The sequence below is a fragment of the Heptranchias perlo genome, chromosome 21 (genome assembly GCF_035084215.1).
Source record: "Heptranchias perlo isolate sHepPer1 chromosome 21, sHepPer1.hap1, whole genome shotgun sequence".
Lineage (NCBI taxonomy): Eukaryota > Metazoa > Chordata > Chondrichthyes > Hexanchiformes > Hexanchidae > Heptranchias > Heptranchias perlo.
Genome location: NC_090345.1, coordinates 27,321,407 through 27,465,585, shown reverse-complemented (window position 1 = coordinate 27,465,585; position 144,179 = coordinate 27,321,407). Strand labels below are relative to the sequence as shown.

The 144,179-nt window shown below is 42.1% G+C and overlaps 1 protein-coding gene across 1 annotated transcript; it reads right to left on the bottom strand.

The window, feature by feature from the left end:
- Positions 1 to 65,202: 65,202 nt before the first annotated feature.
- foxi1 (forkhead box i1) lies at positions 65,203 to 67,434 on the bottom strand. Its single transcript, XM_068002734.1, has 2 exons — positions 66,834 to 67,434; positions 65,203 to 66,105 (listed from the first exon to the last, which is right to left on the bottom strand). Exons 1-2 carry the CDS (start codon positions 67,432 to 67,434, stop codon positions 65,543 to 65,545), a joined length of 1,164 nt encoding a protein of 387 aa, XP_067858835.1. The 3' UTR covers positions 65,203 to 65,542.
- Between the last annotated feature and the right edge of the window lie 76,745 nt (positions 67,435 to 144,179).

The following is a 144,179-nucleotide window of genomic DNA, read 5'->3' as shown; positions in this document are numbered from 1 at the left end:
ACATGCCACAAACTGTCTCTAACCAGGAAAGTAGATGTTCACCAACTCCCAGGCTTCTGCTGATCCTGCTTTATATGCAATCACATGGAGGTGTGTGTTGGGAGCCATTGGTGATCCATTCTCTGCTTTTCCTTCCCTCCCAGTCAGGGAGCACACGGCCTCTGCTGAGCACCTCCTGCTAGCTCAGCCAAGATTATACATTTGTCATGGAGGGAATGCTTACAAACCTACACCCAACCACTCTGTGGATTGGTGCTTAGGGATCCAACAAAGCCTGCAATTTACACACACTTCTGTTTAATTTAGGTAGAAGTAAGGGTAATTTCTTACTCAGTGTCCTTCAGTGAATTTGGGAAGTGGCATATGTCTTGCAGTATTAACAAAACTCTGCATTTAGAACTATGGTTCATGTTAAATCATGGACAAGGAGAACATATTATTTTTTTGAGAGTCTATGCCAATATCGGTAGTAGCCCAGGATCAGTGATCTTCAATTTTGCTTTCAACTATCGAACAGCTGCCAAGCAATTTGGAATTAAATGGAGTATGAGATCAAACATGTATCTCTCCTCTCAATTATTCCATTTATTAGTGCTCCAAAGCACTGCACCACTACAGAGGAAACAAATAATTGCATTTGTTAATAATAGAATCGCTAACATAATGATTTTATGTATAAAAGTACTCTTTTGATGCTATTATCTTTATTAAGGCTTCAGCTGCTAAAATAGAGGTCTAAAAGTGTGGGATAAGTAGTGTTGCTAAAACATATTATCAATCTTAAAAGATGGGATTAAGGTGCTTTTTCTTTCTTTGGAAATTATTTATCTTTAGCTATTATTTCAGTGGGGACCTAGTAAGACTTCTTTCTAAAATTGTTGATAATATACTGGAGTACGCAGCTGGGATGGCTTAGCTGAGAGTAGGCAAGTTGCAGCTTATCTCTCAAGTGGCTCTTTAGTTGGCGAACCAGCATTTCAACCACAATCCTCTGAGAGCTTACCATGCTGCCACTGATCTTGTATTTCATTGGCATGGAATCCAAGGCATTTTTTTGTTGCTGCTGTACTACATGCTCTTGTGTAAAGAATGTTGAGCTCCATCTAGTTGTAATATCATGTATCAGATAGTTCTTTGGCCCTTTGTGTTCTTAACAAAGCAATTTACCCACTCAGTGGCTTTAACAGCACAATGGAAATGGAGTGTTGATGAAACTACTGATTTCTAATTGTCCAGAGTATTTTGTGTACAGCATAGTATCCTCATAATGCTGGTTTGGGAGTATGTTAAAAAGGGTCTTTATTATTCAGGTTCCTTTATTATTAAGGGAGCTACAAACAATATGAATTGTATCAGAGAGTGTTCTTACCAGAATTTTTTTTTTGGATAGTGAGTGCCCACTGAAGCAATGCATATGATTATACCATCTCTTTCCAAAACAAGTACCCCATGGAGTCAGGTTAATGTATTTGGTGCAGATTTTACAATCCGAGGGATACTCTGCATCATGAGGCAGCACACTCATTAATTGATTTTGTTTTTGTTTACAAAAGGGGGGTAAAAAAATAAAGCTTGCACTTTATAGAGCCAGGCTGACACTCAGTACAATTCTGGGAAAAAGCCAAAGATTGTATTTAACATAATCTCTAGACACGACAAAGAAATCCAAGACTATACTGCACACAATCGAGCTAACACACAGGTTATTTTTTTCCAAATAATGTAGCCACCACACAAGCTGACATGCACTTGAACTGTGTTTAATAATTTTGAGGAGCACCACCAGAGATAATTTAGCTTGGTAATACAATCCCTAAATGTAATCACTGTCCACAAGTTTCGGGCATCTCCCAATTGCATAAAGTTATACACAATCTCCTTCTAAGCAGTGGAAGTACAAATATAATCATTTTAGCACATTCTTGTTAGGTTTTTAAGTGGCATAAACAGATTTCCAGCCAATAAAGTGAGAATGCTGCTATAATGCATAAAACATAGAAACAAAAGAGAACTGAAAGGCAGCATTAAGTGCAGAGATAACATTTAGCATTACAGGTACATGCCAATTCAAATGAACACAACTCCTTTTTTTGTATAGGTGGAAACTGAAATGCCCAAACTCCTTTTAAATAGCAACCATTGAATTAATACCTTTTGAATTAGGCTGCCACTATAAAGCCAATTTTGTTTTGATGAAAAATGGTTTCCTATGTGCAACAACTCAAAATTAGCAGTATAACTCAGGAACCAGGAGGTGACCTGACTCCTGAGCACACTGAAACTGGGAGTTATAAGATGACATCTAGTAGCTAGTCTCACGTTGTTTAGGTATTGCACTGGGCGGAGTATAACTGTACTCCAGTATAAAACCATGACTGGGAAAATCTTCGGAATGGTACTGCCTGAGTACTATTAAAACATGACCAGGAAATTCCTCAGAGCTGCTCCCATTCTTTCAGCATTACCTCACTGGAAGTGCGGCTGGAGCCCCGTTTACGTGCTTAAATGAGTTTTTCGCCGGACTACCGGCGAAGTAATGCCGATGGAGTGGGAGCAGCTCCGAGGAGTTTTCCGATCATGTTTTAATAATACTCAGGCAGTTTGTTTGACCTCCTAGAAACTTTCTAAATTCAGTATGGATTCTTTTTAATGTGATGAGAGAATTAACTTTCCTACCTGCTCTTTAACAATAATAAATTGGCCACTAATAGAGCTCTATACATGTGTCCAAGCAGCACATGTAATGCTCCTTAGTTGCTGAGCTCAGAAACCTGCAGCAAAGTGCAGCTGGCAGTGTAACTCAGGTCTGCTGGCAGTGCATAATACTATATAGATTCTAACCTGAGACAGCCTAAATCTTAACTATAGGCTTCTGTTAACTAAACACTTCCTTTGCCCAGATTACACATTTGTCATGTTTACAATTGAAATTACACATCCAGCTTCTGTTATAATATGTTGAATGACTGCTATTATTTACACAATCTATCAAATGCAAGTTAATAGTAATAATGGTATGACGCAGTTTACATTTTTATAGTCTACCATTACAATTAATTTTACTGCTTCAGCTAGGGAAACACTTAGGAGGAGGGCAAATGCACAAGCAGCATAAAAAAGCAGGTGAATCACAAGCAGCATAAAAAAACCAACAGCAGACATCGATAGCATTATTTAATCAAGGAGGTAAAATGTCATACAATGAGAATTGTTTTTTAGTTCTTAGTTGTACATGAAGTGGTGATATTTAGTAAACCAAAGGATATTGCATCTGTTGTAGAAATGTGTAGGAAAATGCCCTGTCAATTGCCTGACGTGTTCTACAAAATGGAGTTTCAGCTTAAAGGTGTCCACAAAAAATGGAGTCAATTAAACTGAATGCTGGGAAATGGCTGGTAAATCAAAACTAATTAAAACCATAATGAGGTTTATTTAAACAGAACATTTCTTACCAGTGATAGGACAGCTAGCATTAAGGACTGAGCTCAGGAATAGCTCATTAGTGGGACATAGATATGTCATGCCTTAACTGGTCCTATGTAGGACCCTTTGTTAAAGAAAAGATTGGCAGGTTAAGGAAGTGGAAGCAAAATCTGGCATGACTAGGTATCCATGCCATGTTAACTTTGACATCTTCCAGGACACTTATGTGACTGTTAGAAATGATTGACACGAAAAGAGGTGAACCCTATGTTCATGCACATTGGTCAACTGAACAGAAAGGAATTTTTCTTTGAATTTAAGGTATATGAGAGTGCTTGGCACACCTCTCAGCCGACGCTCTTTGTCTTCCTTAGATGACATATATACTCCACCCAGTTTTACCGAGTGGTACAGTAGAGGAGGCATCAAAAATGTAAGTTTAAAATTATTATTGTGGGGCCAGTAGGAGTAGGAGTGCTCCTTCGGGCTCCACAAGAATAATGTGGGCTGCTGTTGCCCTTGGATCCCCCTCCATAATCAGCTCCCCTCCCGAGACCTACCTTCCTGCCAGCCATGTCGGCTTCCGAGCCGCCCAATGTTGCACAGCCCGGAGCCAGCGAGCTACAGCAGGGGGCCCATTTGGTGCCCACAGCTCACTGGGATGGTAAAGGAATGGTAGTGTGGCCTGGCCTCCATTTGGCAGGATCAGGTAGCCATACCAACCAGCTTGCTCCGCCAATCAGCCGCCCGGTAGTTAAAATCTACCCCACATTTCTATCTGCAGAAATCCAAAATCACTAAAAAGTCCCTCTCAATCAATCAATTAATAAATGAAACAAACCACTTTGATCTTTGGATCAATAGAAACCATGGGTAATTTTCTGACTTCCTGCTCCCAGAAGAAAAAGGAAAAAGAAAAAGTAAGATTTGCATTTATATAGCATCTTTCATAACCTCAGGACGTCCCAAAGCACTTTACAGCCAATGAAGTACTTTTGAAATGTAAAACATGGTTCTCCTGCCAGGAGCATGAATCAGAAATTTGGGTGTGCACACTGCTCATAATTTGCAAACCATCAATTGAAATGGTCGGAAAAGCGAGCACAGCACATGTACAAGTTTCTGATATTTGTGCTACTGGTGTGAAGCTGCCCACTGGGAGAGCAAAATCAGAAAACAACTCCTTCACTGTTTGCTTTTTAATTATCAATACAGCAAGCAAATCCACATATTTATGAGAATCCAGTAATGGTCAATACTGATCATTCATTGAGGTGAACTAATCGTTTAGGGGTAAAACACCCCATGAGGGATAACACTCACACAGCCAAATCGTAAGTCAGCTTAAACAATGGGAACCATCAACTAACTGGTATTGCTATTTAGAAACCACTTTAATGGACAGCCAGAATTTGCTTTCAAAATAAAAGCAAAGGCTAATGGCGTTCGTTGTTTTTTGTGCCTAAATGGTACAGCAACTTCAGGCGAGGAGCAGATGCACGGTTAAATGTGAATATCCAAAAGTTGCTGTCTGAGTTGTGCCACTCAGCCATTAGTTTCATGAAAATGGCATCTCGTCCTTAGCCTTCTTGTTTTTTTTAGGAACTTGCTGTATTTGCCCATTAAACTCTCCACAGAAAGTTAAGTCTAGTCATGTCAAGTGTAAGTACCCTTTTAACCACATAATAAATGTTAATTACTGCCAATCAACCTCTCTGGCACCGAAAATTAACTATTACGAGTGTGGAGTCTCATTCCTTCAGGTTTTGAATCTTTTGGGGAGATTTAAAAAATATCAAATTTTAAATTTTAATTTTTTTTACTTCCTTTTCCTTTCTGTCTCTTTTTTCTCTCTCTCTTAATCCAATCTTTCTTTCCCTCTCCTTATTTCTCTTTCTGTACCTGATTTGACATTGAATTCACTCCCTTTAATTCACCCTCCTTCTCAGTCCTTCCTGTATTTATTTCCCAATCCTTAAATCTCATTGATTAAGGAGATACCCAGTTGCTTGCCCTGTTCACTCAGGTCCCAGATGCCCTGTTTCCCTCACACTTTCAGCAACTTAGTGGGCAAACATTTTTTGAGCGGAAGGGTGCAAGGGGCAAGTCCAACTAACTGCAGACACCATTAGATGCCCTGCTACAGTAAATTTTAGCCCCATAAATAGTTGGGAATTCACAAGCAGCAGTTAGCAGATCACAAAGGCTCACCCAACCACCGCAATGTTTACAAAATTTACTATGAAATTTAAGTTAAGTCGTCAAAATGCATAACAAGTATAGCACATAACTGTCAACATAATTAAAATTTTGAACCTGGTGCATGTCTAACATGTCCGTAGGGTATGAGAAACTGTTGGAAATGCCTGATGATTATGGTAAAATGTCCAATATGTCTTAAGGGCGCAAAGCATGCTGATTGGCCGCCTTTTTCAAAAAACACTAAATACTCTGCTACACAAGCAGTGGATTACTATTGTCCCAGTGACACTTCAGTTAAATGTCTCAACTGAGGGGCAGAACTTCCAAAAATTCAGTTCTGCACAGGAGTACCTACCTAATCATGTTGTGGGGCTTGAACCACAATGTTCTGCCAGTGCTACCAAGAGCCAAGCTGACATAATCATTAAGCATGTCGTGCCATAAATTTCTTACTAACACCTGTGGTTGGAACCACGGAAGAAAAGCAGAGGTCTTTTTCTTAATAAACCTGGCAAATGATAAATGGCAATCTAATTGTGTATATGTTTATGTTTTCCTGGTAATATCACGGGGAGGTGTCCAAACCCTCTGTGAAGCAAACGGGGTTGAACCTGCTGTAAAGCAAAAGATTTGAATCCTTAGTCCTCTCTTGCCTCAAGCTATGCCATAGCACATGTTTAGGACTACGCTTTAATATGGTTTGATGCGTAATGAAGTTTGTTGTGTAAACGTTCGGGAGATTGAATTCAGTTTGAATCAATGTCATTCAAATTGAATTTGATCTGCTGTCTAAATAGAGCTTGTTGAGAGATCCAAGCCTAAATTTTGGACTGGGAACTCCAATTGTAAGATCTCCAAAAACAGTGTTTGAATTTGTATTTATTAATGGTTCGGCCAGTTTTATTAGCTGTTTCATGTGTATCGCCTATTGCTTCACATACATGTAACAAGCAAAATGACAGTGAAATCTGTCTCCATGGCAGGATTACCACCAGTACTGGGTGGGGGAGAGCCTTCTACCTGCTGCTCTGATCCCGCCATGACCCCAGCCCATTTTCCTTGGTCATGGCCAATTAGATATTCATACTAGGCTTCAAACACTGTAACTGCTGTTCCTCAGGAGCTCGCTGCTGTGGGGGGAGGGATATGGTGTGCTGCGGCAGTTTAAATGGATAAGCTGAGTTTTAAAAGGAGCAGCAGCTGCAAATTCAGCAGGAAAAAAACTTGTAAACAGCTCTGCAAGACCTCGGCTAAACATCAGGAGTGGCAGGGAGAAGCAGAAGTGCACAGAACGATCCAAGCACTCAGATAAACTGCCCTTCGTCTGTCCTCCGCCTGCCCCCCCCCCGCCCCCATTGCCACAGATATCCAATGCCTGTTCCATTAATTTGTTCTTCCTGACCAAGGGAGCAAAGGCAGAAAGGGAGGGAATCCAAAGGAACACTGAGCCCCATCTACTCACCATCCTTTAAATGCGGTGGGGTGGGCAAACAGCAGTTGGTGCAATCCACAAACAAAGGGACAAGAGCAAAACGAGTGCAGCCATTTCTAGCGGCAAGGATTTAATGGAAGGCCGCCCCAGGCCATTTCCCTCACTTAGCCCCAGGACCACCTGAAAATAGGCAGAAAAGCTCAGGAAAATCCTGCCAATGTTCAAATAGAAATGTATTGTGAACCTTTGATAAAATCCAAACAGATTTAAATTTGGATCTGGAAGTTATTTCATAGTCCATCCCTAATCAATTCCAGAAGACTGATTTTCTGATCAGTCATAAGAACAACCAAAAGACAGGCATAATGGGAAGGACACCTTCCCAAACTGTAATGCGTTGACCCTGCTTGTAATTCCTGGGTCAGCCTCATTAGTACAATGGAGGTGAGCTCCGAGCTTTGTAAATGCCTGTACATGGGACCTCATCTTTTTGCAGTGTAGAAAATCAGGTATTGCTACAGGATTTAAAGTGGTAGCTCACATGGCGTGTAGGTTGTCAAGGCAGCAAGCTTCTTTGGTGGTTCATAATATCTGGAAAGAGTTCAGCAGTGCAGAGAGTACCCTGTTTTTAAGATTAGGCCATAGCAATTCTGCTACAGGAAGTGAACGTCGGGATGGGGCTCTGCTTAGAACAAAGTGCCATCGGACCCCTTGATGTGCTGCAAAGAATGATAGGTGTTTATCTGCGCAAATACCACGTTTATACAGTATAGCATCATACACACTGTGCACTGCATGTTGACACTTGGGTATCATTGTACATGATCATTACAAGTGCAACCTCTACTTCTTCTACTCTAGATGCAGTAGAAGACAGCCGATAGTAGAAACAGAGAGACTAGTCACAGGAGGAGGGCCATCCTAACATTCATCGCATATTCCTGTATGACAAGGAAGCAAATCCTGGAGTGAGAGACCAAAGAGTGGCCTGGAAATGGTGAAGTAGGACAAATGGATTCAGCTCAAGGCTTACATAAGAAATAGGAGCAGGAGTAGGCCATACGGCCCCTCGAGCCTGTTCCTCCACTCAATAGGATCATGGCTGATCTTCTATCTCAACTCCACTTTCCCGCCCTATCCCCATATCCCTTGACTCCCTTAGTGACCAAAAATCTATCGATCTCAGTCTTGAATATACACAGTGACTGAGCATCCACAGCCCTCTGAGGTAGAGAATTTCAAGGATTCACAACCCTCTGAGTGAAGAAATTTTTCCTCATCTCAGTCCTAATGTCCGATCCCTTATCTTGAGACTATGACCCCTAGCTCTAGACTCTCCAGCCAGGGGAAGCAGCATCTACCCTGTCAAGCCCTTTAAGAATTTTATACGTTTCAATGAAATCACCTCTCATTCTTCTAAATTCCAGAGAGTATAGGCCCATTCTACTCAATCTCTCCTCATAGGACAATCCTCTCATCCCATGAATCAATCTGGTGAGCCTTTGTTACACCCCCTCTAGGGCAAGTGTATCCTTCCTTAGGTAAGGAGATCAAAAATGTACACAGTACTCCAGGTGTGGTCTCACCACAGCCCTATATAATTGCAACAAGATCTCCTTATTCTTAACCTCCTTACAATAAATACTAACATACCATTTGCAATAAATGCTAACATACCATTTGCAATAAATGCTAACATACCATTTGTAGTAACTGTCTCTGCTTTTTCTTTCCATCTTATTTTCCCATTCAATCAATGTCTCAAAACAAATACTGAAGCACTTTAATGTGTCAGTCTTTCCATAACAAGCTATATGTTCTTCAAAGAGCACATGTACAATTGGGGCAAAATTGGCAGTGGCCAACAGTTGCCACAAAGATACCTCAACAGCTAGGTGAAAAGAAGGAAAAATACAAAGTAAAAATACAAGTGAAGTGTAAATTCTCCTTGCAGTTGTCAGGTAGAGTGCTTCAAAAGCATTTCCACCAACATCTTAGACCCTAGTCATCCTGGATGGACAATTTATATGGGCGAATAGATGAGTCAATGATACCCTGGTGGGAACATCAGGAAATTGTGCGATGGACATTACTACGTCATTTAGGGCTCACTTACATATCAAAACTGTCAAACTGGTAGATGCCAGAAGAAAATACCACTGAAATTTACATAGGTTGCTAAATGGGCAGAGAACTGGTGTTATGGTTCTTCACCCTGATTTCACACAATTTATGCTTATTTTCTGAACAAAACTAATTGAAAATTACAGGCTAGCACTTTCACCCCTAGATTCCATCTCCCTCCCTGCTTGTTCACTCAGATTGAACGAGACAGTGTACACCTTACGTGTCCTGCTCAACACTGAGCTGAGCCCATTGCCAAAACAATCTTTTTCCACCAGCTCTGAAACATCAACCACCTCTTTCCCTTCCCCTCCCGCCTACCACCACTGAAACACTCATCCATCCTTTTGTCACATTCAAGATTGATTTTTCCAGAGTCCTCCTGGCTCCAATCTACACAAACAGAAACTTAAACTCATCCACAACTCTGCTGCCTGCATTCTATCCCATACTAAGTCCCATTCAACTATCACCCCATTCAACTATCACCTCAGTCCTTGCTGACCTCCATTGGGTCTCTGTCTCCCAGTTCATTGATTGAAAATCTTTGTCTTCGTTTAGAAATTCTTCTATGACTTTACCCCATCCTACTCTGCTACCTCCAGCCCTGTTTCCCAGCTTGGACTCTCTACATTTCTGAATCTGGACTTCTGTGCATATTCTCCTGGTGGCAAATCCTTCAGCTATCATAGCTCAGCACTCCTGTACTACTCTACCTTGTTACAATCCTCCCCAGCTTCATAATTCTCCTCAAGACCTACCACTTTCACCTTGCTTTGGTCATTTCCACTAACCACCCCTCCTATGGAAGAACCTTCACCACACGGACTGCAGCGGTTCAAGAAGGCATCTCACCACCACCTTCTCAAGGGCAATTAGGGATGGGCAATAAATGCTGGCCTCGCCAGCGACGCCCACATCCCATGAACGAATTTTAAAAAAAGTTCCTGCTCAAAGCCTATTGCTCCTTCTTTATTGAAGGACTTTGGGATGTTTCACTACATTAATGGCACTATTTGTCTAAGTTCCATGACATATTAAAGGTTATCACTATATTTTATAATCCAATTCCACTATGGGAGGTGAATACTGCACTGCACCAAGGTGTCTTCAGGTACAGCGAGACACTGTTCCCTAGCTGCTGAAGGCTATTCAGTACTTAAAGGAAACAGCATATATGGAAAGACCAGTACTTAGTGTAATTACTGCCACAAACACAAAAAGCTCATTGTAGTAAGTCTTTGCATTCTTTGATGTGTTTAATCTACATGGACAGCATGCCATCAAGCAAGTGGTAATTGCTGACACATGCAGAGGAAGGTTATTTCATCGAACCATCAGTTTATCAAAAAGATTAGACAGGTCGTTCTGAAGGGAAATAATGTTTTTCAAATTATTAGCAGCTGTCTTGAAGTTGACAATAAAAGAGTACCTTTAAATGGAAACGCTGGCAAGAAATGCTTTCAACAGAAAAAAAGAACAGAGGGAGGTATGAGGGAAAAGCTATCCTTTGAAAAGATATTGTTTCGTTGCTATTTTGTTATCTGCATAATCTTCAGCTCTTATACGGAGGAAGGTTGAGATTCTTATCAGTCGATGCATGTCCATCAACAGCAATATTTAACTGGAGGGGCCACAGTTTTTGGGAGCTTAGGTAGGGTAGGCAGGTAGTTTATCTCCACGTAAGCAGCAGGTACAGTCCCCTGCTGAGTTCAGTCTGAATGGCAGGAAACACGCACCAGAGACTGAGTTCTGCCCAAGTACTACAATAGAATGATTCTTAAAGAACCCGTCATTACTAGCACTATTATACTTGGAGGCAGGTCTTGCATGTCTTTAGATGGCAATTTTGCAAGTGTTTGGGGGCTGATCTACTTATTAGACTGGCCAGACTGATTTATCTTATAGCTCGAGGCTCATTACTGGAATCCTCACAACATTTTTCTGATAAATTAGGAATGACTTTTGCTGCAGTTCTACTAGAGGTGCCTCAGGGTTTCAGTTCGAATGAAGTGCATTAAATAAGACTGCTTTAATCGGATCAGCAGGGATATATCTGTCCATAACTTTACCACTCCAGTTCCCTCCACAACTTGAAGTGCTACTACGCAGGCAAAGATACACGCCATATCTACACAAAATGGCGGTCTGAGTTTCAGAGGAATGTAGAGCACTCGATTTGTGCAGTCTACTTCACCCAGCTGAAATCTACTTACCAGAGAGAGTCAGGCTCACAATGTTAAGTAAATAGATCAGTTCCTATGCATATTCCGATGTGGTGACATCACAACTCACATTCTGATGTGCTACTGCTTATGAGCCATTGTGTTAACTCAAGGGGGTTTAGCGTCCTCTGTGTGCTATTTTTGGATTGATATAAAGAAGAAAGAAAGAATTTGCATTTACATAGTGCCTTTCAAAACCTAAGGATGTCCCAAAGCAGTTCATAGCCAATGAAGCACTTTTAAAGTGGAGTCACTGTTGTAATGTGCAGAAATGCATACAGCAAGGATCCACAAACAGCAATGAGATAAATGACCAGACAATTATGTTTTTAATGATGTTGGTTGAGGGACTATTGTTGGCCAGGATACAGGGAGAACTCCCCATCTCTTCTTGAATAGTGTCATGGGATTTTTTACATCCGCCTGAGAGGGTAGACAATGTTTAAAGTAGTTTAAAGTCTCATTGGAAAGACGGCATCTTTGACAGTGCAGCACGCCCTCAGTACTGCATTGTAGTGTAATTCTGTCCTTATTTTTCGATAATATATGTTTTGATTTAATATTATTTATAGCTAAATAACAAAAGTTACAGCAATTTGTGAAGCAGAGAAGTAGCATTGGTTGGAGCATAGGAGTTTCTCTGCAATACAGGCTAAGGAGCTGGGAGACAAAAAACTGAGATCTACAGTACAACCACTGGCGGGAGAGTGTAATTACAGAGTGATAAGTTTACATTATCAGTTTCCATTATAAATGTGGATGTAGGAATTTATAAGGGAATAATTCAAACGAAAATGCAACAAAGAAGTGACAATAAGAGTATGGTTTTGTAGACAAGAAGTACAGATATTAATATATTATAAATATATAAAAGTCTAGCAACCATCCATCACATTTCAGGCGCATGCAAAATATGTGTCTGATTAACTCAAATGCCTTACTTATCCAGGAGAATGTATCGCCTACCCTGAACAAGGGTAACGGATATTTTGAATTGGCTGGAAAGGACCTCGGAAGGGGAGGGAGAAGAATCAATTGTTGTAATCCATGTCAGAATCAATGAAAGAGGAAAGAACAGAAAGGAGCTCCTGCTAAGGGAGTATCAAAAGCTAGAAGCTAAATTAAAAGGCAGGATCTTAAGGGTGGTAATCTCTGGATTACTACCTGGACCATGTGCCAATTGGCATAGGGATAAACAGATCAAGAAAGTTAATGCATGGCTGAAAGACTCGTGTGGGAAGGAGGGATTCAAGTTGATGGAACATTAGCACCAGGACTGGTGGAGCTGTACCGTTGGGATAAGCTGCACCTGAACCGGGCTGGGACCAAGATCCTGGCGAAAAGGATAAATGGGACTGTAGAAAAGACTTTAAACTAGTGAAGGGCGGGAGGGTTTGGCTGGAAATAATAGTAACCTAAAGATAAGAAAAAGAAGGGTTGAGAACAAAGGTCAAAGTACAAAAAGAGATAAAGATAACATAAATAGAAACGATAATCAGGGACAGAATTAACAGTCACTTGGACGAAGGCGGATTGATTAGGGAAAGCCAGGATGGATTTGTTTTAAAGGCAAATCGTGTTTAACTAACCTGATAGAGTTTTTTGATGAGGTAACAGAGAGGGTAGATGAGGGCATTGCAGTTGATATGGTTCATATGGACTTTCAAATGGCATTTGATGAAGTGCCGCATGGTAGGCTTATCATCAAGATTGCGGCCCATGGAATAAAGGGGGCAGTAGCAACATGGATACAGAATTGGCTAAGGGACAGGAAACAGAGGGTAGTGGTGAAGGGTTGTTTTTCGGACTTGAGGGAGGTGTACAGTGGTGTTCCCCAGGGATCAGTGCTGGGACCACTGCTTTTCTTCACCCAAGTCCAAGTATTAATGACTTGGACTTGGGTGTACAGGGCACAATTTCCAAATTTGCAGATGACACAAAACTTGGAAGAGTAGTAAACAGTGAGGAGGATAGTGATAGACTTCAAGAGGACATGGACAGGCTGGTGGCATGGGCAGACATGTGGCAGATGAAATTTAACGCAGAAAAATGCAAAGTGATATATTTCAGTAGGAAGAACGAGGAGAGGCAATATAAATTAGAGGGAACAACTCTAAAAGAGGTACAGGAACAGAGAGATCTGGGGGTATATGTGCACAAATCATTGAAGGTGGCAAGACAGGTTGAGAAAGTGGTTAAAAAAGCATACGGGATACTGGGCTTTATAAATAGAGGCATAGAGTACAAAAGTATGGAAGTCATGATGAACCTTTATAAAACACTGGTTCGGCCACACTGGAGTATTGTGCCTAGTTCTGGGCACTGCACTTTAGGAAGGATGTGAAGGCCTTAGAGAAGGTGCAGAAGAGATTTACTAGAATGATTCCAGGGATGAGGGACTTTAGTTACGTGGATAGATTGGAGAAGCTGGGATTGTTCTCCTTGGAACAGAGATGGTTGCGAGGAGATTTGATAGACGTATTCAAGGTCATGAAGGGTCTAGACAGAGTAGATAAGAGAAACTGTTCCTATTGGCAGAAGGGTCAAGAACCAGAGGACATATATTTAAGGTGATTGGCAAAAGAACCAAAGGTGACATGAGGAAAACTTTTTTACACAGCGAGTGGTTAGGATCTGGAATGCTCTGCCCGAGGGGGTGGTGGAGGCAGATTCAATCATGGCCTTCAAAAGGGAACTGGATAAGTACTTGAAAGGAAAAAATTTGCAGGGCTACGGGGAAAGGGCGGGGGAGTGGGAGTAGCTGGATTGCTCTTACATAGAGCCAGCGTGGACTCGATGGGCCGAATGCCCTCCTTCCATGCTGTAACATTTCTATGATTCTATACTATTGGAACAGAAAAGGTTAAAAATACCTATTAAAAATAAAGCAGGAGCAATGAAAAATAAGGGTATATTAAATTGCCTGAGTAGCAATGTACAGAGCACAAGCAACAAAACGGGAGAATTCAATGCAGTAATTAGAAGTTTGGAAACAGATGTAATAGGGATAATGGAAACATGGCTGCTACTGGACAGGATTAGCAATTAAATATTTCAGGCTATAATGTATATAGAAAAGAAAGGGAAGGAAGACGAGGTGATGGGCTAGCTGTATTAATTAGAAATGACGTAATGGCAGTAGCAAGAAAGAACATAACTAACAAAGAGATAGAAACAGAATTCATATAAATTGAGATAAAGGCTAGGAACGGATTCGTCACCTTATTAGGAGCATACTACAGATCAGCAAACAGTGGAAAGGAAGTGGAGGGAGAAATATGGAGGCAAATCTATGAAATGAGTAAAAAACATAGGGCTCGATTTTAGCGTCGGGTTTCCAGCGGGGGGGCCCCGAAAATCCCGATCTCCAGTCACGTGACCGGATCGCGCCGAGATCCCGGCCACTTCCGGGTGCCGCGCTGACGTGCGGGGCTGCGTGCGCAGGCCCCGCTGGTGGAAATCCCGCAGGCAATTAAAGCCAGCGGGGTTCCACTTGAGTGTACTTACCTTGCTTGTTGAGGTCATTAAATGAGCTGAAGCAGCTGTCAAAACAGGAAGTGTGGGATTTTAGGTTCAAGGCAGTGTGTTTCACACACTGGGGGAAACAGTCTCCCTTCAACCGGTCGTGTTCCAGCCAGCAGCCTGTGGCAGCTGCCAAGGTGCACTCCACAGCGGGTGGGAGAGCCCTCACCCACGCAGGAGGCCACCGCGTCACGTAGGGCAACCCCTGCCCTCCACCACCCCCCGCGAAGCCAGAGGACAGACTGACGTGAAACCGCAGCCCCAGTGCGAGGAACCACCTACCTACCCTGCACAACCCCTCAGGCCAACACCTGCCAGATGGGTGGTGCGTTGACATCCTCGGAGGACGAACAGCATGACCAACCCCAGCAGCCTCGCAGTCCACGCCGTCCACTTCTGACACGTGGAGCTCCACAACAGAGTGCTGTGACACATCCACCTGTACAGCAGGAGGGAGGGCTGCCGCAGAGAGAGACGCGTCGCAGAGGGCACTACCCTCCGCACAGGGTCCACAGACCGAGGCGCAGCTCCCCGGACCTCTCTGAGCAGCAGTGCACACGGAGGCGCAGATTCACTCGACATGTAGTCGTGGAGATCTGCAGGCTCTTTCATGCCGAGCTGCTCCTGGCTGGCCCCAGCACCATCTGCTTACCTGTCGCTGCCAAAGTCACCACTGCCCTCCACAACTTCTCCTCCGCATCCTTCCAGGGTGCAGCCGGGTACACCGCCAATGTCTCTCAGTCGTCTGCGCGGAAGAGCCCTGCAAATACACCTGCACCTACTCTGCAGTAACACAACGGGTGGCATCAGTGGTGGGTCCTCATAGTGATACCCAGGAGCGGGCATTATTGGACACAACAGACAGGATTCGCGGAGACATGGCAGTGGTGGTGCCAATATAATGTGTGATGTTTGTTGCTCTGAAATTCAATATAGGTAACACCCATGGCAAACCCTCAGACACCCTTGTGCATCCCCTTCATGCTCACGACACGTTTGCCGTACGCTGCCTACTGCACATATGTGATGCATGCCCTGTGGCTGCAGCACAGGTGGTGGCAGGTTGAGTGAGGCTGGCCGTGAGAGAGATGCACGAGAGGGTGAGTATGGGATAGAGCCATGAGATTGTATGAGGATTGGGTTGCGTGTTAGTGGCAGGTGAGTACTGGCGAGGTGAGTAGGTGCAGGTAAGATGAGGATGGGGTTTGAGTGGGTATGAGGGGTGATGTGACAGAGTAGTGTTGGCGGTGCCGAAGGAGATGTGGGGTGGGGGCAGTGTTGTGGCAGACGGAGTGTAGGGGAAAGACTACGTGTTCTCATTGTGGCTGACCTACTGAGGTCATTGGAGCGCCTCCTGCACTGTATGCAGGTGGGCGATATGTTGGTGGTGCAGGTGACCCCCTCTGCCACCTCGAGCCAGGCCTTCTTGGTGGCAGAGGCAGGCCGCTTCCTCCCGCCCGCCGGGTGGAAGATCTCTGTCCTGCCCCTCCTCCTCACCCCATCTGATGATACCTGGGGTGAGGCATCATTAAACTGGGAGCAGCCTTCCCCCTGGGCTGCTCCATGCTGTAATTTGTTCCATTAGTTGCAGCATCTGTCAGTGGAGGACTGCCCCTTTAAGTAGAGAGCCTCCAGCTGACAGATCGTACTGCGCATGCGCAGCCTGCCCGACGCGCAGACCAGCAGCGCGGAGCCTGGAGGAGCAGGTAAGTGATTCCAATTAGTGCATTGCCTGCTACGATCGCGCGGGCAACCCACTAATTTCACCGGGCGCGGAGGCCACGCACCCGAAACCCAACCCGCCGGAAACCCGCAGGCCTGCTAAAATCAGGCCCATTGAATCATAATCATGGGGTATTTAAGTGTCAGCAATAGCTCAGTGTTAGCAGTCTCATCTCTGAGTCAGCAGGTTGTGGGTTCAAGTCCCACTCCAAAGACTTGAACACAGAATATAGGCTGACACTCCAATGCAGTACTGAGGGAGTACTGTCGGAGATTCCATCTTTTGGATGAGACTTTAAATCGAGACCCCATTTGCCCTCTCAGGTGGATGTAAAATATCCCATGGCACTATTTTGAAGAAAAGCAGGGGAGTTATCCCCGGTGTCCTGGCCAATATTTATCCCTCAACCAACATCACTAAAACAGATTATCCAGTCATTATCACATTGCTTTTTATAGGACCTTGCTGTGCGCAAATTGGCTGCTGTGTTTCCTATGTTACAACAGTGATTACACTTCAAAAGTACTTAATTGGGTGAAAAGCGTTTTCGGACAACATGGGATTGCGAAAGGCGCTATATAAATGCAAGTCTTTCTTTTTTCTCTTATCCCCCCAGAAACTGGCAAGGGGAAATAGTGAAAGGGGAGAAGGAATGGAGTTTTTAACCATGTGTACAAGACTCTTTCCTGACCCATTGGGGGTAATTTTAACCTAAACCACCTGGCGGGAAATTGACGGTATCGGAAATCAAGGGAAAGAAAATTGCAAATTGATTGATTTCCAGAATTTTCTGTTTGTTTATTTTAGTTAAGGGATAATATTCTTGTGAAATAGAACATTTTTCCATATTGGGCATCCAGTGTCAGCATCAAGCACTCGCAGGTCATGTACAGTTTGGTTTGATGAAGAGTAAAGCTCTCACTACACTGCCCCAATAATGTTGCAATTCTATTGTATCAGTGTGACATTTCCATTTCCCACACTAGCCATCATATGGGCTGTCTAAATAAGACTGTTATTTCAATGCCAATTAGTATCAAGTTAGGGCCCATTTCCACCAGAAACCAAATTGAAACCAAAGCCACAATGGCTTCCCCGTGCAGGCCTCTGGTTAAAGTAACAGCCAGGCCCCAGTGAGGTGATCAGACCCAAATCTGCATATTTAAAGAAGGAGCCTACCGGTTTCTGATGGGTGTCCCTCTGGCTTGCTCAGGAGAGCTGGTTTAAATAAGAACCTGTAGGAAGACAGTGGGACCTTGGTGGATATGTCCCATGGGCAGTGTTAACTGCCATCCACCCAGTTTCTGTCAGGCGGGCCGAGTTAACATCACCCTTATTTCAAACATAAATGTACAGACTTTTTGCAGATCTTTTATAATATGAAATGCTTACTTAATCAAAAGCTGTTGAGAACTTTCAGTACCAAGAAAGGTAGCATAAAGCACCCACTTTTTTGCACCGTTTGTGTCCTGCACTATCAGCTGAAAATTCTTTGCTGTAATTTACTCAGTACTGAACATAGTTACTGCCTACTTCAATTTATTGATAAAGGGCACAGTTTTACTCTGTTTCTTATTAACTGCAGCAAATTAAGTGTTGTTGCACAGGAATTGCTAGCCTGTAGAGCTCCACTAATTGTTTTAATGTATCTTCTTGTGGTAATGCATTTTGCCTTAATTATATGCAGAAGGCATTGCCAGTGAAGTTTCATCTCAATGAAAATGCTGGCAGGTTCCTTAAGCATTTTAGACATTCACTGTAAAATGACAGACTTTAAAGCATGATCATTGTTATAAACTGGATAGCCAGGTGGTGAAGGATAGAATACTAGAGTCTGGTCTTCAGTTGCTTCCAAGCCTATATTCACAGAGCTCCACATTTACACCCACACCACACCCTAGATCAGCTGTCTTATAAATGGATACGAGAGTTCCCAATTGATACGCACCACCTGAATACAATTAACACTAATTGATATAAATCACATGGATACAATTAACAGTGATATATTTTCCTTTTGAGAAATTCAGCTTTAGAATGATCTTTATATCTCCCTGAAGGCATAAGTCTAATATTGGGTTAACTCCTACTTTCTTTTGCAGTACATAGGGAGTATTCAGTTGATTTGCTCGTTCATTGTTACAACAGGGTGGATCTGCAGATAATGCCAAAATATAAACCCAGCAGTTATTAAATAGCATTTTGTAGAATGCATCAGAAGATTGATGACATTGGCAAAACTACCTTGCATGTCACTTACCTATTCCTATCATCAATGACAACTTGCACTTATATAGTGCTTCTCACATAAAACATAATGTCAGGAATAGTTAAATCCATTTCTATTGCAGAATCCACAAAAAGTTAAGTAGCTAAAGTGTATCAAATACCTGTTTTGGACCTTTAAATATTGGCCCGCTGGCTTAAAGTGGGGGCAAGACTTTTGGGTTTGTGTTATGCGCGCGCATCCTAACGTGCCTGGATTAAACCCGGAAGTAAGCACAATGGAGCTGAGATGCGGTCCTGCTCGAAAAAGCTGCTACTTTAACCTCCCACCCGTCCCCAACCCACCCATTCTTGGGGGTTAAAATTATCCCCATGGACACCGATGGAGAAAAGAAGGAAATTTAAAGGGAGAGACTAAAGGCACAGTCAAAGAGAAGGGCTTTTCACAGAATTGAAGGGATAAGTGAACTAGCAAGGCAAAATGGATTAGAGAGAGAATATCAAAAGATGGGGCTTAGTTACTAAATGACCAACATCCGATGTTGGAGCAGAGAGCAAATAGTAATCCAGAGATAGAGGGACACATGACTGGAGAATATCACTCAGAAAGGGTGGTGTAAAGCCCTGGACAGATTTGAAGATAATGACAAGGATCTTGAAGCTGACTTGCAGGTACACAGGAATCGAGCAAAACTTGGCAAAGGAATGGGTGACAGGTGTTTGGAAACGAGAGGACACAAGCTATGGAATTTTGAATTAACTAAAATTTGTGAAAGGTCAAAGTGAGGAGGCCAATGAAGAGAACATTGGACAAATCGTTCCTTCAAGTGAGGAAAATGTGGATTCAGCAGCGGTGGGACAGATGTAGAGGTGTTAGCAGGCAATGTTATAGAAGTGGAAGAATGCACTTTTGGTGGTGGATTGGATATGAGCTAAGAAGCTCAGTTCAGGATCAAACAGGTCAGTGAGGTTGTGTACCATTTATCTTGAGAGGGCAGTGGAAAGATTGTTGGATTTGGGGCCAGGGCACATTGGGCACTGGTGGGAGCTGGAAAGGTTGGCTTCAATTTTGCCAATATTAAGCTGAAGGAAATTTTGACATGTACAGGACTTGATGTCAGATAGACCGTCAGAAAGGGTAGCAACAGCCTTAGAGTCAGTGGTGTTGGAAAAACGATATAGCTGGACGTCATCAGCATACATATGGAAGCTGACCCCATGCTTGTGGATAATGATGGCAAATGTTAGCATGTAAATGATAAATACAAAGGAGACAAAGATGAATCACAAGAGCACGCTGGAGGTGACCCTACTAGTATGGATATGCGGTAACTGTTTGGGACAGACATGTGGGGTAGATTTTCCATGATGTAGGAATGGTATGCAGCAGAGCTGGGAAAAGGATGCAGCAGGTGCATATGTGGAAGCAGGAAGTTTATTTGAGACACTTTCACTGAAGTATAATCCAGTTCTTGTCACAACACGACTCCCATCACACAGCAGCACCATATAGAACCACTGGCCTTTTCCTAAGCTTCCACCAATCCTCCCTATATCTAGGAGTGACAGGAAAAAATTGCCAAAACATTACATTTATAGTAAAAGGATCACATTCTTTAATGTCTCCAGAAATCAGGTAATCACGATATTAATCATTATACCTAATTTGCAATATTTATTTTGTGTTTTCGCCTTGCATTTCCCTGGTAACAACTTTTCTTCAGGCCTATTCTAACTTCTTCTAAGCTTCTTTCTTTCTTTCATTCATCCTGAATCACCAACCTTCTCCAGCATATTTTATTAACCTTGCTTAAGGTGAATTTTGTACTTGTATAAAATCCAGCTTCTCCTGCAAGTAACGTTTATCAAGCTTGATGAATCCTATTGATCTGTTGCCTGTACTACTTCACCACCCCAGCTTGCACCAATTCATTTGTTTCATATCCACCTCCATGCAGCTTCACTTACTTGTCCGTGTTCTCCCAGAAATCCCTAGCCCCGAGCAAAGTAAGTGGCTTAATTCTTATTTTCTATAAACTGGCGTAAAAGTTTGAAAACTGTATTGAGCCTGTGTAGAAATGTAAACTGGCATAAATGCCAATTAACTAACTCTTTTTTGTCTTTTGCCAACTTTCTCCTCTCCCCTCTTCTCTTCTGAAGGCTTTGACTCCTCACTGAAGTATTGTTAAAATCACTAAGGCTGGCTGCCCTCTGGTAATGTGGTTAGTGAGAAGGGAAGGAAACACATTGTGCAGACTTTGCTAAGTTATATGGTACAAGGTCATTATTATCTTAGTTGATCTGGTGAGGTCTCGAACTTTTTCCCGATTTGCAGCCGGTGGTTGAGACAACATTGATGTATGATGTCATCTCTTTCCATGCAGTCTCTGCGGCTCATCTATGTGAGTGGTTCCACACATGACCAGTGAAAATACAAAAATAAATTTATAAGATAAATAGGCTGAAAAAGTTTTTTAAAAGTGCCGGTAAAGAATAATAAGGGAAGCTAGTAATAAAACCTACAGCAAAACTGGAAAATAAGAAGCCTCTGGCTCTTTAATAAATCTATTGTGCATGAACCTTCCCTTGGGTCCACTTCAGATGGGCAAGGGGAGAACCCCCCAGTTCTATTTTAAGCAGATGAGAAATTGTGTTTGGGTTTCCTTTAAATGCTTTATAATGTTTAAATTAAGCTTTTGCACCAGCTGATCTAAAAGGCCTGCCAGAAAATCACTCTCAGCACTAAGGTGGCACAGACCTGGCTAACTGGATCTGTGCCAGATTTTCCAGTACCTGTTGTGCTCCTGCATCAGTGGCCTTAGCAACCGGAAAATATACCCTTTCATCTCTCAGTCAGGTAAACGGTGGTTTGCCTAACACTGTGGGAGGCTAAGAAGGCATGGTGGGCTGTTCTCAATGTTTCAGTGGTTTCCTGAAATTCAGCTATTTTAATATGTCCTATACAGTCATAATTTGAAATTGTTATTGGACAATTTTCAAAAAAGATTGTATGCACACAGTAGTAACTTCTGAACTTCTTCCAGAACTCCCACTTTGAAATTATCACCTGCTTAAAGGTAGATGGACAGCTTTATGTTTCCTGCTCCCCCAGGCTCTGGCACATCGAATTAATCTCCAAAATGAACAAATTATCCTGCGATGAAGGTTTATTTTCTATGAATCTTTAAAAACATGCCAATACTCTGTTCAGTAGCCAACCTATTCAATGCCTGTAAATTAAACATAATGTGGAAGAATGTTTGAGGTTTTTGTAGCCACACAAAAGTTTTCATTTTCATTTTGGGAAAAAGACACAGGCCGGGATTTTAACCCTCCTTGCCCAGCGAGACTGGTGCATGGGAGGGGTTAAAATTTACAAAATCTAGCTCCCGGCTCCAACCTGCCACGTTCCCGGCTACTGTATTTTTTACCATGGTGAATCAGGCGATCGACGAGACTCCCGCTGAAGGCTGGCGAGCGCCTACTTAACATTCAAAAGTCGCAGCCGCGTGTTAACTTCACGCCAGGGGGAGTCCTGCACTTTCTGCAGTCCGGCAGCGGAACCGCAGTGGGAGAAGCTGACTGGCCAGAAGAGGCCAAGGTAAGTTTAAGAAATTTACTTCTGTTTGAACTCTTTGTGAGCCTGGATGAGCAGGGGTGCTCCCCCCAGGCCCCACAAGGAGTCTTCGGGCCATTCCCATGGGTCCCCAGCTGTGGCCTCCTGCCATCAAATTCCCGCTCCTGCCTGCCGGCCAGTTGGTGAATCTGTCCGGGTGTCGGTCGGGACTCCAGGAACTTTTATTTAAATAAGGCCTTGCTGTTAAGATCGGCAGGACCTCCACATCCCCAAACTCTTCAGCAGCTCCACCTGCTACTGGGCTCATGTGTACCATTCCTGTCCCCCAAGAGAGCGGCACCGAGCTGGCTTTTTTGATATTTGTATTATCAGCCCCTAGATATATGCCTGGTGACTGTGTGTAACTGTATTTTGCAGCTGTAGCAACACTCAAAAAAAGAAAGCCGTTTGCATTGTTTGGCATTGCTGATCTCAGATCCAAACCAGATAGTACTGGAAATAACAACAGAAAATGGTTGGAAAGCTCAGCAGGTCAGGCAGCATCTGTGGAGAAAGAAACAGAGTTAACGTTTCAGGTCGAAGAGCTTTGATCAGAACTGACAAAAGGTCTTTGACCTGAAACGTTAATTCTTTCTTTCTCCACAGATGCTGCCTCACTTGCTGAGCTTTTCCACCATTTTCTATTTTTATTTCCCATTTCCAGCATCCATAGTATTTTGCTTTTGATCCAGATAGCACTAGACCTGCTCCATAAGATTTACTGTCCCACTTTTGGCTTTATTCCCTCTGATAACTAAGATTATATGGTGTATATAGTTCTTATCAATATTTACGTAATGTTTGTGACTAAAAATTGTCACACATTACAATAGCTGATTTTGCATTCCTTGGTTAGACTTACACTGCAACAGACAAGCTTAATTTGTTTCTTGAAATAGGAAGCACAGCACTTTAACTCTTTTCAGCTGCAGACTCACCTGACTGGCTTCTGAAGTGGTTTTGAGGAAATGCTATACATCCACCAATCAGAGCAGTTAACAATTCTTTTTGTATCTCACCAATTTTCTCCCCTCCTGAAAGCATGGATTCCTTGCTGGGCTGTGGTTCCATGAACGCTGATTCCATCCAGCAGCTCTTCCAAGTGAGAAAAATCATGTGTGAGTCTTGACAGTGAGAGCTCACAAGATTTATTCAATCTCTGAGGCCATCAGAGCCAAGTATGATCCTGTCCTCACCAATGTTCAGCATGTGCACTCCCAGAAGAGAAAGTGATCAAGTGCAGGAACCCTGGACAATATTTTCTTTCCTGACCCAGAGTGTTGAGGCCAACCGTAGTATCCCAGCCGAGATTAGCTAACTCAACACAGATTGGTGATCAAAATTAAAATTTTCTCGGTTTGCGTGGCTCAACTATTCACTGGTTAAATTTGTTAAGCCGTGAAACGAGCCCAGCTAATAATAGATAATGCTACTCTGCAGTGGCAAGAACAAGCATAACAAAGCACATGCCTCTACCAGAGTTGTAATTGAGAGAACCATAGGGGTCTTAAAAGGGCACTTTCACTGCCTTCATAAATCAGGAGGGACTTTGCAATACACTCTTGAGGGTGTATGCTGCATAGTTGTAGCTTGTTGTGCCCCGCACAACTATGCCATCCAAAAAGGCCTGGCCGTGGAGATTCCTGGGAAGGTGGTCCCAACTACTTTAGAGGCAGTGGATCATAAGGAGGACTCTCACTTGGAGGAATCCTCAGTGATGGCTGCAAGGGGAATCCAAAATCAACTTATCAATCAAGTGTTCTCATCCGTTTAATAATTTCCCTTTGTCACCACCTCTATTACTCCATTTCCCCATCCTTCAAAGAAATTACAATTCCTTCAATGCAGTACACAGCCGAGAACCTCACAGCACCTCGTTGCCTGACCCTGCAAGTCTCCATAAATATATGAGAACAGGGTAAGTGGACCTTCTCTTTTATTCAAGCAATTCCAGAATGATCATCAGCCTTTATACTCCTTCACACCATGCTTTTCCTAGGTGTCTAAATGTACCTTTCATTATTCTATTCCACTGCATCTCCCTAGGTGCAATCTGTGGGCTATTATTGCAAGAGGTGGTTGGTTCCTCTAACAGGGTTTGATCCTTGGGGGGGCCCGCTGCAGGCTGCATCTCTTGACCTTCTGCCTGAGCAGCCTGATGTGGTCTCCTCGGTGCTATGTCAGTTGACAGAATGGTTGTGAGTTCAGATGGTGCTTGAGTATTTGTGGAGGTTTCTCTTTGCATAAGTGAGTTTCTCTGCCCCTCGGGAGATGATAGTTAGAAAGACCGTGGCTGGGATTCTCCTCCTCGGGGAAGAGTTATGCCCAACCCTCCCCATCCGCCCCTTTTAATTTTCTTGGGTCGGGGTCATCAGAGATAGACAGTGGGCTCCTGGCGGAATTCATACCTCCAAGAGGAAGCCCTCCAGTGTGAAGAGGAGAACTCAATGGTCTACAATGTCAGAACAGCTGGTGAAGGTCCTTAAAGGGACCTAAAACAGACAAAATTGCCCCAGAGATCTGAATGCATGTCCCACTGAAAGTCTCGGCCAGGACCAGAACCGTCCCCCTTTATGAAGGTTTCTCGGGGCCATTACCACTGCTCCATGGGGCTTACTGCCACCTTCTCCATGGCTGCCCAGGGAAGTAGCAGTAACACCAGCACACAGAAGGGAAATGTGCCAAGGACCCATGCCCAACATCCCACTGATATTTACATGCAATGGGTAACGAAGGAGATACCAACAGCAGTCCCAGTTGGGTCGGATCAGGGAAACACAGATCGGGCAGCAGGCCTCACTGCCCCCACTTTCCTTCATTCTCCGCCAATATCCCACTCAATTCAGGCAGGATTGCAGGCGTGATGCAGGCTACATTGACTGTTTCTATGACCTCACCCTAAAACAGCCTGAACCAACCTCTTATGGGGCTTTCTGCCCTTAGTACCCATGAGTCAATCCCTTCTCATCTTGATTTGAGCAAGCAGCAACTCCACAGATGCACCTGAGAATCTGGGAGCCCTTTCTGTTACTGACTCCCCCCCCCCACACCCGAGGTTGCTAGTCCTTTGAATATTCTTGCAGCTCAATGAGTGATATCCCTTTTTAACCAGCTGTAGCCTTTTAAGGCTGCTATGGCACTAAATTATCCACCCTGCCAGCAGCAGTCATTCGATTAGGAGTGGTATTAATGCTGCTATCCCACCTTGCATGGCCAATTCTGGGAGGAATTTTTGCAGTGGCGCTGCATGGGTGGATGCAAGTCCCATCCTGCTACTAACCCGCTAATGGGAATTGAACTCAGCCCATGGTGCTTTATTTATGATGCAGAAATTCTTTCATTTTTTTATTTATTCGTTCATGAGATGTGGGCATCGCTGGCGAGGCCGGCATTTATTGCCCATCCCTAATTGCCCTTGAGAAGGTGGTGGTGAGCCGCCTTCTTGAACCGCTGCAGTCCGTGTGGTGAAGGTTCTCCCACAGTGCTGTTAGGAAGGGAGTTCCAGGATTTTGACCCAGCGACGATGAAGGAACGGCGATATATTTCCAAGTCGGGATGGTGTGTGACTTGGAGGGGAACGTGCAGGTGGTGTTGTTCCCATGTGCCTGCTGCTCTTGTCCTTCTAGGTGGTAGAGCTCGCGGGTTTGGGAGGTGTTGTCGAAGAAGCCTTGGCGAGTTGCTGCAGTGCATCCTGTGGATGGTACACACTGCAGCCACTGTGCGCCAGTAGTGAAGGGAGTGAATGTTTAGGGTGATGGATGGGGTGCCAATCAAGCGGCTGCTTTGTCCTGGATGGTGTTGAGCTTCTTGAGTGTTGTTGGAGCTGCACTCAACCAGGAAAGTGGAGAGTATTCCATCACACTCCTGACTTGTGCCTTGTAGATGGTGGAAAGGCTTTGGGGAGTCAGGAGGTGAGTCACTCTCCGCAGAATACCCAGCCTCTGACCTGCTGTTGTAGCCACAGTATTTATATGGCTGGTCCAGTTAAGATTCTGGTCAATGGTGAAATTGAACCATTAAGTTTACAAAGTGAGCAACCTGTTTGGTTGCAAATGCTTGGCATGGATAGCCTGATCCATAAATGACTGACCCTTTAACTGTAAACGATCCCTTTTCCTGGATACTTAAGACCAAAATGATGTCCCTTTCTTTTGCTGAATATTGACTATCTGATCATTATTATTTTGACAGTGATACAATGGATTGCTACATAAATAGATTTTTTTTTAGTTCAAATGCTGTGATCCATAGCTGCGCTACATTCAGTGAAAGCAGATTAATTGGTCCTCCAATTTTGCTCTATAGGAATTGACATATTCTTTTAGCTTGTTTTCTATTTTCTGTTCTAAATTTTTTATGCATCCAATTTTTTATAAGGTATGTAAAGACATTGGAAAGAGGCAACTGAATAGGCAGGTAGTGAGTTGATCCCATCAGTTTGCCCTCTTTACAGTCCAACAGTTTCAGACTTTATCTATAAATCATACAGTTTCACATAAGTATTATATAACAGAAAACCATTTGAAGTATCCACTGGTAAATCACAAGTAGCTGTAAATGATTATCCCTGAGTGTTTTACAGTCCTCTTATTTATATCTGCTGCAGTCACACAGCTGTCAACTAAAATGTGTGGTCAGACTGGCATAAACAGCGTGGGAATGGGACTTTCTAAAGTTAACGGCAATAATTTTTTAAAAATAAAGTGACCATATCAATTTTTAATATCTCTTTTCCTGGATATTTAGTAGCACTCCATTCAAATCTGTAAGAGAATAAAAATTAATTATCAATGCTTAAATTGTATTAATAATGTAAACTTTATGACCATGCTAACTATTCCCCCCAGCCCACATCTTAGACCACCCCCTGAGAACGTAAGACTATGAATTATAACAATAATACTCCAAGTCTATCCAATCATTCTCTATTGATGTGGCAGTGGGAGGGCTATGTCTTTCTGATAATTGCCCAAAGGTACATGAGGAAGACTTATTGCAAGTCACCTGAAAAATGGTCCTTAATCAACATTAAGAATTTGATTAAATGCTAGGATTTAGTCTTTGCTGAGTGCAGCCTTTCCTGGGTAGAGCCTGTCCTGGGTGTAGCCTTTCTTGCGGCGTAGCCTGTCTTTGGAGTAGCTGTTCCTGAATTTAGCCTGTTTTAAAGTGTATCTTTGTTAAGGTGTAGCTTTTCCTGGATTTAGGTTATCATGGGTCTCAGCTGTCCTGCGATGTAGTCTTTCCTGGGTGCAGTCTTGACCTGGGTGTCACCTGTCCTAAGATGTAGTCTTTCCTGAGTGTGGCCTGTCCTGGGTGTGGCCTGTCCTGGGTGCAGCCTGTCCTGGGTGTAGCCTCTCCTGAAGTGTAGCCTGTCCTGGGTGTAGCCTAACCTGGGTGTAGCCTTTCCTGGGTGTCACCAGTCCTGAGGTTTAGTCTTGTCCTGGGTGCAGTCTTGTCCTGGGTGTAGCCTGTCCTGGGTGTAGCCTTTCCTGGGTTTCACCAGTCCTGAGGTTTAGTCTTTCCTGGGTGCAGTCTTGTCCTGGGTGTAGCCTGTCCTAGGTGTAGCTTGTCCTGGGTGTAGCCTGTCCTGAAGTGTAGCCTGTCCTGAAGTGTAGCCTGTCCTGGGTGTACCTTGTCCTGGATGTAGCCTGTCCTGGGTATATCTTGTCCTGGGTGTAGCCTGTCCTGGGTGTAGCCTGTCCTGGGTGTAGCCTGTCCTGGGTGTAGCCTGTCCTGGGTGTAGCCTGTCCTGGGTGTCCCTTGTCCTGGGTGTCCCTTGTCCTGGGTGTCCCTTGTCCTGGGTGTAGCCTGTCCTGGGTGTAGCCTGTACTGGGTGTACCTTGTCCTGGGTGTAGCTTGTCCTGGATCTGAAACTGACTACTTATTCCTAAATAACTTTCAAGTTCTTATACCTATAATGTGTTTCCTTTAGGTGAGTTTAACTATGTTTTTCCTTTAGGGAATGAGGGCAAGATTATTTTCCCCTAAAAAAAAACATTTGAAGTCAGCCGGAGATGTTAATTCATATTTTTTAGAAGAATAGCATGGGATAATTTCTACAGAAACAAAACTTAACAAATTCTACATTACAGCTGCAGAGAGCACTTGGCTGTTTTTACTCTGCCCACAGCGCAATCTTCACTACTGGCGGGCATAGGTCATGAAATTTGTGTAAGGTCACTTGATCAATTCACAACACACTGAATTTTACGAGACGCAGTTTTCCTGGCCCAAGCGGGTTTGCACTTCAGGCAAGTTCAAGCTTCATTCAAATGTAATAACTATTTGACTGAGGTCCCTCACCGAATTCCATGATGTTGGCCAAAGCTCTGCCCCAGCTTGCACCACTGGTACATGGGTGAACAGGTGCATGATTGAATGGTCATATTTTGTCCTATCCCATCACTTATTACCTTGTCCCTCTGTGCTTTGGGGCTTCCCTGCAGATGGTTATGAAGATACCGTTTGCTCCATGGTACTCTACATTTGATTAAATCTTTCCTGTGCAACTGCAATGAGGGAGTGCACTGCTCTATATACTCCACCAGCATGCTGGTTGTAATTGCAATACTCATTCTGAGCTGAACTTTGAACTGTTATGTTCGAAGTTTTAGGTGCCTCACTAGAATTGTGCCCTAAAGCTTTTGTTCAATGATAGACTATGGAGAAAAAGGGCAAAGGTTAATTCCTTGCTTTGTATACTATCTCCCTGAGCATGCAGCAACTCAATATTTTAATTTGAGCTGCAGCATCTTTGGTTGATTGCTACTCATGTATACTAAGCTATCTTGGCACTTCTGATGCCATTGAGTTTCTTCTACATTCACTCCCAGATCCAATGGACCTGCATTAATACAATTGGCACCCTCTACCCATGCAGCTTGGATTCTACAGCAGGGTGGCTTTCTATTCAAATGAGAGCCACCTTCCTCCTGCAGAAGAACCTCCAAACACTCCTCTGAAAAGGCCCTCATGGCAAACATTTTGAAACAAAAAATCTGCATCTCCTCACAGTAATAATTCTTCTTTTGCAGCCAGGTGAATTGAAAAAAACAGGCCACTCACCTTCATTGATGACCAGCAGTCTTTCAAGAGCTGCTGCTTCACCCAATTTTGCGATTCCAAGCCAACCATGCTACAGGGTTGCCACCTTGTGCGTATTTTCCACATGCAGGGAGAATATGGAAAATAAGGGGAAGGACTTACCTCCCAAACATGCCAAGCCCGGCCCACCCTACAATTGGAAGCTGCACGCCCATGCCATGGGCAAACGGAGCTCCAGTTTTGCCAGTCTCACAAAATCAGAGCCTACAGTCATGCTTTTTTACTTGCACATAGTTTTGTTGTATGATACAGCACAGAAGGCGACCATTCAGCCCATCGTGCTTCTGCCGGCTCTTTGGTGGAATTATCCAATTAGTCCCACTCCCCTGCTCTATCCCCATAGCCCTGTAAACTTTTTCACTTCAAGTTTTTATCTAATTCCATTTTGAAAGTTACTATTGAATTTGCTTCCACCACCCTCTCAGGCAGTGCATTCCAGATCATAACGATTCGCTGCGTAAAAAAAATTTCCTCATGTTACCTCTGGTTCTTTTGCCAATCTCCTTAAATCTGTGTCCTCTGGATACCAACCCTTCTGCCACTGGATACAGTTTTTGCTTAGAATCATAGAAAGTTACGGCACAGAAGGAGGCCATTCAGCCCATCGTGTCCTTGCCGGCCAAAAAAGATCTATCCTGTTTAATCCCACTTTCCAGCACTTGATCTATAGACCTGTAGGTTACAGCACTTCAAGTGCACATCTAAGTACTTTTCAAATGAGTTGAGGGTTTCTGCCTCTACCACCCTTAAAGGCAGTGAGTTCCAGACCCCCACCACCACCTGGATGAAATAAATTCTCCTCAGCTCCCCTCTAATCCTTCTACCAATTACTTTAAATCTATGCCCCCTGGTCACTGACCCCTCTGCTAAGGGAAATAAGTCCTCCCTACCCACTCTATCTAGTCCCGTCATAATTTTATATACCTCAATTAAATCTCCCCTCAGCCTCCTTTGTTCCAAAGAAAACAACCCTAGCCTTTCCAATCTTTTCTCATAGCTAAAATTCTCTAGCCCTGGCAACATCCTTGTAAATCTCCTCTGTACCCTCTATAGTCCTTATTCACTCTATCAAAACCGTTCATGATTTTGAACAATTCTATCAAATCTCCTCTTAACCTTCTCTGTTCTAAGGGGAACAATGCCAGCTTCTCCAGTCTCTCCACATAAGTGAAGTCCCTCATCCCTGATACCATTCTATTAAATCTCTTCTGCATCCTCTCTAAGGCCTTGATATCCTTCCTAAAGTGTGGTGCCCAGATTTGAACACAATACTCCAGCTGAGGCCTAACCAGTGTTTTATAAAGATTTAACATAACTTCCTTGCTTTTGCACTCTAAGCCTCTATTAATAAGGCCAGGGATCCCATGTGCTTTTTTAACCGCCTTCTCAATTTGTCTTACCACCTTCAAAGATTTGTGGACATACACTTCCTTGTTCCTGTACTCCCTTTAAAATTGTACCATTTAGTTTATATTGCCTCTCCTCATTCTTCCTACCAAAAAGTATCACTTCACACTTCTCTGTGTTAAATTTCATCTGCCATGTGTCTGCTGATTTCAACAGTCTATGTCCTCCTGAAGTCTGTTCCTAACCTCCACATTGTTTACTACATTTCCAAGTTTTGTGTCATCTGCAAACTTTGAAATTATACCCTGTATACCAAAGGCCAAGTCATTAATATATATATCAAAAACAGCAGTGGTCCTAATACCGACCCTTGGGGAACACCACTGTATATTTCCCTCCAGTCTGAAAAACAACTGTTCACCACTACTCCCTGCTTTCTGTCCCTTAGCCAATTTAGTATCCACGCTGTCCCTTTAATCCCATGGGCTTTAATTTTGCTCACAAATCTATTATGTGGTACTTTTACAAATGCCTTTTTAAAGTCCATATAAGTAGCATCAACCACACTACCCTCATCAACCCTCTCCATTACTTCATCAAAGAACTCAATCAAGTTAGTCAAACACAATTTTCCTTTAACAAATCCATGCTGACTTTCATCTATTAGCCCATACTTTACCAAGTGAATATGATTTAGAAAAATAATACCTTTTTTTGTCAAAATCATATAATTTGTTAAAGAGATTATTTGAAAAGAGGTTTGCGTAAATTTAAGTTTTAATATCTTTGAAGAAACCCTAATATATCAATTTCAAAGCTTTCTATCTTTAAATAGAAAAAGAACTGAAAAATCACAAATCATAGAGTGGAATGCTTGGATAGAAAAATGTTGACTAGTTAATAAAAAGGCCTCGTTTATTGCAGACGAACTTAAATATTTGGATTATAGCTACATTATATACTCATATACTTCTGGTTTCAAATATTCTTTACATTTCTGACACCTGAGCAACTTCCAATTGATATCAAATATATATTTTTGCAAAAGTCCAAAGTCTTGGTTACACTAAAGGTCCTGCAATGGAGTAGAACAAACTTTTGTATCACTCCACTGCAAAACTTACAGTATAATGTATCCCAGCCATGCTTGGGAATGATGATTCAATGCTGCTTATAATGCATACTGACTACAGTAAAATTTTTAAATCTGATGGGTAAAGATAGGTCCTGGGGTTGTGCACTGCCCCGTCTTTTCATTTTTGCTGATTGAAAAGAACTGACAGGATATTTTCATTTCACTGGTAGTCAATGGCTACATGCATTTGAATAGGTATATGCGGCCCTCCGCCTTTCTCCACTCAATTGTAATCCAGTGCTGTGGCCAGGCTACACCTTGAATATTACATTCCGTTCTGGCTGTCCTGGTACAAGGTAAACAACCAGTCTCTGGAAGGGGTACAGTGAAGGGTCATGCGGCTGATTCTTAGTATCAGAGGACTGGTTTATGAGGAAATGTTAGAACACTCAGGCCCTTCAGGTTTGACTGAAAAGAAGCAAATGAGGGGGGATTTTGCAGAAGATACTAAGTGGAGTAGGAAAGATTAAACCTTGACAGCAGGACAAGAGGATGTAGGTAAAAATTGATGAAAGGCAAAGTCACGTTTGATGTCAGAATGCTTTCTTCACACAAGGGTGATTCATGCCTGGAAATGTCCTTTGGTTGGAGCAGTGGAGATAAAAACTCTGGAATCATACAACATACATACAAATTAAGAGCAGGAGTAGGCCATTCAAGAGACAGTCGGATATGGTGGTGGGCTGACCATTAGTTTACATGGAAGGATGAATAAGTGTTCTTCCTCTTCTATACTTATCTTTGTGATCTCCTCGTGAAGCATCACTATAATCATGACAATTCACTCTTACAAAGTATTCTGCTCCAGCTAAACTGCGGATGTTCCTTCTGGTGCAATATACCTGGAGTATAATACTTTGTAAGATGTCACACATATAGATGAAATATTTTCAGCAGTTATTAATCTGTTACATGCACCAAAATTGTACAGATCTCATCAAAAGGAGAATTAGAGCACAGTTAAAGAAGAGGGGCTGGCACACTAGATTTATGCTGCTTCTTCCAAAATCGCCAGCTGGTTAGGAAAACAGAGTTCTGTACATGTGTGCTTATTTGTAGATCCCCCTCCTTACCAGTGTCCAAATAGCAGTTACATTTTTAACATTAAAAAAGGGATGACAGGAAGTTCGGCTCTTTGTTAACATTAAAAGTGTGGAAGTTGAAGTCTAAAAGGTCCCTAGAGATCAGTTGGACTGCCTTGGACCTTTATAAAGATTACTTTGCACTGGTTGCAGTTATACTACAGCTGGTGCAGTGTGAGACTATGTCCTTAAGGTGCTTTCAATCTGCTTGTCTAAATTCAATATGGATGACATCACACTAGAGTTCTGCAGAAAATTATGTTAATGTGAAATCAAAAATGTTTTGGATTAATGCAAAAATATAGTACAACTGGCCTACTATTTAGTAAAAATCTAAAGTAGTTTGCCAAATTAAGTTTCATGTGAAAAGCAACATTTTCATCCTGAAAACTGCTGGAAAAATTTTGCTTGAAAATTTTAGCTGGTTTAAAAAAATGATGTGCTTGAATATTATATTCAATTATATATAAGGTCTGGAGTGCAAAAATATAAAGATGACATGGCAATATACTTGAATAGTAATATTGCTTTATGCTCTTGAAGTGTTTACTTGTGTTTTCTACTTACTTTTGTTCTGCAGAATCACCTCGGGTACAGATAAAGAAAGAGCTCACTCTTGATGGTACTCATTTTAAAAACCTTTTCTCCATTTAAAGTCAAAACAGAACTCAGAGGGGCCCTGAAGGAAGGCAAAAGGTAATTATAAGTGTATTAACTTGTGGAAGATTTGCTCCAGCCCTGGAGGTGTAAAATGTGCTAATCCTTCATTTCAAGGGGAAGTAGTGTGCGTCATACACCTGCACCTCAGTCACTGAGTACTTGCTGATTGTCTCCTCATGAAAATAATACCTCATTTTAAAAGTTTCTGTTTACAAGCTTTAACAAGCTGCATGGTTGGAAGATGTTGTAATGTTGTAGGTACTATTACTATTTATCTGTGCAGTAATTATTCTCTGAAATAACAAAGCTTAAAATGTTAAATAATTCACAAACTGCTAAATTGAAATAACAACTTCAATGCGTAGTACAAGATAATACTTTCTGCTAAAGGATGTTTTACTTAAGTCTGTTTTCCCTTATTGCAAAACATCATTCAGATAAAGATATAGTTGACACACTGATATAAGTACTTCATGCCATCATTTCAAGAATGTTTTGGAATGTTAAGTATTTTAATAATTTATTTTGGCTTTTAAGTATTCTGTTTTTTAGTTGTTTTCTTGGTGTGATTTAAGCTCTAACTGGATTAAATTCTAAATATTTCCAATAATTAGTCTAAACTATTAAAATGAGGCATTTCACCAAGTTTAGAATTATACTGCACCCAGTATGAACCCGAACTGGTATGAGAGGGTCTGCTGGCAGGAGTTTCACACCTTTGGCTTCAGTGCATTTGAGAGCCAGATTATAGATCTGATTCCAAAATTATATGACCACTTTCATGTTAATTTGTAGCAGAAATCACTTTGCTTTACCACAAAAGTGCCATTATAACTGCATTATAAATCTCTATCCCACTACTTTCTATCTTGCCACTTAGCCTCCTGTTCTGATCCTCTTCAATTTGCCACTTACCTTCACTGTTTCTTCACTTTCCCCTTTGGCCTGATTACCTCCACCTTACCATTGCCCATCCTAATTTGTTGTCCTCGTCTGCTTTCTCTTTCCTCACCTCGCCTTTTCTATCTGGTCATTTTCCAGGACTGGTGGTGCAATGTGTTAGCAATTTTACCTCAGGGTCTGCATCCAGCCTAGATTGATGGGATGAAAGTCTACTCTTTCTGCCCTCGTAAGTGATATGAGTATGAACATTCTCGGTCTGCTTCTAAATACACATCTACAGCACAAAATATTAAGAATTTGGCACTAATTGGCGCCAAATTCATATTTCTAAGGGTGTTTACTGGGGTGGCTGGTGTGGGAAATGGAGTATCACACTAGCTATGTAAGAGGTGCTTTTGTGAATTCGGATTAAGGAACATGATTGGTAAAAAGTAAAGGGAAATTTACTGGACATCTCATGTGTTTGATGCTGACACTAGAAGATGAATTCAGTGATCCTGCAATCCCAGCACGGAGCCACACTTGAAGGCCGTGCAAGTCAGAAATGGGGCTGCAACACCATAGTGCCAATTCTCTGACCCATGTTCTCTCAGAGTATAGGTTCGGTGAATTAACCCTCAGATGCCAAGAGTAGAAAAGGTATTCCATTCCTTGGAACTTTCTGTTCTTGTTCTCAATATTTTAGCAACAGAGCGTGTTTTGGCAGCAGGCCTTTCCTAGCATTGTCAGCACCAATGAAGGTGATATACTACTTATATTGGTAATGAGGATACTAGTACCATAGCATTTGCTGACTGATTGCAGGAGGAAAGGACCATAGTAAGGTAAATAAAGATAGCAGTGGTCGTGGAGAGAGAAAAAGAAGGGATTTAATGTTGGCATGGAGGAGTGTTTACAGCTAGCAGGCAGCGGTGGTTGGGATGAGACATAAACATGATGGAAGGATGCCTGAAGCTGGGATATCGGAGATATACAGGAGGTAGGGGCCACAGATGGAGAAGAAAGCAGAATGTGAGAGGTATGGAGGTGAAGCAGTCATGTTAGAGAGAAGAGGGAAATGTTGAGACATGGAGAGGACGTGAAAGTTTGAGACGCATGAGGGAAAAATAATTTGGTCATTCTAAAGTACCTGTACCTATTATGGATACAATTGTATTCTTTTTTATGATGAAATGGAGCTAATTATGAAGGTTTTCTTTATTTAAACTTGAAGAAGCAAAGAGTATTTCTTTAAGGATCCTGAGTTGAAGCAATCTCAATTCAGTTCTCAGTGAATATGACTTCACTGCAAAAAGTGTCTTGACAAATTAATGAAGTCTGAATTGAATTAATCAAAAATACTACCCAAAAGAAATGTACAAATCATTAACAGCTTGTGACTAACCACTTTGTATTTATTATTGTATTTATCTTTTTGGAAGGGTTGACTGGACACAAAAAGTAAATCAGATTGCATTCAGGTTATTCTCTTTATACCCATGCAAAAACAATATTAATCTTAAATGAACTAAATTCAGTGAAGACAATACCATGGGCAAGACAGATTTCAAAGACGGACTATTGTCTATTGCTCCATCAATTCTACTACCAGCAGGACAAAAACCTTCAAACTGACTGTAAACTGATGACTGTGAGGTCAACACAGATTACGGTGTCATAACCTCAGCATATATTGTTGCCATTCCTCAGACTGGAGTGCCGTGGAGGGTTTCTGGAAGAAAAAAAAAGCTGCATAGTGATCTGTAGTTCTATTTGGCTAACCCTTGACTTCTTATACATTTTAAAAATTGTTCGCTGTATGTGATAATGAGAAGTGCAGATGGTCGCTGAGGTCCTGTGTGTGAAGGCTTTGTGTGTTCCATTCAGAGTTTTGACTGTAGTTCCCCAGAGGGGGGCAGCATATGGATAGCTCACATAGGTACTGTAAACGCCCCTTGATGCAGAGTCATTTTTTATGAGCGCAGTATGTGAAATTATGTAACTGATACAACTCATGCTTCTTGGAAGTCATTAGACTCAGATATCATATGTACATTTCATCTTTTTACAGTGCTGTGAAATGAAGCACCTTTCTCTGCTTGTAGTAGCCACTGTCTGCCCTTAGCTGTCATCAGACTGTACAGAACTTAGATATATAACTGCCTCCTGAGATTTCAGTGTAATGCGTGATATTACTCAGTAATTCTCGATGACTAGCACAAACAGGTGGGCAATAAAGTTTCCATGTAGAAAATATTCCTATAATCTAGTATTGCACACAATTGCTTTACAGTCATGTTCATTAAAAGTGTTGACAATTCCTACAACTTTGTCAAGGTCACTTCATGCTTGTTTTCACTATTTTCTTGTGTTTTGATTTTCTTTTTTGTGATATATAGGATTTGAGATACTATCTCACTGTATAACATTAAATAAACCTCCCATTGTGGCTATAAAAGTATTTCTTAGGTAAGGAATGCATTCGTGATACACCAGAGGAGCCAATTGTAAAGTCAATCAAATAGAAAAAGATGTATCTTTACTAACTATTCTTAGTAAAATCTATTATTGCAATACATACAATACCAATAAGGTTAGTTTCCAAAAGCAATTTACCTCAGCTAAAATGACAATTTAAAATGCATTTCTAAGCTGCAGAAATCTTAAACTTTCACTCCTATTATATGAGGTGATGCTGCATCAAAGTGCTGTGCCATAAGGATTGTTTCTGCCTCGGTGATGATTTCCCATTCTCACCATGGTCATCTGGAGGAGGTTAAGAATGGAGGTGAGGTAAAGGAAACTTGCAAGTACAGTAGCTCTTATATTCTCGTTAGTACTTGTTTAAAATGCCAATGGCAGAAGTCTAGGAGCAGGTTAGAGTTTGTCAAAGAATGGTGCATGGCACAGTAAATCCCAAATAGTGCAACAAAAAGAAACTGCTGGGTAAAATAAAGTGGGTTTCAACTATCCTTTCACATCTAGCATTTGAATTTGACTCCAGACCAGACTTTTCTGATCAGGGTTTGCCTGATGGTTCGCCTCCTTGAAGGGCCATCATGGTCTGGCTGCCCAGTCTAATCTTGAAAATGCTACCATATTTCTATGCCATCCACAAGAAGGAGGTGTGGGAGGTTGCTGTGATCTGAGCTGTATTTCCATTGAACAATCACCTGAAATATGGAGCTTGGGGGTGAGCCAGTGCTGACAACGTACCATGATCCAGTCCAGGTCTCAAGGAGTGAAGGAAAGGCAGGTGTAACTTTAGAACTGCATATGCAAGATAAGTAGTTGTTAAACACATATGCAAAAAACACTGTATTGGCATTGACAAGGTATCACATCAAAGGCTACTACACAAAATAAGAGCTCATGGTGTAAGGGGTAACATATTAGCATGGATAAAGGATTGGTTAGCTAACAGGAAACAGAGAGTAGGCATAAATGGGTCACTTTCAGGTTGGCAAGATGTAACGAGTGGAGTGCCACAGTGATCAGTGTTTGGGCCTCAACTATTTACAATCTATATCAATAACTTGGATGAAGGGACCAAATGTATGATTGCTAAATTTGCTGATGACACAAAGGTAGGTAGGAAAGTAAGTTGTGAAGAAGACATAAGGAGTCTGCAAAGGGATATAGATAGGTTAAGTGAGTGGGTAAAAATTTGACAGGTGGAGTATAATGTGGGAAAATGTGAAGTTGTCCACTTTGGCAGGAGGAATAGACAAGCAGTATATTAGTTAAATGGAGAGAGATTGCAGAACTCTGAGGTACAGAGGGATCTGGGTGTCCGAGTACATGAATCACAAAAAGTTAGTATGCAGGTACAGCAAGTGATTAGGAAGGCAAATGGAATGTTGTCATTTATTGCAAGGGGAATGGAATATAAAAGTAGAGATGTTTTGCTACGGTTGTACAGGGCATTGGTGAGACCACATCTAGAATACTGTGTGCAGTTTTGATCTCCTTATTTAAGAAAGGACATAATTACTTTGGAGGCGGTTCAGAGAAGGTTCACTCGACTGATTCCTGGGATGAGGGGGTTATCTTATGAGGAAAGGTTGGACAAGTTGGGTATGTATACACTGGAGTTTAGAAGAATGAGAGGCGATCTTATTGAAACATATAAGATCCTGAGGGGAGAGAAGGGGTAGATATCGTGAGGATGTTTCCCCTTGTGGGAGAGACTAGAACTAGGGGCCACAGTTTAAAAATAAGGGGGGCTCTCATTTAAGATGGAGATGGGGTGAAATTTTTTCTCTAGAGGGTCATGAGTCTGTGGAACTCCCTTCCCCAGAGAGCGGTGGAGGCAGGGTCATCGGATATTTTTGAGGCTGAGTTAGATAGATTCCTGATTAACAAGGGAGTCAAAGGTTATTGTAGGTAAACGGCAAAGTAGGGTTGAGGTCACAATCAGATCAGCCATGATCTTATCAAATGGCAGAGGAGGCTCGAGGGGCTGAATGGCCTACACCTACTCTTAATTCGTATGTTCGTATGTTAGCGATGGAGTATCAAGGGAAAGTTGTGGGATTATGCAAATTATATTATAAATGTCATGACGGGAAACAGAGTTTACAGTGGGGTGGAATTTGAATGGATCAAATCACCATGTCTCAATTCCCATTGTTGTTATGTTTAAAGACAAAATTCACACACAACAGGAGGGTGCACTGTGGAATATATGATTTACCCCATGACATTAAACAACTCATTCCATATGAAGAAGCTATCATTGATCATAGAATCATTGAATCATAGAACATTTACGACACAGAAGGAGGCCATTCGGCCCATCGTGTCCACGCCGGCCAAAAATGAGCCACCCAGCCTAATCGCACATTCTAGCCCTTGGTTCATAGCCTTGTAGGTCACGGCACTTCAGGTGCATATCCAGATTCTTTTTTAATGAGTTGAGGGTTTCTGTCTCTACCACCTTTTCAGGCAGTGAGTTCCAGACCCTTACCACCCTCTGGGTGAAAAGTTTTTTCCTCAACTCCCATCTAATCCTTCTACCAGTTACTTTAAATCTATGTCCCCTGGTTATTGATCTCTCTACAAAGGGAAATAGGTCCTTCCTATCCACTCTATCTAGGCCCATCATAATTTTGTAAACCTCAATTAAATTTCCCCTCAGCCTCCTCTGTTCCAAAGAGGGCAACCCCAGACTATCCAATCTTTCCCCATAGCTAAAATTCTCCAGTCCTGGTAACATCCTCATAAATCTCCTCTGTACCCTCTCTAGTGCAATTACATCCTGTAATGTGGTGACTAGAACAGTACACAGTACTCAAGCTGTGGCCTAACCAGTGTTTTATACAGTTCCAGCATAACCTCCCTGCTCTTATATTCACTGCCTCAGCTAATAAAGGAAAGTATCCCGTATGCCTTCTTAACCACCTTACCTACCTGTCCTGCTACCTTCAGGGATCTGTGGACATGCACTCCAAGGTCCCTAACTTCCTCTACACCTTTCAGTATCCTCCCATTTATTGTGTACTCCCTTGCCTTGTTTGCCCTCCCCAAATGCTTTACCTCACACTTCTCAGAATTGAATTCCATTTGCCACTTTTCTGCCCACCTGACCAGTCCATTGATATCTTCCTGCAGTCTACAGCTTTCCTCCTCACTATCAACCACACAGCCAATTTTTGTACCATCGGCAAACTTCTTAATCATGCCCCCTACATTTAAGTCCAAATCATTAATATATATCACAAAAAGCAAGGGACCTAGTTCTGAGCCCTGCGGAACCCCACTGGAAACAGCCTTCCAGTCTCAAAAACACACGTCGACCATTACCCTTTGCTTCCTGCCACTGAGCCAATTTTGGATCCAACTTGCCACGCTCCCTTGGATCCCATGGGCTTGTACTTTTTTGACCAGTCTGCCATGTGGAACCTTGTAAAAAGCCTTGCTAAAATCCATATATACTACATGAAATGCACTACCATCATCGACCCTCCTTGTTACCTCCTCAAAAAATTCAATCAAGTTAGTCAGATACAACCTTCCCTTAACAAATCCATGCTGACTGTCCCTGATTACTCCGTGCCTTTCCAATAATTGATTTATTTGTGAAGGATAGTTCAGAACGGATTTCGATTGCAGATATTCAATGGTTACACAGAACTACTAACATGTGCCTATTAAACATATATTCTATGATTTTCAAGCTGTCTTACATCATCGTGTCCATATGTACCAATTGTGCACATCAGGCGAAACAGCACTGAGGTGTATAAGTGTGCTTATGTGCTCACAATGTCCTAGTTACTGTCTTCACAGAGCAAGATGAACTCAGTGAACCACCAACCACACTCAAAGAGCAGCTCACACCTGAGCACTAGCCATCACCATCCATACTTGAAGCAGATACCACCACATAAATATATAAAATGGAAGAAGTATATAATGATGACGATGAGGAAGCATAAGGTGCGGCATCAAACATTGGTGAGCAAATGACTGTAGAGTTGGTGGTTGATGAGGTACCGCATGCTAAAGCCCCCTAATTAGCTGCATGGGGAATTTGATTTGCTTTCAAATGGATGGTGTTACAGCAAGAGCACCATATTGCAGAGTCACATTCCTTCATGCACACTACATTGAAAAGTAATGTGGGGCAGTCCAAACCCAGATATGCCCTGACACGGTTCATGTAATGGAGCGCCAACTGTACATACTGCAGTTTGTCACTGGCCATATAGAAATACCAATGGTATCTGCAGTGGTAACTGCAGTTTCACAAACTACAGGAATAGTGGAAGCATTTCTCACAAATGCTCCCACTGTGGCAATTAAGGATTTGGGGTCAAAAATTTAAAGCTTCACTCATAGTCAGTTTCAAGTCTCCTTGAGAACAGTTATAGGTAATTATGAATGTGAGATCTCCGGACCTCTATTATTCTTGAGAGTAGTGATGATCCTCACTACCACGGTTAGTGCATGGCCGATGGTTGGCTGCCTATGCTGGTCTTCGTAAACCAGGTAGGAAACCTCAGTCATACCTCCCTGGTGAGCCTGAGTTTACTCCTGCACTTCTCCTCTGCCACGTCCAGATAGCAGACTCTATTGCAGTATACCCACTGCCTGGGCCATTACCTGCTGAACGTTGTATGCTTCTCATGCTATCCAGGCGACCTTATGTTTCTCTTCCTGATGTGTTGCAATATGCCCCCCTCATAACTGCTACACTCATGCTGTCAAAAGGCAGAAAACTCATCTGCGTTATGCACTTTTGTCACTGATGTGGTGATACTTCAAAATCTTCCCCTTTGTTAAGTTTACTAATTCCAGGTCTGATCTGGAATAAAATATTCACTTTTCAATTTGATTGTGCAGATCCTAGCCCATCCTTTCCTTCTTTTGCTGATTACCTTAAGATTTGTGCGATAATGTAATGGGAGGGGGACTTCAATGTCCATCACTAAGAGTTGCTTGGTAGCACCACTACTGACAGAGCTGGCCGAGTCCTGAAGGACATAGCTGCCAGGTTGGGCCTGTGGCAGCTGGTGAGCGAACCAACACAAGGGAAAAACCTACTTGATCTCGTCCTCACCAATCTACCTGTTGCAGATGCATCTGTCCATGACAGTATTGGTAGGAGTGACCACCACACAGTCCTTGTGGAGACAAAGTCCCGTCTTCACACTGAGGTAGACTTTAGCTTTGTGCAATATTGTAAAACGGGTGATAGCGAATCGTCAGCCCACTTTACATCTCTCCCGATTTTTATTTCTATTGAAGTCAATGATCGGGAGAGATGTAAAACGAGCTAATGATTCGCTATCACCCGTTTTACACTATTGCACAAAGCTAAAGTCTACCTCAATATTTTAACTGCAGCCTAACGATTTTCAATTTGATTGTGCAGATCTGAGGTGTTGAATGAATCCATGATTGATGAACTTTAACAAAGCTTCAACAAGCAAAGTCTTACTTCTCAATTTTTGCTATCCTTCTTAGCTCCTTTTTTGGAGAGGTCCGATTGCTCAGATCAATGCTAACCACAGAAATTGGTGCTTCCTCCTGACAAGAAACTACTTTTTACTCTCATATATTTTGTAGCTAAAATTAGCAGAGAGAAATGTTGCCCCCATTAAGGTTAAATTTAGTTGCCACTGAGATTTAGATTATTTACAGTAATACTAAAAGGTAAAGGTTATATAACTGGAAGAAATGTTGGTAACCACCTGATTTAGTAAGAAATATTAATGTTGCAAGGCCTCACAATTGCTTCTAATTATTTCACTTTACATACAGATAAATAGGCAAACTAAAGTTCACCTGCTGAAAACTGTTCTTCTTAGTACCACGTACTGTGAAAATGTATAAGCTTTTCCAGTTTCTAAATGATATGATTTGTGTACTCATGCAGTTGACCTCTGTGCTTGACCCCTGAATTCTGGCTGTGATTGGCAGGAACCCAAGGGCAAAGAGAAAAGGTCAGTGGTGTGACTCCACGAGCTGCATGTTCCTGAAACTGATCTTTATAACGGATAGCATTAGGCAGGACAGTTTTTTAACAGATAAGTGTCTCCAGTATCAGAGGTTTTATCATAGAATAATAATGAGATGATGAAACTTGGAAAAAGTGAGTCCACCATCAGTACTCCTGTAATCAATGTTTTATTATAATTCACACTTACAACCTTTTATCTGATCTTTTTCTAAATTTATTTTAAGAGATTAAGACAATTTAAAAGAAACTAGTATGCGAGAGTTACTGATCAAGGCAGTGTGAAACAGCTAAATTAACATCAATAAATACAGTCACTCGACTATAGTAGTTCAACAAAGTTGTAAATTCAATGGTGCTCACCCGCCCCCCCCCCGTCACAGTGTGGGCTCAGCACCTCCTCAAAATTAAGAAATATTTTTCCCCTTTCCGTGTGTGACCTGGCCAGAGAAAGAGTACATAATTATTCTAATGAAATAGTGACTGCATTTTTTGTGAGTCTGACTTCTACTGTTATTCCACATAAACAATATTAAAACTTTAAAAGAACAGTGGGTCATATTTTACTCTAGATGTTAACTTTAATAAAAAAAAGTGGAATTGAATTAACAGGTTAGTAGATTAAGCAGATAGATATCAGATGAAATTTAACATGGAAAAATGTGAGGAGATACATTTTGGGAAGATTAAGAAGGAGAGAACATATGCGCTAAATGGTAAAACTTTAAAAGCAGTAGAGCAGATAGACTTGGAAATTCAGACTCACAAGTCTTTAAAAATCAGAGGACAAGTTGTAAAAAACGGTATGGCATTATAAATAGGGGTATAGATTGCAAAAGCAGAGGAAATGCTAAACCTAAACAAATCAGTGGTTAGGCTGCAGTAAAATATTGAGGTAGATTTTGGCTTTGTGCAATAGTGTAAAACGGGTGATAGCGAATTGTCAGCCCACTTTACATCTCTCCCGATTGTTATTTCACCAAAAGAAGGAAGGGATGGGTTAGGAGAATTTTTTTAATGCAAAGGGTTGCTAAGACATGGAATGCCCTACCTGAAATAGTGGTGGAAGCAGAATCAATAAAAGCTTTTAAAAAGGAAGTAGATAAGTATTTGAAAAAGAAACATGTTAAAGCGTACAGGGAAAGTGCAAAGGAGTAAGACCAAGCAGATAGCTCTTTCAGCAACCTGTGGTCCAGCACAGTGATGATGGGCCAAATGGTCTCTGAGCGATGAAATTCTATGATTGTAAGTGAGTAGATCCAGCAGAAAGCAGGAGCCATCTATTAATCCATTATTAGAACTACTCTGATTATATTCCCATCCTAATAGAGTGAAAGGCTTGTTATGGATTATAAAGTCCTCACTAAAGGTGTTTCCTGAGAATCTCGTGAGTTATTCAGGGGTGGAGTGTAAAATAAACAAAGCAGAAGTCATGTACTCACATTAAAAAGAGCAATCGGTCACACAAAAGAAAGGCAACTTTTCAAAGTATAAACACAGCTATTGTTTAAAAATAATATACATATAACACTGCCCAATAACACTACAATGCTATAGGTAATTCAGATGTGTTTTATAAAAGTGCTACTATTTAACTAAAATAATTTAATAGCAATACTTTATTAAGCATACAATTTAGTTTAATGAACCAATATATCATAACATTTCAATTAGAGTTTGTTAGAAGAAAATGCGTAAATGGATCAATTGCACCAAAGTATCACACTAATGATCAAATGGAGTAATATGGTTTAGCAATGTTTTGATTAAATGAAACCAAAGAGAATTTCGAAGCATTTCAAGCCATTATTTCTTACATAATATGAAGACAGCCATATTAACTTGGAGAAGTCTGAAGTGGTTGGCTAAAATCTGTTTTAAGGTCATGCAAGGGTAATACAAATTCAAAATAATGCTTTAATAATTATCACAAAAAATATATGCCTGGATTTTCTGTGAGACTGTGATGTTACAAATTGTGCATTTGATAGATTTTCTACAGCTAAGAACTGTGAATTCTGGCTCTCTTTCTTTCTAAAGTATTCCAATCCTGATTCACACCAAACAGTGATCCTTCCTGTTGTTCTAGAACTCCATGTTTAGTCACATCTTTGTTTCAAAACATGTTTTATGTCCTAATGTATCTCAGGCTGATTGCCATTTGCTTTCAAACCTCTTATAATATTGTAAAATATATTAAATATTTGTATTGCATACACATTCTGTAATTTATGCTGTCACTAATGCAATTAAGTCTGCAATTTTTTAAATACTAGTTTTAAATCCTATATAAAATGTGATAGTCTTACTCCCCATACAAAAGCCAAATAAATGAGACAACCCACGTTGCATTCACAGGAACTGCTATGTGCCTGGAGCTATTTGTTACACACAAAGAGTTGTATATTTCTGTTTATATAGTGGATCAAGATTGGAAATGAACAAAGATAATAACTAATGAAAAAAGGACAATTCCCTGATGTTGCACTCAGAGAAGGGCCCGTTGTAGGCAGAATGTGTGCAGCATGGAATCAGGCAGATAAGGGTGAGTTCCACTGGATCCTTTCAAGCCACCGTTGGTGACATTTGCCACATTAAGCAGCTTCTGTCCAAATATGCATCAAGCAGGTCACAGAAGTCTTGTTTACTGGGAGTAACAATGTTATCATTTTCCCCATAGAAAAGAGGCAACAGCATGAGAGGACAAAACACTTTCACCAGGTGGCAGGCTTCTCTAAAGTACAGGGTCTCATTGATGGAACATATATAGTCATCAGGAAGAGTAGTGCATCAATTGATGATTGACAAAACATTCATCCAAAAACTGTACTTGTGGCCACATGATCCTCTCTATTCTACAGTAGCCCCATTATTAACATGTCAGGCCTAATCACCACTGTCTTTACTACCATTCCTGCCAATTTTCCTAACATCAATCCTGTGGCATACGTGAATTGGAATTGCTTTCATTCCATCAAATGCAGGTAAATGTGCCTGTCCACAGTGCCAACATTATCTCAAGCAGCAGGCGGACTAATGGATGGCTGTTAGGGGACCCTGGAGCTTTGGCTATTAACACCTATGAGGATTCCCCAAGCACAGGCTGACAGAAAGTGCAATGAGGCACATGCCTCTACTTGAATTCTGGTGGAACTTACAATTGACATGTTGAAACAGAGACTTCGCTGTCTGGAAATATCAGGTGGGATTTTGCTCTACGACCCTGAGAAGACCTTGAAAATTATTTGTCGTGTCCTGCAAAATGTTGCAATTTAGAGAGGGGAACCCATTCACCCAGTGGACCATGAAGGTCAACATGCAGCCTTGGCAGAGGTGGAAGAAAAAGAGGAAGGTGAAATAGCCGAGGAAGCCAAGAAGAATTGTGTATCGATCGATGATTGACGAAACATTTGCGTGAAAACTGCACTTGTGGCCCTATGAACCTCTCTATTCTACAGTAGCCCCATTAATAACATGTCAGGCCTAATCACCATTGTCTTTACTACCATACCTGCCTTCTTATGACTCAGCTGTGGCAATCCCCTTCTTCTGCTGGGTCATGAGTTGGCCATGCAACTGCTGCCCCTGCTGGCTGACTGCTCCTGTCCACTAGCTGTACACCTCTTCTGCAGTATTCAGAGGGGGCTGGCTGGGTTGGATAGATGGGTCATCATCCTAAGAGATTAATGCTTCATCTATGCATCTTCCTGATCTGCCCCTGCTGCTGGGTGCCCTTTGCGGATGACCAGGGATCTGTGTGGGGACAGACTTTTGGTGCCACTAAGGAATGTGAAACGCACTGTTAAGATGCTCTCAAGCTGATCTCCCAAGGCCAGAAGTGAGAGCCTCCTGCAAATTGGAGCCAAAGGTCACAATAATGATAGACAGTCTTGGCGAGCAAAACTGCATGTGCACGGACCCTCTATCCTCAGGGGCTCCCCTGAAGATCACAATGGAGTTGCAACTCTCTCCATGATGTCCGATAGGTTCCCAAAACTCACATGCCTATACAAATGTTAGAGTAGCACTGCTGTATATTCTCCACCATTCCATGCAGGGAGCTCTAAAACTTCTCAAAGGACTGTATGAAGCACTTCGACTGGTTAGCAAGCACAGCTCATTATGCAGTCTTAGTAAGAGATGAATCCATCGATCCTACATGCCTGGCCAAAGCCCTCCCTTTCTCTTGTTTCTGTTCTTCTAACGCCACCTCCTCTTCCTTCTCCTCACTGATGCTGAGTGTGTCACTAGGTGCTTCCTCTTGACTTTCGATCTGATTCCCCCGAAGTGGATGTTTCTGTGCCGGTGCCTGTGTGCTGAGGAGTGATTGTCAGCTGCTCATATGATAAGCCAGCATCTTTGGTACCCATTGTGCCAGCTGAGTCATCTTGGGAGCCACCTACGCAAAAAGAAAGAGAAGATGTGTTAACTGGGGTATATAGTAAGTACATCTCCACACAGTACCAAGGTGAATACTGTAGCAGGATGTTCAGGTAGATGTGTCTGCATTGTACTCACTGAGGGAGTTTGAAGGACCAGCGAGAAGAAGTATTTGAAGAAAACACTTAACTGTTGGGATGCCATGAAGCTCCCAATCTCTCCCTCACCTATTCCCTCTATGGCCTCCACCCCAAAAATTTGGAGATTGACTATAGTTTACCATCCATCGCCTGTCAATTCTATTTTCATCTACATATCAAATGCCATCAACAAAGTTTCTTCACATACCTCCAAATGAACTTTCTTCTCTCTTGGAGATTGGCTAGGAAAGGAGAAAGCAGGTCATTGTGTTTACGTTGTGTTATGCTTTGTAGTTGCTAATAGCTTCACTTAGCTGATGCATTCTTAAATTAGATGTAATGTTTACTTAGTTTTAACACTGATCAACACTCTTAACCATCAGATAGCCATCTGACTACCACTTCACCTGCACAGAAATGGATGCTGAGCCAAATGATAAGATGTTAGGAGGGATGACTAAAACCTTGATCAAAGAGGTGGGTTTTATCGAAGATCTTAAAGGAGGAGAGGGAGGTGAAAAGGTGGAGAGATTTAGGGAGGGAATTTTGCATTGTAGGGTCTAGGTAGCTGAAGGCATAGCCGCCATTGGAATGGAGGATGCACAAAAGGCTAGAGATGGAGGAATGCAGAGTTCTCAGAGGGTTATAGGACTGGAGAAGATCACAGAGAGGGTGAGGCAAAGTAGGGATTTAAACATAAAGATGAGAATTTTAAATTTGAGGTGTTGGGGGACCAGGTAACAATGTAGGCCATAAGGACAGGTTGGTGGGTGAGTGGGGCCTGGTGCAGGATCGGATACGGGTGGCAGAGTTTTGGATGAGCTGAAGCTGAAGCTGAAGGTGGAGGATGGGAGGCAGTCCAGGAAAGCATTGAAATAGTCGAGTCTGGAGGTGATAAAGGCATGGCTCAGGGTTTCAGCAGCAAATGGGCTGTGGCAGTTGGGAAGGTGGGCAACATTACGGAGGTGGAAGCAGGTGGTCTTTGTGAGGGTGAGGATATGAGGTCAGAAGCTCAGCTTGGGTCAAACATTCATTTTGAAATTTGGTAAGGAAATACCTCAAAACAATATGAAAATAAATGAAGAAAGTTCTCTGTTTTATCCCATGGGTATGAGGTAGGAATTGCCAATTGACATTTGCTGATAGTACCTCAACAATATATACCACAGTGTGGTAGCGATGTGGCGCTTATCAACATATCACACCTTGATCTCTCCACTTACTCCTCTGGTATCTTCTCTTTCTCCTTCTTTGAGTGCTTCACCTTGTTCTACGCCCTCACCTCTCCTTTAAAGTCTTCATTATCTACCGCCCTCCAAGCTCTACCCTGAGTTCCTCACTAAGATATCCTCCTTTCTCCTTTCAGCTCTCTTTGCTCTCTCTCTCTTCTGATTTCACTGTCCACCTATACTCCCTAAGCCTTTCCCTCCATATAATCTCTAATACCCATATTCAGAGCTACCCCCTCAACATTGCCATCTCCCATGGCCACTCTATTCCCATGGTCTCAATCACTTCCTTGTATTCCTCACAACCCACATTTCTCTACTCCTTCCACCCCCACTTCCCACTTCTTTCTGTGTCCACTTTGGAAAAATAATGTCCCTAGGTCACGTATGACTGCACTTTTAAACTCCCAACTACCTAGCTTTTGGCCCTCCATTTACCACAGTACTTCTGCAGCTGTTGATTTGCTCAACCACTCCCTCATGTCCACCTTTAATATTGTTGCCCCCAGCAAAATCTTTACTCCTTCCCATCACAGTTGTTCCCAAAGTGTGGCCCATCTTCGCATGCTCAAGTCAAAGGGGCATAGACTTGAGTATATCTGATGCCTAACTGGTTTAGCCATCCATTACCAGACGTAGCTGAACCACTTCAAGAATAATCGGGTGTCAGTCTCCTCTGCAAAAAACCACCAACTACTTCAGGATCATGCTGGAGATCAAAGATATCTGCCAGGTTCTTTTCTCCACTACCAACTGTGTCCTTAAAATCTCTTCCCTTCCCCCTCCACACTTACCTCCAAGTGCAAGGACCTCATGGATTTCTTTGTCACTAAGATTGAGACTATCTGTTCCAATGCCTCTGATGCTTCGTCCTTCCTCTCTCCCACCAGACCAAACCTTCCCCCAGACTCCATCCTACCCTAGTACTGGCCTATGTCTTTCTCTAGTTTCTCTCCTATCTCCCCTCATATCCTCTCCAAGCTCATCTTGTCCATGAGATCTATCTCCTACTCCCTTGACCCCATTCCTACTAAACTGGTGACCACTCAACTTGCCTTCCTGACCCCCATGCTAGTTGACATTATGTGGTTCCCTTTCCTCAGGCACTGTGCCTCCCCTTTTCATAACCTCCATCATCGCTCCCCTCCTTAAACCTCCCTCCCCCACTCCGCTCAACCCTTCTGTCCTTGCAAATTACCACCCCATCTACATCCTCCCTTTCCTCTCCAAAGTGCATTACATTTTGTTGTATCCTAAATCTGTGTCCATTGTCACACAATTCCACATTTGAATCTCTCAAATCAGGTTTTGCCCTCCTGCCACAACACCGAAACGGTCCTAAACAAAGTCACAAATGACAACCTCTATCACTGTAACCATGGTGCATTATCCCTCCTCACCCTTCTTCACCACTCTGCACTGTTTGACATGGTTGGCCACCCCATTTTGCTCCAATGCCTCCCCTCTGGTGTTCAGTTCAGTGGGACTGCCCTCATGGTTCCATTCTTACCTTTACAATCATAGCCAGAGCACCTCCATCAATAGCTGCTCTCTTCACTCCCTCCAGAATTCCCCAAGGATCTATCCTTGGCCCCCTCCTCTTCCTCATTTACATGCTGTTCCTTCACAATATCATCTGTAGACACAGGGTCAGCTTCCATACGAATGCTGACGATACCTCGCCACCACCTCTCTCAACCCTTCCACTGCTTCTGTGTTGTCAGACTGCATTGAGTCTTGGATGAGCCACAATTTCCTCCAGTTAATAATTGGGAAGACTGAAGCCAACATCACTGGTCTCCTCCACAAACTCCATACCCTTACCATGCATTCCATCCCCAACCCCAGCCACTGTCTAAGACTGATACAGACTGTTCGCAATCTTGGAGTCCTATTCAACCTCGAGTTGAGCTTCCGACCCCATGTTCTCACCACTATGACATTGTCTGCCTATGCCCCTATCTCAACCCAGCTACTGCTGAAACTGTTATCTGTGCGTTTTTCACCACCAGACTTGACTATTCCAATGCTGCCTTGGTGGTCTTCCATCCTCCATAAACTTCAGCTCTTCCAAAGCTCTGCTGCCTGTATCCTATCCTGCACCAATTTAAAATTCTCCTCCTCGCGTTTAAATCGCTTAATGGCCTAACCCCTTCCTCTCTCTGTAATATCTGCCAGCCCTACAAACACGCCTCCCTCACCCCCAAACCCCCCCCCCACCCCGTTCCCCTCTAGAATTCTCTGTTCCTCTGATTCTGTCTCTTGTGCATTCTCCCTCCCTTTGTTGCACCATTGGCGGCGTGACTTCAGAAGCCAAGGATCCATGCTCTGGAATTCCCTCCCTAAACCCTTCCACCTCTGCTGCTTTAATACCCTTTTTTAATCCACCTCTTTGCCTAAGTTTTTGCTCATCTTTCCTAATATCTCCTTCTTTGGCTCAACATCCATTTTTTTCTGATTATGCCTCTGTGGAGTTCCTCGGGACATTGTCTACATTAAAGGTAGTATAAAATTCAACTTGTTGCTTTTGTAGCTGGAGAAGAAATATCATATTGAATGAAATAGAATTTTGTTCGTAATAAGGATTCTATTTTTGGACAAGAGTTATGGCAAAACCAAGTTTGTGTCAACTGTTTCAGGAACATTAATAATGAATACAAAATCTAGCAAAAAGAAAGCAACATAAAATAACTCAACATAATGTACACTAAATCGATAGAATTGAAAAGCAGAGAAGTTATGTTAAACTTGTATAGAACCTTGGTTAGACCACATTTGGAGTACTGTAAACAGTTCTGGTCTCCATATTATAAAAAGGATGTAGATGCACTGGAGAAGGTGCAAAAATAATTTACCAGGATGATACCAGAACTGAGAGGTTATACCCATTAAGAAGATTGAACAGGCTGGGGCTCTTTTCTCTAGAAAAGAGAAGACTGAGGGGTGATCTGATAGAGGTCTTTAAGATTATGAAAGGATTTGATGGGATAGATGTAGGCAAGATATTTCCACTTGCAGGGAAGACCAGAACCAGGGACCATAAATATAAGATAGTCACTAATAAATCCAATAGGACATTCATGAGCAGCTTCTTTACTCAGACAGTGGTTAGAATGTGGAACTCACTACCACATGGAGTAGTTCAGGTGACCAGCATAGATGTATTCAAAGGGAAGTTAGATAAACACATGAGGGAGAAAGGAATAGAAGGATATGCTGATAGGGTTAGATGAAGAAGGGAGGGAGGGAGGAGGCTTGTGTGGAGCATAAACACCGGCATAGACCTGTTGGGCCGAATGGCCTGTTTCTATGCTGTACATTCTATGTAATTCTGTGTAATTCTAAATCAATCTCAACATTCAAACTATTTCTGGCGCATCTTGAATAAAATAAAATTGAATGAGACGTTACTAATCATCAAGTGGTTTCCATTCTTTGTTTGTATTCGAAAGTGTTTGCATTCTGAGAGCATGCTGCAGCAAAACACTTTAGAAATCATGGCCGGGATTTTAACCCCCCTCACCCAGCAAGAAGAGTTTAAAATTTGAAAAATCTAGTTCCCAGCTCCAACCCGCCACATTCCAGACCACCATCATTTTTATGGTGGCAAATCAGACAATGGACAAGGCTCCCGCTAAAGGCAGGCAGGGGCCCACTTAAAGTCGCTGCCCAGCAATGTAATCTGTGCTGCAACATAATATTAATTTCAAGCCAGGGGGAGTCCCGCACTGTCTACAGCCCAGCAGCAGAATCGCGGTGGGAGGAGCTGACTGGCCAGAAGAGGCCAGGGTAAGTTTTAAAAAATTGCTTCTGTTTGAACTCCAGGAGAAGCAGGAGTGTTCCAACCAGGCCCCGCAAGAAGACCTTGAGCTTCCCGAGCCCTGGTCTCCCCCCGATCATGCCGGAACCCCGTCCGATCCTTGATCAACTCCAGACCTGACTGCCGGCTGCAGCCCCCGCCGTGAAATTGTTGCTCCCGCTCGCTGGCCAGGTAATGAATCTGTCTCCGTGTCAAGCAGGACTTCGGCAACTTTTATTTAAATGAGACTCTGCCGTTAAGATCGGCAGGACCTCCATGCCCCCAAACACTGCGGGTGCACCGCCCACTACTGGGCTCGTGCGTACCATTCCCGTCCCCCAGTAAAAATCGAAGCCTATATATTTAAAGCAATATACTTATATTCTATATGTAAGCAATACAATTTACACAGGCTGTTTAGTTGGGTATCTCTCCAATTGATTAATAAAAAATAATCACGCAAACCTCTTTCTTCAAAGATATCTATTACAAGATAGTAATAAAGAGGGCAATCATAAAAATGAGATTTTTTTTATCAGTTACTTCACCCCTTAAAGAGTGCAACTGAATACTGTGCTGATGCCGCCCTTAGTGTTGTGTAAGGTAGTGTGTTTGTTTAAAGCATCTTTGCCTTGGGGTAGAAGAGCACAAAAATATATGGCTTCTCAAGAAAATGTATGTGACTGATTAGGGTATCTGCCAAGTCCATACAGTCAAATCCTTCATAATATAAATGTATATTGTCTATGCTTATTAAACTCTGAAATGTAATTTTTCAAAGCCACTATGCTATGTGTACATACTATCAAGGGTAAAAAAAATCTCCTTTATGTGTTTGATTATATCTTTCATTATGTACTTTAACTAGTAAAGAGGGGCAGCAGTTTGTCTAAAAATAGATACATTGGCAATAACTATTGAAATATATTGCAATCTCTCAGGTATACATCACCCTAGCTTAATACTGGAAATTGATAAACATGGCCTCTAGTCTTGTGCTTCACATCCATATTCAATGCACTTCATTTGACCTTTAAAATGGACATGTAAATTTTCCCTGGGTGTTTTGATAAGAGGCATAGGGTTCACTATTTGTCAAAAGCTTGCACAGACTTGTAAAGGTGCAGGCACATTGTTGCAACATGACGTTTACTCTAGTAGGTGAGAATATCAATAGTGAAAATAAAGACTACAAACAAAGCAGAATTCTGACCGTACATTTATTTTTTTATTAATCAATTGGAGAGCTACCTAACTAAATTACCTATGTAAATTTGTATAACTTACATATAGAATATAGCATATAATTTACTTGAGTTAGTCAATCTTGGTGAGGTGCCAGTGTGTCACTAGAATTGATCTCAGTATCCCTGGGCTAAGAAAGGGAGAATATCGTTCGAGGTTACCACTCCTGATCACTAATCAGAGATTCCTGCTGAACTACACATGTGTAGGCATCAGAGAGGGACACAACTGATCTAAACTGTGATATTTCCCACAGTCAAATAGCCTTCTGGCACTCACAATCTAATCTACCATGTGAAGAACAGTCACATGAACATGGACTAGAAGACTGCTGCCACTGGACAAATTATTCTCTATATGATTCATTATTATAATTTCTGGCTGTAAATTTTTCAGATGAGATAGTGTAAGCAAAAAGGTATTACTAAGTGCACATTAGAATAAAGAGATATTATTGAATGTTATAAAAACAGAAAATTTCATCAGAACTGGAAGAAGTTGAAGAGTTTTTAAGCAAGTACAGCAGCATTTTGCTTTTGATTTATTGAATGTTATGTTAAGTCTGGATTGAACTGAGAAAATAAAAGAGTTTAACAACAAAATCCAGTGTCCATTATAGACTGCCAAGTCAAAAGCAAAATGCTGCGTATGCTGGAAATCTGAAATAAAAACAGAAAATGCTGGAAATACTCAGCAAGTCAGGCAGCATCTGTGAAGAAAGAAACAGTTAACGTTTCAGGTTGATGACCTTTCGTCAGAAGTGCCAAGACTACCAAGTAATGGGAAAGAAATAGAAGGGATTTGTCAAGCATTCAGAGAAATTTACAGAGGTAATTGGTGCCATAATAATGGGATACTTTAACTATCCAGAGGTTGACTGGGATCAAACTAAAGATGATACTCAAAATGAGAAGGAGTTTATAGAAGGCATTCAGGACTGTTTTTTTAAATTAGTACAGTACAAGTCCGATGAAGAAAGATGGAGAATGAGACCTGGATCTGGGTAATCAACTCGGACAACCTCAGCATCCTAGCTGACCCTGAGATGAGTTTCCGACCACATATCCACTCCATCACCAAGACTGCCTACTTCCACCTCCATAACTTCACCCGTCTCCGCCCCTGCCTCAGCTCATCTGCTGCTGAAACCCTCATCTATGCCTATGTTATCTCTATACTTGACTATTCCAATGCTGTCCTGGGTGGCCTCCCATCTTCCACCCTCCATAAACTTGAGTTCATCCAAAACTCTGCTGCCCATATCCTAACTGGCACCAAATCCCGTTTACCCATCATCCCTGTGCTCACTGACCTACATTGGCTCCCGGTCCAGGTATGCCTCGATTTTAAAATTCTCAACCTTGTTTTCAAATCCCTCCATGGCCTCGCCTCTCCCTTTCTCTGTAACTTCCTCCAGCCCTACAACCCTCAGAGATGTCTTCGCTCCTCCAATTCTTGCCTCTTGCACATCCCCAATTTTAATCGCTCCACCATTGGCAGCCTGCCTTCAGCTGCCTAGGCCCCAAGCTCTGGAATACCCTCCCTAAACCTCTCCACCTCTCCCTCTCTCTCTCCTCCTTTAAGATGCTCCTTAAAACCTACCTCTTTGACTAAGTCGTCCTAATATCTCCTTATGTGGCTCAGTGTCAAATTTTGTTTGAAAATCGCTCCTGTGAAGTGCCTTGGGACGTTTTGCTATGTTAAAAGGCACTATATGAATGCAAGTTGTTGTTGTTGACAAGTAAGCAACCTGGAGGTAGGGATCTGTGATTTAGGGATCAGTGATCATAACATCTCTGGAATGGTGATTGCAATGGCACAAGTATAATGGGCTGAAATGGCTACCTTCTATGGAGTGCTTATATTTCTAAGATTCTGTGATTTTCAGGCAAAGATGAATAAAAGAAGAAAATTGAAAAAAAACTTAAATTCTAACCTTAAAAAGAGCTATACTCCAAGTTCTAGTAAAGCTTTTACTGAAAGCTAAACACTAACACTACAAATTTAGTTTAGCAAAGTGAAGTCTCAGATTGTTATTTAATACAAAAGGTATATATATATAAAATCCATCCTAGACATGAACCAAAATAATATTGAATAATAATAGAAAATTAGATATATTACTTATATTCTAAACATCTCAAGTAAAATAAAACATGGTCTCTAGTACATTATAAGGTTAGTAAACTGACAGTGGTTTAATGTAATTAATCTTAAAACAATGTAATTAATCCTTTCTTCAATGCTCTAGCACTCATACTCAAATTGCTGAATGCCTGAATTTAATACTTCTGTCATGGTATAGCCCTTGCCCTCTGATTGGGACAACTGTGACATGTACCATAATTCAGATCCACTACAAGAAGCAATAAACTCATCTCTCATAATCGTAGTTTACCAGGAAATCTGCAGATTATAATGTCTCTCCTGCCCCCATGACATATGAGATGGATGGTGACCCTTAGCTGCAGTGATCTCTTGTTCCTAACACTACAACTTCAGGAAGTGTTGTCTTTTTCCACTGTTTTGCCCGTGGTGTGACACCTAACCTTTCTTAACATTGCTGCTTATGCATTTCCTCATGTGAGACTTAGAAGGATATCAAGAGCAAAAGAATGTCCCTTTCTGCTTAGTAGTAAGGGCCAGATTAAATTGTTGAAGAAAAGCATGCAGAATTCAGGCCCTGTAATTAAGAGCTCTTCTATTTGGTCTTGATCCCCTGAGCCTGAAACCTTTCATTAAAGTATTATAGGTTCACACTCTCAGTGTATCACCTCTGTCCAGAGCTATATGGCCAAACCCAGCCCCTCAGGCATGTTAAAAAAAAGGTTCCAATCTACCTAACCAGGACCAAGTCAAGCAGACCTGGTTTAGTGCGGTTCCGGTGCTGAGGTAAAGTAGCCTTGGGGATGCTGCAGAGCAGTGAAGCATACAAAATAGAAAACTAAACCAGCAGTTTGACGAATTATATGTACTGCCAAGGAGACTTAGAGAAAGTACAATTAAAGTCCTGTATATTGTGACAGCTTTAGTAATGGAATATATTTTCATTTCTTTTCTCCAAAGTAAATAGTTATGTTGAACTCAATTGTGAGAAAAAATAGAACTAACAATATATAAAATATACAGGTAGGCACTTTAGAACACTCCACCTTATTTTACATTACGTATAAGAAAGTAGCAATAAAAATATATTTTGCACACCTTACAATAAAGTATATATTATTTACAGGTAGGAAAGTGTTCACCAGAACATAACTGATTGTGATAGTATTTCAGATAATGCATTTCTTTCACTTTTCTTTTGTCAACATTTTGGAAAAGTACACTACTTTCATGCTGTGAAGATGGTAATATTAAAATATACCAAAAATTCACAAACTACACTATTTAAGAATTCTTCACTGTGCGTGACATTTTTATATATAATAACCTTGATGTAAAAATTTATATAGTGCACGAGTACGATATGGCAAATAGTTCACAAGTCTCTGAAATTATTAGAACTAAAATAATACTTCCCCACCAATACTTATGCATATTTGGGGCCAAAAGTGCCTTGTAGATTTAAAACTTAGCTCCTATTTTGGAGATTTTCAGAATAATGGCCATTCACCTCTGAAGGAAGGTGAGAGGCTGTTTATGTGGTATAAAAACAACAAATTATACAGTCCCCTTAACATAGCAAAACATCCCAAGGTGCTTCACAGTTAGGGATCAGGTCTGAGCTTAAGTAGAATGGAGTTTGGCTAGGTAGCTGAGGCCCTGTCGAAGAGGTCGGCTTTACGGAGGCTTTTGAAGGTGGGGCAATTTAGGGAAGGAGTTCCAGGGTGTGGGGGTGAGATGAATGAAGTCACCAATAAGTAGAGCAGCAGCAGAGAGGATCATGCATTTGGCCACAGTTGTAAAAACAAAGGATGTAAGCAACAATAGGCAGGAGGTGGTTGCAAAGTAGAGAAGTGGAGGAATTAGAAGATTAGGATGAGAATTTTAAAATCTATATGCCGAGGGAGGAAAGCCAATGGAGGTCAGCAGGAATAGGCATAATGGGTGAGCAGGGTTTAATGTGGGATAGGATGGGGCTGATAAAGTTCTGGATGAGTTTATGTAGGATGGAGATCATGAGACCAGTGAAAAGGACTGGAGGCGACAAAGGCATGGAAGAGAGTTTCAGCGGCAGTGGGAATGAGGTACTGTTTTGAAGGTGGAATAGACGGACTTGGTGATGGACTGGATGTAGGGTTGAAGCCCAGCTCAGGGTCAAGCAGGACACCAAAATCACATACCATCTACTAGAGTATTAATGTGCTCTTCATATTCTAATAATTCTAACCTATTAAAACAAAATAAAATAAATTAAACTAAATAAAAGTATAATCCAAGCCAGAGTTTGGGTGTATGAACCAGGTTGACACTCCGTGCACTATTCAGAGTGTTTTTTTATTGTTTTCACACTGAATAGTGGCAGTTGTAATTCTTACAGCCAGGAGTTGGTTGAAAAACAGATTCTGTATGAGAGATAAAGAATATATAAGGTTTCTTATTAAAGAAAATGATAACTCTGTAAGTACTAGTAACCTTAAGTGCTTATCTGTAGATAAGTCCCATGTATCTAGTTCTTCCTCAACTATAACATTTAAAGTATTCACATTTGCAATTGCTCTCCATGGAACCCTATTTCTTTTCCGTTTTGTTTAGATTGGATGTGCTGCAGTGACATAAGCCAAGAAGACACCTTGGTACGAACTCAATCCTTATTGGTAGTCAATGTCAGTGAAATTGGTCTGTTTGGACACTGATTACAGATTTATTTCAGGCTCTGAGTATTTCCCTTGATTTAACAAAAACTGGGGAAAAAAGATTAACTCACAGTCTCCGAAACAGACCAATGACAGTCATACTAATTACAAGGAACAGATGTATTCCGATTCTCGTCACCTCAACATCTCACTCTAGACTTTGTTGAATCAAATGGAGGATGCGCGGCACTCCACAGAGTAGTCTAGTCAATAGGAATAGGTTTACATAGAATTATATTTCATATGTAAGGTACCTGGGATGGGGTAAGGGAAGCTAGTTAATACTTACCTAAAGATTTAACTTCTCTTTAAAGAACTGTTCCAGTAGAGTTCTCTTTCACTTTTTATTATCTTCATGCCTTTCTAACACAGCGGGGAGTACCTGACTTATTCCACTGGTGTAAATGGATTTGATAAGTTAGAGATGAAATATGAAGGACTTCCTCTAGCTTTGTTATCAATGCAATGTGTTATATTTTAACAATAAACATAATGATTAATGGTGTGTATTGACATCATTCCAACACTCAAGTTGTTAAGATGTCTTGCACTAGTTTTTGCCTACGTAGCAACAGTCACTAATTCATTGTATGTGAAGCGCCCTGAAACGTGTTAACGCTATATGTAAATATTAAATTAAATGTAATAATTTCTTGAAACGAATCTGTATTTGGAGAATTCGGTTATTGTATTTTAAGCAATATTTATGAGAGGGCATTTCACACTTTCAGAAAGATTGTGTGTGTGTATTTTTCCCTTTGTTATAGTGAATGGTCTTTGAGAAAATGCTTCATCTACTGTTGGAAAATCGAATGTTTGGCTCCGGGAATGTGGTTTTTGCCATTACGTGTGTCCACTTTCCATTTCTCTGTACCATGTATTCGGAAATTCCTAATAGCTCTGAGTGTTTAAACTGAATAGAGTATAACGTTTACATACAAAGCCTTCGGACAAATATTATTTTAAACTCCACGTAGGGAACCAGTAAATTAACCGAGTCAGAGTATTATGCACCAATTGACGAATTCGCTTGGTTCTGATACCCTGGACTCAATCCTTAATTGCACCCATACAGTCAGAATTACTGGCTATAAACACATTTTGAACTATATAAAGCTGTGCTTAGGAAGTAACTATTCGGCAGTTTAAAGGCTGCAAAATAAGCCTCCCTGACAATTTAAATTGTTGATGATTCGCTAACTCATTTCATCGTAAACTTTATCTCAAAAAAGAATGTGGAAGGTTCCCATTAGTCTCCATTATATAATCCTTCAGGGTAGGCCCTGTCTCCATATGTGCGATTGTAGTTTAAAGTGGCTCTAATAGATCTCCGGTGTCCTAACCCGAAATTGTAGAGCATAAAACTTAGGAGTTTTTTTAAAACTTTTTTTCACATAATTCAAAAATATATAGAGCCAAAAACATTGTTTTTTTTCTGCTTTGTTCTTGTTTTAGCATTGCATAGTTTATCATGGCAATATATAATACCGAATTACTTCACAGGGAAACCTATTAGTGGTGTGCTGTATTGTTTCAGAACTGAACATGTAATATTTTCCCGATTACAAGGCTGGAAAAGGAACTAATTGGGTAAATTACCCACTGGTTTTTGAGGGACTGTGTGAAGTCCTAGTTCTGGTGATTGCATCCAGAAGAAAATGTGCTTTGAGTGATATAATTCGTTTCCCAGATCCGAGGTCAGTGTTTGTTTTGGATCGCAGGAGGAGATCCCCAGCACCGCCAACACTGGTTCATTGAACTGAATTTGTGCGGAATGAAACAAACCACGGTCCTCGTTAATTTCACCTTGCTGTACTAAAGTCCGTGCTGATGTACTTTGTGAGAATGCCCCTTCTAATTATGTCTACTACCCAGGGTGGAATCAACTTTATTTACTTGAAAAAAAATAACAAACTTTTGATCTCAATATACTTAAAATGTTTGTCCAGTGAATAGATTTTTGACAAGGGGAAATATTCAAAGAAAAGTAATCTCCGCTCGTTAACTGCAGACACTGAAACAATAGACATTTTCACTGCTATAGAAATACCATAAAAATCCCCCCCCCCCTTCAAAGGTATAGAGACCATACAAATCTCTCTCTCATCCCGCCCCCGCCCCTCCCTCCGTCAAAGGTATAGAGAGACCTTACAATCCCCCCTCCACTTAAACGTATAGAGGGACCATACTAATCCTCCCCTTAAAGGTATAGAGAGACCATACAAACCCCCCACACACACCGCCAAAGGTATAGAGAGATCCTGCGGGGGAAAAACACAAAACATGTTTTTAACACAATAATGCTTCACTTTTTCTCCTAACAGGTCATTTGAGTGTTGCGTGGTTACTTATATAGTCTTTATATCTGGCATTTCTCCTTAAGCTCCAAGTGTGTAAACTTTACGCAGTTAAATAATAAAGACAATGCAAATGTAATTCTAATATTAAAGATAACAATTAACCTACATCTTTAAATCATTAAAACGATTTCAATCCCGACAAGGGTTGAGCCTATTAAATGTGTCTGTCACAAGCAAACAGTCGCCCGATCTTTCTTGTTTCCCTGTAAGCTATGTAAATAAGTTTTAAAACATGTCTACTGTCTATAACGTTCCTCGTTCTTATAAGATATATTTTAACACAAGTACCAGTCTATTCCCTAATCTGTGAAGACTGTTGCGTTGAGTGAGGTGTTTTGCTTGGACGCTGTGTTGCGTAGACACTGGATTTTTAACTACTTTGAAACTCAGCCTTTGTAAGCAAACAAAAAGGGAGATTGTCTCCTTAATTGTAAGGCATGACAAGATCAGAAATGAACCCAAATAATCCAATCTATTTGGAAGAAAACAAAATATACAGTGTACAGTGATCAGCAGCCAAGAGTGAAGCTGAACTTTCGAACTAGGCTTCGAGTTTTCGCTTCTCGCCCCTTTCATGCAAAGTGACAAGCGGATAATACTCCAGTCTCACCTTCTGCTCTGTAGTGGGCAGCAGACATGTGAGTCCATTGATTCTGCGATTAGAGGTCGGTACAATTAAAACATTAAACGCCATAAGAAATCACAGAGAAATCGCGGTTATCTATTCTGATGCTTCGTGTTGCGATACACAGAAGTAATTGCAGTTTTCCCTCGTTTGAAGTATTCGGAAATGTCTGTTCCATTATATGAAAAATGAATCTAACCTTTAGCGTGTAAAAACGTACTGAGGTTTTCATAGCGTCGTTTAGACGGCTGGCAGTCGGCGTTAATGCAGTCCATTAAACCCCAAACGGAATAAACAATTATACCATGCACCTCATCGTTTTATAGTTCACCCGTAGATCGTGCACTTTTAGAAAATATATGCTGTAAAGTTTCCTGTTACTAAAAGTTCATTTGAATCATATTTCAAAGTGAAATTGGATGTAAGCTATGCAATATATGGATGAAATGCCAGGTGAGAATAGTAACATAAACATGTTTGGATAAGATTTTATTAACCTCCGAGAACAGTATAACATTATTTTTATACTGAATGGTATTTAAAAATGGAAAGCTGCAATCTGTTTCTGAAAAGCGTGTAATTAAAGGGCTGCTCGGCAGGGGCCCGGATTAAATTTGACGCACGATTAAATTGTTTTAATTCTGCATGTAAAACCTGTCACGAATGTGCTGTACCAGCAAAACGACGAGTTCGTTAAAAAAAAAACAATTAACGTCCAACCACATTGTGGCAGTTTAGGTATTCTAGAACGGCAGCCTTCAGCTGCCTAGGCCCTGAGCTCTGGAATTCCCTCCCTAACCCTCTCTGGCTCCCTACCTCTCTCTCCTCCTTTAAGACGCTCCTTAAGACCTACGTCTTTGACCAAGCTTTTGGTCACCTGTTCTAATATCTCCTTTTGTGGCTCAGTGTCAAATTTTGTCTGATAACCTTCCTGTGAAGTGCCTTGGGACGTTTTACTACGTTAAAAGGGCTATATAAATGCAAGTCGTTGTTATTTGTACTTTAACAGATATTTGAATAAACGGGAGTTGGTGTCTTTATTCAACAAGCTGCCTCTTGTCCCCCTGTTAACATCTGTAATAAGCATAAATGTTAAATCGAATATATTGACATAGATCAGTTTATGTTTTTATAACATAAAATATAACAAATATCTAAACTTTCCTTCCACATTATTTGCTGCTACCTGTAATCAATCCGATTAAAGGGTCAGAAATTCATTTTAGCAATAAAATCTGTAGAAACTGTTTCATTATAGTGGAAGGTGACGCTCACTATAAAGGCTTTAAAATCCCTTAAATAATTAGTTGTTTCTCTGTCTATCCGATGTCATCTCCAATGTTGGAGTAGAGGGTACAAAAACGCAAGCTTTCTGTAATTATTTTCAGTCTTGTCTAGAACAGGTCCGTATGTCGTAAATAAAAAGCATTAAAAGATCACGAAGCAGGAAAATTTGAGCACAGATAAAGGTGCACCTTATGTTACTTTAACTGAGGGATGAATGTGCGAATTAAAGCAACTGGACAGTAGATCACCATTTGGACCTCGTTGCACTGCTCAAATGTTTTGCTTTGGCCCCAAAACGAAAGAGTCGACTTGCAGTCTTTGATTTTTCTTCCGTTTAAAACATGTATCTAAACCTGAATTTTATTTATTTTAAAGCACAGGTTCACTATTGTAGTGACCATAAAGTAGCCATTAAATTTAATCAGCGATGGTTTGTCCACACTGCTAGGAGCTGAAGGAAACCCGAAACTGTTCGGTATCCTGAGCCGAGCTCTGTCCAAAAGATTCGGTTTCATTTCTGTTTATTTGCTTCCCCAAAGTAAATACACACAGTTTCCGGGTAATTTCTGTAGATCGATACCCTCCTTCCCCAATCCAAATAACGAATTCGACTGACATTATACCTGTTCTGACTTAATCTGTATATCATAGAATGGTTACAGCACAGAAGGAGGCCATTCGGCCCATCGAGCCCGTGCCGTGTAACGTAACAAATACAACATATAAAAATATAACTTAACATCACTATATAACTGTTATTAAAGCAATGTCAACTATCATACATTAGACCGTTATAAATGTGGGCAATATTAATGGTAATATACAGTTTGTGCAAAGCGAATGAATGTTGTAAAACTGTTTCAAATTAATCGGTTAGCGACCAGAGGGGCGTTTGGCTTTCTATTTGGAGGATTCGAACTCCAACAGCATAAAAGTGGCAACAAATGTAAACTGGTCGTTTTCCCCTTTTATCGTGCTAAAGCCTCTGGCTGTCATTCAGCACGAAATCAACTTTTCCGCCTTGGGTTTCCTGTTTTATCAATTTGCATTTAATCTACTTTAAAGAAAAGGGACACACGCCCATTTCTGAAGCCCGTTTCTTTTTCCTACGTCTTGTTTTGCAGCATGAAGATTGTGATGCGACGGACAATTCCGCGTAAAATAAGTTTTTTTTTCCTTCCATGTTGTTAAGTAAGAATTCGTAAAAGGCCGTTTCTTCTAATTCAATAGGGCATGAATTGTTTGTGAAATAAACCCCCGCGTGTCAAAATAGAAATCATTGGACTTTGAAATATTTAGGTCTCTGATGTTAAATCATAATTATTAAAAATTTGTAACTGTGTACATGAAAATATGTTTGTGAGCATTCTCGGTTCATAAATGTTCATTACTTGTAGAATAAATTAGTTCAACTTATTTCCTGAATATGTAAATAACAAGCGGGCGTGTTTCAAACTTTTGCATATTAGTATTGATACGGAAACAGTTCGCACGTTATATATATTCTGCATTAACTCTCAAATTATAATTAAAGATAAAATCTACAGCATGGACGATGTTGGGTCTCACTTAGTCAATCTTTAGGCCTAACGTTTTGTTCGCACGTAGAATCACCCTGGTTAAAGCATCACACCTGCAGCAAGTATCATTGGATAAAACTCGAGTTTAAACATACTGTCCAGTGCGGTTAAGTGGACAGGTGTTTAAAATATGTTCCCTATTACATATGATAAATGTACATTTGTTCCATTTGAAAAAAGCCTGGATTTGTTGTACAGTATCTCGAAACCTCATTTTGATTTCTAGTTATTAAACTGTGTTGCGTATGAAAACTTCGAGAGGCTTTGTTTAAATAGGGTGAACTGTTTAATTTGTAAAATAAAGATCACAGGAAACGCATGTTTAAGTACAGAAATCGCATGTGATGTATTTCAACACATAGCATGACAGCGCAGAATTAACACACAGAAAATCACCATGCCAAATACATACAGGTCATTTTAAGCCGTTTAGTGAATCCCATTCAATGAACCCAAGAACTGAAAGCTACATCCTAAGATACAAATTCAGAAGCTTTCATGTTTTAACTTTACAAAAACTATTTATTTCTCCATATATAGCACAATGTGTCACAATAGATCATTGTACATTCCAAAACGGTGATAACTAGATATATAACAAATTCATCTACAAAATTAATTTATTTATTGGTTACTTAGTGCATTATTTCCCAGCTACTGGTTTGAAACAATACGTTTGACAGTCCAAACTTTTACCACTTTGCATAGTGTTGCTTATGTAAACAAATGATTTGTGTCGAGATGCGAGCTAAAAGTAAACGTAATTGTACTCGTCCATGAAATTGATGATAAGGGCACTTTGACACACGAAAACAAATCAATTATACCAAAACTACACTAAACATATTATTTATATCGTTACTGTATAAAAAAAAGTATTTTCTCTGTTTCTATCTAAGTTTTGTACTCTTTATATTTACAATCCTTCTGGTTAAACCTCTGTGCCCTCTCTGCTGTAAATTAGATTATTGACGCTGAAGTTGTTGCACAATGGGCCGCTCAGTCCACTTTGCTGACTTGAAACAGTAGATTGATAGTAGCTCAGTCGATTGTGGATGTCGACTGTGTTATGTATTGTGTTATGAGAAGGCGAGTAAGAATTGAGTCCGGCGAGATTTTGTCTACCTTGTGATAGATCTCCCATCAGTCCCCCAGAGGAAATCGGCCTGTTCATCCCATTGCTTCCGTTGATCATGGAACTCATATTAGACACAAAGTTGCTGAAACAGGGATTGGATTGTATGCTTGGTGGAGTTGAGGGTTTAGAATCACTTGCAGTTCCAGGGGAGCTCTCCAGTCCGGGGGAAGCCGAACCCAGGACACTGGCTGTGTCTGAAGGTTTAATAACCCCACTATTGGTGTCGTCAGTCTTGTCAACGAGCCCATGGCCACTGGGTCCTGTAGTCTCTGATCTGCGCTTCCTCTTCCTCCTGAAATTCCCATTGTCAAACATTTTTTCACAATTGGGATCTAGAGTCCAGTAGTTACCTTTACCTAAAATGATAACCACAGATAAGTAAATCATTTAAACCGAGTGAGCTTGTGCATAATCAACTAAACATGTATCTTGGCTTAAATTAAATAACCCCCCCTCCCCCATCCAGCTTTCTGAATGTAGACGCACAAAAATGTAATTTGAAACAAATTGCGGTTAAAATGAAAAAAATGAACACGTTAAAGCAAGCAAAGTTCCAGCTGATAAGATCAACGCACCCCCCTCCCCCTCCCCCAGTAGAGACGCATCCTACTGCAGCTCGGGAAGGAGGCAGCCGCCAAACTAAAGGACTTTCTTGACAAGCAACTTCAACGCCAAACTCTGCAACATGTCCGTGTGCACCGAATCAAAGCAAAACCCAGTTCTGCACTGAGCTGAACTCTCAACCTTAACCTGCCGTTATGCATTTGGGCTGCGTTGTTAGCAATTGGTGGCGATCAACACGCTTATTATTAGCCCAAGTCATTAAGAACGATTAATAATTGTTACTACAAAAAAAAACATTAACGGATAATAGTTTTGGCAAGAGACGCTCGAGTTTTAAAAAAACAGACTTGTACAAAAAGTTTGTACTCAACACTGTGTGCAAACATTAAAACCCTAGCCCCGTTTTGTCATTACTCTTTCGTCAGACTGTTATTTCTGTCTTTTTCCAATGTATTAATTCGCGAGTTGGACAAGCACGAAAATCACTGAGCTCGAGAGAGAGAGAGAGCAGCAACTGTACCTGGATCGTCCTCGTCTCTGGGAACTTTCTTGAAACAGTCGTTGAGGGACAGGTTGTGCCGGATTGAGTTCTGCCAGCCCGCTTTACTCTTCTTGTAAAAGGGGAAGTTTTCCGCCACGTACTGGTAGATCTGACTGAGGGTCAGCTTCTTGTCCGGTGCGTTCTGGATCGCCATGGCGATGAGCGCAGAGTAGGAGTAGGGAGGGCGAACCATTTTAAAAAGTTCCTGTTGGCTCGGGAGGGACAACCAGCCCAGTTCGGTCCCTCCGAAGCCCGAGGGAGGAGGCAGGAACTGCCGCTGGCCCGTCCCGTAACCCGACGGGATGTAAGGCGCCCCATTAGTCCCTGGAAGATAAGGAGAAGAGTTAATCGCCGGTCCGTTGAGCCAGAGGTAAGGGTTAGTGGTCGGGGAGGTGTAGTCGGCCAGCCCATAGCTCGGTGGGTGGGGAGAGGGTCGCTGAGGGTGGTGAGGGTGGAGGTTTTGCGGATACATGCTGAAGTTGTCGCAGTACACGGCCATGTCCAAGATATCCTGCGCGTTGGGGTGTTGGAGAGGGGAAGGTTGAGGGTTAGGAGGAGGCTGCTGTCCAAAGGCGTTCATAATCCGCTAGGCACGCAGGCTGGGGCTTTAAAGGGCGGACGGGCGTTCGCTTACATCAAACTCTGATCACTCTCAGGAGAAGACTGAGAGCCAGAGCCAAGTGCGGCATTTAAATAATGACTAGGTGCATCGCCTGCAGTCTCAACCAGAACAGGTAGATCAATCTGGCTGGGGTTTAGTGCACCTCCCCCCTCACCGTCACTGCCAACAGGACTTAGCTTTTACTCACGGAGCCCATCTCAGTATCTGGACCGAATGGATTTCTCAAGAGTAAGAGGGCAAAATCTCCAAAAGTCCCACCAACTTCTAATGTGAGACATGCGTTCATGTATTTTGGAGGAATGACACATATTTAGCATACATCTCATTTGTATCATCTAATGTTTTGAAACTTTTCTTAAATGTTTGATATAGTTCTCAGATACTTCTCACCAAATCAATTTTCGGCACTTTAAAATTCAAATAAACTTATAGTATATACTATTGTGTCCCTCTCTTAGTTTAAAGATTTCATTCGACTTACCTAAAGTGTTTTGCCCGAGACACGTTAATGCTTTGAATTTGGGATTCGGCCCTTTCTCCGCCTGTGTCTTGCCGTGTCTGCATGTTTTTATAGACTGAGATGCAGCAAAATATTCTACACTGTTTAAATAACTAAATACGAGCAAACTTTCTGGAATTACCACAAACAGGATTGTGTGTGGGCAAACTCAGTCAGAGCTGAATTACTAGTAAGCAATTTTTGTTGCAGAAATAAACAGCTATAGATTGATCGGTACACTAACTAACTAGGGTATCAGGATGAAGGACAGTTATTTTGCATTATAGAAGGCAAAACATTTATATCGGCTCTCGATGTTTACCAGCAAACACTAGTTTATGCACGTTGTGTTGTGTGGGGAATCTTCAGTATGTTGTGGCAAGTAATACTTAAATGTGGTGTCATCTCCCATATTAAACACAAATATAAGTGTACTTCAGCAAAAAAATCGGAAGGTACAAAAACTTTATACGCCGCATATTTAAATTTTAGAAGAATGTACTAACTGAAGGCGGCTGCAATAGTCAGTGTAGTGTTGTAGTTGGGAGTATTTGAAGTTTTTCATTTTTCTGTTCTCTGGGATAGATTGCAAAAGGCTAGAGGTTGAACTTTACTGCCCCCTATTGGTAGTTCAGGCGCTACGCACGAGGACCAATACATGATTCCACAACACACGATCAAAGAAAATTTATACAGTCCTTTGTCACCAATCTCAGAAATGTTTAATAGTGCTTCACACAATGAGCTACTTTTGGAGTGCAATGGCTGTTGTTATGTAGGGAAATGTGGCAATCATTTTGCTGCTAGGAACATTCCACAACTAGCAATAAGGTAAGTGACTAGTTATTCTGTTTTTGCTCCTGTTGGTTGAAGGAGGAATAGTGACCAAAATACTAGGGAACTGTATTCCCTTCCTCAAATAGGGAAAAGACACAACTTACATTTATATAGCAATTTTCACATCCTCAGAATGTCCCAAAGTGCTTCAGAACCAATTAATATCTATATAGACAAACACGGCAGCCGATTTGTACATAGCAAAATCACACAAATGACAAATAAGATGAATGGCCCGTCAATCTGGTTTTGGTGGTGTTGCTTGAAGGAGGAATGATAGCCAGGACATTGAGAAAACTTCCTGCTCTTCTTTGAACAATGCTATGGGATCTTTTATATCCACCTGAACAGGCAGATGAAGCCTTGCTTTAACATCTCATCTGAAATTCAGCACCTCTGTCAATGTTGCACTCCTTCAGTACTGCACTAAAATGTTAGTTAGCTTATGTTCTGACGTAGGACTTGACTTAGAGACAAGTGCTACCAACTGATGTATATTTGCTATTTGGAAGGGGGAGGAGGGAAATCAGCCAGAGCTCCTGATCTTGATTGCTCTTCAGTGACTTCTGCTGAAAAATGGATGTATGTGGAGATTGAGTGAGGTCAGGATCAGGTTTGGTTCTGATGTCCCCCCCCCACCCAATCATATAACATGATGACACTCACTATCTAGGCTAACGCGCAAAGGCTGGTACTGCAGGATCTGGACTCAGTCAGTACCTCCAGGAAAGGAGGGGAGAAAACTGGAAAAACAAAAACAAAAACTCTGATAAGCTTCTTTTAGAGGCCTGAAAAGTAAACCTGTGGATTTAAGCTGTAAAACTGTGCAGAAACTAACATCCCATTTGTGATGAAACTTCAAAGCTTGTGAGTAGCAATCATATTGCAGGACCAGTTTAACACAGTGCTTTCTCTTGATTCTCTTTCAATGGAAATCTTTCCAAGTAAAGTTATCTGTGTTCCTTCCATAAATATATATTAATTCAGCAAATTTGGTAAGCTTTTATCTATAGTCCTCTTTTCCTTTTCTTCCCATATCAACATGAACCTATTTTGTTCACTCAAAGTAGTTAATGAAAGTGAAGTTGTTATTGACAAGGCTAACTAATCAATTCTTAACTAATACTTTAACCTGTTTTTCACATTCGGACTGTGCAATTCTAGCATTTTATGTTTTTGTATCAGATTTCAAACATTCATTATTTTGTCCTTCTATCATTGTTAGAACTGACACTCATGGTGTAACCAGCACAAGTTCTAAATTGTATTTATTTATGCTGTAATTTCAGAGAAAACATAAACTTATGCATTCACAAAAATTGTATATCTGCAAAGAAAGTGCCAATTGTGAATTTTAATTCATTCCTAATTTGCCCTTAATGAGACCTGAGAGAGCTCACAACCTAGTTACACTCATAGAAAGAAAGAACAAGTATAGCACCTCACCACAGTCTCCAGACATTCCAATAAGTTTTACAACCAATTAATTACTTTCGAAGTGCATTTACAGTTGTGTGGCAAATGTGGAAATCAATGTGTGTACAGCAATACCCCACAAACGGTAAATGAAGGAATGAATGAATGAAGTTGGTTGAGGGGGAAATGTTAGCCAGAACACTGGGAGAATTTCCTGTTGTTTTCAAATAATGCCATAAATCTTTTACATTTACCTGAACAAACTCAGATGGACCATCACGGGGCAGGCGGGGGCACAAAGAGGAGACCAGCCATTTCCCTATAAAAAGATAGGAAATATAAAAAGTAGAATTCCACGGGCAACAATTGAGAACCTCCAGGCGGACAGCTATCAAACATTGCAGGTGAAGGCCTAGAAGGGCTGCTGGAAGCATGGGTGTGTCACCTGTGGAATGAGGATTACCATCTTTTGGGGAGACCAAAACTGGAGAGGGGCAGAGTTTGGGACAGGAATAGGCCTTAGGAGTCAATGCATTTTTAGTGGATGTTTTATCCAACATTTAGTACAGCTTCATGGTCCTACCAACAGCTGAAGGAAATCACCACAAAGCTAGCTGGTAGAGAATGAGTATATTTCTTCATTTATTTTTAGTTTCAGTCAGTTAAATATGAAAATAATAAAGAAAAAAACCTGACGATGTGTATATGGTTCATTTGCTGATGGGCAGTACTTACCACATCATACTGTATAGGGAATTGTTGGAGATGGTTAAAACTGTGGGGTTTTCCTTTAAGTGAAGTAAGGATAATTGTAGGATCATAAAAGGCCCACTTATAATCACATTTAAAGCTGTGAGGGAAAAAGTGGGACCAGAGTGCAGCCAGATCTATTTGAGGCTGAATGGCTGAGATGAAAACCAGGCCACATACACACAAACTATACTTTTGCTGCCCAGTGCACTTTTTTAAAGAAAAATGGACAGTGAGCTGAAAAAACAGACCGTCCAGCTGAAAACAGGACAGGTGACAACCCTACGTGGAATGTGAACTAGTCAACAATAAATGTGTTTTCGAAGTTGTTGTGTTTTAATTGATTTGTGAGAAATTTTACAGAGCTTTATTGTCTGAGATCATTGCCTATAACAAGAAAATGAATACCATGCACAGCTTTTTTCTTCATTTTTACATACAAGTTACATTAACTATTTAAGGTATACATCTGAAAATGGCATTGATGTATATGTTAAAAACAAAAGCTGACTTCTATCAAATAACAACACTGGTTTGTTCCTGTTTATCTGGTTGATTCAAACCCCATTCATATTGGGCCAGATTTTGCTCTGGGCGGCAAACAAACGGCGCCCGCTGCTCATTAGACTTGCACTTGCCCATAGGCTTTTCGTGGGCTTTTACACTGCAAGTGCCTCTTATCAGGTCCTCAAACCAGCGCGGTGCCCAGTCCGGGCATGTGTGACTTGTGTGAACGGGGCAAGCTGCTGTATATCCCTTTAACTAATCAAATTGAAGCATTTTAATTAGCAGCGCAGACACAGAACCAGGAAATGTAAGTTGGAATAATGAATTGAATGTAAAATCAGTTACAGAAAGCGAAATAAATAAATATTGAATAAAAAGACAGAGATAAAAGAGACAGAAAGAAAAAGTAAAAAAATTAAAATTAATTTTTTTTTTTTAAATGTGCAACAACAATTAAAATGTGAAGGAATGAGATTCCATATTTGTAAAAGTAAATTTTCAGTGCCAGAGAGGTTGTTTGACAGTCATTAAGACTCACCACAGTGTTAAAATTTTGGTTACATTTAAAAAGTTGGCGTACCTTTATCTGGTGCGATTAGTTAGTTTCCCACAGAGCAGGAGGCGCAACTTTGCGCTGTTGCAGTCATTTCACCGGTGAGTCAGCCGGCAAGTTGTCCTTCCTGCGAAACTTCTGGAGGAGGGTCGCATCTGGTAGAGGAGCTTCCTGATTACCGTGTTTAACTGCGCATGTGCGGTCACTGGAAGTTCCTCTAACATTTGCAATGAAATCATGGTGAGCGTTGTTAGGCTCGCCATTATTTTTAGAGGAAAATCCGGGCCATTGCATTTAGTAACTGGAGTGGTTCTTAAGTCATCTGAAATCCAGCTCCTTAAGTACAGTATAACCACCTAGAGCATATGGCTGTGTAGAACTGCAAATCTGATGACCTATATGATATCATTCTATTCTGACAAAATATGTGCATACACCCCAACATTTTAAACCTAACTGATCAAAGTATAAATTCTATAATTGGCACAAATGGAACAGTCCTGGAACTTCTGGATTCTGGCCACTAGAAGCTGAATCGGCAGAAACATGAGTCTTTGTAATGTTGTTGCACCAGTCGTTACATTCTTGTAACATTTCATGTGACTGTTGTGCTTGTGGTATATTTACAAAAGAGTGTGCACTGGGCATATGTCATCAGTAGAGACTCTCTTGCTGTAATTAACTTGCACATTCAGTCCTTTTCTCATTGCTCTGGTACATGCCTAAAATGAGTTATCTGTCTTACATACAACCAGATCAGAACGCAGACATGTGAGCATTAATTCAATCACTGTCACTGTTGTGACATCACAATAACAACTGCTGCTCCCACTGCTACTGCAGCATGAAAGTATAGAACCAGAAAATGCCATTTGGACTATCAAACTTACTCCCCCCACAGACTATTTATACTTACCCCAATCATGGTACCTACCCAACTACTCTGTCTCGTGGAGGAAGTCAACCAACCAGAGGTAACCCTCCAAGAACAACAACCGAATTTATGTAACAACTTTAACATAGTGAAATATCCCAAGTTGTTTCACAAGAGAGGGGCATAATTAACAACAAAGGGAAATTGGGAAAAGATTTAGAGGAGGTGATTTAAGGTGATTTTGAAGTAATAGGTTTAGAAGAGGTCTTTGAAGGTGGGGAGAGATAAAACAAAGGGAGAGATTTCCCAATTGCAAGGTTATGGTGTCTGAAGGCTCTATGACTGATGATGGGTATAGGGAGGGAGCATGTACAGTAGTTCATACTTAGAAAAGTGAAGGGTACAAACAGGGATATAAGATCAGAACAAATTGCAACAGTAGGTCGGAGTGACGCCATGGAGGGATTTGTAAACAATATTAAGAACTTTGAAATCAATTCATTGGAGGATGTGCAGCAAGTGGAGCTTGGCAAGGATAGGATAATAGATTGGTGGGATTTAAAGAAAGACTTGAAAGAAAGAAAGACTTGCATTTGTATAATGCCTTTCACGACCTCAGGTCGCCCCAAAGTACTTTTGAAGTGTAGTCACGGTGGTAAAGTAGGAAACGCGGCAGTCAATTTGCGCACAGCAAGGCCCCACAAACAGCAATGTGATAATGATCAGATAATTTTTTTTTAAATGATGTTGGTTCAGGGATACATATTGGCCAGGACACTGGGGAGAACTCCCCAGTTCTTCTTTGAATAATGCCATGGGATCTTTTACATCCACCTGACAGGGCAGACAATATAGGATGTGGGCATTCGAGTTCTAGATTAGTTGATGTTTGTGTAGAGTGGAGTTTGGAAGGAGAGCAATGGAGAACTCATACGTGAGGGATAAGTAGAGTTGGAGGTGGGAGATTTGCAAAGGTGGAAAAATCGGTCTTGTAATGTGGGGTTTGAAGCTCAGAGCCAATACACCAAAGTTGCACATCGTCAGGTTCAGCCTGAGAAAGAAACTGGACAGAGGTATGGAATCAGGTTAGGGTGTGAAGTTTCTGGCAAGAACAGAACAGGATGACTTCAGTCTTGCAGATCTTTAGTTGGAGGAGGTTCTGGCTCATCTGTGACCTGGTGACGGACAGGCAGTCAGACTGTACAATAATAGTCATGATGTCAAGTGTGATAGCAAAGAGGTAAAGCTAACTGCCATCAGCATATATATGGAAGCTCAACCAGCATTTTCAAACGTTGTCTTCAAGAGGCAACATGTATGTAAGGAATAGGAGGTGGCTGAAGATGAAAGCTTGGGGCATGTAAGATCTAACCATGTAATCACTGGAGGAGAAGCCATTGCAAGAGATATACTAGTTACATTGGGACAGGTAGGAATGGACCGTACAGGTGGGTCACAGAGGAGAAGTGGTATAGGCGGATGAACTAGTTGACCAGAGAATAAAGCTACCAGTAGTTTTCTACCCCTGGCAAAGTTGATAACTACCCTTATGGGCAATGATCTCAGATAATAACTTCCTTTTGGAAATATAGGCAATAATTTCAGACAAAAACTGCCTTTTTCATTTCTGAACCTTTTTAGATGTTCAGTATGTTGGAATATTCATGAAGATGATGGAAACTTTAGGACACCAATACCACAATGTTTAACAAGATCAAAGATAGCGAAATCTGTATGTAGTATAAACATAATTTATCTTATACCTAACATTCGATTCACTCCACGTGATATCAAGAAACGGCTGAGTGCACTGGATACAGCAAAGGCTGTGAGCCCCGACAACATCCCAGCTGTAGTGCTGAAGTCTTGTGCTCCAGAACTAGCTGCGCAGCTAGCCAAGCTGTTCCAGTACAGCTACAACACTTGGCATCTACCCGACAATGTGGAAAATTGCCCACTTATGTCCTGTCCATAAAAAGCAGGACAAATCCAATCCGGCCAATTACCGGCCCATCAGTCTACTCTCAATCATCAGCAAAGTGATGGAAGGTGTCGTCGACAGTGCTATCAAGCGGCACTTACCAATAACTTGCTCACCAATGATAGTTTGGGTTCCGCCAGGACCACTCGGCGCCAGACCTCATTACAGCCTTGGTCCAAACATGGACAAAAGAGCTGAATTCCAGAGGTGAAGTGAGAGTGACTGCCCTTGACATCAAGGCAGCATTTGACCGAGTGTGGCACCAAGGAACCCTAGTAAAATTGAAGTCAATGGGAATCAGGGGGAAAACACTCCAGTGGCTGGAGTCATACCTAGCACAAAGGAAGATGGTAGTGGTTGTTGGAGGCCAATCATCTCAGTCCCAGGGCATTGCTGCAGGAGTTCCTCAGGGCAGTGTCCTAGGCCCAACCATCTTCAGCTGCTTAATCAATGACCTTCCCTCCATCATAAGGTCAGAAATGGGGATGTTCGCTGATGATTGCACAGTGTTCAGTTTCATTCGCAACCCCTCAAATAATGAAGCAGTCCGAGCCCGCATGCAGCAAGACCTGGACAACATCCAGGCTTGGGCTCATAAGTGGCAAGTAACATTCGCGCCAGACAAGTGCCAGGCAATGACCATCTCCAACAAGAGAGAGTCTAACCACCCCCCCTTGACATTCAACGGCATTATCATCGCCGAATCCCCCACCATCAATATCCTGGGGGTCACCATTGACCAGAAACTTAATTGGACCAGCCATATAAATACTGTGGCTACAAGAGCAGGTCAGAGGCTGGGTATTCTGCGGCGAATGACTCACCTCCTGACTCCCCAAAGCCTTTCCACCGTCTACAAGGCACAAGTCAGGAGTGTGATGGAATACTCCCCACTTGCCTGGATGAGTGCAGCTCCAACAACACTCAAGAAGCTTGACACCATCCAGGACAAAGCACCCCGCTTGATTGGCACCCCTTCCACCACCCTAAACATTCACTCCCTTCACCACCGGCGCACTGTAGCTGCAGTGTGTACCATCCACAGGATGCACTGCAGCAACTCGCCAAGGCTTCTTCGACAGCACCTCCCAAACCCGCAACCTCTACCTGTCTAGAAGGACAAGAGCAGCAGGCACATGGGAACAACACCACCTGCACGTTCCCTTCCAAGTCACACACCATCCCGACTTAGAAATATATCGCCGTTCCTTCATCGTCGCTGGGTCAAAATCCTGGAACTCCCTAACAGCACTGTGGGAGAACCTTCACCACACGGACTGCAGCGGTTCAAGAAGGCGGCTCACCACCACCTTCTCAAGGGAAATTAGGGATGGGCAATAAATGCCAGCCTCGCCAGCGACGCCCACATCCCATGAACAAATAAAAAGAATTATAATCCCTAATGATATTTTGTTAATAAAGTAACTGCTGAAACACAGTAAGACATTTACTTTAAACTACAAGGCCAAAAGATAATTGAGCTCATGCTGCAGACTTGACAAGATCAATATTTTAATTTGGAATACTCATATGGAAAAGTACCAGTGGAAATATGTATGATATTTCAATGACAAAGTAACTTCACAAAGTGACTTCACTACTGTAGCCCATAAAGACTATAAAAATGAGTCCTTTAAAACTAATCCTTTCTGTTAAAAACCTCTTCAAAACATTGTAAATAGATAATGTCATAGCCTGTGATTACATACCATAATTCATATAATGAAATCAAAGTAGCTCACTGATTACTTTGTCAGATACAACTTATCAATCAGCCTTCCTTTTGCAAATACTCATTATGTGTCTTGGCTAACCATGGCATACTCTCTATTTATTTAATTATTTCTTTCCTGGCTAAGATTGGTGGCTGGTTGCCTGGCTGACTTACATGTGGTAGCTGTTTTATTGCTACAAGGACCGCCACATTCTTTTAAAAAAATGTTCTCAGGATGTGGGTGATACTGGCAAGGCCACATTTATTGCCCCGTACCTTTTTAGATGTTCAGTATGTTGGAATATTCGTGAAGATGATGGAAACTTTAGGACACCAATACCACGGTGTTTAACAAGATCAAAGACAGAGAAATCTGTATGTAGTATAACCATAATCTATCTTATACCTAACATTATAATCCCTGCTGTGAGAAGATAGTTTTCATTGTGATTGTCATGCTGTGGTAACGTTAAAACAAAAATCCCAGTGAGTGAATAAATCAGTGGTTGTAACTCAGTGAGAAGGTTTGGACATGTTGTATAGTAGTTTTTTTTATAAGTTTAGGGTTATGCCTAAGATATTGCTTCGGGTACAGCAGTGCGAGTCACTCTTGTAAATAAGCTGTCACCTTGGCCCCGATATTACCAGGGAGACGGGTTGGCAGCAGAGGGTTGACTGGGCGCGTGGGTAACCCACCCAGTCAAATCGGTGGGTTCCCCAAGCGATCGCGAGTAAATTGAAGCCACTTACCTTGGCTTCCGGGTTTCCCGTTGGAAACCTGGGCAGTGGGTAGTCTGCACACCCGCATCACAGGCTGTCAGCTGGAGGAGCCCTATTTAAAGGGGCAGTCTTCCAATGCTGCTCCTGCAGCAAACAGCCAAAATTACAGCATGGAGCAGCCCAGGGGAAAGGCTGTTCCCAGGTTTAATGATGCCTCACTGGATTGGGTGAGGAGGAGAAGGGAGATCTTCTACCCGGCGGATGGGAGGAAGTGGCCTGCCTGTGCCACCAAGAAGGCCTGGCTCAAGGTGGCAGAGGAGGTCACCAGCAGCAGCAACATATCCCACACCTAGATACAGTGCAGGAAGCGCTTCAATGACCTAACTAGATCAGCCAAAATGAGCACACTTACTCATTCTCCTACACTCCGTCTTCCACATCACTGTCCCCACCCCACAACTCATTCTGCACTGCCAACACTACTCTATCACACCACTCCTCACACCCACTCAAACCTCATCCTCAACTTACCTGCACTTACTCACCTCGCCAGTACTCATCCCACCACTACCACTCAACCCAATCCTCATACAATCTCATGGCTCTGTCTTATACTCACCCTCCGATGCATCTCTTTCACAGTCATCCTCACCCAACCTGCCACTACCTCTGCTGCAGCCACAGAGGATGCATCATGTATGAGTAGTAGGAAGCGTAAGGCAAAGGTTTTGTGAGCACAAAGGGGATGCACAAGGGTGTTTGATGGTTTGTCATGTTTTTTATTTATATTTGAATTTGGTTCAACTCACATTAAATATTATATTGTCACCACTACTGCCACGTCTTGGCCATTCTTGACTGGCTTGTGGACTAAGTCCCTTTCATGAGGTTCTCCATGAACACCCACACTTGATGCCACCCATTGGGTCACCCTACAGTGGGTGTATGTGTAGTTGCACAACTATTTTGTGCAGGTGCCTGTGGCGCAGCACTGTGTTGTGGAGCTCCACGTGGTGGAGGTGGACGGCGTCCCTGGCGAGGCTGGTGATGTTGCTCGTCCTCAGATGAAGTGATGAATGCAGCCATGGCGCCCCCCCATTCTGACGGTGTGAGTTTGAGGGAATAAATGTGTTTGCACAGCAGAGTTTAGGGTATAAATTCATAATTTTGAGTGGAAAGATAAAGGTGTTGCAGCCAAAACTTTGTCTGAGGTGACAGAGTGCCCTGCTGCAATAAATGAGGTATTCCCCCCAACTGTCAAAAAACCCTTTGCATCTCCCACTGGCTGCTGACTGAAACACGTCTGCTCCAACAGGGAGTGTTTCCCACAGCACGGGGAAACTCGCTGAGGATCCATGAAAATTGCACCCCTGCCAAAATCTCCTGTCAATGAGGTCTGTTGAATACCTCAACTAGGTAAGTAAGTATTTAAATTGTCATCCCGCTGGCTTTAATTGCTGGTGGGAGTCCCGCATGCGGGAGCTATGCGCGCACCCAAACGCGTCACTGGGGTACCCGGAAGTGGGCGGGTTGGAGCTGGGCTCCGGACCCGCTCCGGGATTCCCCGATTTTACGAGCCACCCCGCCACCACGCTCCCGCTGGGCCATCCTAAAATTGACCCCCTTATGTTTAGGGATGTGTCCGTACTACCCAATATCTAACCAAATGATAGCGTAACCCAGGGGTGCAATAATAGACCCCCCTTTGATCTGAAGACTTGGTAAGACGATTCCAGATATGAATCGTTAAGGTGCTTTATTTAACAGCATGTGAACATATAGATGAATAGTTTTGCTCAGAATCACTCATTTCAATCAGAATAACCTCTCTTTGCTTAATAATGAATATACTACACTTCCCCAAATCAGTTGGTTGTCTTTGACTTGAAGAAAATAATTCCTCACTACTCTCCTGCATACTACTTCGGACTAGCCAAAGCTTGCACTTGCAGTTGTCTGTTTGAAGTCCTGGCTAACCACTTGTGCCTCTCTCTGTCTCTCTCTGTTCATGGCCAGAAGGAACCAAAGACTTCCCAACACAATAGATGTAAGGTACTTTTTGATTGCCAAGGCAGGCTAATGAGTTGCTCATTATTTACATTCTTTAGAGGAACAACATCAAAGCATAACTCAATAGCATTTTAACCACCTATCATTTCAGTTCCTTTTTTGTCTATCTTGGTATGAATGCACTATGCTTTAAAACACAACATTTGAAACTACTATTTTTCCAAATCCTTCCTGTGGAAAAATGGTCAGACCTCAAAAACTGATCCTTGTTTGCCCTGAGATGGTGTTTATTGCGATTCCCATGCTGTGGTAACATTAAAACAAAAGTCCCAGTGAGTAAATAACTCCACGGTTTTAACTCATTGAAAATCTGCATATGTGTGTAGTAGCTGAGGTTTATATTTTCTCACCCAAGAAGTGATTTTTTGATCCTATATGGCTTTATAGGATCTCCTATATGGATCAAAAGCAATTCAACAAATTTAGTTTAAGTGTTTGTTTGCCCTAAACTCCATGAGGAGTGTTTGAGGAGACTAGCATAGATGCATTTAAGAGGAAGCTAGATAAGAAAATGAGGGAGAAAGGAATAGAAGGATATGCTGATAGGGTTAGATGAAGAGGGATGGGAAGATGCTCGTGTGGTGCATAAACACCAGCATAGACTAGTTGGGCTGAACGGCCTGTTTTTGTGCTGTAGACTCTATGGCTCCAATATTACCAAGGAGGCGGGTTGGCACCGAGGGGTCGACTAGGCGCGTGGGTAACCCGCCCAGTAAAATCGGCGGGTTCCCCATGCAATCGCGAGTAAATTGAAGCCATTTACCTTGGCTTCCGGGTTTGGAAACCTGTGCAGTGGGCGGACTGCACACCCACATCACAGGCTGTCAGCTGGAGGAGCCCTATTTAAAGAGGCAGTCCTTCAATGCTGCTCCTGCAGCAAACAGCCAAAATTACAGTCTGGAGTAGCCCAGGGGTAAGGCTGCTCCCTAGTTTAATGATGCCTCACTCCAGGTCTTACTGGATGGGGTGAGGAGGAGAAGGGAGATCTTCTACCTGGCGGATGGGAGGAAGTGACCTGCCTCTGCCATCAAGAATGCCTGGCTCGAGGTGGCAGAGGAGATCACCAGCAGCAGCAACATATCCCTCACCTGGATACAGTGCAGGAAGCGCTTCAATGACCTAACTAGGTCAGCCAAAGTGAACACACTTACTCATTCTCCTACACTCCGTCTTCCACATCACTGTCCCCACCCCACAACTCATTCTGCACTGCCAACACTACTCTATCACACCACTCCTCACACTCACTCAAACCTCTTCCTCAACTTACCTGCACTTACTCACCTCCCCAGTACTCATCCCACCACTACCACTCAACCCAATCCTCATACAATCTCATGGCCCTGTCTCATACTCACCCTCTGATGCATCTCTTTCACAGTCACCCTCACCCAACCTGCCACTACCTCTGCTGCAGCCACAGGGGATGCATCACGTATGAGTAGTAGGAAGCGTAAGGCAAAGGTTTCGTGAGCACAAAGGGGATGCACAAGTGTGTTTGACGGTTTGTCATGTTTTTTATTTATATTTGATTTTGGTTCAACTCACATTAAATATTATATTGTCACCACTACTGCCACATCTTGGCCATTCTTGACTGGCTTGTGGAATAAGTCCCTTTCATGAGGTTCTCCATGAACACCCACACTTGATGCCACCCATTGGGTCACCCTACAGTGGGTGTATGCGTAGTTGCACGACTATTTTGTGCAGGTGCCTGTGGCGCAGCACTGTGTTATGGAGCTCCACGTGGTGGAGGTGGACGGCGTCCCTGGCGAGGCTGGTGATGTTGCTCGTCCTCAGATGAAGTGATGAATGCAGCCATGGCGCCCACACCCCCCTGCCCCCATCCTGACGGTGTGAGTTTGAGGGAGTAAATGTGTTTGCACAGCAGAGTTTAGGGTATAAATTCATAATTTTGAGTGGAAAGACAAAGTTGTTGCAGCCAAAAATTTGTCTGAAGTGACAGAGTGCCCTGCTGCAATAAATGAGGTATTCTCCCCAACTGTCAAAAAATCCTTTGCATCTCCCACGTCTGCTCCAACAGGGAGTGTTTCCCACAGCACGGGGAAACTCGCTGAGGATCCATGAAAATTGCACCCCTGCCAAAATCTCCTGTCAATGAGGTATGTCAAGTAAGTATTTAAATTATCATCCCGCTGGCTTTAATTGCCGGTGGGAGTCCTGCATGCGGGAGCGCACCCGAACGCGTCACTGGGGAACCCGGAAGTGGGCGAGTTGGAGTTGGGCTCCGGACCCGCTCCGGGATTCCCCGATTTTACGAGCCACCCCGCCCCCACGCTCCCGCTCGGCCATCCTAAAATCGACCCCTATGTAACTGTGTAATATGTAAACTTATACTCATAAATTCATGTGGCATAGATTACATTAGCAACTTTTGAAGGGGGCTTCCTGGTAAATATGTTTCCCTTGCCCCATAATGTTGCAATGGTATAACCTCTGAGTTCCCAAAACCACCATTTATGTGATTCATTCTTGGATTTAGATTGAAAACAAAAGAGTTATGGTGTCCAACTGCTAACTGTAGCTAACATCTTAATATTCAAGTAAAAACATTAGAACGTAATTTTGTGGTATCCAAATTAACTCAATTAAGATTTTTATACAACCTTTATAACTACAGCATGTACTTGCAAATTACTGTATAATCAAGAGTGAATTGTCAATCACTGTTCAGTAAACGTGCGGATCCATTTACATGCCTGCAGAGAACTCGACTTATTGATGTCTAAATTACAGTTAAATTTTTAACATTAGTGAAGAGTTGATGAGACAGTTAACTTTTCAGTAACATTAAAAGTTTCAAATTAAAGGTTGAAGTTTGCTGTGCTTCATCTGTAGTTATACTGCAGCCAGTGTGAAGCCAAAGTGGTGTGAGGTTACCTTCTCACGGTAACCTTGCTAAAAGTTAATGCACTGTTAGTTTGGTAATTTCATTCCCAAAGTATATTACGGCATCAATACAATATGGTTGCTGTTCACATCAATACAGAAACGACAGCATAACTGGGTCACCAGGTTATTTTTAGAATAGTAGCAGAGCTCCTGTGACATTGCTGATGGTAAATGAGACAATATACTGTTTTAGAAGGATAGGCGCATTTTATAGCAAAATGAAGCATGTATTGTCCTGATACCAAAAAATGGAGATGTAAATAACCTGTTTCTTTTCTAGACACATTCTGAGACCAATTAGTGACAAATTACTCAGGGACATCCTGAGGTCAATTGTAGAGTAGTGTCTGTGCTGGAGAAGTTCCTTTGTAGATTCGCAGCTGTTTGTAAATCCCTGACTTCTCCCCAAGGTTCAAAGATACCAACAAGAGCTGACTGGCTTTCTTTCTATGTTTTTGCACTTTTTTGAACCGGTAATAGAAATTTGTACGCATAACAAAGTGTTGCACATGAAGTGTGATGGACATACCTCAAACCTTGCGTGATGTAGCCCAGGGAAAATCAAAGGATATGCTGTTTCATAAAGATAGCAGCTTAATACCATGTAACACACAATATAATATTCTGTTTGAAAAGTGCACTTGTGGGAAAACTTAGTGTTTTCCCACAAGGCCACAAGATCTAATTGCTGTGCCTTCCCTGAGATCATTTAGATGTTCATTGCTCTTAGACATATCCTAATATCAATTGGAGGCTAAAAGAAACCAGCAAGTAATGATTGCTTTCTTTCTTCTTTGTTTAATACCTTAAGTGTGACTCCTGATGTGAATTAGAAGCTCTTTTCAGTTGCTCGGGAAGTTTCCCTGTTGATTGGAAATGAATGGCTTTCTTTTTTTGGAATACTTTTTTAAAAATGTGTCACAGAAATTTTCATATGTTGACACTATGAGATCTGGAATGTGCCAGATACAACTCAAATGTTTGCATGTATAGATAATTTGGTAAATTGTTTATAAAATGAACTTATTAGATATTCAACATCATACATGCTTCTAAATGAAGCAATATTTTAATAATACCATGTTTATTTTCAACATAAATGTAAAAATCTGAAATTTAAGAATTAAGTTGCACACAAAAAAATCCTCACAGTAAAAGCATGTCCTAAAAAGTGACAAATATGAAATAGTAACTACAAATTCTGAATGTAGTGGAAAGATCAAGGCAATATTATTAAACACAATCATGGTGGACAGAACAATGTGTTTAGATATTGTCCTTTATCTTATGGGGCCTGGCTTAAAATCAGGTCCAGATTCCTCTCTCTGATGCCTGTTGGGCATAAACTAAGTTTGAGACATTCTCAATCCAGTCCTTTTGTGGCTGTAAATTCACAGCATGAAGTGGCTATAATTTGATATATTGGCACTAAATTGGAAATCAGACAGAGTCACCATAAAGATGACTGCCATGGGAAGTGAAAAAAATGCATTGGTGCAATAATGGATCCTTTTCATAGACAGAGGTTTAAGCAAATTGCTAGGGCAGAGAAGATTAAGAGTTTTATTCTGTACCTAACCATAGTGTATCTGACTGTGAGTAATTGATTGGCTCGGCATCCAATTTTTCCCTTAATGCCGCTAAGAAGCACTTTGCAATGTTTTTTCTACATTAAAAGCACAATATAAATGCAAGTTGTTATTGTTGTTGATGTTGGCACTGGGTCCCAAAAATGGAAAAATGTTCATTCTACAGCACTGACATCTGTCACCGAGATGAGCAGACACACTTAACAACAATTAGAACTTTTACAAAATGTCAGAAGTTTCTAACTTTCATGAAATGCTGATGATGAACACAATAACAGGAGTAATTAAAGTAGGGAGTAATTGTATGGAGTAAATCATCCACCTTAACTCTATTTCTATAACATTCTGGTTTCACTGCTTACATGAAATACTTTTCTTCTATACATTATACTCAATATGGATACACATCCTGTCCCAAAACTCAGTAAAATGCAGCCGACTATCTGAAAGTTAATGCTGTAAAGCCACATCAAACAATAGCAACTGTAATAACTTATTTTTGTCAGATGACAAGAAATTGAATTCATTCAAGATACAAATTTGATTTTTTAAACAGCATTTGCAGTCGACCATAGGTATGTAGGAACATAGAGATGTGCAGACTGGAAAAGACCATTGTGATCCACCTGGCTAGTCTCAAGTTCAAAAATATTACTTTTCATTTCTTATATCCCTCAATCTCTTCTTTCACCAAAAAAGAAAATCCTCTTGAAACAGTTAATACTGTCTGCCTCCAAAACTGGAGTATTGTGTCCAGCTCTGGGCACCACACTTTAGGAAAGATGTGAAAGCTTTAAGAGAGGGTGCAGAAGAGATTTACTAGAATGATTCCAGGGATGAGGGAACTTAGTTATGTGAATAGACTGGAGAAGCTGGGGTTGTTCTCTTGCGAGGAGATTTGATTGAGATATTCAAAATCATGAAGGGTCTAGACAGAGTAGATAGAGAGAAACTGTTCCCATTGGCGGAAGGGTCAAGGACCAGAGGACATAGATTTAAGGTGATTGGCAAAAGAACCAAAGGTGACATGAGGACAAACTTTTTTACACAGCGAGTGGTTAGGATCTGGAATGCACTGCCCGAGGAGGTGGTGGAAGCAGATTCAATCATGGCCTTCAAAAGGGAACTGGATAAGTATTTGAAAGGAAAAAAATTGCAGGGCTATGGGGATAGGGCGGGGGAGGGGACTAGCTGGATTGCTCTTGCATGGAGCTGGAGTGGACTCATAGTCTTCCTGGGCAGTATATTTGACACATTCACCACCATCCACGTGAAGTAAGTAAATCTAAATTTTCTGTCCACATCCTCTGTTTTCAGCTTGAGGCATTCCCCCTCCCCTCACCCCAACCCCCTCCCGGTTACAACGTTTATGGTCCTATCAAACAATTCTATAGTTCACTTTAGCTATACCCCTTAGAATCCTGAAAACTTTGATACTATTCTCACTGAGCCTTAGATCGGAGAATTTTATAGCATAGGAGGAGGCCCACTACACCTATGCCACTTCTCTGAAAGAGCCACCTAGTTAGTTCCAACCCCTGACCTTGCCCCATGCCCTTTTAAAATGCCCTTTTTCTGATATTTATCCATTTCCCTTTAAAAAAGCTAGAATGGATCTTCCTTCCATCATTGTTTTTGCTATTTTTCTTGGGTTTCCACGGCTCTTCCACCAAGGTTCCAGTGGATGATTGGGAGAACCCCTGGGGAAATTCACCCCCTCCATGTCTAACAACCCTTCTCTTCTCCAGTGTAATCCCAACTTCTCTAGTTTCTCTTAGTGGCTCTCCTCTGCACCCAGTCCAAAGATAGGATGTCTCCACTGTAGCACCGTGACCAAAACAGTACACAGTGCTCCAGGTGGGCCAGAACAAGTGCTCTATACAAGCTCACTATTGAAAAAAAAGCAAAAAAAAAACCTGGCTGCACTTCCTTCCCACACTCCTGAGCTGAGCAGAGTTCAGAGCAAAAAAAAACCTCACTATTGCTTCCTAGGACTTTTTATCCCTTTAGTTCCACCGTTTAGAAATGTATGTTAAGTTCAGGTGGATGTAGAACGATCCCATGGCACTATTCAAAGAAGGCAAGGAATTCATCCCATGTCCTGGCCAACATTCTTCCCTTAATGAACACCATAAAAACAAATCAACTTGTCATTTATTTCATTTACTATTGGTGGGATCTTGCTGTGTACAAATTAACTGAAATGCTTATCTAACAGTGACTACTCTTCAAAAGTAATTAATTATAGGTGAAGCCTCCTAAAGATAATGTTAAGGTGCTATATAAATGCAAGTTCTTTCTGGTATGCAATTAAAGACAACATTAATAAGAGGTTTGATTGGAAACAAGAATTAATACTGTGGTGAGTTGGCTATAAAAGATTCAGCTTTTTTCAGTCTGGGTCTTCACTAATCCACTTAGTGCTGATTTTGCAACCTTGAGTACAAACTGCTTTTTATAAACAAATTAAAAGGTGTCAGAAACTATGCAATATTCTCTCAAAAAGGGAACTCTAACCATGTCACATGGACTTTGAGCAGAGGAGTTAAACTCTATTCTCTCTTTCTCTATTGACACTAATTACTTCTGTGTTGACAAAGTAACATATTTTTCTTACTAGGCTGCAGCTAATATGAATCACAAGAGACTTTTCATAAAGTGATTGTGTTGCCCTCAAGTGGTTGAAATGTGATATTATTTCTGGAAATGGGAATGTATGAATGATCTGATCATAATTATTATAAATTATGTGGCTTGTAATTTCAAAGGTTAATGCTTTCCTCCAGTTCTTTCTGCAATTAAAACACTGATTCTATGGTGCGATTGTATTGGATACAGTTATCTAAGTTTAGACCATTGCCCTCAGGTATTCTTTTTTGTTTCCGTTTTTCTTTCTAATTGCAGAATAACTATAGCTAAATAGAACTATGGCAGGTAGATTAGTCGGAACCCTCATGAGGGAATTCCCACACACCCCACATAGATGAGAAAAGTCTGTGCAATTTACAATGCATTGCTACCGAACCCTCTTCTCTATAACGATAGATCCTTCAACAAACCAACCAAATTAGGTGAATGCTTTATATTTTCCATTAGTATTTGTTAACAGCAGTACCATTGTTTCTCCACTTAACAATATTGGGCTGATGTTTGGAATTCATTTTACTGTCATACCTCTGCTGATAATTGTACTTGAAATGCTAAGTATGTGTTCCCAATTTGATTTTACAATTTAATTTTACTGATCTTCGTGTTATTGCCTCACTCCATAAATTCAAATATTTGCATTCTGCACAGGAACACAGTCCCAGAAGTAACATGAGCCTGGGCCTCAGTAACTGCACAAGCAAGAAGACAAACTTGTTTTCTTGCATTTCTTCACTGATGTAGGAAGAATGAACTTTTGGAGTTAAACAATGATATTTTTAATTATGAAACTGACAGCTTAGTGAAAACCTACAAACTAAAATGAGGTGAGTTTTTCAAAAAGGTAACAGGCTTCACTTCGAAATGGTATTCCTTGAGTTCACCAAAATATGTTGTCATGTGAAAACTAACTTTCTGCGATTTCTGGATGATAAAGCCTTATTTGTAAAGGAAATTATTTTTTTTCAAAATGAAACTAAATTTGAAATAAATACTCAGTCAAAATCAACTGTCAAGTGTTTTGAACCAAGAGTTGAGAATTTCAGCTGTATCATTACTTTTTTCACCACCAGAGGATGCCATTCCTTCTATTTTGCGAGATATGCCCTGAAAGGATTGCAAATCAAAGTTTAAAGGAGCAGTGTGAAATATCCACACAATGGTTACATAGCTGCTTAGCTGTTGCTAGTTGGAGTCAGTCCAGAGGGATGTTAGGTGATCGTGGAATAATCAAGATGCAAAATGTCCTAAAAAGACAAACTTGTTTGAAAAGTGGATTGAGTTATAGCTAGTAGGAAAGTGCTTCAGGTATGAAAACTGTAGATAATTTTGCATCATTGCAGAGGCCAAGCAGAAAATGGCTGAATTGGCCGCATGTCAATAAAATGCCGATGCCAATTTTTTTCCCTTCATTTCCTCTTCGCTTTCACCTCCTCCCATCAAGATAGAAATTAAAAGCATTTCAATTATAGTCATTACAGTTAAATGACAGGCTCTCCATAAAAAGTACTTTTGAACCCATCTGAAATGTGATTAACTTTGGATCTGAACTGGCTGCATAAATTGCGATTGACCCAAAGCTATGATCCACATGACCCCAGGTACAGTTCTGCTTGGCCACGATAGGGCACAGGAGAAGAATAGTTGGCTGGAAGTTAGACTAAAGAAGGGCTGTGAAGGATAAAGGAGATAGAAACAAAAATATATTTGTAATATGCATGAGGTGAAGGTTGACAGAACAACATAAAAGAAATTAGATGAAAGGAAGAAAGGAGACAAACAGAAAAAAAACAGGAACAAAGATAAAGCAGAAAAGAAAAACTGGGTCGAAGAATGTGAAAGACAGAAAGATGTTTTTTTTTAAATGGTAGGAGAAATAGAAAAAGATACCAATGGTAAAATGAGAGAAAACATGGTAAACTTTGAAATTTATTATGTTTACCCAAGAATAGTACAATTATTTTTTTAAACCTTTGAAAACAAATGTTGTTTCTCTTTCACTTCCTGTGTCTCAGTTTTGCCTTCCTTCAACCAACAGAATGGAATAGATTGGGGTCATGAAAATCTCCATGGTGTCAGAACCACCAACAGGAGGAACATCTTGTACAACAGTGCAGGTTTCCCTGCCTACATTCTGACGCTATCTGTTGTCTTTTTTCTTGGTTAGCCAGCTGCTTTGAATTGCAGGGAATCCATGCCTAATGATGCAGTTATACTGCCATTTTCACCTCAATGTGAAGTGGTTTAGCACGTCAATGCAAAAGCGGCAATATAACTCAGGAGACCACTAACCGTACTAAAGCCATAAGATGTGAGACCTCTTCCAGGAGACCCTCTCACACTGAATTGAGTTCACACTGAGTACAAATCTAGGCCTGAGTCTCCAAATTCAGTTATTGAGGAATCCATAGAAGTAGATTCTCCATTTGCCGGAAATGGAGTGCACAGTCTCAATGAAATTAGGTACAGCTGTGCAAATTAGCAAAAGGCAAGGTTTAGTGTATATTGGGATACTGTTGAGTTTAACCAGCTAAAAACCTGCAACTTACTGGCACAGATCACTGGTAAGATTCCTGCTGATTATTCAGCTATGGTCAACCAACCCATTATGGCAGTGGCTTGCAGTGTTGCCTAGAGCCAAGTGAGAAGGATCCCAGTCTCTATTGGCAGGTCTACCCCTCCATGTCCCATCAATAAGTCAGGCTGGCTGGTCAATCATTGGTTACTGACTGCATGCTTTAGCACTCCATCCTTGGCCCCCTCCTCTTCATCACATGGGGTGAGCTTCCACATATATACCAAAGACACTCAGCAATGCCTTTCTGCCTACTCCATTAATCCTAGCGCTATTGCCAATCTCTCCAAATGCATAACTAGCATTAAGCCCTGCATGAACCAAAATCCTTACCAGTTAAATTTAAATAAAAATCAGCATCCTTGGCTCCTGCAGACACCCATGAGTCTCTGGCCTCAGTGTAATCCATCTCCCCAGCTGCCACCACAGCTTAAGCCCTGAGGTCCAGAACCTAGACACACTGTTTGACCCTGAGCTCAGCTCCCTCCCACACATTCAACCCATTAACAAGAACACATTTTTACCTCCAAAACATCGCTTGACTCTGTCACTTCATCTTTCCCTCTGCTGCTAAAACCCTAACAAACGTCATGATCGCCTGGAGGCTGGATTTCTCCAATTATCTCTTTGCCAGCTTCTGCCCTCCATATACGATAAGTTATCCAGAACGCTGGGCCCTGCATTCTCATCTGCACTAAGGCCAGCATCTCCATCATTCCTGTCCTCCCAAGATCCACTGGCTCCCTTTGGCCCTGAGAATTTATTTTAAGATGCTAATCTTCACCTTCAAATCCCTACATACCATCATCCTCCATACCTTCATAAACTCTTCCAGCAATATGTCTGTTGTGCACCCGTTGCTCCTCTGGCAGTGGCCTATTGCTCACTCACCCGTCAATGGATGTTCCTTAGTTTTTTGATATTTTTTGGTAATTGTTTGTGCTGGCACTTGCGTTTACATGAAACTTTGCACCATGTGTTTAATTTTACTTCCTCCAGGACTATTATTGGCACCAATGGTTCTTCCATTGAGATGTTTGGAAGAAGAGGAGCACATGAAAAATGATGCCAGGCAGGTCAGGCTGTGCGAGAGATGTGCCCACTCACTGGTACCCGCACATGCACAGCTGAGGTGAACAGGCCTCTCTTTGGCAAATGATTAGTGTGTGCTGAGGCTCTGCTCCCCTCCCAAAAAAAACTGAGACAGCAGACCCAATAGCATCACAAAGACATGTAAATGCCTTATTAATTCTAATGTTGGATGCTTCCTTGGAGAAGCATTCCAAACAAAATATGTCATATGTTCAGTGGCTCGGCATGAAAGCAGACATGCCAGGGTGATCAACAGGAAGCATATCTTAATTGTCCAAAACTGCCAAGATACCACTAACCATTTTTGCAGGCTCTGGCATATCTACTTGGCAATGACCATAGCAAACTGTTTTCACGGGGGCATCAGATAGCCAGCTGCAGAGCTATACCATTTGCTACAAGAAACAAGCCACCATTGCAATAGTGAAAAATAATAATTTTAAACCATTTTGAAGCAATTTACTGTGCTTAGCTTTTCCCATATGGTGCTTAACTGTTTATAATAATAGCTGCCACTTAACATCTAGCTGTCTTTTCTGATTTATCACCTTGTAAAAAGAAAAATACTGCAGATGCTGGAAATCTGAAACAAAAATAGAAAAGTGTGAATGTATGGGGGTGAATGTGTGAGACAGCTAGGTGTTATATGCCAGGTAACCAATAAAAATACCAATAACTGGTGTACCAATATCAATACTTGGTGTTCTGAATCTGAATGGCACCAGTTGACATTGATCTTCTAATCCCAACTCAGTTGCACTTTGTTAATTTCCATGCATTTCACACTGTACATACTTGATTTGCTAAACTGGATTGACAGTTTCTGCAAAACCATTTGATTAAGGATGTGAGACCAATGGGATTACATAACCCCCATACATTCACACCTTTCATATGTCACCTGCAGGTAAATTGTGCAAGGTGTAAAATACAGGAGGATTGACCAACTGCAGATCAAAGGGGAGTAGAGGATGGTGTCAATTGACACTATTTGGACTCAGAATATTTTGAATTGGACAGATGAGACATTAGTTCCAATACAGTTAGAAAGGTGAAAACTTTGGAGCACAAAAAAATATCGGGGGGGAGAAATTCCACTGGGGGCCTTGATTATTACCAAAGTAATGCATCCAAATCAAGTTGTCATCCACTTCTTGTAACATAAACATGTTACCAGAGTGTTAATATCACATATATGATTATTATACACCACAAATACTCACACTTTAAAAAAAATACAAGCTTTAATCCAATCATTTTTGTCATGCATTGACACCTAATTTTTAAAAAATTGACAAAATACTAATTTGTCTGCTCTCAGTTTGTTACTTTGCATATCAGACGTCAATTATTCTAAACAGTCACTTGAGTTGTAGAGATGGATAAACATTCCGGAGTTTTGCTTAATTACTGTGATTGAGCATTTGAAAGATGGTGAAAATATTACACATTTTATTTTCATATAATAAAATTACATAGAAGGAAGCCATTCCATCTATCGCACCCTTGTCAGCTCCTGAAAGAGTTATTCATTTAGTCCCATTTGCTTCCACCGCGGTTTCTCTAACAGCTTTCTGCATAAACAAATTCTCCCAACTTCTTTCTCCCTTTGTTCTTTTGGTGATAATCATTTTTATTTTGTTCTAAGGATGTGGGCGATGCTGGAAAAGCCACTGTTATTGCCCATCCTTATTGCCCTGAGAAGATGGTAGTGGGCCTCTTCCTTGAACTGCCACAGATCTCGTGCTGATGATACTCCCTGAATGGTGGTAGGTAGGGATTTCCAAGATATTGACCCAGTGATAATGAAGGAACAGTGAAATGCCATGATGCTGTGAAGGGGAACTTGGAAGTGATATTGTTCCCAAGATCTTGCAGCTCTTGTCTTTCTCAATGGTAGAGGTTTTGGGGCTGGGAGATGCTGTCAAAGGAGACTTGGTCATTTGCTGCAGAAAGTACAGTTATAGTGCACTGTTGGTGGAGAGGGTGGATGTTAAGTCCAGTGGCAGTGGTACTGATCAAGAGGACTGCTCTGTCCTGCATGGGGCTAAGCTTCTTGAGTGTTGTTGTGGCTGGACCTATCCAGGCAAGTGGTGTGTACTCCAACACACTCCTGACTTGTGGATGGTGGAAAGATTTTGAGGGATCAGAAGGCGAGCCATTCATTATAGAGTGCCCACCCTATGCTCTGCTTTTGTAGCCACATTATTGATATGACTGGTGCCATTAAGCTTCTGGTCAGTGGCAAACCCCAGGATGTTGGGGGGTGGAGGCTTGGCAATGATGGTGCCATTAAAGATCAGGGGGAAGATGGTTGGGCCTATTTCTGTTGGAGATGGATATTGCTTGGCACTTCTGTGGCATGAATGTTACCTGCCACTTGTCAGCCTAAGTCTGAATGTTGTCCAGGTTCTGTTGTAGACTGGCATGGGTTCCTTTGTTATCACAGGAGTTGTGAAAGGAGCTGAACACTGTTGAATCATTAGCAAACAACCTCAATCAAGACCTTATGATAGAGGGAGGGTCATATTGATGAAGCAGCTGAAGATGATTGGGCCGAGGACACTGCCCTGAGGTGCTTGTGCAACAATGCCTTGAGGCTGAAAAGATTAGCCTTCAATAACTCTGACAATCTTTTTTTGTGTAAGGTATGACTCCAGCCACTGGAGGGTTTTCCTCTTGACCTCCATTGATCTCAGTTTTGTTATGGTTCTTTGGTGTCACATTCTGTCAAATGCTGCCTTGATGTCAAGGGCAGTTACTCTCACCTGTCCCCTGGCTTTTAGCTCTCATGTCTATTCCTGGATCAAGATTGTGATGAGGTCTAGAGCATGTTATTGGTGAGTAAGTGTTGCTTGACAGCAATATTGATACTCCTTTCATCACTTTGCTGATGATTGGGAGGAAGATGATAGGGTATTAATTGCCTGGTTGGATTTGTGCTGCTTTTTTTGGATAGGACATACCTGTGCAACTTTCCACATTGTCGGGTAGATGCCAGTAGCATAGCTGCACTGGAATAACTTGGCTAGTGGGCCAGCTATTTCTGGTGCACAAGTCTTCAGCACTACAGCTGGAATATTGTCAGTGTACTTGGCCACATTTTGATGTCATGTGGAGTGAACTGAATTGGCTAGATATTGGCATCTATGATCATGGGGAACTTAGTCGAGGACCATAGTTGAGGATGGGGTATTCATGGAGCCTCCTCCTCCCATTAGTTGCCTGATTGTCCAACACTATTCTTGACTGGGGGTGGTGGGACTGCAGAGCTTTACTCTGATCTGTTGGTTGTGGCACTACCTAGTTCTGATGATAGCCTTCTGCATTTGGTGTTTAGCATGTATTGTAACTGTATTGGAACTGCACTACGGACTGACTGGTGTTTCTCTGAGCACACCCTTCTATACTTACCATTGAACTAGGGTTGCTCTCTAGGATTTATGGTAAAGGATGACTGACAGATGTGTCGGGCCATGAGGTTACAGATTGCGATGGTATATAATTCTGCTGCTGATGATGGTCCACAGTGCCTAATGGATGCCCAGTTTTGGTCTATTAGTTCTGTTCTACTTGGCACAGTGGTAGTACTACACTATACGAAGGAGGGTTACAAGGACTGTGTGGTGGTCACTCCTACCAATGCTACTGTAGATAGATGGTTTGTGACAAATAGGTTGGCAAGAATGAGTTTAAATAGGTTACTTCCTCATGTTGGTTCCCATCTGATGCAGGCTAAATCTGGCAGCTATGTCCTTCAGGCCTCAGCCAGCTCCAACAGTGGTGGTATTCCTGAGCCACTCTTGGTGGTGGAAATTGAAGACCCCCACCCAGAGTATATTCTGTGCCATTTCTTCCCTCAAAGCTTCCTTCAAATGATGTTCAGCATGGAGGTGTACTGTATTATCATTTGAGAGGATTGTGGGGAGGGGTGGCAGGTAGTGACGAACAAGAGGTTTCCTTAGCCCTGTTTGACTTGAAGCCATGAGACTTCATGGGATCCAGAGTTAATGAGGACACAAACGGCCACATCCACCTGACTGTATATCTATTGCCACCACCTCTGGTGGGTCTATCCTGCTGGTGGGACAGGACATATTCAGGGATGTGATGGAAGAGTCTGGGATGTTGGCTGATAGATATGACTCTGTGAGTAGAATTATGTCAGGCTATTGCTTGACCATCTACAGGACAACTTTCCCAACTTGGATCCCAGTCCCCAGATGTTAGTCAGGTGGACTTTTCACAGGAAATTGGGCTGGGATTGCCTGCTCCAATACCTAGGTTGTTAACTATAGGCCAATCTGATATTTCTCATGATTCTTTTCTGTAATCATTATTTTACAACCGAATGGTTTGCTAGCACCCTTCAGAGTCAACCACATAGTTTGGAACAGGAGCCACGTGTAAGCCAGACCAAGTAGGGGTGGCAGGACATTAGTGAACCAGTTGAATTTTTACAACATTCAGCAGCTATAGAGTCAACTTTTACATGTATATGGATAACACTCAGCTCCACCTCTCTCGACCCGCCCATTGCCTCTATGCTGTCAAACTGCTGGTCCAACATCCAGCCTTGGATGAGCTGTAAGTTCCTCTCGCTAAACATTGATTTTAGCCTCTATCCCCAACTCCATACCCTCACCACCAACTCCATCCCCCACCCTGGCCACTGTCCCATGTTGAATTAGACCGTTCACAACCGCAACATCCTGTTCAATCCCAAGCTGTTCTTCTGGCCTCATGGCCTCTCCATCACAAAGACCGTCTACTTCCACCTCCATATCAGCATTTGCCTTCATTCTTACCTCAGCCCATCTGGCATTGAAATCTTTATTCTTGCCTTTGTTATCTCCGGAATCAATTACTCCCATGCTCTCCTGGCTGATCTTTTATCCTCCACCCTCCATTAACTTCATCTTATCCAAAAGTTTGCTACCCATTTCTATCCCACACAAAGTCATGCTCACCCATCACACTCATGACACACTGACCTACATTAGCCCCTGGTGCCCCAATGCTTCAGATTTAAAATTCTCATCACTGTGTTTAAATCTCTCCACTACCTCACCCCGTCCAATCTCTGCAATCTCCTTCAGCCCTACAAGGTTGCCCTCCTGTACTCTCCATTTCTCTGGCTCTGGCTTCTTGTACATTCCCCTTCTCCCAGGCATTATCAGCAGTGCCATCAGCCACCTAGGTACGGTTTCTGGAATTCTCTCCTAAAACCTCTCTGCCTCTCCACCTCCCCCTCGTCCCAAGACCCTCCTTAAAACCCACCTCTTTGACCAAGCTTTTGGTTACCACTTCTTCTTTAGCTCAACATTTGTTTTCCTTATCCTTCTGTGAAGCAGCATGGAAGACACAAGCTGTTGTTATTTGATGATCACTTTTCCAGATACAGACAACATCCAGGCTTGGGCTGATAAGTGGCAAGTAACATTTGTGCCAGACAAGTGCCAGACAATGACCATCTCCAACAAGAGAGAGTCTAACCACCTCCCCTTGACATTCAACGGCATTACCATCGCTGAATTCCCCACCATCAACATCCTGGGGGTCACCATTGACCAGAAACTTAACTGGACCAGCTATATAAATATTGTGGATAGAAGAGCAGGTCAGAGGCTGGGTATTCTGTGGAGAGTGACTCACCTCCTGACTCCCCAAAGCCTTTCCACCATCTACAAGGCACAAGTCAGGAGTGTGATGGAATACTCTCCACTTGCTTGGATGAGTGCAGCTCCAACAACACTCAAGAAGCTCAACACCATCCAGGTCAAAGCAGCCTGCTTGATTGGCAACCCATCCACTACCCTAAACATTCACTCCCTTCACCTCGGGGTAAGTTGGCTGCAGTGTGTACCATCCACAGGATGCACTGCAACAACTCGCCAAGGCTTCTTCAACAGCACCTTCCAAACCCGTGACCTCTACCACCTAGAAGGACAAGAGCAGCAGGCATGTGGGAACACCACCACCTGCACTTTCCCCTCCAAGTCACAAACCATCCCGACTTGGAAATATATCGTCGTTCCTTCATCGTTGCTGGGTCAAAATCCTAGAACTCCCTTCCTAACAGCACTGTGGGAGAACCTTCACCACACGGACTGCAGCGGTTCAAGAAGGTGGCTCACCACCACCTTCTCAAGGGCACATCCAGCGACGCCCACATCCCATGAACGAATAAAAAAAATACTAGCCCAAAAAAACTTGCCTTGGTGTGATTTGCAGTTACACCTTCTGGATTATTAGTCCAGCACCAAAACTATTACTACCTTAAATTGGTGCCCTCTATCTTTTCTAATGAATAATTAAGATAAGTTAGTTAGAAATTATTATGATCTTTGTGTGCTTTAGAAAATCAGTTTGCCTTTTGACATTAATTTCATGGTAAACCCAGTTTTTATTGAAATGATAAAGTTCCCAATTCTTAAAGGCACCTGTTTATTGCATTAAAAGTTGACTCATATGCTGTTCCCTTCATACCTCAACATTACCACTTTAAGGCCTACATTTTTTAAATGGAAAGTCTTGTCAGAAATAAATAGAAAAATATCATGGTGACATGACTGTATCTCAGGTGGTGGTGCACGTGAGAGTATTTGTGCTGATGTATGTATGAAAAAGAGGAGCACCCAGTTTGTGAAGTAAACAACTTTCACATCATCTCCTTACAGTACAGTAGCTCTTTGTATGTAAAACACATTAATGATTGTGCTCTGGTAACATGCTGTTTGGTGAATACAGTGTCCTGTTTATTATTATGGTCTCCTGCTGACTGTTACTGGACATTAGCCAGCTAATTTTATTAAAAGCTTTGAGCAATTTGCTGTACAAGAATTCAGCTACTCTAACACAGCTTTTTTAATTCAATATACTGTCAAGTAACGTGATACCTGGACTCTCGCATACGACGGACAACCGTAAAATACGGACACTTCATGACAGTCCCAAATAGTTTACATTATAAAAGATACAATAGGCACTCTGAAACGACGGATACTCGCAAATTATGGACTACAAGCATCCTTCAATGTAACAAGCCCTATTTACTTAGTGTATTTTACACCTTAAAACATTAAACCCTGTAAAGCTTTTCACGAATGATGTCACCAGTGCCTAATTACAAGGAGCTGATTGCAATTATGTTTCCCCGTGTCCAATGACCATGAAATCTAAGGCACATGTTTTAAGTCAATTTTAGGAAATATTTGAGAAAATGGCTGCTAAATCCAAGCATAATGGAGGTATCACTGGACCAAAAAATGTGAGTATTTACCGGGTAAAATTCATCAACTGATGACTATCTACGTACAACCTGGCTAAAACTACATGCAGTACAATGACCATTTGGAAAGTACGGACACCTGCAAAAAACGGACAGCTGATCCCAGTTCCCTAGATGTCCATAATTCACAGGTTTCATTGTAATGTGAAGAATGAACTTACAGGAAATTCATTACTTGAAATATTCTCCTCAAACCCCATCCATTTTGGTCTACTTCATGAGTGGTTTTGACCATTGCTATATATTTCAAGCAGAAGGTCAGATATAAAACCAAAGGTCAGAAAATAACATGGAAAAGAATTGTTCAGGATAGATAAATTACAAGAGGACCAAGAGAATATAAAGGGAGATAGTGAGAAGAGAAATTAAATGTGTATGACAAGAGTACAGGAGAGAGATTGTGGGGAGAGAAATAGAGTGTCCAGAGAGGATGAAAGGCAGAGAGAATGAGACGATATGGAAAAAGAAGGGATACAGAAGCAGAGGAAGCTACTTCAGCCTGGACCAGTTAAGGTTGGCTGTTTTTCCAATTCTGTGTTGGCATCTATTATCTGCATTTTGCATATATTATAACCTGTTATCTGACTATTCCACACATTTTTCATGCATTCATCCACATTTTATGAATCCATCATAGTTCAATTATTAGCTTCAATGATGCAAACAAAAAGCAAATTTTTAATTTGAAAAATGGCATGTGTTTGAAAATACTCTAAAAACATAATGGGATGGATTTTGCTCTGAGCGGTGAGCGAACGGCACCTGCAGTTCGTTAGACTTGCACTTGCCCATAGACTTTTCATGGGCTTTTGCACTGCAAATTTCTCTCATGGGTTCCTCATTCCAGCATGGCGCCCTCTACAGGGCATCTGGGACCTGTGTGAATGGGGCATGCAACTGTCTATCCCCTTAACCAATCAGATTGAAGCATGTTAATAAGCCATGCAGAGTCAGAACCAGGAAGTGTAAGTTCGAATAATAAATTCATTGACAAATCAGGTACAGAGAGAACAATAAAGAGAGGGTAAGAAATACTGAATTAAGAGACAGATATAAAAGAGATAGAAAGAAAAAGTTTTAAAAAAACATTTTTTTTAAATGTCCAACAACAATTAAAATCTGAAGGAATAAGACTTGTAAAAGTTCATTTTCAGTGCCAAAGAGGTTGTTTGGCTGTCATTAAGACTTACCTCGCTGTTAAAAGTGTGCTTAGACTTAAATAACTTTACGTACCTTTTTTTTGGCGAGATTTCTTCGTATCCATCAGGACAGTGTAGGAATGTCACGCCGTTCCATTCATTTGAATGGTGAGTCAGCCAGTGAGATGTGCTTCTTGCGAAGCTTAGGGAGGGACAGAGTATCTGGTACAGCAACTTCCGGGTTTCACATTTAACTACGCATGTGCGGTCACCAGAAGTTGCTCTACCATTTGCGCTGAAATAACGGTGAGCGCTGTTAGGCTCGCCATTATTTTCAGAGCAAGATCTTGCGCATTACTGAAGGTTAGCCAACAAGGGCACAAATGTGAAAAAATACAGCATAGGGTTAATTTTTCTCAATTTATATCAATGTGTGATTTTTCTATGTTGAGCATATTGGCGAAGTTTTTTTAATTGAAGTTGATTTTTATCTGTCTAATGATGCATAATATATTGAAAGGAAGGCAGATACAAATGTTTCGCACTGTACTAAAGCCAAATAATAAAAGGATACGGCCCATCATGTCTCTCATAGGCCATATATAACTTACCCCCTCATGAAGTCTTCCCTACCTATTTAATCTCCTGAAAGAAAACTCTGCATAAATGCTGTCTGATCACCAATATTAATCAAATAAAATCCCAAAAAGCTTATCCATATCCAATATATGGCAATGTTTCCAGTATCGCTTCTCATCATACCACAGATGAAATGTCCATTGATACTACTGCCTTTAACCCACCCGCAAAGCCTCAGTCCCAATGCTATGCATATAGGCATTGAATATAAAACAAGGAAGTGTTGTTGAATTTGTACAAAATATCGGTTAGGCCACAGCTGAATATTACCTGCAATTCTGCGCACCCCATTATAAGAAGAGTCATGGATAGTGTACAGCAAAGATTCACTAGAATGACAGCAGTAATAAGAGGTTATAGTTAGGAAGAAAGGCTTGAAAAATTAAGGGGATTGAAATTGGATATGGGCAGGGACGCAAAACGACACGTCTGATGTTCAGTTTCATCGAAGTCACTGGAAACACCTGTTTTGCATTCCCGCCAAGGTCTTTTTATTGGAACAGAGAAGGTTAATGGGGAGATCTAATAGAGGTTTTCAAAATGATGAAGGCTTTGAGAGGATAAATAATAAAATAATAAGATTGCTGCCAGTACTCGACAAATATGTAATCAAGGAGGCTTAGACTCAGGATGATGATTAGGAAAATGAAGAGAGAGATTAGAAGGATTTTTTCATACAGAGGGCTATTAGAACACAGAATGCTTCACCACAAATGGCGGTGGAGGAAAAGACTATAACATAATTCAAAAGGGAATTGGATATGTAGTTGAAATTCTCATCTTTGTATTCAAATCCCTTCACAGCCTCGCGTCAGGGGGTGGAGACTCCCTAAACTGAGAGTTTCCATTTCCGCATAAGGGACTCGGTGTAAGACTAGAAGCTGGTATGCTGACTGAGATGAGGATACTAGCCTCCAGAAAAGAGAAAGTGAGCCCCACCAGGAGGGTCCAGGCAAGGGAAGGAGCCTGGATTCCTGAAGATGGGGATTTTTTTTTTCCAGAAATTTGGTGGCTAAGCACCAGGTGTGTGCCCAAGATGCGCCTGAGATTGCGAATGAGATTCCCTCCCAATGACCCTTCAAACTCCAGTGCTGGAGGGCACCAGCAGGAGTGATCTCAGCACTACTGCCAGGATTGCATCCTGCACATTGTAGGCCTGGTTCCTTCCGCATGATTCAGGATCTGTGCGGCAGCAGAATATTTCTGTCTTCTTGAACAATCAAATTCATCCGTCAGTTGGTATAAGGCAGCTTTTTGGTCATTTTTACCATCTTGATAATAAAATTTTACACATAACATATCTGTAATGGCAAAAATGTTTAGTTCTTATAAGGCTTAAGAGGTTCATTTGTGCTGTTAAAGTAGTAAATTGCACCGATCGCTGCTTAGCTATGAGTGATTCCATATAACTGGCTAAACCTGGTGAATAGTGGGCAACATTGGGGTACAGGAAGAAACTGCAGTGTTGTAATTTACTCATAAGTTCTTCACATTTGATGACAAGTTAGTCTGTTGGACGCCTGAATTTCTGACATGCCGAATTTCTCTCTCATTGTGGTTCTAGAATTCATAGTAATTGTTTGTTAGTTAAGATCCATGTGGTTTTAATTTTATTTGGCTTATGGTAAAGATTGAATGGTTACTGAAGTAAATAAATATTGTTTGAATCAATTCCTTTCTTTTATATTAAAAAAAATGTTAACAGAATATTCAGTGCCCCAGTTTCTTCAATCTTTTGAATAAAATGCTAATGTACATGACAAAGATGAGATCCAAGCCATTTAAAAGCAATTGCCAAACTTTAAATGGAGCTAACTCATTAAAGAGATGGCAATCATTTTGATGAATTACATAGGCTTGTTCAATTTATAATTGGACCTACACAAACATAGCTTTGCATATTCTAGCCTTGTATTAAAGTTCAAGGATTTTTTGATACATAGAGCAAAATAGGATGTCTGCACTACTTATTTATGGGCCTGTAGAAGTAAAGTGCAGCAGGAAGCCTGAGGTAATGCAATCTATTATTGAAATTATCATCGCTTCTCGGCCTTTTGGCTAAGATCAAGTGTGTTCCTTTTCGGGCTTATTTGGATCTGAGCGGACTGGAACGCTGGCCGCGACCTCATGCGCTCGCAAAGTGCGGACTTTGCTGTGATTGGTCGTTTGTGTGCTGGCTCCGCCCCTAAATTTGCATAAGGACCATATCAACACTGCAATGGCAGGGAAGGGCACCCGGGCAGTCGGCCATGGTGTGCCAAACACCGTCAGGGTGACGGTAACGACAGTCGAATGTGTTTCGCCGGTGGATCGGGAGGTTTTCGTCAAACGCGTTCTGCTCGACTGCTGTGGATTCAAAGCGACGGACATCTTCTGCCTCCAGGATTTCCCTCGAAGCGGACATTTTGACGTCACCTTCAAGACCGTCGCTGGGTGCCAGAAGCTTCTTCAAGTCTTCAAGGAGAAGGGGAGCGTCGGACTGCTGGCCATGCTCGCTGCGGAGCCGCTCTTCACCCTCCCAACGCAGAGGAATCGCAAGCTGATTGTACACATGTACAACCCACACGTCCCGGTCGCCGATGTGCTGACGTTCCTCGCCAGATACGTCGACGGGGCGCAGAACAGCGTCGACGTCACCGACCAGTTTGGGATCTGGACCAGCAAGAGGGAGGTCACGGCAACGTTGAGACTGGACGCCCACGGCAACATCGTCCACCCTCCTTCCAGCTTTGCCATCGGAGGAAGTCGAGGGTACATCACGTACGTGGGGCAGCCCAGAGTCTGTCGCACCTGCGGCAAATCCGGCCATTTGGCGAACACCTACACTGCAACCGTCTGCAAGAACTGCAAGCAGGAAGGACACCAGACTAAGGACTGCAAGGAGAGCAAGCGCTGCAACCTGTGCGGGCTGGAAGGCCATCTCTACAGGGTCTGCCCCGAACGCAACCTCAGCTACGCCCAGGCGGCCAAGAACAACACAGGGAGGAGGAGGGGGCAACAAGCAAGGATGCCCCAAAGAAGGCCAAGAGTCAGCGCCCGGCCGCGACCTCCTCCAAGAAGCCCCTAGCCCAGGAAAACAATGAACGAGGAAAGGGTCAAGCCGAAAACTGCCAGACCCCGACACCCAGCTCCGAGCCTCCCCACCAGACGACAGAGTCCATGGACGAGGAGGCAGCAGAGGGAGGATGGCAGCTGGTGGTCAAAAAAACCAAAAAGAAGAAGCCAGAGGAAAGGAAACAAGCCCCTGCCGACACTACACCAGGGGTTAAAAGAGCACTCGAGTCGCAGTCGGACTGCAGCGACTACCCCGAGTCTGACGAGGAGGGACGACAGGAGCGAAGTGGTCAGCCGTCCCACCGAAAGAGGCAAAATACCCAAGGTGACCCCGACGCGATCGGCAGCCCCCAACTCCAGAACACTGGGAGCGACAACGCCTCCAGTGCCCTCCAGCTCCGGGAAGCCGGCAGCATCGTAGTGCCCAGCGCACACCAGCTCCGGGACACCGGGAGCAGCACCGCAGAGAGCGAAGACCAGCTCCGGGAAACCGGGAGAAGCGACAACGAGGAGCCCCAACCGATCGAGGATCGCACGGACTCTTCACCCGACACCAGACTGCCGATGTCACCCCGGCGGAACGACGACCCCCTCTCTGAGGCAGAACAGAACTCGTACCTCAGCTCAGGGATCGTGGAACACTTTACACAGATCACCTATATGCAGAAACACGGCCAAGAGCTGGAAACAGCAAACGGACTGACGGGTGAGACTTTAAACAGTTGTTAAAATGGGTCTGAAAGTCGCATCCATTAACGTGCGTAGCGTTAAATGCACTACGCGATGTGTGTCGACCTTGGACTACCTGGCCAAGGTCAAGAGCGACCTGCTGTTCTTACAGGAGTGCGGCCTGCCGCATCTCAGCAATTACAGGCAATGGTCGCAGCGCTGGGCCCACGGGCCGTCTATCTGGTCGGGAGGCAACGAAAACCGTGCCTCCGGCCTGGGGATTCTGCTGCGGGGGGGCAACTTCACCATCACCGAAATAAAGGAGGTGGTGGGGGGCCGTCTCCTCGTAGCAGACGTAATGTACAAAAACGCTCCGCTCCGGCTGATCAACGTGTACGCCCCGGCTCTGAAGGACGAGCGGCTGGCCGTCTTCCAGCAGCTCCCACTGCTGCTGGCGACGTCCAAGCCGGTCATTCTCGGCGGTGACTTCAACTGCATCATCGATGCGGCTGGACGATCTGGCAGAGCCAACAGCAAACTGGACGCCACGTCCAAACTCCTGATGGAAGCGGTGAAAGACGCCAAGCTGTGCGACGTCTTCAGCAACCCTGCAGACGGAGCAGCGCGTCAATACACCTGGTCCAGACCAGATGGGTCCGTCCGTTCCAGGATAGACTTCCTGTTTGTATCCCCGAAGCTCAAGGTCAGATCCACCAAGGTCACACCGGTGTTCTTCTCCGACCACTGCCTCCTCCTGGCCGACTGTCACCTCCAGGACGATCAGAGAGTGGGCAGGGGGACATGGAAGCTGAACGTGAAACTGTTGACCCCGGGAAACATTGAGGAACTGAAGAGGGATTACAAAGGTTGGAGAACCGTAAAGCCCCTCTTTGATTCCCCAGTGCACTGGTGGGAAGCCATCAAGGCGAACATCAAGAGGTTCTTCATCCTCAAAGGTGTTCAGAAGGCGAGAGAGAGGCAGAGGGAAACGTCCCGACTCCAGAAAAGCATGCAGAATCTTCTCCTGCTGCAGTCGATGGGGATCGATGTCGGGGAGGAACTCAGAGAGGTGAAGGACCAGCAAGCCTCGCTCTTTGCCTCCGAGGCCTCCAAGATCATCTTCCGGTCCAGAGTCCGCTCCGTGGAGCAGGATGAGACTTGCTCGCGCTTCTTCTTCCGAAAGGTGCACAGAGAGAGCTCTGTGATCAGCAGCCTGAAGGAAGAGGACGGCTCGGTCACGTCCTCGCAGCCCGACATACTGAGGATCTGCAAATCCTTTTATGCCGGACTGTACGACGCGAAGCCCACAGACAGCGCGGCCTCCCACTCCTTCTTGTCGTCTATCACGGAGGTTCTAGACGACAGCAAGCGGGAGAGTCTGGATCACCCGCTAACTCTGGACGAACTGACAAAGGCCGTCCGATCCTTCGAGAAGAGTAAGACTCCCGGAAGCGACGGCTTACCGATGGAGTTGTACTCGGCTCTGTGGGACTGGATAGGCCCAGACCTGCTGGAAGTGTACGGGGGTATGCTTCTGGCAGGCAGCATGTCAGACTCCATGAGGAAAGGCATCATCACCCTCATCTACAAACGGAAGGGGGAGAGGGAAGAAATCAAAAATTGGCGACCCATCTCACTACTTAACGTGGACTACAAAATTCTGTCCAAGGTCATCGCCAATCGGGTCAAGTCAGCCCTGGAGGTGGTGATCCACCCCGATCAGACCTGCACCGTACCCGGCAGGAAGATCTCTGATAGCCTGGCGCTACTCAGGGATACGATTGCCTACGTACAGGACAGGGGGGTGAACACCTGCCTGATCAGCCTGGACCAGGAGAAGGCCTTTGACAGAATATCCCACACGTACATGATGGACGTGCTCTCCAAAATGGGGTTTGGGGAGGGAATCCGCAATTGGATCCAACTGCTCTACACAAACATCAGTAGCGCAGTTTCAATCAACGGGTGGGAATCAGAAAGCTTTCCGATCAAATCTGGAGTCAGGCAGGGCTGTCCTCTCTCCTCCGTCTTGTTCGTGTGTTGCATCGAACCCTTTGCCGAGTCCATCAGGAGGGATGCGGGCATAAGAGGGGTGACGATCCCAGGCAGCGGAGGCACTCAGGTCAAGGCCTCCCTGTACATGGATGACGTCGCCGTCTTTTGCTCGGATCAGCTGTCGGTCCGCAGATTGATGAGCATCTGCGACCAGTTCGAACTGGCCTCGGGGGCCAGGGTAAATCGTAGCAAGAGCGAGGCCATGTTCTTTGGGAAATGGACCGACCGATCCTTTGTCCCCTTCACCGTCAGGTCGGATTACCTGAAGGTGCTGGGGATCTGGTTCGGGGGGGCCGGGGCATGCACCAAAAACTGGGAGGAGCGTATCTCCAAGGTTAAGCAGAAACTGGGACTGTGGCATCAACGATCCCTCTCGATCGTGGGCAAGAACCTGGTCATCAGGTGCGAGGTGCTCTCGGTGTTGCTGTACGTGGCGCAGGTCTGGCCCATACCTCGCTCCTGCGCCGCGACAGTCACCCGAGCCATCTTCCACTTTGTCTGGAGATCAAAAATGGACCGTGTCCGCAGGGTCACGATGTACAAATCTCCAGAGAAAGGGGGGAAAGGCGTGCCCAACGTGGCCCTCATCCTGATGGCCACCTTTGTGTGCGGCTGCATCAAGCTGTGCATAGACCCTCAGTACGCAAACACAAAGTGTCACTACGTGCTGAGGTTCTACCTGTCCCCGGTGTTGAGAAGGATGGGCCTGGCCACGCTGCCACGGAACGCTCCGTCCAGTTGGACCGTTCCGCCCCACCTGTCCTTCGTGGAAAGGTTTGTGCAGGAAAACACCTTTGACCACAAGGCGATCAGCAAGTGGTCCGCACGTAACGTCCTCGAGACCCTGCGGGAAAAGGAGATGGTGGATCCTGTCGGTTGGTTCCCCGAGCAGACTGTCAATGTCATTTGGCAGAACGCCTCATCGCCAGAGCTCTCAAACAAGCACCAAGACCTAGCTTGGCTGGTGGTGAGAAGGGCCCTTCCCGTCAGATCCTTCATGCACTCCCGGATTCTCAGCGCCACCGCGCGCTGTCCCAGAGGAGGCTGCGGTGGAGACGAGACCGTCACCCATCTCCTTATGGAATGTGCCTTTGCAAAGAAGGTCTGGAGAGAGATGCAGTGGTATCTGTCCAGGTTCGTCCCGAGCAGTTCCGTAACACAGGTTTCTGTGCTCTACGGGCTGTTCCCGGGGACGCACACTGAGACGGACATCGGCTGCTGCTGAAAGACCATCAACTCGGTGAAAGACGCCCTTTGGTCTGCCCGAAACTTGCTGGTCTTCCAGCACAAGGAGCTGTCCTCAACCGAGTGTTGCAGACTGGCACATTCCAAGGTCCAGGACTACGTGCTGAGGGACGCACTGAGGATGGGTGCGGCCGCCGCAAAGGCTCTGTGGGGAAAGGCAATCGTTTAGAGCCTTCCCGCCATTGTAAACCGAGGGGCTGCAATCAGGGAAAAACCCCCTCGGGCAGAAAGTAAAATTCAAATTGCTGTAATGTACCTGTAATGAATCTGAAATGAATCTGTTAGCAATAATCTGTGTTGAGTCTGATGCAATGAGACACCAGAGAGTGTCATGAACTGTAATTATGTCCAATGTGTTCATTGTACTGTACTTGACGTAACCTGCAAATTGTATAATCTGTATTGTGTACATTTGGAAAGTGATATGACAACTGTATTGTATGTACTGCTGCAAATTTTATGAATAAAGTATATTTTTTGAAAAAAAAAATCAATGCTAGACCGTTTAAGATTGATCTTTTTGTGCCTGATAAAACTGCTAGGAGAATACCAACCTTTTATTTCATATTGAATGTGCATGGCCATTTTAAAAATGAATTCTTGGCAGTTAGTAATATATGCAGCCTGTTAATTATTTGAGGTGAACTTAGTTTCCTATTGGTGCTACTCAAATGTATTGCAAAATATATGGTGCTCTCCTTTCAACCTAACAAAAACAAAATCTGATTCTTTATGGATAGCATAATTAAAAATGGTTACTGAATGATTTTAGCTTCTCGTAGTATTTAACACCTCTAATCTTAGGCTACATTTATATTAAAACTATAGCGTAGTGCAAAGCGGTTTCCTTTCTCACCAATGCTAAAATTGTAATATAGATCCAGAGTCAGGGCCCAACCTGACACTGAAATACAGCAGAGTCAAATTCCCTAAAGGAGGAGGAGGATTTACTCTGCTTTGCTTCAGAGTAGGTTGGGTCCTGAGTCTGGATTTACACTTCAAATTCTCAGCATTAGTGAGAAGCAAAATTGCTTCATACAGACACTACAGTTACAGGATAAATGTAGCCTCATTTTGCAAGCAACTAATGTTATTCATAAACATTTCAAGGCAACTGTCCTTTAGTGTTAACTTAATGGACCCTGTGGGAGCCATTTTCACCTTAACCGCCTGGGCAGTAAACTGGTGGAGCGGATCATCCACCCATTATAGAACCCGCCTGATTTCCATTTTCATTTATTGCACGGGCAAGCAATCCGCTCTGCCAGTTTACCGCCCAAGCAGTGATGGGGAAAATTATCCTGTTTCTTGGAAGTAAGGACCATATGTGCCTTGGGAAAGGTGAATCTGAAGCCATCGGTTTTCTCTTTACAGTTCAAAGGAGTTAGTGGTTGCTTTATAAAAAAGATTTTGGGATATGTTACTTCCTTTTTTAAAATATTTGAGGATTTTATTTCAGTTGTTAGAACAAGTTTCTCAAAGGTATTGTACACTGAAGTGGTAACATAAAAATATTTCAATCATCTGTGCAGGCAGAGAAACAGTTTGCATTTGTGTCTTATAAATTTGGCCTCTAAGGTTTACTGAGAACAAAAATACTTCTCGAGCCTGTAGCCTGTAGACAAGAGCAGCAGGCACATGGGAACACACCACCTGCACATTCCCCTCCAAGTCACACACCATCTCGACTTGGAAATATATCGCTGTTCCTTCATCGTCGCTGGGTCAAAATCCTGGAACTCCCTTCTGAACAGCACTGTGGGAGAAACTTAACCACACGGACTGCAGCGGTTCAAGAAGGCGGCTCACCACCACCTTGTCAAGGGAAATTAGGGATGGGCAATAAATACTGGCCTCCCATGAACGAATTTTAAAAAAACCCTCTGGGTCATGAAACAGCCTTAAAAATTGCACTCACTCTCCCTTAACTATAGGACACATAAAATACATAAATGACAAGAGACATGTTGATACTTCTAAGTAATGCGGGGTCTCACACTTGTGACTTATTTGCTGTGCACGAGAATCAAAGAATCATAGAAAGGTTTCAACACGGAAGGAGGCCATTCAACCCAGAGCAATCCAGCAAGTCCCACTCCCCCGCCCTATCCCCGTAGCCCTGCAATTTTTTCCTTTCAAGTACGTATCCAGTTCCCTTTTGAAAGCCATGATTGAATCTGCCTCAACCACCCCCTCAGGCAGTGCATTCCAGATCCCAACCACCCGCTATGTAAAAAAGTTTGTCCTCATGTCACCTTTGGTTCTTTTGCCAATCACCTTAAATCTATGTCCTCTGGTTCTTGACCCTTCCACCAATGGGAAGAGTTTCTCTCTATCTACTCTGTCTAGACCCTTCATGATTTTAAATACCTCTATCAAATCTCCTCTCAATCTTCTCTGTTCCAAGGAGAACAACCCCAGCTTCTCCAATCTATCCACCCAACTAAAGTCCCTCATCCCTGGAATCATTCTAGTAAATCTTTTCTGCACCCTTTCTAAGGCCTTCATACCTTTCCTAAAGTGCAGTGCCCAGAACTGGACACAATACTCCAGTTGTGGTCGAACCAGCGTTTTATAAAGGTTCATGATAACTTCCTTGCTTTTGTACTTTATACCTCTATTTATAAAGCTCAGGATTCCAACGATTTGTGCACATATACTCCCAGCTCTCTCCGTTCCTGTACCCCTTTTAGAATTGTGCCCTCTAGTTTTTATTGCCTCTCCTCGTTCTTCCTATTGAAATGTATCACTTTGCATTTTTCTGCGTTAAATTTCATCTGCCACGTGTCTGCCCATTTCACCAACCTGTCTATATCCTCTTGAAGTCTATCACTATCCTCCTCACTGTTCACTACACTTCCAAGTTTTGTGTCATCTGCAAATTTGTAAATTGTGCCCTGTACACCCAAGTCCAAGTCATTAATATATATCAAGAAAAGCAGTGGTCCTAGTACCGACCCCTGGGTAACACCACTGTACATCTCCCTCCTGTCTGAAAAACAACCGTTCACTATTACTCTCTGCTTCCTGTTACTTAGCCAATTTTATATTCATGCTGCTACTGCTCTCTTTTTCCCTGGGCTTCAATCTTGATGACAAGCCTATTTGCGACACTTTATCAAACGCCTTTTGAAAGTCTATATACACCACATCAACTACATTGCCCTCACTTACCCTCCCTGTTACCTCATCAAAAAGCTCTATCAAGTTAGTTAAACATGATTTGCATTTAACAAATCCGTGCTGGCTTTTCCTAATCAATCCACATGTGTCCAAGTGACTGCTAATTCTGTCCCAGATTATCGTTTCTAAAAGTTTCCCCAGCACCGAGGTTAAAATGACTGGCCTGTAGTTGCTGGGTTTATCCTTACACTCTTTTTTGAACAAGGGTATGACATTTGCAATTCTCCAGTCCTCTGGCACCACCCCTGTATCTAGTCTGTTTGGAAGATTATGGCCAGTACCTCTGCAATTTCCACCCTTACTTCCCTCAGCAACCTAGGATGCATCCCATCTGGACCGGGTGACTTATCTACTTTAAGTACAGCTAGCCTATCTAGTACCTTCTCTTTATCAATTTTTAGCATTAAGCACCAATGCATTAGTTGTGAGCATTCGGGGCAAGTAATACCACAAGCAACACAATAAATCTTCCACTGACAATCAGAACCAAATTACTAACTGAGATATTAAATTAGAAGATAGCAGGATCAGTGCGGGACATCGGCGGGTCAGCAACCGGCCGATTTTAACTGCCCACCTGCCCAGTTTCCTTTGGGTGGGTAGGGTTAAAATCAGCCCTATAGTCCCTGCTGTTGCTGTAACTTTTGCTTATTTCTCCCAGTTTCTGAATCTAATGGACTCTGTTATCCTTAAAGAGGAAAGAGAGATAGAGGTAAAGAAGCAATGAAACTGATATCTTCACCTCAACGCCCTACAGCATTTTTTTCTCAATCGAGTTATTTATATATCTATAATTTTCAGTAAGACAGGAGTAAATACATATATTTATAAAATCACTGTGCAGTTTGTCCTCAGTACTTAAGGAGGGATACATTGGTATTTACAGAGGAATACACTGATACTTTGGATTAATTGGCAAGCCAAGTGATTTCTACTTTCAACCATAAATCGTTCACAAAAGGCTATAATAGAACCATTTCAGCCTATGTTTTATGCATTAGGGTCCAGAACATCTGTAGACTCTCTGTTTTTCTGACACATATTATGTAACTGAAAGTTTTTAAGATTTTCAATAAATGAATCAAGGAGACACCTTTGGGTTTAATGCCTTTGCTTTCCCATCAACATTTCCAAATGCATAGATAAATTCAAAGATCGACCTGTCTAATCTTTTTAGAGTTTCCTCCTTTATCAGGAGGTGAATCTTAGGTGAAGCTATCCATACACTGCAGATATGCTCCTGCCCCATTAAAATCATTCTAATCTCACTACAAAGCCTTGCACAATGGCACATCTTGCTAAGGAACAAGACAAATCACTCAGTGTCTTGCTACACTCTTGCACAAAGTAGAAACATTTATACAAAGACTAGGTTCAAAGTTTGAAAATAAAAAAAAAATGGTCTAATAGTTCGAATGGTGTTAGGGGTTTGCAAGCAATCCTGCCTGGATTAGCACTGATATTGAATAATACAGCATCTACTCTATCACTTTGCCCTTTATTTTATATACTGTAGTGGGGTTATTCAGTCCCACAAGCAGTTAGCTTCTACACCTTACATTCCACTTCACATCTCAATCAAAAGCAAAATACTCCGGATGCTGGAAATCTGAAATAAAAACAGAAAATGCTGGAGCAGCTCAGCGAGTCAGGCCCCATGACCACACCGTCGAACATCAAGTCATAGTTTCCCAGACCGTCACTGACCTCATCTCCTCTGGAGACTTCCCTCCACAGCCTCCAACCTCATAGACCCCCAACCCCGCACAGCCCACTTGTACCTCCTTCCCAAGATCCACAAACAGGACTGTCCTGGGAGACCCATCGTTTCAGCCTGTTCTTGTCCCATGGAATTTATTTCCTCCTATCTTGATTCTTTTTCTCCCCTTGTCCAGTCTCTTCCAACCTACATCCGCGACTCTTCTGATGCCCTCCACCACTTTAACAGTTTCCAGTTCCCTGGCTCTAACCATTTCCTTTTCACCATGGACGTATAGTCCCTCTACACCTCCATCCCCCAACAGGACAGCCTGCGGGCTCTCCGCTTCTTCCTTGAACGGAGGCCCATCCAGTCCCCATCCACCACCACCCTCCTCTGCCTGGCTGAACTTGTTCTTACGTTGACTAACTTCTCCTTTGACTCCAGCACTTCCTCCAAATAAAAGGTGTCGCCGTGGGAACCCATATGGGTCCCAGCTATGCCTAGCTTTTTGTGGGATACGTAGAACATTCCTTGTTCCAGTCCGACTCAGGTCCACTCCCTCACCTCTTTTTCCGGTACATCGATGACTATATCGTGCTGTTTCCTGCTCTCGCCGCGAACTGGAAAATTTCATCAACGTTGCTTCCAATTTCCACCCTTCCCTTGCCTTCACGAGGTCCATACTGACTCTTCCCTTCCCTTCCTCGACTTCTCTATCTCCATTTCTGGGGTTAGGCTCACAACCAATATCTATTATAAGCCCACTGACTCCCGCAGCTACCTTGATTACACTTCCTCCCACCCCGATTCCTGTAAGGACTCTACTCCCTTCTCCCAGTTTCTCCGTCTCCGTCACATCTGTTCTGACGATACCACTTTCCGCACCAGTGCTTCCGATATGTTTTCCTTTCTCCTCAACCGAGAATTCCCTTCCACTGAAGTTGAAAGGGACCTCGACCGTGTCCGTTCTATTTCCCACACTTCTGCCCTCACCCCTTCCCTTCTCTCCCAGAACCATGATAGGGTCCCCATAGTCCTCACCTTCCACCCCATCAGCCTTCACATCCGCCGTTTCCGCCACCTCCAGCGTGATCCCACCACCAAATACATCGTCCCCTCCCCTCCCCTTTCAGCATTCCAAAGGTACCGCTCCCTCCACGACACCCCGGTCCAATCTTCCATCACCCACATCACCCGCTCTCCTCCCCACGGCACCTTCCAGTGCAAGTGCAGGAGATGCAACACCTGCCCCTTCACCTCCTCCCTTCCCACCATCCAGGGCCCCAAACACACCTTCCAGGTAAAACAGCGGTTTATTTGTATTTCTTTCAATTTAGTATACTGTATTCACTGCACACAATGCGGTCTCCCCTACATTGGGGAGACCAAATGCAGACTGGGTGATCGCTTTGCTGAACACCTCCACTCTGTCCGCAAGCGTGACGCTGACCTGCTGGTCGCTTGCCATTTTAATTCCCCTTCCCATCCCAAGCTCGGGCCTCTCTGTCCTCGGCCTCTCACACTGTTCCAGTGAAGCTCAATGTAAGCTCGAGGAACAGCACCTCATCTTTCGTTTAGGCACTTTACAACCATCCGGACTCAACATTGATTTCAATAACTTCAGATCATAACCACTGCTCCCATTTTTTCAGCTAGTGCTGGTAATGGTTCTGCTGCTGCCATTTACATCTACTCCTGATCAATCTTTTGTTTCTTAACCTGTCCCATTACCACCTTCCTTGCCTTGCACCATCATCCCTTTTGTCATTCAATCACCCGTGCCCTCTACCCTATCACAGACCTTTTTATTCTTTCCTCCCCTCTCCCCCCTCCCTCCTTTCCCTGGCTCTGTACTTGCTCAAAAACTTGAACTCTTTTAACATCTTCCAGTTCTGATGAAAAGTCTTCGACCTGAAACGTTAACTCTGTTTCTTTCTCCACTGATGCTGCCTCACTTGCTGAGCTTCTCCAGCATTTTCTGTTTTTATTTCACTTCACATCTCATTTTGGTGACCAGCTAATAAAGAATATTGTATCCTTTTCGTTCACATAATGGAATTGATTATGCAATTCTCTTTGAAGGATAAAGTGAATAAGAAGGACGCATATAAAGTATCTATATATGTTTCCTTTATTAGTATGACTTTAAAACCTGCAGAAAATGTGTACCGTCCTGTCTAGGATTGTACTTACAATAATTCACAATTTAAATATTTTAGCAATATCTGTTACTATGCAAGCAATGTTCCATTTTGTTTGCATGCAGACCGTACAATATCAAATGAAACAAATATACTGGAGCAGCATTCACATTCTGTGGTCATGTAAACTGAATAATTCAAAGTTTTATTAATTTTTTCTGATTGGTTTTTCTATTCAGCTTATCAACTGAAAAATGACTGTAAACCCTTGAACTTGTATTAGTTAAACACACAACCATTTATCATATGCATGTGTCATGGCATGAGAACGAAATATGCCTACTTTGCAAAAGTAAGCAACATCCTCTCCTTAAACATTGTGGTTAAGATTCAGGTTACAAATATGTTCCATACTGAATGTTGTTGATATTGCCATGATAATTCATATTCAACTGTGTGCACTTTTCTGGTAAATATTAATAGGGATGCATAAAACAAAATGAAGCAGACATACTACACCATGGAAAAACTTTCCCAAATTAATTAACTGTAAAATGGGAGTGAGCATTAAGGCTGACATACTTGAGTCGGAAAGGAAGCAAAGATATTTTCCATAATTGATACCAAGCCCAATATTTAAATCTATCACACGTTGTTTGGCTGAATATTGGATTAAAGCCAATTAGTCAAAAAATTACAAAAAAACACTATATATTAATAGGAGAATTGCTGTCCAGAATGGCTCTCACCCCTGGGAGCTCTGAGTGACCATTCCTGAATACAGCATAGACAAACAACAATATTCAGTAAAATGCAGCAATCATTAAAACACATGTTGGTAATTTAAAGTCAGTCTGAAAAGCAACAATAGTAACTAGATCTTTAAGCCTACAGTGTTGGCCTGATGACCCCTTTACATTTAAAATACGCTTCCATATTCAAAAAAGGACCCCCCAGTGTCAGATAGGTAAAAACAAGGATTGTTTTACAAACTTAAAAAACAAAGCAGATGATTCGAGGGAGAGGCAAAAATTTGTTCACTGCAACATCTGTGACAGACTGCTGTAAGGTTCTGTGATTCTCAGATACTTAAGTGCCATCAGACGAGGAAATGAGTAGAAAAATAATCTGTCTATTGAGCTGTAGTGGTTTTGATAGGTTCACTTCTTCTTTGCTGCAGCTCCAGGGCAAGATGTAAAAGCAGTGGGATTGACAACTCACAACCTCAGGGAAGCAGGTGAAACAACTTACAAAGCACTTTACTGAACCAGCCAGGGCCCAACATGTGCTAAGAAGAACTTTATGCACAATGGGAGGCGTCCACACCAGGGCAGGTAGTGCCTCAGACAGAATGTAACTCTATATCCTCTGTGTCACTATTATTGATGGAACAGGAGCTGAGACTGAGAGCTTTTTAACACTTTGCATAGTTCTGAGCACTCAACCATTCCGTGTCCTCGCTATCAGACTCCTAGATGGGAGACTGCGTTTTTCCTTGTCACATCTTTTGCTGTGAAGAATCTGTATTCAGCTATAAATCACCTACAGTTTGGAGAATAACAGCACCCATCAGGGTTATGTCCAGACTAATCCATAATTCTTTCAGTATTTTTTTCTCTAAAACAAAGACCACGATCTTAGGGCTCAATTTATCAGGGCTTTAGGGCTCATTTTGTCAAACCCTGCTTTTAAACTAGATTTAATCAGATTTTTATCTGTAGCCAAATACCAAAGAGCAGAAGTAAAAAAAACCTTTAGCTAGAAAACGAAAATTAATCTCCGAGTTTGCATTTGGCTGCTTCAAAGCCTCAAGCAATCAAGTACTCAAAACCTCCCACGTAGACTTGCAGCCTAGTATTAATACTTTCATCACCTAGTTTTAGAGTTCATTAGGAGTCTCAGAGTTTCCATCTACTAGGAAACAGAAGTCATGTAGCATCACCTATCAAAATTCTGACAAAGTTCCATTACTGAAAATATATCTGGTACTTACCAACTCCCCCAGGAGATCAGTATGGTAGTTCTAACATAATCATCATGTGCTGCTCATTTTATAAATGCAGAGATTTAACATCTGAGACAGTTGAAGTTCATTTGGTGCCCCTTTAGAAGCATTTACAAATCAGTCTCCCTTTGACATATTCCAGTGTCTATCATTTCAAATATTTCCCTGTTCAATATTGGGCCAGATTTCACTGTAAAAATAACAACGCTCGCCGTTATTCATGTGCAAATTGGAAAGAAACTTCCGGCGACCGCACGTGCGCAGTTAAATGCGGAAATCTGCAAGTTGCTGCTCGAGATGCACTGCTCCTCCAAAGGCTGCTTAATTCAATCTCTTAATTCTCTTAATTCAGATTGAGTGGTTCCAGGAGATACACAGCTGCTTGCCCTGTTCACACAGGTCCCAGATGCCCTGTAGAGGGCGTCGAGCTGAATGGCTGTCCCGTTGACAGTAACTTGTCATGCAAAACCACATGGAAAATCTATGGGCAAGAGCAAGTCTAATGCTCACAGCAAAATCCGGCCCATAATATTTTCTGTAATAAAATAGTTGGTTTAGCAGTAGTCAGCAATAGTTTATTAGTTTAATGTGTGTCCCTACTAACTATGGGATCTAAATTGCTGTTTTTACTGATTTTAGTGAAAACGTACATATGAATAAAAATTGTGGAATTTGTGGAAAAGACTATTTGAACTATTCATTCGTGTTTCGAGCTGCTCTGATCAATCCTATTTCACCTAAAATGTATTAGAAAGTTCAAAAAGGCCAGTTAAAAAACCATTTCTCCGCTTGTTAACCTTGTTAAGGTCATCAAATAACAAATTATAAGCATTGAACAGCCAATTCAAAAAGGAATATTTTGCTCCAGGTCAGACCAGCAATTAGTGAGCTTGACGAGGGGGGAGATTTGAATATGAGAAAAAATATTAAATCCGTTTTTAAAACTTTTAGCGTGGATTTTAGATTCCAGGTACTAAGCTGGGGGGAGCCACATGAGAGGCCCGCCTGGGAGTCCCCATGAGATGCCCGGCCAATTTTAATGGCCGCGCCTCATTAACGTCATGCTGGCCACTGCCTGCCTGAAATGAGTGTCAAAAGGCAGCTGGCTGGCTACCAGCAGGTGAAGATCCGGGCCGCCCACCAGCATGCGGGTAAGTTGTGGGAGCGTTCGGCAGAGTTCTGCAGGTAGGAAGGGAGGGAACCTGGGGTGGCAGAGGCTCAGACTTGCTTTGTGGGGCCTGGACAAGCACTCCTGCTCCTTCTGGCCCAACAACGAAAAGTTTTTTACTTCACCTTTTGGGGCCTATGCAGGTTTATTGGCCAGAGTGACCACGGGAGTCAAAAATTTTAAAATTGCCTCGGGCCCCAATCTGAGCGATAGGACCCTAATCAGCATATGTTAATGAGGCGTCCGCCTCAGTCCAGTGGACGCCTCCTGTTTGTGTTGCTGTTCATCTGTCAAGAATGATGACAATTGAGGAGAACAATCCATGTTACGGTGCTCTTGCTGGGTTACACAGTTTGTCCCACCAGCTCCAAAATGGCCAAGCCTGCTGGATCCTGAAGTATGCAAAAGCTACAACATGGCCAACTTTAATTGGGTCACCCCTAATCCTCTAGATAATGATCTTAATTGGTGTTTTGAAAATAGTTTTGCCAACTTATTTCAGTAGAAAATATCGCTCGGAAACTTGGAACCACTATCGCTAAAGGCCAAACATCCACATTGCGGTAAAAGTTATGGAAACAAAACAATATAGACACTGATGCTCATGGTTTTTGCCAGCATGACTTCCATTAGATATGGCACTTAATATTTCTGATAAGAACTTACACATACAGAACAGCAACATTATTAGAACATTCTGATGTGTAATAATATTAATCAGGGACTTTTGTTTTTCACATGAGGGTGATGCTTTAATGAAAACTATAGAGGTATCAATGGAAAAAATAAACTAACTTTTACTGAAATGATTCTGCACAACAACTTATAACACATTATTATCACTTCAACCAATTGGGAAACTCCATTCCCCATGTATCATGGATCTAACCTTTTTGGTTGCTAGGAGACAGAAAGGCCTGGAAATGGTACATGAATTCCTAACTGGAGATTTCCTGTGACCTAATCTAAGTTCCAAGCAAACTTGAGTTGTAGGAACAGGTACTGCAGCTCTTGTCTTCTTGGCACAAACATGGAGATGTACACGAAGTGTGAATGACTCATGCATGATGATTCTGTATGGAGCTGTCAGCACAGCCACATCTCTCTGATGTTGCACTTTGGCATAAGGTCAGCCATCTTCATCCAGTCTACCAGCCTCCGTGGGTTTCAACTGCACTGAGTCCATTGGTTGACTATCAGGACTGGAATATTTCATCCACCAGCAGTGGACTTCCACTTCCCAATCCTTTAATAGTGTCTGTAGTTTCATTTCTCAGTGATTCTTTTTTACCCTTTTCAATCGATGTTTGATGGTTCAGTCTGTGAGAGCCTATGGCTGAGCTGAAGCATCTATAATCATCCCTTTTACTTACAATCAACTGTCCAGCTCATTTTTATAGCCTATAAGCTCATTATTTCTGCTGGCTTGCTTGCTTATTTATTTATTTCAGTGATACTGGAGGCTGTTTACACAAGTCAGGTACTCAGACTAACATATACCGTGGCCGGTTGAACTTCAGTCACAACAAGCAATACCCTAATTGTGAGTCTGTACACTAAGCAAATATCATTCCAACCCCTTGGTGTCGGCCTGGTTTTTTTCTTCCACTAGACTCCTGGGTCACTGGACCCTTCTTTGTATTGCCAGTGTTTCATGTTTCCCTTTCTACCTCTCCCCCTGTAGCTATTCACACATTCTCTCTGCGTCTCAAATATGTCTTTTATTTCTTTGATTTCTTTCTTTATTCCTCCTTTTGTCTCCTGCTTATATCACTTCTGTCATTTAACCACCTCCCATTCTCCACACGAGCACTTCATAGGTCATTCTATTTCTTTTGCTCTGTTTTTTTCTTTACCCTTCCCTTTTCCCTTGTTCTGTTCCTTTATAAATGCTGTTCATCTGCAATATCCGAGGAAGGGTCTTAGACCGGAAACGTCAACTGTCTGATTTCTGTTTGTCCACATATGCTGCCTGACCTGCTGAGAGAAATGTGCGTATCATTGGTTCCCTTCCAGCCCAAAAAGCTAAGCAGTTGGCTGAAGTACTTGGGAGCCTTGATTTCTAATCCCTCTGAAGGGTGGCTTCAGAGATGAAAGTCTCACCACAATCGTAGAATCATAGAATCATAGAAAGTTACGGCATAGAAGGAGGCCATTCAGCCCATCGTGTACTTGCTGGCCAAAAAAGAGCTATTCAGTTTAATCCCACTTCCCAGCACTTGGTCTCTAACCCTGTGGGTTACGGCACTTCAAGTGCACATCCAAGTACTTTTTAAATGAGTTGAGAGTTTCTGCCTTTACCACCCTTTCAGGCAGTGAGTTCCAAACCCCTACCACCCTCTGGGTGAAAAAATTCTCCCCGGCTCCCCTCTAATCCTTCTACTAATTACTTTGAATCTTTGCCCCCTGGTCACTGACCCCTCTGCTAAGGGAAATAGGTCCTCCCCATCCACTCTATCTAGTCCAGTCATAATTTTATACACCTCAATTAAATCTCCCCTCAGCCTCCATTGTTCCAAAGAAAACAACCCCAGCCTATCTAATCTTTTCTCATAGCTAAAATTCTCCAGCCCTAGCAACATCCTTGTAAATCTCTGTACCTTCTCTAGTGCAATCACATCTTTCCTGTAATGTGATGACCAGAACTGTACACAGTACTCAAGCTATGGCCTAACCAATGTCTTATACAGTTCCAGCATAAACTCTCTGCTCTTATATTTTCTGCCTTGGCTAATTTTTTTTAAATTTGTTCATGGCATGTGGACGTCATAGGAACATAGGAACAGGAGTAGGCCATTCAGCCCCTCGTGCCTGCTCCGCCATTTGATAAGATCATGGCTGATCTGTGATCTAACTCCATATACCTGCCTTTGGTCCATATCCCTTAATACCTTTGGTTGCCAAAAAGCTATCTATCTCAGATTTAAATTTAGCAATTGAGCTAATATCAATTGCCGTTTGCGGAAGAGAGTTCCAAACTTCTACCACCCTTTGTGTGTAGAAATGTTTTCTAATCTCACTCCTGAAAGGTCTGGCTCTAATTTTTAGACTGTGCCCCCTACTCCTAAAATCCCCAACCAGCGGAAATAGTTTCTCTCTATCCACCCTATCTGTTCCCCTTAACATCTTATAAACTTCGATCTGATCACCCCTTAACCTTCTGAACTCTAGAGAATACAACCCCAATTTGTGTAATCTCTCCTCGTAACTTAACCCTTGAAGTCCGGGTATCATTCTAGTAAACCTACGCTGCACTCCCTCCAAGGCCAATATGCCCTTCCGAAGGTGCGGTGCCCAGAACTGCTCACAGTACTCCAGGTGCGGTCTAACCAGGGTTTTGTATAGCTGCAGCATAACTTCTGCCCCCTTGTACTCTAGTCCTCTAGATATAAAGGCCAGCATTCCATTTGCCTTCTTGATTATTTTCTGCACCTGTTCATGACACTTCAATGATCTATGTACCTGAACCTCTAAGTCCCTTTGGACATCCACTGTTTTTAACTTTTTACCATTTAGAAAGTACCCTGTTCTATCCTTTTTTGATCCAAAGTGGATGACCTCACATTTGTCTACATTGAATTCCATTTGCCACAGTTTTGCCCATTCACCTAATCTATCAATATCGCTTTGTAATTTTATGTTTCCATCTACACTGCTTACAATGCCACCAATCTTTGTGTCATTGGCAAACTTAGATATGAGACTTTCTATACCTTCATCTAAGTCGCTAATAAATATTGTGAATAATTGAGGCCCCAAGACAGATCCCTGCGGGACTCCACTAGTCACATCCTGCCAGTGTGAGTACCTACCCATTATCCCTACTCTCTGTCTCCTTTCGCTCAGCCAACTTCCTAACCAAGTCCGTACTTTTCCCTCGATTCCATGGGCTTCTATCTTAGCTAACAGTCTCTTATGTGGGACCTTATCAAATGCCTTCTGGAAGTCCATATAAATAACATCCATTGACATTCCCCTGTCCGCTACTTTAGTCACCTCTTCAAAAAATTCAGTCAGGTTTGTCAGGCACGACCTCCCTTTCACAAATCCATGCTGGTGTTCAGTCACCCTATCCTTAATTATAGACTCCAGCATTTTCCCTACAACAGATGTTAGGCTATCTGGTCTATAATTCCCCGGTTTCCCTCTCTCTCCTTTCTTAAAAAGCGGAGTGACATGTGCAATTTTCCAATCTAGAATGCATTCAAGACAATTTTCTAGGACAAAATGTTGAGGAACCAATTAGGGAATAGGCTATTTTAGATCTAGTATTGTGTAATCAGGCAGGGTTAAGGATCCTCTGGGGCAAAGTGATCATAATATAGAATTTCATATTGTGTTTGAGAGTGATGTCGTTTAGTCCGAAACTAGGGTCTTAAATTTAAACAAAGACAATTACGTAGGTATGAGGGGCAAGTTGGCTAAGGTAGATTGGGAAATCAGATTAAAAGATATGATGGTAGATAAGCAATGGCGAACATTTAAAGAAATAATTCATAATTCTCAACGAATATACATTCCCTTGAGGAATAAAAGTTCCACGGGAAAAGTGATACAACCGTGGCTAACTAGAGAAGTTAAGGAAAGTATTAGATTAAAAGAAGAGGCTTACAATGTTGCCAAAAAGAATAATTAGCCTGAGGATTGGGAGGGATTTGGAAACCAGCAAAGGATGACCAAGAAATTGATAAAGGGGGAGAAAATTGAACATGAGAGTAAACTAGCAAGAAATGTAAAAAAAAATACTAAGAGCATCTATAAGTATGTAAAAAGGAAGAGATTAGTGAAAGTAAACGTGGGTCCCTTAGAGGCAGAGACAGGAGAAATTATGATGGGGAACAAGGAAATGGCAGAGACGTTAAACAAATATTTTGTATCTGTCTTTCACAAAAAACATAGTGGGGAACCAACGGTCTAATGAGAGGGAGGAACTTAAAGTAATTAAGATTAGTAAAGAAAAAGTACTGGAGAAATTAATGGAACTAAATGCCGACAAATCCCCTGGACCTGATGGCCTACTTCCTAGGGTTTTAAAAGAGGTGGCTGCAAATTTAGTGGATGCATTGGTTTTGATTTTCCAGAATTCCCTAGATTCTAGAGCGGTCCCCGTGGATTGGAAGGTAGCAAATGTAACCCACTATTTAAGAAAGGAGAGAGAGAGAAAACAAAGAACTATATGCTAGTTAGCCTGACATCAGTAGTGGGGAAAAAGCTACAATCTAACATTAAGGACGTCGTAATAGGGCACTTAAAAAATCATAATATGATTAGGCAGAATCAACACGGTTTTATGAAAAGGAAATCGTGTTTGACAAATCAATTAAAGTATTTTGAGGGTGTAAATAGCAGGGTAGATAAAGGAGAACCAATGTATGTAGTATATTTGGATTTTCAAAAGGCATTCGATAAGGTGCCATATAAAAGGTTGTTACACAACATTAGGGCTCATGGGATTGGAGGTAATATATTAGCATGGATTGAGGATTGGTTAACGGAAAGAAAACAGAGAGTAGGAATAAACAGGTCATTTTCGGGTTGGCAGGTTGTAACTAGTGGGGTGCTGTGAGGATCAATGCTTGAACCTCAGCTGTTTACAATATATATTAATGATTTGGATGAGGGGACCGAGTGTAATGTATCCAAATTTGCTGATGATACAAAGCTAGGTGGGAAAGTAAGCTGTGAGGAGGATGCAAAGAGGCTGCAAAGGGATATAGACAGTTTAAGTGAGTGGGCAAGAAGGTGACAGATGGAGTATAATGTGGGGAAACGTGAAATTATCCACTTTGGTAGGAAGAATAGAAAAGCAGATTATTTTTCAAAATGTGAGAGACTAAAAAATGTTGGTAGTCAGAGGGATTTGGGTATCCTTGTACACAAATCACAGAAAGGTACAACATACAGGTACAGCAAGAAATTAGAAAGGCATGGTAGCCTTTATTGTAAGGGGGGCAGAGTATAAGAGCAAGGAGGTCTTACTGCAATTATATAGTAGTACTATGTACAGTTTCGGTCTCCTTACCTAAGGAAGGATATATTTGCCTTCGAGGGAGTGCAACGAAGGTTCACTGTTTGATTCTTGGGATGATGAGAGGGTGGTTCTATGAGGAGGGATTGAGTGGAATCTGGAGTAGTATTGAGTGGTATTCTCTGGAGTTTAGAAGAATGAGATGTGATCTCCATATACCTGCCTTTGGCCCATGTCCCTTTATACCTTTGGTTGCCAAAAGCTGTCTATCTCACATTTAAATTTAGCAATTGAGCTAGTATCAATTGCCGTTTGCAGAAGAGAGTTCCAAACTTCTACAACCCTTTGTGTGTAGAAATGTTTTCTAATCTCGCTCCTGAAAGGTCTGGCTCTAATTTTTAGACTGTGCTCCCTACTCCCAAAATCCCCAACCAGCGGAAATAGTTTCTCTCTATCCACCCTATTTGTTCCCCTTAATATCTTATAAACTTCGATCAGATCACCCCTTAACCTTCTAAACTCTAGAGAATACAACCCCAATTTGTGTAATTTCTCCTCGTAACTTAACCCTTGAAGTCCGGGTATCGTTCTAGTAAACCTACGCTGCACTCCCTCCAAGGCCAAATGTCCTTCCGAAGGTGCGGTGCCCAGAACTGCTCACAGTACTCCAGGTGCGGTCTAACCAGGGTTTGGTATAGCTGCAGCATAACTTCTGCCCCCTTGTACTCCAGTCCTCTAGATATAAAGGCCAGCATTCCATTTGCCTTCTTGATTATTTTCTGCACCTGTTCATGACACTTCAATGATCTATGTACCTGAACCCCTAAGTCCGTTTGGACATCCACTGTTTTTAACTTTTTACCATTTAGAAAGTACCCTGTTCTATCCTTTTTTGATCCAAAGTGGATGACCTTACATTTGTCTACATTGAATTCCATTTGCCACAATTTTGCCCATTCACCTAATCTATCAATATCGCTTTGTAATTTTATGTTTTCATCTAAACTGCTTACAGTGCCACCAATCTTTGTGTCATCGGCCAACTTAGATATGAGACTTTCTATGCCTTCATCTAAGTCGTTAATAAATATTGTGAATAATTGAGGCCCCAAGACAGATCCCTGCGGGACTCCACTAGTCACATCCTGCCAATGTGAGTACCTACCCATTATCCCTACTCTCTGTCGCCTCTCGCTCAGCCAACTTCCTAACCAAGTCCGTACTTTTCCCTCGATTCCATGGGCTTCTATCTTAGCTAACAGTCTTTTATGTGGGACCTTATCAAATGCCTTCTGGAAGTCCATATGAATAACATCCATTGACAGTCCCCTGTCCACTACTTTAGTCACCTCTTCAAAAAATTCGATCAGGTTTGTCAGGCACGACCTACCTTTCACAAATCCATGCTGGCTCTCTCTGATTAACTGAAAATTCTCAAGGTGTTCAGTCACCCTATCCTTAATTATAAACTCCAGCATTTTCCCCACAACAGATGTTAGGCTAACTGGTCTATAATTCCCTGGTTTCCCTCTCTCTCCTTTCTTAAAAAGCGGAGTGACATGTGCAATTTTCCAATCTAGAGGGACAGTTCCTGAATCTAGAGAACTTTGAAAGATTACAGTTAAGGCATCCGCAATGTGCTCACCTGCTTCCTTTAAAACCCTGAGATGGAAACCATCTGGTCCTGGGGATTTGTCACTCTTCAGTGCTATTATTTTCTTCATTCTTTATTTATGTTAATTTTATTGAGTCCCTGTCCCCGATTCAATAGAAGTTTTCTTGGGATTTCTGGCATGCTATCCTCTTTTTCTACTGTAAATACTGAGGCAAAGTAATCATTCAACATATCCGCCATTTCCCCATTGTCAATGACAATATCCCCACTTTCAGTTTTTAAGGGGCCAACACAGCTCCTGACCACCCTCTTTTTCCTAATATAACTATAAAAGTTCTTCGTATTGGTTTTGATATCCCTTGCGAGTTTCTTTCCATACTCTCTTTTTTTAGCTCTTAATATCTGTTTTGTGACCCTTTGTTGATCTTTGTATCTTTCCCATTCGCCAGGGTCTGTGCCATTTTTTGCCTTTTTGTATGCCCTTTCTTTATGTCTTATACTGTCCCTTACCTCTTTAGTTGTCCATGGCTGTTTTTTTTGGCAAGTAGAGTTCTTGCCCCTCAGGGGTATAAACCGATTCTGTATCACGTTATATGTTTCTTTTAACATTTCCCACTGATCATCAGTCGTTTTACTCATTAACAGATTTGCCCAGTTTACTGTGGACAGTCTCTGTCTCATCCCATTGAAGTCGGCCTTACCCAAGTCTAGAATCTTAGCAGCTGACTCACTTTTTTCCCTTTCAAACACTACATTGAACTCGATCATGTTATGATCGCTATTGGATAGATGTTCACGTACAGTTAAGCCGTTAACTAAATCTGGTTCATTACTCATTACTAAATCTAGTATGGCTTGCCCCCTTGTTGCCTCTAGGACATACTGCTGTAGAAATCTATCCAGGATGCACTCAAGAAATTCGCTACCTTTCTGACAGTTGCTAGTCTGCTTTTCCCAATCTATGTGAAGGTTAAAGTCCCCCATTAAGACCACTATGCCTTTCTTACACGCTTGTATAATATCTGCATTTATACAATCTAGCTCTTCAGAGCTGCTGCCAGGGCTCCTATATACAACTCCCACTATAGTCTTAGATCCTTTCCTATTTCTCAATTCAACCCATAAGGTCTCTGTTGGCTGCTTACCTCTCGTTATATCCCCCTTTATCATTGAAGTGATTTCATCTCTAATCATTAAGGCTACTCCTCCCCCTCTTCCATTTTCCCTATCTCTCCTGTAGACCTTATAACCTGGTATATTTAGCCAGCATTTATTGCCCATCCCTAATTACCCTTGAGAAAGTGGTGGTGAGCCGCCTTCTTGAACCTCTGCAGTCCGTCTAATAAAGGAAAGTATCCCATATGCCTTTTTAACCACCTTATCTACCTGTCCTGCTACCTTCAGGGATCTGTGGACATGCACTCCAAGGTCCCTTTGTTCCTCTACACCTCTCAGTGTCCTTCCATTTATTATGTACTTCCTTGCCTTGTTTGCCTTCCCACAATGTGGAGTTCCACCATGCACATGGAGAAAATCTTAACTCATGTGCCACAGGTGCAGGGCAGTGGTTAGAAAATGTGTTGCCTGGGCTGTTTAGAAAACTGGTGTTTTCTATAGGTGTCTTGGATATGGCACACTCGCCTTCAAAAGTGAAGTTTTGCTTGTCCATAAAAACAAGCTAAGGAAAGAATTTCCATCATGGTTTGTTGCAATATGGATGGCAGTGAAAAATGCAATCATCATGTGGTTGGCAAATCGCAAAGCCCTCGGTGTTTTCGAGGAGTTCAACATCTGCCGGTGGTTTACTGTACGAATAGAACCACCTGGATGACTGCGGACATTTTTTTCTGTATGGGTACGTTTGTGGGATCGCAAACAGAAGTGTTGCAAATTTATCTTGATTTTTGACAACTTTTCTGGACACCCTCATGCCTGTGGGCTGAGGAACATACACCTTTTATTCCTCCCTGCCAACACAAGTTGTATAATCCAGACCTTGGACCAAGGCATCATTTACTGTACGAAGCAGCATTATGTCAGATCAATGAGAGAGAGAAGAGAGAGTCAATGAGGATTTGGACTCTAACGCAGAACGGCCTCGTCCCAGTGTGCGAAAAATCTTTAGTTTGCGCCTGTTGAAACATGCATGGGACTGTCAACAAAGAATGCAGCGTTGCTTCAAGAAAGCTGGGTTTTCTATTGGTGAGGAGGAAAGCCCAAACAAAATTGTGGCAGAAATTGATACTCTGACAGCATCAGACGGCATGTCAGAGGAAGAATTCTCTCAGCTCTGTCACCTTGGTGATCACAACATTACGCCTGAAACTGACATCGATGATGCAGGCGAGCGGGTCGTCACAATGTGAGCTGACGGATAATGTGACAAGGGAGAACAGGATCCCGATCAAAACAGTTAAGAGATTATGGTAATGCCTGCTGATATTTTCTGTATGATTTTTATATTGCAACGTGCTATGGAGCAGCATCGCAACATAGAGCCTAGGGGCTCAATAAGAAAGGCGGCCAAAGTTTAGTGTCCATACTGCCAGAAAAGACAGTGCAGACTCCAATTTCAAAGTACTTCACTGGAGACCAGTAGGACTGCTGAGGTGTAAACTGTAAAGTTCAGTGCAATTACATGTTCTGTAATGTATAAGTTACTGGTTTTTGACTTATTAGCAAGTGTGTCTTAAATAAAGTTTGTGAAACCACATAGACACTGGTTTACTTTGTGTACTGGTGGTTTGGGTGCATTTTAAATGTCAGGTTAATGCTTTAGAGGTGCTACTTGTTTTACAATCTACCTCATTGAATCATAGAAAGGTTATAGCACGGAAGGAGGCCATTCGGCCCATCGAGTCCACGCCGGCTCTATGTAAGAGCAATCCAACCAGTTCCACTCCCCCGCCCTTTCCCTGTAGCCCTGCAAATTTTTTCCTTTCAAGTATTTATCCAGTTCCCTTTTGAAGGCCATAATTGAATCTGCCTCCACCATCACCTCAGGCAGTGCATTCCAGATCCTAACCACTCGCTGTGTAAAAAAGTTTTTCCTCATGTCACCTTTGATTCTTTTGTCAGTCACCTTAAATCTATGTCCTCTGGTTCTTGACCCTTCCACCAATGGGAACAGTTTCTCTCTATCTACTTTGTCTAGACCCTTCCTGATTTTGAATACCTCTGTCAAATCTCTTCGCATGTAGCAGGCAAACCGTGTTAACACGAACGCACCTGATATAAGTGATGGGGACTGTGCAACATTAATCTCTGTCGTTGTTTAACACAGTCTTGTCCAATAGAAATTGCTGACTAGCCACCATTTTAGCCACATGCACTAATTTTAGTAGAAAGCACCTTACACACAATACAGGTAAATGTACTTCATGTGTATATTTACTTAACAAACATCTACCACCATTCAGTACAAAACTTTGCAGTATTTCTCTTTCACCAAAGTTTAGAATTCCGGCATGAATTTAACAGACGCAACACAAAGGTTTTTGTCCAGTAGTTGTGAGCAGTAGTTTTACTTCGTCAGAGTGGTTGCTGAGAATGTTGACTCGCACATCAAGACTCGCCAGACCTGCCCCAGCTCTCCACGTAGAATGCAGTTTGGATGATGTACGACATTAATCCCTTTGCCCTGACGTGCCCTGTTGGAGCTGCTCGTTATTGGTTGGGATTGCTTTCTTCTGCTGGCCTGGACCGGTTATTCCGAATGGCCGATCTGACCACCATGACAGCTCCCCTCTCCATACAATGTTGCTGATGTTTCCATGGTGCTGAATTCCATGGTGTTTTCACCTATAGAAAACACCATTTTAGCAGTTAACCAATAAGTAGTAAGCAAGGAAGTGAAACCCACCCAATGATCAAAAAATACTCATACACTCTGCTTTTCTTTTTACCATTTTACCAACAAACACACTAAAAAGTATACATGCACACCCCCGTGCAAATATGAGTATTGAGATCACATGTCCAATGACGGTGTCTATTACTCATTCATTATTTACTAATCAAAAATGCATTTAGCCACATCTGGATTCCCAATTAGCCACATGTGGCTAATATCTAATGTATTGGACAACACTGATTTAACATTCCTGTGCATTTCCCCGCTCTCTGAGGAATCTCACTGTCCCCTGTGGTGTGGAGAGAATTTTAATGCTTCCCGCACATTGTTCTGACACACGCTGAAAATAATATTTTGTGACAGATTCTGTGAAAATAAAGTTCCCTCTGTATTTTATCTAAGGTCTTCCTTTACCTGTGGATTTCAGCAGATAAATCTGAAAAAAAAAGAAAATTTGACATTCATTGTAAATCATGTTCTTTTTTCTTCTAGCTTCTTTCCAGAATTTATCTCCAGCTGGTGTTGAAGTAGTTTTACAAAAATCTGCCGACTAGTTCAGCTCTAGTTTAGATAAGGTTCACCTGTGAGCACACTCAATTTCCAGGACATCAGATTTTTGATTGCTAGCTAACTCTAAGTGGTCGATTTTAACACCTGTCGAGTGGTGGAAATCAGATGGCGGGGTGGGGGGGCTGTTAAAATGGAGAAGGGATTACCCACCCTATCCTGCCCCGATCTGTCTGACTGCAATTTTAAATTTAGGGCAGAAAAGACATCCCAAACTGGCGGGGTCCTTTTTAAAAATGCAGATTGGGCTCCGATTACATCATTTGAGCCCGAGCTGCCATTTTAACCTGAGGCCTGAGCAGGTCAGCAGTAGTGGAACAGCAGTCTGGGCCAGAAGAGACCCAGCAAAGTAAGTTTTTAAACATTTTTTTAGTTTCCTTGTAGGATAAATGCTCTTCTAGGCCCCACAAGGAAACAATGGGCTTTCACTCCCGACCGGGATTTCCCCGCTGAACCAATTATCTTATGCCGGGTCCCTGTAAACGGCCTCCTGCTGCCCGATTTTAACGGCAGAGCATCTGCTCCCGCCAACTTCTCAGCTGTTTTGGTAGGGAGGTCAACAAGCGACATGCGAATGAAGCCCAGCCGTTAAAATCAGAAAAGCCCGTCTACAGCGGCTCCCAGATGAGCACACCGCTTGCTTTGCCCCATTTCCACCCAGGAGTTAAAAACCGAGCCCTAAGGGCTTGTTCACCACTATCATTTTACCATTGCTGCAAAGTAGCTTCTGGTTTGACTCTGGAGCGAAGTGGTGAGAGAATCCCCAAAGAAGGATATTTCACACTATTTGGGTTTGACGTAAATTTGAGTGTAATTCTAGGGTCTTGTCAAGCCAGCCTTAGAAAAAGTGTCCAAGGAGCCCCTTTTCAAACCTACCTCAAGTTAATTTAAATGTTGAGAGAGTGATGCCACACATTCTGAATATTTAAACTTGAACAACTGGGAGAGGATCTCCATGTGAGTAAGCTTTATCCTGGGCATAAAAATTGGAGTTCCAGTTAGGCAGTAGGAATAGTATGCTGCTTGGCTGTAATGCATACATGCCACCATCAGCTTTTTTAAGCTGACAGTATTTCAAGCCATGTGTCAGCTGGTTGACATTTTACAATATAAAGCAGCTTTTTTTTCCCACGGGGAATTGAAAGTTGTCAGTATCAACCAATTAGATTGGCTGGGATTTGCACTGAAGCCATTAAAAGCAATCAATTGGATGTTACTTCTTCCACTGTATGTTGAGGCAGAAATATTTTCAGATAGGCTGAATCATTCCTGAGAGTTGCAATTACAGATGTGTTTATTTAGAGTTTGTCCCAAAGAAGTTAAATATAATAAGTAAGCTGCTAAAAGTCAGCTTTTAAAAATATAATTTTCCTCAAATGAACTTTCTGGAGCATGCCCAACAGTTGTCTTATATGAAGGCTTATTTTCTTCAAGACTAAATCTAGATGCTCATTTGACATAAGGAGGCTGTTCCAGCTATGAATACACTAACTGGCTTTACTTGAGCATTCCTGTCACTGGATTTGAAGAATTGCAGAAGATTTGGAAATAAAATAGAGTTAGTTTGGTTAAGAGCCTCTTGTGCCTAGTGGCACATGAGGCAACCCATTTCTTCCCCTGCTGTCTTTCCAAAGTGAGATACTTGACTCATCTTGCCTTACATCTAGCAGATCCTAGTTAATGAATCTGTCACAGACTTGTCTTGTCTCTGGGTTGTTTTCATGACAAAAGGCATTTTTACATGAACAGGTCATTAGCCTGACTCACAACCCCCCATCAGAAGCACCAGTGGACTGTGTTTAGTCTCGCTCCTACCTTTAGACCTGTCTAGCTTCAGTGGCCCAACCAGGAGTTATACTCCTGCAAGAATAGCTCTCAGGGCCATAGGAACATGAAAGCCTTCCCACCACGTCAAGACACAGTCCCTAGGGAAGGAATAAAATAAAGAGTGGGCTTGAATGATTGAAATATCAAGCGAAAAGAAAAGGTTTACATAAATAGAAGTTCAGCAGACTGGGAGACCTATAAAAAGCAACAAACGGATACATAAAATGTAATAAGAGGTGCAAAAAAGGAAATATGAAAAATATCTTGCAGAAGTTTTATTAAGCATATTAAGAAAAAGAGAGGGGTAAAGAAGAATGTGAATCTATTAAAGACAGATGCAAACAAGACTGTAATGGACAATAAGGAAACGGCAGTCTTTCACAGTATAGAAAGAGAACAAAATACTAGTGGTACAAAGGAACCTAAAAATAGGTCAAGGAGAGGAATTTAATGAATTTAGTGGATTTAAGTAAAAAAATAATAATTAAGAAACTAATAGGATTTAAGATAGACAATTCTCCAGGACCTGATGGTTTCTGCCCCAGGGTATTAAAAGAAATAGGTGACAAAATTGCAGATGTGTTAGTCATAATTTTCTAAAGCTCTCTAGATTGGAAAATTGCAAATGTCACTCCATTATTTAAGAAGGAAGGGAGGGAGAAACCAGGTAACGACAGACCTGTCAGTTTAACATCAGTTGTGGTGAGTTACTGGAATCTATCATCAGGAACTGAGTGAATGAGCATTTGGACAAGGTGGAAAGAGTCAAAGAAAGTCAGCAGAAGTTTGTGAAAGGTAGATCTTGTCTGACTAATCTAGTTGATTTTTTTGAGGCGGTCACTGGCATAGTGGTCAATGGATATTATCTATATGGACTTTCAGAAGGCATATGATAAGGCTCCATACAAGAGATTATTAGCAAAAATGTCAGCGCATGGAATTCAGGATAACCTTGTGACGTGGGTTGGTAATTGATTGTGAGGTAGGAAACAAAGAGTAGAGATAACGGGGTCATTCTCTGATTGGCGTGATGAGCAAATGGTGTTCCCCAGGGATCTGGACTGGGGTCTCAGTTTTTCACCATATATATTAATGACATGGATGAAGGAATAGAGAGTTGTATATCCAGGTTAGCAGATGACACTAAGTTAGAAGACATAGTAAGTTGTGTAGATGGGAGCAGAAAGTTACTCTGAGAACTCTGGCAGCTAGAGCCACTGGTGGTCGATGCTGCTCCTGCTCTTCCTCCTTTTTTTGCTGGTCTTCCTCCTCCTCCTGCTCAATGATATTTATGGTGGCGGAATGGCTCTCATTGTAGACCAATTCTGTGTCTTGTGCCCGGGCTCCTGACAGGAGTTATGAGCCATGTTTGGAGAGGATATTCCTTGGCACCAAGTAGCCAGCCTGTGACCTGATGGCCTGGTTGCAATAAAGGCGGCACAGAGGACTGACACATGATGAATGAATCATGGCTGCTGCTGGGATACTGGGCACAGACCTTCATGATGCAATGCCTAAGTTCTCAAACAAGTTGGACATTCGGGAAGTATATCCCATGGTATTGAGAAAGATGCCATGCTGGTGATGGGGAGCGTGCAAGGCAATATGCAGTCTATGGCACCTTGGATCCTGGGGAAGCCTGCAACATGGGTGAGGCCTAGTGAGCTCTCATCCTGCTTCGTTCTGTCCTTGGGAATGTGATGTATCTGTTCTTCCTGGCGTAGAGAGCATTGGCCACCTCCCTGATATGACAGTGCTTAGCAAATTGCGAGATGTCGCTGATGTCACCCGCTGCATGCCTGTTCCCATGGCACCCATTCCACCAGTACCCTGGTTAGTGCCACGCAGCCAGCTAAGCCAGTCTGCACCAGCCCAGGCTGAAATGCTGCAGTTTACAATCGGGCCCTCAAAGCCCAGAGATGCTCGACGACGCCCACCATGGCTATCTGAAGTGTCCTCAATGGGAGCTCAGCAACGACCTGAGGTGTAAAATTTAAGGGCCTCTGTTGGGGACCACAGACAGTCCTGTCCATGCCCTGGTTTGAGGCTCTAGCTAAAGCTGCAGCAGATGACATAGCTCGGTGATGGCCTCATTGGTGAAGTGCAGGCGCCTCACCCATTGTTCCTCGGTGAAGTTAAGGTAGGAGAAGTGCTGCCTGAAGACCCGTTGTGAGTATAGCCTCCTGCGAAGTGCCCTCCTCCTCCCAGCTGCTTCTGTTCTGTCTTCATCACAGCTCCCCCTCCTCCTCCAGCCCCAACGGCAGACTTACCAAACCACCCATGACTGAAATAAAACTGTTTCCAAAGCAGACAACTCACCAAGGCTTCTTCGACAGCATCTCCCAAACCTGTGACCTTTACCACCTAGAAGGACAAGGGCAGCAGATGCCTGAGAACAAAATCACTTCCAAGTCAGACACCACCCTGACGTTCCTTCATCGTCACTGGGTAAAAATCCTAGAACTCCCTACCTAACAGCACTGTGGGAGTACCTACATCACACTGACTGCAGTGGTTCAAGAAGGTGGTTCACCACCACCTTCTCAAGGGCAACTAGGGATGGGCAATAAATGCTGGCCTTGCCAGCATTGCTCATATCCTAAGAATGATTTTTTTAAAAAGACAAAAGCAATGACTATCGACCTGAGAGTTTTCTCTCTGATCCCCATTGACTTCAGTTTTACAAGGGCTCAGTCGAATGCTACCTGATGATTAGAAGTAATTTTTGGCCAAATTCAAATTTGAATTATCGAGTCATTTGAATTAAGCAATTGAATTAAAAAGATATAGCAGCCCTTTAAAGTGCAATTCAAATTTGAATTATCAAGTAATTCAAATTAAATTACTTTGAATTAACAAGAGTAGATTGTGACTCATGATTGAGTTATGTTTGATGCAAGTCATAATGAGCTGTGACATATTCCAATGCTGTAAAAAACTGACAACTGAAAAAAATTAAATGAGCATTTTTCAATTCCTGTATCCCAGGAAAATCAGTTGAAGTTGCTATATCACTGTTATTCTGATGTAATATCTGTGGACATATTTTATCTGTTTGGTGGATTACAGTAGATTGTCTTCAGTACTAAATAGCTCAAAAGCTCTAGTTCTTTCATAGTCTAGTAAATAGAATATAATTGGAGGGTGTATTTTCTGTTCTTTGTGGTTGCTGGCGCTGGCATTGAACAGGCAATGGGGCTGAGAAATTGTCACAAATCAATATTCAGCTGGATCCCTACCTGTGCAGTGCAATGCACCATCTTGCAGATGGCTTTTTAAATCAGGCTAAATTATTCTCACATAAAAGGTTTAAATATTGAAATGAATGGTAATGGCAGCTTAATAACTGTAAGTGCGATTTTTTGATATTTCTCATGGGAAACGTTCTTTGCGCACAGTTTGCCGATATGAAGTGGATGATGAAGGTCAGGCCAGTTCTATGCAGATAGCAAATGACTGCTTAAAGTTGAATTTCACATCAATCATTTTTGAAATTGGACTTCAGAGGGCAGGATTCCTAAGTGAGTATTTTGATCTTTTGATTTTAGCATTTTTTTGCATGGATACCTAGTAGCAATATTTTGATTGCTGCAGCAAAGGTGAACAGCCCACACCCATTCTTACCTGTACAGTCGTGTGTACAGACACAGACAAACATACCTGGGAATGACTGAGGAAAATTGTCTTTTTAAACTCGCCATGAACATAGTGATGGATCTGCTAAGTCTAATTGAAGCTGACCTACATAAGTTCCTACTCATGGATGACACTGCTAGTGGTTGTCAAGGTTACCATAACCATGATACCAGCAATGTAAGTCAATTTTAAATGCACAGATATGCTGATAGGTTTAGATGAAGTAGGATGGAAGGAGGCTCATGTGGAGCATAAACACGGCATAGACAGTTGGGCCGAATGGCCTGTTGCTGTGTTGTAAATTCTATGTAATTCTGCACCAGCACAAAATTGTTCCCAGAAGACAGAATTCACTTGTGGAACGGTGGAAAATAGTTAAAATAAAAAAAGAGGCACAGAAGTTTATCATCAATCTAAGAGGACAACCAGCAACTAACCTGTATGTATTAGATGATCCCTTTAAATAGCACTTCTGCAGGGTCCTTGCTGTCTATTAGCATCATGATTCGCTGAGCGAGTTCATTACGTGGTGAATCTGGTGGTGGGGCAGACCAATTTCACTAACGAGTGCTACAACAAGCGTAGGACCCTTATTTTACTATTATAATGGGGGTTTGTAATATTTCCGGTGCTGCTGCGGACTCCTGCTGAGCAGCACGGTCCAATATGGTGGGTGGCGTACCTCTGGTGCAGAATGAGCGCGCACACGCCGCCCGCCATGTCGGACCCTTAAGCCTGGTTTTCTTGTCCCTGCAATTTAGCTGCTTTAGGGAAAAATAATTAAAAGGAAGCTTGGATCAAAGGGTAATCTTGATTTTAGCAACGCTAAATTGGGCCGTGTAGCACCCATTGTTTCGGCGCGACACGGCCTCTTCAACATCCAAGATGGCGTCTTGGATGCGCACACACGTTTCCAGCATGACGTGCGCCAGACGCCATTTTGGTATAGGAGTTAGCGCAGACGCAGATAACGAATGCTGGAATCATGTAAAGTAGGGAGAAAATGGCTTCTATCAGTGTACAACGCTGATTTAAAGTGATAGACACCATTTCGGGACTTAACGCTCAACTCAACGCACAGTCTTAACCCCGACCATCTGAACATGTCTTAGAGTGCCTGGAGGACCCCCCCCCACCGGCGCTATTTAAAGGGACCCATGCAGGATTTACAGGTTAATGGCTGGATTATTGCTTCTGGCCGCCGAGACATTTGTAACTGTTTTTGGAGGTCTGCTATACTTGAATACTAGGATGTAGGGACATAGCCTAACATTTAGAGCCAGGACGTGCAGGAGTGAAGTTAGGAAATGCTTCGACACGCAAAGGGTGGGAGAAGTTTGGAATGGTCTTCTGCAAACGGCAGTTAATGCTAGCTCAATTGAGAATTCTAAATCTGAGACTGATAGATTTCTGTGAACCAAGGGTGTTAAGGGATATGGGGCTAAGGCGGGTATATGGAGTTAGGTCACAGGTCCACCCTAATGTGATCAAATGGTGCAACAGGCTCGAGGGGCAAAATGTCACTGCCACTTGCTGCCTCCTGATATGTGCCAGCTTCTCCTGCAAGAAAGCGGGACATGTGTCTGGGTGATGTGCCTATCATGGTTGAATAGCTGCCAGTGTGTGTGGCCTGTGAGTTGTGGGTGGGCAGCTTGCAACGTTGGTAATGTGTAAGAGTGAGAGGGTTGAGTACTGATGGAAAGAGTTTGTTGGTATATGGGTGATGGGGAGTGTAGTGCGTGGAGCAATGGATGCGGCTAGTGGTGTAGTTGGTAGGAGACGCCACTTGACAGTTGACCTCACTCATCTTGACCACTCATGTCAAAGCATTGAACTGCTTCCTGTTCTGCATCCATGTTCATGATGCTGTGCGCCTGGCATTGACTTCATCCCCTATGCCCCCCACTACCTTGCTCCCCCCCAACCCCCCGCGGACATAGGATGTCCCTCCTTCTGTCCACCTCTTGCACCAAGGCATCTGGTGCATCAGCAGAGAACCTTGGTGCACAGAGTCTCAGATCGGCAGATTGGTGAGGTCTGGTATGCAGATTGGAGGATGTGGGATTTAGTGGTGCGCAACCTTTATTCAATGTTTTACCATAACTCATCAGTATGTAAAAATACGGATGGGACCCGCCTCTGTGCTTTACGTGTGCGATGTCTGATCTCCGTTCAGGCTCCGTGCAGACAGCAGGCTGTTATATTCAGCAAAGTAACAGGTACCAGCTATCTTTAAGAGATTCCTAACAGACAGCCTGCCTTTAAGAGATTGGAGCTTCCCCCTGCTGGTGGAAAGTGCGAATTGCATGGAAGCCTCGTCCACCTCTGATTTCCAATGCAGATTGCAGGTAAGTTCTCAGACCTGACAAAAATCTTGTTCTGTCTGCGCAGGGACCACTGGGCACGGGCTAATAGTGGATCGTGCTACTCCCACCCAAAAACAGGCCCTATCCAAATTTTCCCCCTAGGTATTGAGAATTGCATATACACAGTGAACTATACTTTCATTGAAGGCAATAAATCTTTACTTATCAAAAAACATGACTATTTTACTGTGTACAAATGTCAAGATTACCATAGATAAGGTTATTTAAATTGTACATGCTTAAACTTATGCAATATAAAGAATAGTAAGAGTCTGAAGGTTATTTACAACATTAACAGAGCAATGTCATTTTCAACAAAAAAGCTTTAGTCTGCTTTGCCACAAAGACAATTGGTGTCTGCAACAGATTAGTTCCTGGAAGGTTTGATAAGGTGAAGACTTTCTTGCATAGAATAACAAGAACCACCATCTATCTAAAGTCAGTTTAGCACATTCAATTTTATTCAACAACTCATCAGACATTATCACTTTTAAAAAATCAGGATATAATTAAATTTGACTTATCTGGAGTGGAGACATAATACAAAGAAAAATAAAAGGAAATCAAGATGAAAAGTGAAAGAGTAAAAGAAAGGATGTCTGAAAGCAAGTTATTTGAAAGAGGAAAGAACAAACATAAAAGAACAAAAGAAAGGAAGAACTAATTATTACTCTCTTAGCCACTGCACGCAGAGAAGTAATTTAAGGCCCAGTTACATCCTTGCTATCCTTATTTGAGCTGTCCAATTCCTCAATGTATTTTCAGAAGTCCAATGGGCTAAACTGACACAATAGTCCAAGAAGGCGATTTTCTTCTCACTATCACCCTGTTTGTGTTTAAAAACAGAGCAGAAGTGCAGCCAAAAACAAGCCATTAGTAGTCGTGCTGATTTACCACTGTGTTGACATCTGTTATTATTTGTGGGCAGACCTGCATCCTGCCATCCAGATCTCGATTGCATACGAAGAAATGATGTGTTAAACTTCATTACCAGTGTTTCATGATGACTTTTTGGTACTTGGCTTTTCAGTACTGCTGAATGTGATGCCAAGGGGAAAAATCCAAGTTCATCCTTCAAATTTGTCAGATGTAGTCGAGCCAAAAGAAAAATACTGCCCACAAAAAGCAGCTTTCACCTCTTTCCAGAATATTCTGTCTATTGTCTGGAAAATCCCATTAATGTAAATGAAGCTAACAGACTACAGGAAGATATATCTCAACAATCTTATATTTTAATAACTTGATATGCAGTTACATCAATTTTGTGGTTACTTTTTTTTTGGTATTATGATCATTACAGGAGTATAAATAAATGTTATCAGTGCTGGCAGGTAGTCTTAAGGCTGACTGTTAGTAACAGGGACATCCTCCATTCCATAGTTCCATTAAGAGTTGGTTGATTTTAAAGTAGATTTTACAGCGTCAATGAGCCAGAGAGATGAAAATTTAAAGTAGCACTATGATAAATGATTAGAACATAATATTTTGGAATATTTGATGAGGCATAACTGGGAATAGCTGAATTAATACTATATTCTATAAGTGAATAAATTCTGCAAATAGAAAAGTACCAAATGACAAAAAAAATCATTCAATGGTCTGTACCCCAAAAAAGTGCTGGAAATGTACAGATATATGCATTTTGTTAACATAATGCTTCAGTGATAATTGGGGTCTATTTAATTTAATGAACATTAATTTAAGTGGCATACCAAAGTTTATTAATGCAGCAATGGAGTGCACAATATTTGTAGGTAATGACTCAATGACCATCGAGAAATCTCCGAATTACTGACCAGCTTCTGTACATACTGTTAGTCTTTGGAATGGAGTATCATAATCAGACTTTTGTTGATGGAGGATGTTCCCAAATATACAAAGGAGGTATAAAAGTGGCAGTATGTCACACCAGGAGTGTAAACAGTGCTAACTACTCGGTCCGAAAGAAAATGCACATTCACGAGCTTAAAGATAAAATATATCAGTGTGAAGGAAAGTAGTAATTGTTACAAATGTATGCAGAAAATGCTGTCCGAACAATTAAATATTAGAAGTGAAAATAGCAAGGCTATGCAAATTACATTATGATTTGAAACATAGGAAAGTACAGGGTTGGAGAAGTCTCTGTAGGCCATTCAACTGGTCCCTAAAACTAATACTTCATACCTGCTCATTCCCTTAAATATCTAGTCAAGTTCCTCTTAAATTTTGCCACACTGTCTGCATGCACTGCCTCTCTGGGCAGTCCATTCCACACATTCACCACCATCTGTGTAAAGTAGTTCAAGTTGAACTGTCTATGCACATTCTTGCTTCTACACCTGAGCCCAAATCCTGTGGTTCTAGTGTTTGTGACAATCTCAAACATACTATCGAGGTTCAGTTTATCTTTTCCCTGAAGAATTTTGAATATTTGAATAATATCGCTCCTGAGCTCCTTTTCTTGAGTAAACAATCCCAAACTGTTCAACCACTCCTCATTGTTCAGCTCCTTTAAACTAGATTTTAGTTTGGTTGCCCTTTTCTGTGTTATTTCCAATGTTTAGATATCCTTGCGGTCACAAACTGACCAGAATTGTATACAGTGCTCCAGATATGGCTGTACCAGTGCCTTGTACAGACTTATCATCACCTCTTGGGATTTATACTGTAGTTTGTTTATAGTTCCTAAGATCCAGTTAGCATTTATTACTGCTGCAACACACTGTGCTGTTAGTTTCAGTAAGCTATCCACCAATGCTCCTAAGTCCCTCTCCTGTGGTGTGTCCTGTAGCCTACAGCTATTTAATTTATTTTCCCACTGTTTATTTTTCTTCCTTGGTCTTATTACCTTTCATTTGTCCTCATTAAATGTTATTTGCTACTCGGTAGCCCGCATTCCAACCTATCCGGAATCCTTGTATTTGGTTTGCCTGTTTCCTATTATTTGAAATGCCCCTTCATCTCCTATTTGGTGTCATCTGTAAACTTAAGACAGCTTTATTTCTATGCCCAGCTCCAAGTCATTTATAGACACTGTAAATAGCAAAGGCCCCAGCACTGATCACTGCAGCACACTTCTGATGAGGCTTGCCATTTTGATGCAGCTCCATTCACAATCAACCTTTGCTCCCTCTCATTTAGCTGATTTTCAATCCAATTCAGATATCACATCCATCAAATATTCATTTTTATTTGAAGAACCCCAGTAAGTTTATTGATCAAGACCTCCCTTCCATGAATCTATGCTCACTCCCTCTTACCATCCTATGCCTATCTAGGGAAAGAATATGTACCACAGGAAGAAACATCCATGGACCAAATCCCCACTGCTCTTATGTTCAAAGGAAATACTAATACGTTACAGAAAGGCAGCATGCAAAAGGTGGTGAACCTTATGAACAAAATCAACTGAGTACATCTGAGCAAACAATAGTTGATTTATTTGGGGAGGGAATGGAAGATGTTGGCACTGCAGAGATTTCAGGAATGTGTAGAACTACCAGTGTGTACCATATCAATCATATTTTTTATGATTTGCATAACATGTTACAATAAGTCCATAAACACTAACTACGCACAAACTCATAATAATACATGTAATGATGGTAGAGTACCAAAAATGAATAAGTTTGTTTATGTACTAATAATACTCTTAGAGCAAGGAGAACCCAATATCAACCACCAGAACTTTACCCAAGATCTCAGCTTGGATCAATGGGAAAGTTGTGGATTCATATGATATTTTGAGCACATATCTAGACTGACACTCAACTGCAATACTGAGGGAGTCCATATTGTCAGAGGTGTCAACCTTTGGATAAGAAATTAAATTGAGGCCCCATCTGCTTGTTCTGGTAGTTCAGGTGGACATTAAGGATCCCATGGCACTATTTGCAGAATAGCAAGAACAGCAAGTTCTCTCAGTGCCTTGGCCAAAATTGCTCCCTCAACCACTCCACTAAAAAACAAATTAACTGTTTTTTTCTATCTAATTGCTTTAAATGCCTGCAGCAATTTAAGGTGGCAGCAGATTTCTGGAGGCACAGTAGGTAAGTAATGTGCGTTGTGTTGTTTTGTGTTATGTGTTTTCTTCTCCAGTTTTTGTCAGATTATTCAACTGCTGTAATTTCTAACCAAAGGATTCCTTGTGCCATCTCAAAACTTCATCTTGGTTTCTACTTCAAACTCTGGTGTCTCGCAAGAAAGGCCTCAGGTAGAAGGAGGCAGGCCCAGAGTTTTGCAGATGCTGATGTTCAGATCTTCCACTAGGGGAGAAACCACCTATTGATCTCACAGGGAAGGCCACCTAAATCAGTCATTAGAGTCTTGTGGAGGCAGGGGGTGGTGATGCTGAGTGCCACCTCTCTGACTCCCGGACAGTGGAACAGAGTCATAAAAAGTTTAATAACCCGATGAGGGTAACCAAGGTAAGATAACTGCCACCCCCACCCTTTTCACTTTGGCACCTTGAGACCCCTTTTCTGATCACCCTTACTTCTTAAATGGAATAACAGGTTTTCATTCACAGTGCACAGTTCAGCGGCTCTGTAACTTCCACCTGAAACCAATGTTTGGGACTCCCCTTACATGTCTTTCTTGTGTGCTACCCTTTACAACTCCAACCTCTCATGTTACAGGATTTCTAGTGCTTGTGCTTCTGGTTACGTCAGTTGCCTGATGCCACCTGGGACACTCCCTTCGGATCCTTGCTTTCACTTCCTGCTGTCATTATTGTTCCAGGAGAAATGAGCACACAAAGCTTGCTCAGGAAAGACAGGTCACCAGCATGAAGTTGTGGGCAGGAGGGAAGCCAGGTCCCAAGGGAGCTGATGAACTTTGATATCAAACAAGGTTTCAAGTTTCAAGGGGAGGCAAGCAGCTTTGGGAGCCAGTGATGGTTAGGTCTGTGGGCCCGTATCTGCTGCAGTGGATATAAGAAGTATCTGTTTCTGCTATATCACTTTAAAGGACAAAAGTGCCATAAAACTTCAGGATGTCTGTATCTCATTGACCTCTCTGGGTATGGTAAGCAGGACCAAATGACACTTTGGTTGATGTTGCAGAATTTCCCAATCGTAACTTGGAAGGTGTCTGTGGCATAAAAGTTGAGAGCTGTGCCGATTTAGGCAGCCATAGACAGAGCTATTCTGTTACTTGATGGAACTCCAAGTCATTGTGCAGAAAGTAGCATAGCCCACCCAAGACTTCCTTAAGTGAAGTGAAGTCACCAAAGATACAACTCCTCACTCGGTCCCTCCTAAGGTCTGTGGGACCCATATATTCATTGTAAGGGGGTTCAGTGTGATGGCTTAACCCTTCTTTTGATGTTACCTCACTCTCCTTTGCTCTCTTCTGTTCTTCTCCTCCTTCCATCATTGTGCTCCTAACTTGCCAATACAAGCCTAGATTTTCAGGGCCAAATCCTACAAGCAATGAAAAACTTAAGAAAATGAATTAAATTTAATATAGCTTGAAAGCTGTAATTCTTTCATTGTACAGGAAAGAAAGCGTTAGATGTCCAAAAACCAAGATGTCCAAAGTGGCTGACTCTTGTGATATCTATCTGCCGTGGATGTATTATAGGACTCCGTGATGTAAAAGTTGAAAGTAGTGGTGATCTTCACTACTGCTGGTAAGGTATGGCAGGTGATTGACTGTCATTGCAGGTTTTCATAGAAAAAATGGCACACATCAGTCACAGCTACCTCATGCAGTGCTGTTTGGTCATGTCTAGATAGCTGACTCTGTTGCAGTACTCATGGTCTATTAATCATTCACCTCCTATGTCAGCTATTACTTCTTCCTCCTCCTCCAACGCAATATATAAAGTTGGCTGCTATACTCCTCCATACTATTTACCGTTCTTATTGCTGTGGTGATACTTTGAAATCTTCCCCTTCATTAAACTCACTGGCCTAGATTTCTTGCCTGCCCCTAGCAATTTTTCAGTGGATCGGGGAGGGTAGGGCTGGAAAATTAGCTTTTTTATTCATTCTTGGGATGTGGGTGTCACTGGTAAGGACAGCATGTATTGCCCATCCCTAGTTTCCTTTGAGAAAGTGGTGGTGGGCCTTTTTATTGAACCGCTGAAGGTGTGCTCCACTGCATCCCCGCCTCCTTCTATGTCCATCCATTTCCCACTCCCCAGGCCTGACAGTGGAGGGTATTACAATTAGCTGTAAATCAGGGAACTGTATCCTCTGATGTGTTTTCTGCAATTTGTCTGATTTGAACACTGATTGCTCAGACCTCCAATGTTCTAAGGTCAACAGAGGAGACCCCATTTTAATTTTTTTTGCAACCTGGGTTTTGCAAGTGCTCACAAGTGTGGCCTTCTACAGGCTGAAGATGAAATTATCTTGAAAAATGTTCTGATTTTGCAGGCAGCACACATGCCGCCTGCATCCCATCCTGTGGCCTGCCGCAGTCCGGCACAACTTCCCAGTGGACGTTAAGAGCCTGTCTCCAAAATGCTAATGATGTCGAGGTGGAAAGGTTGGTAGAGATTGGGGGCCGACATCTCCTGGCAAGATGTACCTCAATCAAAGGAGGCAGGAGATCCTAGCCACTAACTCCAAATCTGATCTGCAGTAATGTACTCGGTTACTGATTTGAATCTAAAGCTAAGGAAGGCTGCACATGTCCTTAATTAATGATCTTAACAAAGCCTTAACAGATAAAAATGAGGCTTTATTCTCCTCTTTTGTTAATCCTTACTGATCAATTTTTCGAGGGATCCTCTACGCACTAATCGTGTATCAATAATCTGTTTCTACTTTCTAATGAATTTTACTTGTCTGCTTTTGTCTAAGTTTGCAGAGAGGAGAATGTGGTCCTAAAACAGGTGGAGAAAAGAATTTAGACATCCGAGTCACAATTTCCTATGTAATCTATGCTGTTCTGAGCAAACATGATTAAACTGGAGAGCAACATGAAAATTATTGCACTTTTATCACAATCCTTATTGAAATACCACAGTTCAATCAAAATATAATACATATAAATGCATAATTCTATTCTGTAGTAAGTACTCCATGTCAGAATAATTGATAAGTGATCATTGACCATGTTCACTGTACCTTGCCAAATAAATGAATCAAGATTGCTGAAGTCATGCCTGCAGGCTTTTTTTTTAGTGTCAAAATTTAGTTTAGAATTTACACAGGAAACAATTTGCATGTGGGATATTTCAGAATTTTGCTCGTACTTGCCAACATCAGAAAAAAAAACACTCATTAGAGAAACACATACAAAGGATACTGAATGATAATGCACTGAATATGGAATTTTTCCAACAAGTGTGTGATATCAAATAAGCCAAGAGGAGTGCCCCCAACATGAATGAGTTGTGTAGGGTCTTCTCACCAGGTGAATATATTCTGTACTTAACAGCTTAACATCAAATGTTTTGTTTGTACTACAAGTGTAGATCAAATTTGACAATAGAAAAGCATTTTATTACTACATCAATTTTATCTTAGTCTGGGTTGCTGAAATCACAATAGACATTTTAATAACTCCCATATCTTATGTGATGCAGCTCCTACCTCTCTCCATAAGAAGTTGTTCACTACCATGAAGATACTGTTAGTGGGAATTGGAGTTAAAAATTCTGAACACAAACTGCCATGCCTTCTGTATATTTTAATAACTTGTCATTGAGCAAGTTTATATTATATTAATATTATATTAATTCTGCAACATTTTGTCCCATCCTATTATAAGAATATAAATAAACTTGATAGTGCTGGCATCTAACCTTAGTACTATCAATAATTCGCTACTTCAGTTTTATCTTAACCTGCCAAGTCTCTGTACAACTGAAGCATCACTTTTTCGCTTTTGAATTCCAACCTCCA

Excerpts from the sequence above, each read along its gene's own strand:
- foxi1 (XM_068002734.1), bottom strand. The coding sequence starts at position 67,434 with ATGAACGCCTTTGGACAGCAGCCTCCTCCTAACCCTCAACCTTCCCCT. Across the intron at positions 66,106-66,833 it reads CAGAGACGAGGACGATCCAG|GTAAAGGTAACTACTGGACT; the intron begins GTACAGTTGCTG and ends TTATCATTTTAG.